Source organism: Lepisma saccharinum, chromosome 30 (assembly GCF_977018435.1).
Source record: "Lepisma saccharinum chromosome 30, izLepSacc3.1, whole genome shotgun sequence".
Lineage (NCBI taxonomy): Eukaryota > Metazoa > Arthropoda > Insecta > Zygentoma > Lepismatidae > Lepisma > Lepisma saccharinum.
This window is the reverse complement of record NC_139258.1, coordinates 2804346-2918009: the sequence shown is the minus strand read 5'-3', so window position 1 is coordinate 2918009 and position 113664 is coordinate 2804346. Positions and strand designations below refer to the sequence as shown.

The 113664-nt window shown below is 39.1% G+C and overlaps 1 protein-coding gene and 1 pseudogene across 1 annotated transcript; one reads left to right on the top strand and one right to left on the bottom strand.

Annotated features, from left to right (window-relative positions):
- Window positions 1-1747: 1747 nt before the first annotated feature.
- On the bottom strand, window positions 1748-109184 carry LOC145981804 (uncharacterized). Its single transcript, XM_083115231.1, has 4 exons — window positions 108989-109184; window positions 35621-35684; window positions 14847-14920; window positions 1748-8677 (listed from the first exon to the last, which is right to left on the bottom strand). Exons 2-4 carry the CDS (start codon window positions 35655-35657, stop codon window positions 5033-5035), a joined length of 3756 nt encoding a protein of 1251 aa, XP_082971357.1. The 5' UTR covers window positions 35658-35684; window positions 108989-109184; the 3' UTR covers window positions 1748-5032.
- Window positions 48067-48937, top strand: LOC145981777 (uncharacterized; annotated as a pseudogene).
- Window positions 109185-113664: the final 4480 nt, after the last annotated feature.

Genomic DNA, 113664 nt, shown 5'->3' with positions numbered 1-113664 from the left:
TTGGATTGGGTTCATCTTGAAACACCCATACAGTCGACTGCTGTTTACGTTCCGACTCATATGCATATATCCATGATTCGTCGCCTGTTACAATCTTATATACGTCTTTTGAAGCACCACAATTGTATTTATTGAGCATTTGTATGCACCAATTGACGCGAGCGTCTTTTTGACTTTTTGTCAAATTGTGTGGGATCCAACGAGAACATACCTTTCTCGCAACTAAATGATCATGTAATATTTTATATATGCTGGTGGAACTAATGCCTACGGTTGCCTCAATCTCACAGTAGCTATGTCACATGACGATCTTGCAGTATTAGGTTTTGCACAGCATCAATGTTTTCTTGAACAACAACTGATTTTGGACGACCTTCGCGAATCTCGTCGGTTAGCGAATGGCGGCCACGATTAAATTCGTTATACCAGCGTTTCACAGTGGCAAAGGATGGGGCTTCATCGCCAAATGTGGAAGTAAGTTGATCGATGCACTCTTGTCTTGATAATCCACGTCGAAAATAGTAAAAATCATCGCACGAAAATGTTCACGAGTTAATTCCATTTTATTGTTGTCGCGCAATCTCCAAGGCAACATAAACAACACAAATGAAGCTATTGACAAAACATTTGAAGTACGTTATGGTCAATAATGCCAGACGATTCCGTGCAAACGTCAAATCGCGCCTAACTTCAATCAGTGTTGCCAAGGCTCAAAATATAAATAGTGACCCTCGTATCTGATGTAGAGTTTGATATCCGCACCTATCGCATTAACAATTGGAGATTCTATGTAATGAAGGAAAATGCTGGAGATGATTCCGGATACTGGGTTTCCCATTGATAGACCATTACTTTGCTGATAGATTTTGCCATCAAATATAAAGTAATTGTAATTTGCACATACAGTAAAGCATCGAACCATTTCCCATGATTCTACTGGGTTAACCTTCATCTCAATAAGCCATCTGTGTAATGCATCTGTGGCACCTTCTATTGGGACACTAGGATATAAATTTTCAACATCAAAACTTGCAATACGATACTCATTATTCCAAACAATATTTTTTAGTTTGTTTCACTTCATATGCATTTTTAACACTGAATGGTGTTTGTTGTTTAATTATAGCAAGTCTTTCAACTAAATATTTGGATAATTTGTATGCAGCATGTGTGAAAGTTGCAATGATGGGTCGTATTGGAGTTCCCGGTTTGTGAGTTTTTGGTAGTCCAAAGGCAATCGGCAGGGTTGAATTTTTGACAATGAGTTTTTTCTTCATTTCTCTTGGTATCGTGATACTGCTTTCAATTACTTTCTTTACCTCATTTATTATTTCCGTAAACTACAGGAAAATAATTCTATAATGCAAGCAATGCGTACATACAAGAAAAAGACTCTGTTTTTGTACCGAAATTTTGCTTTTTTTATTTACCATAATGATGTGCCTCTTGCAGCAGGTCTGTGCTAAAATTCAGCAAACTTGTGCAACCCTACACACAGAAATCTAATGAGACTCTCCCCTGTATGAAGAAGTTTGTCTTCAACCATAACTTCTGCACTTAAGATCCTGAATGTTTAAGGGTGCCTTACTCTTCTGACGTAAGCCCCCGCTAAGAAGGGATTTCCCTAAGGGGAAGATAGCCTAGGAAGGAATTTGCATAACTTGGCGGGGGCAAGGGGGCAGGTGCCCAAGGGCGAGAGGATTAACCTTTCGGCAGCACAGGCGTAAAGTTAGAATAAAACAATACATAAAATTTATATCTTTTATAACGTTAAAAGTACTTACAAAAATACCTTCATTTGTAACAGCACAATAAACACAAATCTAGACCAAGTTGTCTTTACCTAGGCTATATATTTTCCATGCACAAGCATGTGTTGATGTCATTCATCTTTAAAATGCATAGTCACTCAGTAAAATTAAAACAATAAGTGCTTTTAAATACATACGATCGTCCGATTGTCACACACAATTAAAACAAAATACAAATATCACAAAATTATCCTTGTCAACAAACTTTGTCAAAGTGCCACTATAAATAAAAGTAAGTTAAAGCTCTGATAACATAGGGCTGGCTACATGATACAAATTAATGTGGTAATTCGTTTGCGAATAAAATAAACCATATTTTATTGTATCACCTTATTATATGCTCCTAGTCACTACAGTACAGTTAATGCTTCACTAACTTCTGATCTTATATTCTTATGGAGAAAACTACTATAGTTAACTAAGTGTTAGTTTTCCAGATTATTATTAGTTGTCTGCACCAAAGCATATGGGATTCTTGTCAATCTATTTGACCAGGGTGTATGGATATGGTACATCATGTGAAGCTCGTTTGTACAACATAATTTCTTTATTTCAATTCATTGAAGTTGAGTGAATGTGCAATATATACTGCTGGACAATGAAAACCGGACACTTTAATATTTGACATCTGAATTGCAATAACAGCTCGCAGGTATATTACAGAATGTTCGGCAGATCATGTAGTACCATATGCACCATTCATAGGCTCGGACTTTGTTTATGCATTCGTACTTAATTCAGTTTCTGCAACATTTAGTTAGCCCTTGTACCAGAGCTTTTATCGACCCATTGAGTTATCACACAAAATGCAAGTGTCCGGTTTTTTTTGTCCAGCAGTATATATAACGTGAGTCATAAATATGGATACACGTTTGAAGTAAAAGTAATGTGTTACTGTACAATGTATGAGGAAATTGTGAATGGTATATTAAACTTGAAACCTCATTTTATGATTTCAGTTAAGAGTCACGCTTCCGAGCTTACGTCAATAGCCAAGATGGCGCTTAGCATACATTAGGAAGTTACAGTTTCAGCGTGGGCAATTCTATACCAGAATGATCGTGAGACTTGCGAGACGTGATTTTAACGTAACGTTGTTGCTGCTAAGCACACGGCTCTCACGATCATACAGGATTGCCCCGCTGCAACTGTAACTTGCTAATGTATGTTAAGCGCCATCTTGTCTATTGACGTAAGCATGTACAGCGCCATCTTGGTTAAGCTAATGACGTAGGCTCAGGCGCGTAACCCTTATCTGAAATGAAGTTTCATACCATTCACTATTTCCGTCTGCATTGTATAGTAACACACTGCATTTGCTTCAAACGTGTAGTCATATTTATGTCTCACCCTGTACATCTTTGGTACGTGATAGAAGGGAAAGGTGTAAACGCTTTTCATATATATTGAACATTAATTTGACTTATTTCTTATCATTGGATCCAAAGGGTTGCTAGTGAAATTTCTTAAAAACTCTTCATTAATTCTCTCTTGTTTCCAGTAATGTGAAACATTGGAAGAGTTTGAACTTCACAACAGAACAATGGTCAACACACTTGAAGAGAGGGAGGCGTGATTGGTTACTTGATTGCCTCTATAGTAATTGTTGAAATCCACAGTTGAACAATAAAAATGAATGTATCGAAATCCCATTACCAAAAGTATAAATTGAACTAAGCATCCACATTAACAAAAAGGCCATCATTAATGAATGCATTCTTTGTGTAAACTGTACACGATAGGGATTTAAGGTGTAATAGTTATAGTAGTGTTCAAGGAATAGTATTTCGCTTTCTGCAAGAACACTATTGTTTAGTTTGACCTATTTCGTGCAAATTTTAAACGGTGACAAATCAGTCATAATTTATTCCGTCGTTTCAATTCACCACTGTTGTGAAAATAAGTACTGGAAATTCAGTGTTATTCAAAATCACATGACAACTCTAACGTTTAACAGAAGGTTATACTTTTAAGAATAAAAATCGGTATGAACGAAAGCTCTCATGTGAGAGAATTTACATACAAAAGACGCGAGTTGTACGAGTAACACTAGACACGTCAAGGTGATAGTCAAATTCACGTCATACTTTCTCTGGTATCTCCAGATCGACTTGTGTGATGTTTCAGTTGGTCCTATAAGGTTTAGACAAAACCCTGACTTAGGATAGTGGCCACAGTTACAAAGATACCTTAAATAATTAACTTTCCGTTGTCGAGTTATTTTTGAATACCCAAAATATTACTTTGTATAATATGAACGAAATTCACACTGTATTTGGTCAAATTATAATCATGATTAAGTCAAGTAATACTTTGACTAACGTAAATTACATATTTGATTAGGATATTTGACTGTCTTAAATAATAAGTGCAAAGTTTACTTGTGATATTGCTATCTATCCTAGAGGCATTGGTAGTGAAAATCTACACAGAATTGTTCCTCTACCCAATACAAAGCTAAATATGAATCACAGACTCTCAACTTATAAATATATAACAACAAAATCCTTTTAAAAAATATACATAGATACTCAATACAGCATGTGTAATAAAATTATATAAACCTTTGGTATTCACAATGAAGGGAATAAAAGCACTGGTAAACACAACATGTTCCTTGCACTACGTAACTTGCAAGGGCTGCTAAAATTATACAAAACATTGTACACAACATATTGATAACATATATGTAATTCCAATGGTGTACATAAACATGTCATTTGGACGTATAGAGTTTAACCAAAAACCAACAAAAACTTGCAAACTGAGCATATAATCTGATCGCTTCACCTCACAGATTACTGCATTGTAGACTTGAAAGTGTAGGTTGAATAGAAGAGACTGCACTTTTTAGAATTGATCGCACCCCCTTTGCATGAAGAATGTATTTACACACAGATATACTAACCCAGATCCACCGTTCTGCTTGGAATAGCCATCAATGTTGGTAACAGTACTAATTTGACTCGCGTAGATAGCTTCCACTAATAGAAATAGTAATTTAATTATAGTACACGTCTCTTAGTCACCTGCATGGGAATAGAGGTTTAAGCTGATTCCTCACTTCACAATCGAGGAAAACCAACCGTAAATTCCAGTAATTGGTGACACTAAACTCACTTATGTGACGTAGTCCTACCTGTGCATAATGTGTGTGCAGATCACACTTAATGTCTTTGTACAGGTACGCAATAACAATATTTCAATTCCCGTCAACATTTTCACGTACTTCGAATTTCCCTCCCTTTTGAGAAAACTGGGAAGAAGCTTTCAATGGGTAGGATTGGGTCATCGGTGGCCATGGTTATTTTGTGCAAAGGTGACGGCGTGACGTCAGAGTTGAAGAAATTTTTATATATTTTGTATGCTGTGGCTGAGGAATTTAGATCAGCAGGTTCAGAAGATGATTCTACCTTTTCCTCCTCTTTACTTGTGCTGTGGTCTTCATCTGAATTCGTCTTTTCTTTCTTCCTCATGGAGTCCATTGTTGAAGTTTCTTTTGAAGCTAAGCTGTTCTCCTTATCTTCCATATCACTCATAGTATCTTTTGTGTTAGTTGTTACGTCGGAGTCCACGGTTGTGAAGAGGTCCATTATGGCGGTTGGCAAAGGTTCGTTGTTGTTCTTAGTTTTGCCACCAATCTCAGTTGATGCAGCTTCGGCTGTAGTGGTTACGATGGACGCAGTTTTCGCAAGCTTCATTTCGTCAGTAATGAAAGGGTTGGTGTTTAATTCCGGGCTGATGCCTGTTGGTGCCACGTCGCTCAATGTCTCTGCATTCGTCGGAGAATCTACTGACGGTGCACTAGCCTGTATGGTTGGTGGTGTAGGTTCCTTGTCTCCTGTGACCGCTACTTTGGCGTACTGGATGGGAGACACTGTCCCTGTTGATACGTCTTCAACGGAAGCCTTTTCGTCAATTTCATCCTTCTTCTCTTTGTCTTCATCCGGTCTGGTGTTTCCTTGTAATATACCGTTTCGCGTCTTCAGTGGGTACGGTCTTCGAGAGGCGGAAAATATTCCTCTGATCTTGTTACTTGTTGGAGCGACCGTTGTGATCGTTTTTGCTGGTGCTTCGTGAGGTTCTTCGGTTGAGTCTTTCTCAGTTTCTTCTACCTCACCAGGAGCCTCCGTGGACGAGTTCTTCTGGAACCTGTTTAAGTATTTGTTCTTTTGATACCCTCCGGGACGATATCTGCTAACGCTGGGTTTGAATCTAGATCGTTCTGTTGTCGTGGTGGTTAGGTACTTGGTCTTTTCGTCCCGTCTTGTTGGCGGCGTGGCTGTGCTTCTCTGCCTGTTGAATCTTAACGGATCCTTTGGCTGGTACCTTCCTCTGATCGGCGGCGCAGTCGTGACTGTCTCGCCAGTTTGGTTCTTTTCCGTTTTGTTGTCTTCCGCTGCATTTCTCTCGTTCTCCGGTTTTCGACGAGCAGAATATTTGTGCCTCAATCCCGTGATACCCAAGCGTGTCGGAAGTCGTACTCTCTTGTCGGAGTCCTTGTCATTGCCAGTCGTGGGTTCGTTTCTGTTGCTTTCTGTATTGTCGCTTACCTTCTGGCGTGTTCTGTTCGCAGATTTTGACAGCTGCGACAGACGATTTAGCCTGTTCCTGTAGTCATTGACACTGTACCTTGGTCTTGTAGTTATGGTGGAACTGAACTTTGATCTTATCTTAAGCTTGTTCTCCTCTGTGGTCGTAGAGACTTGTTCTGGTGCTGGCGTAACAACCGGAATTTCTTCATCTTGCGGTTGGTGATCGTCATTTGGAGGCTCGGGAATGTTTTCTAGTGGGTTCTCTTCCCTGATAGGCTCAATTTCGTGGTGCGGTGGTGCTTCAGTGGGACGAGGCTTCTTACGTTCTATCTTCACCTGCAAATCTGGATGTAATCTTTGTGGTCGTTTATCTACTTCACGTTCATGATCTTGGTTCGGTTGTCTTTGTGGCTTCTTAACTTCGCGTTGTGGTACTGGAGTCTCTTCTATTTCAGGAGCCTCTGTTGTTGGTATTGTGGTCTTAAAATGACGAACGGGTTCGGTTGAGGTGTTAGGTTGGAATTCTTCTATCTCGGGTAAGCGATTCCTCGTGCGATCTTTACCGCGGTTCCTGTTCGGCTTTCGTCTTCTGTTGTGTCCTCTCGGCCTCGTCGTGGTGAATTCGAACTGTTCCTGAGGTGGCACCGTGGATCGGAAGTTCCCGTCAAATACGCCTTCCTCTTCTTCGTGTTTTTGCGGAACGAATTGCGGTTCGAATTCCTGTTCAAATGTTGGCAGTGGCGTTCTGGGCGCGTCTGCAATGGGCGATTCTGTGTGAGATGTCTCCTCCTCGGGTTGGAAGAACGTAGGGCGTTTGGTCGGTCTTCGCTGTCGCTTCTTGTCCCTTACCTGTCCGGACAAAGCAAAGTCGCTGAAATCGTCGCTGAATGGTCTTTCTGTGGACGGTGGCAGAGGTGGGCGAAGGACACCCCTCGCACCTTGGGGTTGCTTGAAGCTCAGCCCGTGGTCGTGGAAGTCGTGTGGTCTCTGAGGCGGAAATCCAGGTACGTCGTTCTCGCTAAATGTGAACCTTATTGGCGGTCGGCGAGTGGTTATAACCGGAGTCAATGTTGATCTGTGATCGTCGAAGTGAGGTGTCAGGGTTGTCTGAAAACGTTGTTCGTGCTTCTTTGGCTTTTCCTGTTTGTGCGCTAAGGAGCCGTGCTCTTCAGCGAAAAACGGTCTCGTGATGCGAGTCCTGGTGGGAATTTGAGTTTCCAAGAATAACGAAGGGTTGCCAAAGACTTGGGGACTGAGCGAGAAGAATCCGTCGATTGTACCGGCAGAGAATCTAGTCGGGAAGGAGTCTCCGTTCGTTATAGGCTTCCTGTCCTCCAGAGGCAAGATGCCTGCATGGAGGCCTTGGTTGGGCTGAAGCACCGATTCTGGTATCCTGATTTGATGGAACGTTTTCTGATTCCCAGGTACTCTGTTTTGGAAGGAGGGGTTCTCTTGAGGTGGGCCTATTAAAGCCTGCGCGATCGGTCGGTCGAATTGGGGGTTGTCGTTTCCTCGGTCGGATTGACTTGCGAATATGTGCGTCACTACCGGGCTGGAAATGAAGGTCTGGCTGGTGGGGAAGATGGGCTCCTGGCTTTTCGTTCCCACGATCACCTCCCCAAAGGATGGGTGATGTTCGAACGTGTTGAAGGTTTGTTGACCGGGATTCGGGGGTGGAGGCGGGCGCTGGACTGCCTGGACTTCCGGTTCTGCAGGGGGTATCAGTCCGTCGTCCGGGTTGGGAAGCCCCAGCTGGTCGGTGGATTCTGGTCTTCTCTGACGCTCATCTGGTCGTCTCAGAGGCTTCCTCCGGTTTCCAATAATGATTTCCTCGGCGAGCCTGTTCTGATGCGGCGGCAGCGGGGGGACCAAGTCAGGGTGGGCAACCCTCACGGAATGCCTGTTTTCAGACTCCCGATGCCTGTTGTGGGCGGCGTTCCCCTTGCTGTGAGGTCTCTTCTCTCGACCTTTGACCGACACCTGGCTGAAGAGGTTCAGGGTGCCCAGAACTCCGGGGACGAAGATGCTGCTGTCTATCTTGCTGCCTATCCCCTGGTCGAGATCTCGTCGGAATGCGACCGTCTCGCGTCTCGAAGGGGTTGGCCTGTGTCGCCTGCCAGGGTGGAGCCTCACCCTCCCCTCCACAACGGCCGACCTGGAGATACTCTCCTTGGGGAACTCTGGTTGCGGCGCCGCGCTGGGGAGTGTGTCGTACACTGGGTTGTAGTCTGCAGGGCCGGTTTCCTGTATGTATACAGGGTCTCTCCTCTCTTCGACAACGGCTCTGCTCAACAGTGGCCGCCATCCACCAGTGCTGATCGTCAATTGGGGCTGGAATTGGAAATAACACTTGTGAAAATCATACAGATATAGTTAAATTATATATTATACAGGGTGCGGCAATGAATCGGTCGATTTTAAATACTCCACAATTAAGGCAAAATAATACATTAAGAAAATTAACAATTGAAACATAATGAATTACAATTAAACGTCATTTATCCGCATTAATTGGGACCGAAGGTTATGCGGATAACGATTTTTGCGTATAATCAAACATTTAACAAAGAAAATCATGTATAGTACAGGTTTATTTTATACATACTCACAGTACTACATACGTATACAGTACAACCCGGGTTCGATTCCCGGTGGCATAAAGTGGACTTAAAACACCAAATTAAACCAATCCAACGTATACAGTACAGGGTGTACCAAAAGTCCCATTACCTACTTTTGAATTGGAGACAAACCTGCAAAATGTTATTTTAACAGCATGTGTATGATGAGAAGTACCATGTACCATGAAATAAGACAAATAACCACCATTTAGTCCACTGGATCTGTGTGCACCGCCATTTTCATGGCACAGTATTATTCGCCTCCAAGTGCGATGTGAAATCCTACGTAACATGTCTGGCGTGTAAGAGAATACCTCAATGATGTGTTCAGAGACAAATGGATTGGACGAGGATCGCCAAATTTACCAGCACCTCTGAAATGGCCACCCCGAAGTCCAGATCTGACATCTTGTGATAATGCGCTATGAGAGCACATCAAACAGAAAGTCGCCCATAAACGTTGTCAGACAACTGAGGAACTTCAAGAAGCTGTTCGCAGTGCGTTTGCTTCCCTCACGCCAGACATGTTACGGAGGATTTCACATCGCACCTGGAGGCGAATAATACTGTGCCATGAAAATGGCGGTGTGCACACAGATCCTGTGAACTAAGTGGTGGTCATTGGTCTCATTTAATGGTATACCATCCTCTCTTCATACGCATGCTGTTAAAATAACATTTTGCAGTTTTGTCTGCAATTCAAAAGGGGGGTAATGGGACTTTTGGTACACCCTGTACAAGAAAACAAAATACATGAGAAAATGAAAAAACTCTCGTAATATACGTACAGTACGTGCCTAAATTACAGTACTGTACATGTACTGTGTTATTTATGCAAAAAAATAATCAGAACTGTTTTTTTTTTAACAGATTTGATCGTCTCTTTTGCCGCTCTTGCATTTTTGAGTGTGTTTGAGTGTGCGGATAATTGACGTTCTACTGTACTTTATTCATTGAAGAAGAAATACCAAATGCAACCCTTTGATTTTTATTTCTTTGAAAATGACATTACTGCCATGACCTCCATTCCGTTCCACATACTCGATCAGTCTTTGGATAGGAATTTCAGCCACTTATTCTCGGTTGGTTGGTTGATTTGGTGTTTTAAGTCCATTTTATGCACAGTAAGGCTAATCGGGACTGGACCTACAATTTAAAGTGGAATCCAAACCAATTGTGCCTCCACCGGGTATCGAACCGGGATCCCTTGATTACAAGGCAACAACGCTGCCACTGCACCACCAGAGAGGCTCTCACTTCTTCTCGGATTCGATATTTAAGTTCAATTAGAGTGCAAGGGGATTGGTTGGAAGATTTTTTTTGGTTTCAGATGCCCTCCAAATACTTACACGCGGACAGATCTGGCGGGCCAAGGAATATCCCCGTTTTTGTTAAGCGCTTTTACTGCGAATGCACGCTGTGCCCCGTTCTATGACTCAATCATATCTAAATTATAAAGCAGGAGCTGAAAGATGGTGGTAGCCAAGTACGTCCGCAGGATTTTTTCCAGGGAGTGGCAAGGAAGGTATTTTTTCTTTAGGGGGGCAAACAAGGCACATTTTCTCCAATAATAGTGTTGTTCCCTCAAAAAAACATTGCTTAAATTTGAATGTATCATATTCATGTAATAATTAACACACATTATTGCAGCTGAAATGAAATTATACGTGAAAAATATATAATTTTTGGTTAACTTTCATTTTCCAGGGGGGGGCACGCCCCCCTTTCCCCCCACGTGTTACCTCTACAACAACTATTGTTGCAAAATCGCCCGCTTCATTGCCGCACCCTGTATATTAAATTGTATTAGAACGCCAAGATAAAGCATTGTTTTAAAATTCAAACTTTTCTAAACATTTCATCCAAACACCAACATGCATTTCCGAATTTCAAAACACACGTGCACATGTCAGTCATTACTTGGTAACTTGCTTATGACATCATCATTGTAAATCAAACGTAGCAATTGCTATAAACTTTTTCGGCAGGGGCTGGAATTGTAAAGGTGAATAGGGGATAGTCGCTTTCTGGGGGGGGGGGCATACACAATAAAATGTTTCGTGTATTAAAAAACTATAAAAAATGGCATTTTAAGGCAAATTTACATTTACTACTCTGCGTTTTCCTCATTTATCCACTGCTTTTATTCAAAATGTTGATTTTCTCAAAATTTCGCAGGGGTTGTAGCCCCTTCAGTCTCCCCTCTACGTACGCCAGTGACTTGATATGACTTCCCCCTTACATGAGACAGAAAATAATTATTCCTCTCATCATCGTTACGCTGTAAAAAAAAATACAGTAAAACCTCGTCAATCCGGACTAATGGGGGGGGGATAAGTTGACCAATTTAACGAAAGTCCGGATTAACTGAAATAACCTAAAAGAACAGTAGAAAGTGCATTAAAACTTCGTTTATAGCAACAAAACACGTTTATTATGGTGTATTCAAAGAACATAGGCCTAAATACACTATACAGCACAGTACAAAGTCTGCGGGAAACAGAATTTCATCAGTGGTTGACTGCCTTTGATTGGGAAGTTCTCTTGTTGACTTCTAGCCACATTTAAAACCTTGCATTTTGCTTTCTCTTTGCCTTTGCCTGTCCGGATTAACGAAGTTTTACTGTACAACTAAATGATGGATGTAATCAACATTATTTGTCACTGTACTCCGTGACTGACGGTAAGCAGTATGTATAAAAGAGCCGAATGTGTGTTTTCGGAAGGGGGCAGAGAGGCAGGAGTGCCACCCCCCCCAAGGCCTTTTGTGTACCCCCAAGATCATGTCATAATCCTCATAATTTATTTCACTACCACAGCGCAAGTCTACTACTATATTATTAGTGACAATTGCTTTTTTTGATTTACTAAACGCTGTATTGATCTGTTCCCTCCTAAATGCTTACTTTTCTTAATCTAACGGATTAAATATGGTGCACCTAGTAGCAAAAGTGAATTGGAACCAGCTAAAACAAATGAATTACTATAGAAATATGATTCCTCTCTCCCCTCCTCAACGCACATATCGCAGTATGGTACCAAGGCGTAAACTTTTTTATCATTTAAATTTGTAATATTTTACAATCAATCAATGTTTCTTTTTGTTTGAAACCATTCCGCTGAAGAAGTACAAATAAGATATAACTTTAAGAAATATATCCCTTCAAAGTATCTTCCATTGAATTCGATTTATCTGTCTCCCAGGGGCGCGCGTTTAGAGATGATGCTTGATTTTACCCTTCACAGGGTGCTAAGTGTCAACGAAGTTCAAATTATGCTAGATTTAGAACCATGATGCTAGGGTTGGCATCACTGAATGAGGAAGGGACTGCTTCTTCCTCGCTGGACCATATAACCGAGCAACCCCTTCCCTTCCACACCCCTCACACATCCCGCTGTAAGTGGAAGATCGAGGTTCCTCAGCAGCAGGGAGGATTGTCATTTTTGACGTCAGCTGGAGCAAGCGAGTGATAGCAAACAGTAGCGAACCTGGTCAAGTGTACACACATTGCGCTCTTAAATTTTAATGAACATTAAACTCCTAAAAAGTAGAGAGCTGGAAGTAAGTACAAATGAACAGTAGGAAGTTCCTCACTTCCTACATGGAGCAATCGTCCCTGTTGTGGACACCCCTGCTGAGAGGATGTACTGGGATTTTGCCCCGTGTACAGTGGGATCCATGAGTATTACTAAGCAAATTGTACATCACCATGTTCGTGCACCTTATTTGATCCAATAAGAGCTTCAATAATTAAAAGAAAACTCAAAACAAGCTGTTGACAACTTCTGCACCAACATACATAAAAATCCATCGCTTAAAAACACATAGGATGTAAGAGAAAAATTAATGAAAATAGTCATGGACAATTTGCAGGGTAATACTCATTGATCCCACTGTACAAACAGACCCTGGCCTACACTGTATTGATTTCAATAATTTCCCTAAAGCAAAAAGTGTAATCCACAGTTCCACACACAAAATGTGGCCAAGAGTAAAGAAATATGCAAATTTAACAACTTGATATACACTCCAAAACTTTCATTGTCTCGTGTGCATTGATTGCATGATCTTTCGTTAAAAAAGAAGGAGAAAAGTTTTTGCACACAAAGCATCGTCATGCTAAGTGCTTTTCGAAACGGACACCAGGGCGTGCTGCATGCCAAAATGCCAGTCGCTCGCAGAAGAAAGAGTGAAAGTGACCTGTCTTGTTCTCGCCCTGTTATTATTTACGCATGTGCATGCAGCATTGTGTAACGACGTAATTAAGCTGGTTCAATGTACTCGTAATAATTCTAAAATCAACATCAATGTGACGTGCAATACATTATGTTGTCTTTGTTATAAAAAATTGCTGTGCGTCGTGTATGCACGCAGAGGTTAATTCATGTACACGTAGGTACTTCATGATATAAAGATTAACACGAGGATACAAAATAACAACGATATAATACTCAACTTACAAGACCATTTCCAAGATGGCTGAACACATAATCTTGTAATCCACAACTTTACAAACAATTGAACGTAGATTCAAATATTATGCACACTTAACACACAGAGGAGTCAATGGTTTTATACCCAAGCCACGGCATTTCCGTGTACAGTTCTACGTACCGAATATTATGGCAACGTAAGAATGGGGGGTGCAGGGGGGTTTACTTGCCCCCGACCCTGATATATTTGGGAAGAATTATGCAATTCAAATGATGAATTTTGTAGAGACATTTTATTACAAAGAACATTGTTTTCTGCATGTTTTAGAGACTATCAGTCACAGCAATTAACTGTCATGTCCAACAAAATAACAAGAGCACGTTTTCACGAGACATTAGAATCATGTTCAGTGCTTTAACTAGGGAACGAAAAAATTTGCTCGCGACGGGATTGGGAAGGAAATATTAACAATTCTGACGTTAGGGACTGAAAAAGCCCCATTTCCCGACCCGTAAAGGTACCATGAAGGACAGTAGATTATGTAGTCTCTCTTTGATATCTGTGTAGTGTGAAAAGGTACAAAAAGACATAGAATTGTTCATCATCAAAGTGAGATGTTTTTGGAAAGTCGACTCGAGTCTGAGCTTGTACATAACGTCAAAATATTTTCAATTATATTTGAATTTTATGATTTGTAAAGTAATAATAATAGCAACAATAATAATAGACTGATAATAATAATAAAAGTTTATATGCAAGATATGAAATCATGCTCTGCCCTGCCGCCATGAGGGAAAAACCTGCTGGCACCCTTTACAGCCTGTTCATGACGCAAACTATATATAGGATATATTATTGTGTGTGTCTATAAATGTATACAGGTAAATTTTAAATATGACAATTTGCCAGTTTTTTTGCATTTAGTGTTAATTAGTGGCTTGATGAAATTTCAGTACCAAATTATTTTATCAATTCTAACTTTTTACATTTCACTATGTTTATGGCACGTGTGCAGGGCCGGATTAAGGTGGGTGCTATTGATGCTGCAGCATTAGACCTATTCTTGAAATAGGTCCAGATGAAAACAGATGAGAATTTTCCGAAAGCTGAACAGTTTTCTTTTGCTATATTAACCTGAAAATAAATCTTAGAATGAAATTTGGAGCTCCAAGTTCGGAGGCCTAGACACAGCGTTACTTATTATACAGTTAGTATTATTATTATTTGCGCTGTGACGTAACAATAACATCGTTGTGTTTATTGTTCACAGAAGATTTCAAGCATCAGGCCCAATTTCGTCGGCCCTGCACGTGTGAAATGTGTCAAAACGTTGAGTAATTAAAAATTCAGTCACTTGAGAACAGATTAATTATTATTGGTTCTTGTATGAATGTGAATACACGGGTAATGTACAAAACTTGGAAGAGAATATAGTCATACTTACTGCCGTTAGATCATCTGTAAGTGATCCCTGCTGTGCATCTGGTCTCGAAGCCGTTAATCCAATCAAAGAAAGTGCTACAACGAAAGGAAAAGCTACATTAGTTCACAAAATTAAGAATTGTGATTATGTTGTATTGTTCAAAGTTTGTACAATGAAAAAAAGGACAATGTTTGAAAGCAAGGTGGACCAAAGCAGAGAATCTCCTCTTCTATCGATATGTACGCTGTACGCACTACATAAATTTTACTTTACACACACTTTATCTTCCCCTAAAGTCATGTATTAATATTGTACCCTCTTTACGTTAATCTCTTGGTAGTTGATCAGATATAAGAAAATAAGACATACACAGTCCGTCCAGTGGGAAAGGTGACTAATGAAATTAAAGACAAGACGTTGTGGATTGGTAGTTTACAATAACGTTTATTCAAAATAGACACCTTTTGAGTCAATACATGCACTGAAGCGGTTGTAGAACCTTGTGAAGCAGTCTTGGTACTCCTGTTTCGAAATTGCCTCCAAAATCGCGGTCGAAGTCTTTTGGACGTCTGAAATGGTGTCGAAACGCATTCCTTTCAACGCCAATTTCAGTTTTGGAAATAACCAGAAGTCGCATGGAGCTAAGTCTGGAGAATATGGGGGGTGATTGAGCTCCACTATCCCTTTTTTGGCCAAAAACTGGCGTACTAACCTGCCCTTGCGCACGGGTGCATTGTCGTGCAACAGAGACCATGAGCCCTGTTCCCGATATTCAGCCGAACTCGACGAATCCTGGCCAATAGACGATGCCAAACACCCACGTAATACTCAGCGTTCACAGTGTGACCGTCTGGAGTGAATTCCTTGTGGATGATGCCTTTGGAATCGAAGAAAACCGTGAGCAGGGTTTTGATTCGGCTCTTCTGCATGCGCATTTTCTTCGGTTTTGGAGAGGCTGGACCATCACGAAATCTTGCATACCACTTAAACACGTTCTTACGACTCAATGCCTCAATACCGTAAACAGTTTGAATCATTTGAGACGTCTCTGTTGCACTTTTACCCAATGTGAAAGAGAATTTAATGTTGGCACATTGCTCCGTTTCCGACCGACGTTCAGCAGCTACTGTCAGTCACAAGATCCGTGTGCGTCGACCGTTGACGCTAGTGCTTTGCAACTTTGCTGGAAGAAAGTCGAAATGTGTCGCTACGTAGTACATATACTTCTCCATAGATGGCACTGGTGGTTCCGTGGCAAAAAAAGATCAGTCACCTTTCCTACTGGACGGACTGTGTAATAAGTATAGTTCAACAATCTAAATATTGCACATATGCAAATAAAGTTATGTGTCCGGTTCCATGGCTTCCAGTCTCTATATAACTGTACTCTATTTCAATCTTTCACTTCCCACACAAACTTCTCTCTTTGCACTATTTATCTTTTATTTCTCGGACTGTCTTTCATACTTCCAGTCTACCCTCTTCGTTATGTGATAAGGGGTGCTTACACTTTACGTTACACTATAAAGATGGCTCGTCTGGGGCATGATCACTCATTTCGCTACCTTCTCTAATAGCTTCCCCCCGCCGTTCTCTTACTTCTCAAAGGTATTTCCCCACTTGCTGCCCCGCTTCCTGTCTTCTACCACTTCTATCACCTCCCTCCCTGTCAAGTTTCTTAGTTCACGTGTAGAAGGGCACTTCACGAGGATGTGCTCGTCTGTCCCCTCTCCATCGCACAAAGAACATATCGTTTCCGCTGCTTCGTTTATCTATATTAGAGGAGAATCTCTAAATATGGGCGAAGGTTTAAATATGGGTTTTGGAGTTATCAGCGCTTCCTGGTGTTGCAGCCTGGCAGAGGCTATCGGAACTGGTTATCTGTCAAGGACAAAGGTTGCGGCGCCAATTCGCAAGAGAAAGTGGTGGTTAGATTCGACCTTTGACGCTGTTTTGGAATTGCGACCTCTGAAAACTTTTTGCAGGTATTTTTTAACTCGGCGTTTTCTGAATTCTCATCTGCTTTGTATAGGTTATGATATTAGCGGTACATAAAACAAATTTGGGCTTTTATAACGCCATGGTTTTTATGTGAAATATGTACCACAGAGAGCAAAAATAAATTGAAGAAGAAAAATAGCGTGATGGTCTAAATATGGGCTATGCCATTAGGTCTAATGTTGAGATCACATTTTCAACAAATATTTGGACGTTTTTCTTAATTTCGATTTTTCCCATTCCGCGTGATTTGCAAAACAACAGATTCATAAATATGAATTTTATAATGTTTCAGCGATAAATGGCTGTTTTTTAAAATTTTAATTGCTTTTGTGATATTACCACTAGTAGCCCACATTTAGACCACAATTTTGAAATACACCATTTTACCATTTTTTGGAAATTGCTTCTTTTTTTTTAAAAAATGGAGACCTTCTATACTTTAGCATGCTATTACATTTAAGTATATATTTCATAGATATGCATAAAAGGGGGGTCCATATTTAGACCTTTTCCTCTAGGGGTCGCGAGTTCGAATCGCGGCCTGGGTGTTCTTTGTTTGAGTGAACTGTTGTTGGGACTGGACCTACAGTTTAAAGTGGGATTCGAACCACTATGCAATGTGCCTCCACCTGTTATCGAACGCGGGACTCCTTGATAACGAAACCAGTGATAGAGCCGTAGAATCTTCGGACACAGAAGATTACATTTTGTAAGTCCGTACTGTGCAAGACTTTGATTTGATTAATGATATGAAGGAACACTCATAAAGAACACACAAACTCAGGCCGGGATACGAACCCGCGACCCTTAACGCGCTCTGCTAACCACTCCGCCACAGAGGTCGGCTGTGCAACACTGTAATTTCCTCACGTGCAGGGGCGTATATTCAGGGCTATCTACGCTTTCTGCAAAGCCCAGTCTCGGAGACCAAAAAATAAAGGGAAAAAAAATTGTCAGAATATGTGCATAAAATTGTTCATTTCAATAAGAGAATGAACCTGAGTTTCTTAGGAGTTGGAAACCTTGGCCACTTTGATTGAATTCGCAAGGCGAGGCAGAAGGGTGCCGTGTGCGTTGAAACGTGACAGAACTTCTACCGCATCAGTGTTGCAAACCGATTTTCCCAGGAACGGGGAATTTTGGAGCGAAACTATTACAGAAAATGGGAAAACTGTGGCATATGACGGGGAAATTACCCTCTGAACTTCCCAAAACGAAATCGACCAATAAGAAAAAAATAGCATTTCCAGCAAACTTTTGTCCATTCTAACACTATGATATGGTGAGATAGTACAGATTTTGAACCCAGTATACGCTAGTGCTCAAGTGTAATATTTCGACTATAATGCACAAATCAAAAATATTTGCTAAAGTGTCACGAAAAAATGATGTGCGTTGATAGGGTTTTCACCTACGGATATATATGTTATTCCATGCATCCTAATCTTTCACTAAACAAGTTTTCATAGTAATAGCCTAAATGACTTTTAAGCATGCTGGTAAGAACAGGCAAATAAAAGTCAAGGTCTCCGTGCATATAGCACCGTGCCATGGGGATGTGGGGCTATTTTGGAGGTGATGTGGTCAGCACCACCTCCGGCCGCCTTTATCCCCCAGGGTTGCCCCCAGGTACTCATAGATTTGAGGCTGGGTGAGCCTAGAGCCACTTTATGTGGGACAAGGCTGGAAACATTCCGACCTTAGACACCCACAGGCCCGTAGGGGCTCATCCCTTACCAGCCCCCCAAAGGGGGGGGGGGTTGAAGCCCTGAAGATGAATTTCTCAGTGCATTACAAATTATTATGCAAGACGGCCTATAGTATTATGTGGGTGTGAAACTTGGTCCCTTACATTGAAACTTGGTCCCTTACATTGAAAGAGGAACATAAATTTAGACAATTTGAAAATAAGAACCTTAGGAAAATCTTTGGACCTAAAAGGGATGAGGAGACAGGTGAGTGGAGAAGGTTACATAATTTAGAACTACATAATTTGTATTCATGTCCAGATATTATTAGAATGATTAAATCAAGAAGACTTAGGTGGGCAGGCCATGTGGCACGAATGGGAGAGGAAAGAGGAGTTTACAGGATTCTTGTTGGGAAACCTGATGGTAAGAGACCTGTAGGAAGGCCAAGACGAAGGGATAATGTCGAGATGGACTTAAAGGAAATCGGTAGGGATGGAAAAGATTGGATTGATCTTGCCCAGGATAGGGACAGGCTTGTGTTGCTGCAGCCATAAACCTTCGGTTTTAAGAAGGCTAGAGAGTTAGTTAGTTAGACGTTTAATTCTGATAAGAAAGTAAAATTAATTACCAATACACACTATGTATATTATTTATATGTAGTATTTCGGAAGGGGCTTTGGCCCCTTAGCCCTCCCCCTGACTACGTGCCTGCCGTGAATAGAACCCAGGTCTCACGCGAGGCACTCAGACATCCTACAGAGTAAGGCTCTTAGAAGTGGCAAATATTTTGTTTAACTCTTTACATAATTGTCGCACCCCATTTTGTTTTAGAAAAATAAAAGGCTTAAGGCCGTACTAAAGGTGATTTTGCGGTAATTTTTCAATAACAGATGGCAGCACCGAGTGCCATGTTTCCAGATCTACGCATAATCAAGATAAGTATATACAGGTTGGTCGATCAGGGTATTTACTGATGGAAGATGACGTCACATTGACTAGTGGAATTTAGACAAAATTCGTAGGTGTGCAGCAATGTTTCTGATTTTTATGAGATCAGTTAGATACTCTTATCAGAAAAAAGAAGGAGTGTAGGAAAGTAGTAAGAGGTCAAAATATTCCAAAATATTAACAAAACAATCGTGTGGTTAGTTCATACACCAAACAGAGCAAATAAGAATAATACAATTACGCTCGAAGCAACTGCTGCGTTGACTACAAGATAATAGGTGTGTTTCACCTACGTCACAAACTGTCGAATTATGACTTCGAGCAGCCATGATTGAGGCCAGTTCTTGTAAGCACGGAATTCAAGCGGCGGGCAGAAGATACTAACACAGACATTCGTGATTTAAAACAATGTTTTGTTTCACAACAAAATCTTGCTTACTGGTCATAAAAGACAAAAATGCACCGGTCTTGACAAGAACGACCACTTCAACGCCATCTGTACGCAGCAGTTTGAACATGACGGAGACCTTATATTTTCTTTTATTTACTTAAATACCTTTAATCGTAACAAAATTATAGGTATTCCAGGTTCTAGTGAATAAGACAATCTTTCATATCGGAAAATTTGTTTCTTACTGAATCTATATTAATGCTCCGCGATAATAATAATACGGTAGCAGAAAAGCTACGAAGCAGAGAAGCAAAATAATTTGTTCCTGAGAAAAATGGTTGGTATTCCTCCTGTCTACACAACAGGCCATCAGCTACTGTCCCACCTCAAGCTGCTATTAAGGAATTAATTGAAGCCAAAGAACTTGTTTGGGAAGGACCCCTGCCTTGTAACTCAATCACACAGGTCCTGAAGCAGCCCCGGAAGATGCGAAGCAGAAGTTACGCTTTGATAGGAAGTGGCTACGTGTGGCAATTAGTGAAACCATGTCCCCTTTCTTCGCTCCAGTTGCTCGATGTATGGAAGGCATAATGACCACATATGGAGAATTGGCCGAGCGTGTGTGTGGATATTTACATGCGATGTGAGCGAGTGTTGCAAACCTATGATTACTTACAAGCGGGGTTGTTAAAGTTGCAGGAATTATAAATAAATTCAATTCCCGTCCGGGAGAGAAAATCAGCAAGTGTAAATGGGTCCAGGAACTTTTTCCGGATGAATTTAATTACGGTTCAGGAACCTTTTTTTGGATGAATTTAAATACGGTCCAGGAACCTTTTTCTGGATGAATTTAAATACTGTCCAGGAACCTTCTTTTTTGGATGAATTTAAATACTGTCCAGGAACCTTTTTTTGGATGAATTTAAATAAGGTTCAGGAACCTTTTTCCGGATGAATTTAATTACGGTTCAGGAACCTTTTTTTGGATGAATTTAAATACGGTCCAGGAACCTTTTTCCGGATGAATTTAATTACGGTTCAGGAACCTTTTTTTGGATGAATTTAAATACGGTCCAGGAACCTTTTTCCGGATGAATTTAATTACGGTTCAGGAACCTTTTTTTGGATGAATTTAAATACGGTCCAGGAAACTTTTTCTGGATGAATTTAAATACTGTCCAGGAACCTTTTTTTTTGGATGAATTTAAATACGGTCCAGGAACATTTTTTTGGATGAATTTAAATACGGTCCAGGAACCTTTTTTTGGATGAATTTAAATACGGTCCAGGAACCTTTTTCTGGATGATTTTAAATAAGGTTCAGGAACCTTTTTTTGGATGAATTTAAATACGGTCCAGGAACCTTTTTCTGGATGAATTTAAATACGGTTCAGGAACCTCTTTTCCGGATGAATTTAAATACGGTCCAGGAACCTCTTTTCCGGATGAATTTAAATACGGTCCAGGAACATTTTTTCAATGAAACAATACGCAACTTGTACCTAATTTAAATTGTGCGAGAAAGAAGGTTCCGGTCCTGCATCGCAACCCAATAGAACCCATTACAATTTATGGGTTACTGGATCTCTAACAACCCTGGTTCTTAGTGCCAAGAAATCCAGGTTCTGTATCAAGAATCCCGGTTGAAGCCGTGTCATACAGGTTCCTGCTCGTACCGAGTTGACCAATGTTAGTTCATCAAAATGCAAGTCTCGCGGCGGCCAGGTGCAAAGGTAACTCCGCGCGCAGAGGTTGATGAAGAAATGTAATTAAATTGGGCTTCATCGACGCCTCCAATCGAGTTAATGACTAAATGAGCGCAAGAGAAGGGGGTGATGAGGTGCGTAATAAAGTAACCGAGAGTAATATAGCTGTTGTTGTCTGTGCACGTGGAACTGGAAGTGAGCTGTCACAAGCTGCAACCAGCCATGTGTACCGCCCTTGTGGATATTACAGAGGAATTGACACGTCACTTGCCCCGTCTACTGCGGTTTTTCTCTCTGCACTCACGCGTCAAGTTGATTACACGGTGCAACACTGACTCGTTTACGTAAGTTATTTGGTACGTATCAGGGGCGCCGACTTGTCAAAATTATTGGGGGGGGGGCTCTGATCACTGAAATAAAAATTACGTCTTCGTATAGCAGTTTTTAAGCAGCTATTATATTCCTCATGCAAATGAAATGTAACAAGAAAAACGTGTGTCTGCTCATTTGTTTTTTAGATAACAATTAACATTTTTATTTAAAAGTAGGCTATGTATTTACATTAAGAGGCCAACATAACAGTTTTATGCCGGCCTCGGTAGCCGAGCGTGTTGGGTGGTCGGCTCAACTCGCTTTGATCCGGAGGTCTCGGGTTCGAGTCCCGACCAGGGCATGGGTGTGTTTTAATGTCCGCAAGAGACTTGTAAAGAAAGGACATGTGACGGGTGCAAAGAACCTACTGATGACGTACCCATAAAAAATAGCGAATATTTACAATATTTAACAGTTTTATTTAATTATTTACATAAATGCTAACACAAATCGCAGTAAAATTAATTTTACTTTTTTGTTCTTGCTACAATATTTTACTTTTTAAATTAAATTTTGCAATAATAAATAAACACATAGCACGTAGTGATTTAGCAATAATGCCTTTGATCATAGCCGTTCCCGCTTTCGCAATACAGACTTTTCATAAGCTTTCCTTGCGTACTCTACTGCAAGCCAGTGTTGAATAAACTCGAAGACTTTAGAATTATTTTCCCCTTATTCTTTGGACTAGAGGAAGATATTTCGAGGATAACTAAATATCGTACAGATCAATATTGCCTGAAAGTTGTGTTTACGACCTCAAATTGTTCAGAATTCACTAACATTTGATGGTGTATAACATTTCAGATGTGTATTTAAAGTTAAGTTAATGTTGCACAATTCAAAGTAAACTTTACAAGAGAAGCAAAATAATACATTAGATCCTCTTAAGCAAAATTATTTCAGGGGCTCTGCCTCCACATCATTAACATGGGGGGGGGGGGTCGAGCCCCCCAAGCCCCACGGAGTCGGCGCCTATGGTACGGATTTTGTGTGATAACATTTTAGGTCATTTCCTCAGATTTCTAGTTCGAATTATTTCTATTATTTAAGATTATAAAACTTTTGCACACAGAAATTTGCATGCAAATAGATGTGGAGTCGGCGGCCCCCGGATTCGAGTCCCGGCCTGGGTGTTCTTTGTGTGTGTGTTGTCATCAATTTCATCATTTAATGACTCATTCTCATCGTCTCGATTAGTCAAAAGTGGCAGAAAAGTGACGCTGAATAACAAGAGTGAAATCAAACTCTAATAAAGGATAGGTGGGATTAAGTGTTGTATACAGAACGTGATATCAAATTGTGTTGAACGCAGAACAGTTTGGCAACGCTGGGGCAGGATTACATGGCAAGCAACTGATTGCATCGCCCACACTACCTTCCCTCTCGACCCCTTCCCCCCTCCCCCCTCGATTATGTACCCTACTCATGTTTCCTGCATTTGCTCCGACTGCGGGACGGCATGGGTTCGAGTCCGCCTGGGTTCAGTCTCTGGGTTCTAGCCTGTGTATAGGACCGGTGGCAACCCACCATCGTGAGGGAACTTGGGGCCTACGAGTGAGTAGCATAACGGCTGAGGGTTTGACGTGCTGACCCCATGTCACCGGTTCAAGATCTCCACACCTCTAGGTAGGATTGTGGGAGGGAGACTGGATGTCGGAAGGGTAAATTTCTCGTATCGGACAAACAGATTTCTTCCAATTTACAGGAGAAATTACTTACCGAATGCAGTTTCTTTATACTTCTGGAAGTTCGGGGAAGTGTTATCTCGCATTGTTCATTGAATTTTGCCGGTAAATCATCTATTTTTCGATATAAATGTGTGACCGATGCACGGAAGCTGTTGCATCCATTTCCTTCTATCCGGATGTTGCTTGTGTGTGGTGACGTAATCACGGTCAATGCCAGTCAGTGTTTCCAAACACGTGTTTTTGTAACTGAAGAAGGTACGTTTCCGCAAATGGTTCGCGGGGCTATGTGTCAATGGTTCGTGGGGCTATGCGAGAATGGTGTGTGGGGCTACGCGTTTTTTTCTAAACCAATTTTTAACTTGTAACCTAAATGTGACGGGTGCCGTGGGGTGGAAACACTGCATGCCGAGTACGGTAGTGAACCTGTGACCGCCATTTTGTGTGTTACCGAAGGCAAAAAGAAACGAAGGTAAACTTACTCGATATGTCGCAAATAGAGCTTATTTCCTTGAAATAAGCGAAATGCCACCTTCAACAATGTTTCTCAATGCAGAATACGAAAGTACGAATATTGAAATGAAAAGAACTAGCAAATTTCAGCCGTTTGTCCGATACGAGAAATTTACCATAATAACCAATTTTTTTGCATGAGTGACAAACATATTTTAGCATTCACTAAAAAAACATAATTTTTCATTCATACTTTTTGTTTACAGAGGTTCAGTTGTCATTAATTATAATAATTACCAAAATTACCATAATTACCAACCAATTGTACACTCTCTCTCCCCTTTCCCTCGATTATATACTCATATTTCCAGCAGTTTCTTCGGGGAAGATGTCAAGATCAAGACATATCATGGAGGGTTAAGACATTTTGAAGTTTCGTGGGCATCCTTGGCGGCGTAGTGGTAACGTCGCCTTGTAATTAAGAGGTCCCGGGTTCGATGAAGGCACATAGTGGTTCGGATCCCGCTTTAAACTGTAGGCCCAGTCCCGATTAGCCTTACTGTGCATAAAGTGAACTTAAAACACCAATTCAATCAAATCAAGCTTCGACAACTAGCCCTGCCTTCTAGTTCCTGCTTGGTAGCATGCGCGCGAGTATATATAATTGTGTCAAGGACGTTTTTAGGGGGTCCAGGGGTCCGTACCCCCGAAAGACTTACTAACTACAAATATTAAATAATGAAAATAATTAATGAAAAAACTGAAATTAATTTGATTGATTGAATTGGTGTTGTAAGTCCACTTTATGCACAGTAAGGCTAATCGGGACTGGAGCAACAGTTTAATGTGGGATCCGAACCACTATGTGCCTCCACCGGGTATCGAACCCGGACCCCTTAACTACACGTAAGCTAGATAATGAATACGTGTTGTTATATCATTATTGTTATACCGTCTTATTCACCTATTCATGTAATAAAAATATAATAATTAATTTGAATATTTTAATTAATTTAATATAATTATTTTTCTTTAAACATTATTATTATTATTTTCAGACACTTGCTTCGAACCCCGCCTCCCCAGAAACATTTGTATAAACGTGCCTGACTTGTGTGTATTATAATTTTGGTTGTTAGAAATTGTTTCATTGTTACAAATATCATGTTTGTTTAGTTTATCAAATACACAAAGGAGGAAATAACAAAAATATAATGCCGCAGTTCTCATGGAAACGCATAAGAACGCATTTTTAAAAGGAGCATTAAAACATGGTGCTGAGAAGGTTTTGGTTAAAAGTTCCACACACAGGACCGAAATGTGCGAACCATTCCTCTCAAGTCAGTATGCAAATGAAGAGCAATGACTTCAGTAATTAATTGCAATGCAAAACTTTCGCGAAATTAAACGACCAATTTAACCAACATTCTGCGGAGAGAAAGTGTGGCAGTGTGTGACACTCCTCACACGCTTATTGGATTAGTTGGAAACACTTTTTCTGAACTTGGGTGGGGAGGGAGGGAGGGGGTGAGTGATAAATAAAGTTTTTGAGTTCAGTTAGACGCTTGCAACACAAGAAAAGTATTAAGATTCTATTAAATCCGGTTCATTAAGATGGAAATGGGTTGGCACTCAGCGGCAAAAAAGAATCGCCTAGTAATAAAGTGTAATTTTTTTTATTTGAAGCAGCATTTCTACATTTGTGGATTTATTTCAACAACGTAATATTTACAACAGTTAGTGTGTGATATTTTAAAGTACATACACTATGTAGATGAAGGAGGGAGTTCTTATATGTTCCTACATTTTTACACATTATTATTATTGTGACCTAAATTACGTTAATTCTTTGTTATTATATTTTTGGTAACGATTAGATATACCGGAAACACATTTCTTGAAATTTACAGGAGAAAAGACGAGAAAGTACTTACGGAATTTAATTCTTGTGAACTTTCTGAAGCTGGGAAAAGTGTTTCTTTCGAATTGTGCAAGTTATTCGGCCTGTAAATAAGGTATTTTTCGTCATTCATGCATCTCCGTCGTACGATAGCTCGTGCCGCCATTACCGTCGACTACGTGAATCAAATGTTCCGTGCGTTCGGTTATGTAAGCCCCTGTCAGTGTAGCAACCACGCGGTAGTTTTACAAGATGACGTGTGAGCGGTTTCTTTTTTCAATTCAATTTTCTATGTTTGTCTAACTTAACTGAACCTAACCTAACCTTCCGTGAATGGTTTGTGGATCAATTTTCGCTTAAAAACCTTTTGTGAATATTTTTATCGGTATTTATCGGTTCATAAGTTCGGAAACACTGCATATCAGCTGACGATAGACAACGTGAGTCAAAATTTGTCCGCCAATTAGCAACGACCAATAAATACTTATAATGTTGAAAATAACGCTTTTTTTCATTGAAAAAAAGTAATCCCAAGTTGAAAAATGTTCCGCTATGCAGATGAGGTAAGTAGAAATGAATTTTATTTGAAAATAAACGAGTTAAATGTGTTTCCGGCATATCTAACTGGTACAATATTTTTTTATTGAAAATGTAGAGTATATTACATTTTTCAAGTAATAACTAAACAATAGCGGAAGGCAATGAAGGCCATAAAGCTTAACAATTGAATCAACTGACCGCTTTCTTTGTTGATTTCTTCATTATTACTTTCATTGTTAGAGTAAGTAAAATATCAGAAAATGTTAAAATTACGTACAGTATGTACAATAATCAAAATAATTACAAAAAAAATAAAACATATTGCTTCAAAGAAAATATTAGATTTTATCACTAGTAGTTGAGAATGCTTTATACGTAATTTTCATAAATACAGTTGATTTGTACGAAACCAGGCTACAACTTTGTCAGTTTTCAGTTCCTATTGGTTGGCCACGGAGAACAGAAAGAATAAAAGTTAAAATTTATTCTTGAAGTGGACGCTAATCCACATAAAACTAAAACTGCAATAGCAGCAGATTTAGGCAGGGTTGTTAAATAAATTTAATTCCGGTCCAGGAAAGAAAACCAGCAAGCGTAAATGGGTTCTGGACCGTAAAGAACCTTTATATCTGTAAGGTATTTCAATTCGGTCCAGGAACCTTTTTTCCGGATCAATTTTAATTCGGTCCAGAAACATTTTTTCCAGGATGAATTTAAATACGGTCCAGGAACCTTTTTTCCGGATTAATTTTAATTCGGTCCAAGAACCTTTTTTCCTGATAAATTTAAATTCGGTCCAGGAACCTTTTTTCCGGATAAATTTAAATTCGGTCCAGGAACCTTTTTTCCGGATAAATTTAAATTCGGTCCAGGAACCTTTTTCCGGATGAATTTAAATTCGGTCCAGGAACCTTTTTTCCGGATTAATTTTAATTCGGTCCAAGAACCTTTTTTCCTGATAAATTTAAATTCGGTCCAGGAACCTTTTTTCCGGATAAATTTAAATTCGGTCCAGGAACCTTTTTTCCGGATAAATTTAAATTCGGTCCAGGAACCTTTTTTCCGGATTAATTTTAATTCGGTCCAGGAACCTTTTTTCCGGATTAATTTTAATTCGGTCCAGGAACCTTTTTTCCGGATAAATTTAAATTCGGTCCAGGAACCTTTTTTCCGGATAAATTTAAATTCGGTCCAGGAACCTTTTTTCCGGATTAATTTTAATTCGGTCCAGGAACCTTTTTTCCTGATAAATTTAAATTCGGTCCAGGAACCTTTTTTCCGGATAAATTTAAATTCGGTCCAGGAACCTTTTTTCCGGATAAATTTAAATTCGGTCCATGAACCTTTTTTCCGGATAAATTTAAATTCGGTCCGGGGACCTTTTTTCCCCCGCATCAATTTAAATACGGTCCAGGAACCTTTATTTCAATGAAACACTACGCAACTTTGACCGAATTTAAATTGTGCGAAAAAAAGGTTCCTGTCCTGCAGCGGAACCTAATAGAACCCAATAGAATTTTTAGGTCCCTGGAGCTTTAACAACCTTGGATTTAGGCATCGCTTGTACCTTTGCACAGTCATTATTAAAATTGATTGATTGGTTTTATTATACTTCGCATTTTGTGCCACTTTTGGCTACTTTGCGAAGATGGTGATGAATGATGATATGATGAAACTGATGGATGGACACTCGCAAACATCCATGCCAAGGCCGGGATTCGAACCCGGGACCTCATTAGGTAGTGTCTACTGTAGCATTTCAGTATCAGTGTTCACTAATAAAGTTGCAAATGTATTTAAGAATCAAGCTTTTAGATTCGTTAATTTATCACTTTGTGACATAAATAACCTGTATTATATCTTGTTCCTCAAAATAGATACAATTATAGTGTTTTAATTATGATACGGTATGGTATCTAAAACCCATTTGTAATTAATTCTCAGTTATATGTGTTATTTTCTCTTCACCTTGACATACGTATAACTCAGGTTCAACTGCATTTATATATTCGTCTTTAGTTTATTTTCATTCTCTCAGTTTGTATCAGAGAACACCACCTTTTCACCCTGGTGTCCCGTCTTCGTCTGTGCACAAAAAATGAACCTAGGGCAATTGCTACCACAGACAATTGCGATCAATGCGAACTTGGGGGACAATTGCGATTGCTTTTTTTAGAAAATGCACTTTTGAAAGTTGACGGTTGGACAAATGCGAACCAAACAGATCTTGAATGGTGAACAATTCACGAAATATTGCAATGTCATTTGGAGTTTTAAACATGCAGATAGGGTATGGAATTGTAAACAGTTTTATGATCTACTTCATACAAACTTGGATAAATTATAGCTCTAATACTACTGTATACATAAAAGATTTCAAGGTGTTAGTGGCGGCTATTGGGTGCTGAAACTAGTGGGGGAGCAAGGACAGTTTATTTTTTCTTTGTAGACAAGACTTAGCTCATAGTGCGGGAGCAAAAATTTGCAAAAAGTGAGGGCAACTGCCCCCTTGCCCCTCCTAGTCGAAGTCCCAGATAATACCATAGAAACTGAAATTTATCACACTGCTGTCGGTATAAATTTCAGAATATCAATGGGAAGCAGATATTGGCAGGAACCATGACCTTGTAGTTGTAATTAAAGAAACAGCATCTGTCAAAAAGTTTGAAACAGAGATGAAAATGTTTCACGTCTAGAAATTACATGATAAAAGGAAGCTATGAGAATTTAAGCTGGAATTAAGAAACCGTTTTTAAACATTTTCCAAGCAGACAAGACAACATCAGCTTTTGATATCGCAGGAGCTTGGGAAGCTATTGGAGATGGACACTTTGACTTGTAATTTACACTTTCACATCAATGTTAAATCATATTTGAAGTGGTAGCGCATTTGATTATTAAGTTTTCGTTGATTGTTGTAGATTGGTAAGCCTTGTGGACGTTAGAGGCATTATGAAATTGAATGTTCCCTAACCAAACACATGCACACTTTCACATACACACACGCACACAACGTCAAACCGGTTAGGTACCTAAAATAATATTATGATGCTTCCAATCCAACAAAACTCGCAGTCACTTTGTCTTTGTCCTTCCGTGATAAAAATAGTGCTTCATTAATACAATTGGTCACACTAGTTACTAACTAGCCAATGAAAATGCACTCCATATAAGAAGCAACCATTACGTCATGCTGTATTGCCACATTAACGTCCCTGTCGAACGGCGTGAACCGCGAGCTGGAGCGCTATTCAATTGTTTTCAATGATGTTTGCCCAAATGTGTTGGCGAGCAGGGTAGAACACGTGATGCTGAGAGAGAGGGAGACAAAACGAAAATTGGGATCTGCGCCGCGGCAGAGATTGGTGTGTCGGCCTCTACAAGGGCGTTCGACAGTCTCCACTTTATCATCTGTGGACTTGCGCAGAGATGTAACAATGCAACTTTGACTCCGTGAGAACAAAGAAAGTGGAGAAGGGGAGCTTTGGTACGTGAGAAAGTGGAATGAAAATATTGCAAAGAGCCTCAACGACTGTGTCAAGCTCAAGGTTATGGTGATGAATATGAAGCGGCCTATTTTCAGAGGAAAGTTCTTTGATTATGTCTTCCTTACAATGGAAGGTTATATTATAGGAATTGCAGTGCGAAATCATTTCCTTGTGTCTTGAGAAATTCTTCACTACTTTTCAGAAGACTGTTGTTTATGTCTTTTTTACTTCTGGTCATGAATATTTGTTTATTACTTCGTAAAGGAGACACGTAGGCCTGGCTGTCACGCAGATATTGGTTCGAATACCGGAATACAGGTGGGGATTTCCCCGTTAGTTCCATCTATCATGAATGGGGCAACTTTAGTGGCGGGAGGGGGTTGTCGCATTTCTGAACCTTTTGGCAAATCGCGAAGATGAGGATGAGTGATGCCCAGACCTGAATAAGATACCGGGACTTCTGGCGTCGTAGCACGCTTTACTAACCCAGGATGGCAACTCACCGGGAATTCATCGTTAATTTTTCTCCTTGGACGTGAAAAATTGCAACATTTATTTATCCAAATCCCATTGAAATTATACATATTTATAAATGCCCTGAGGCAAGTATTTCACAATTTAGCTTTCATCTTGAGCGAGGAAGGAGAAAAAACTTGCGTGGAAAATAAAACAGAATTCTCTCAATCCTGTTACTTCGTTAGTGTTCTTTGCAGAACAATCTACTTGACAGACGGAAGATTATTGCAAGATAAGATATCTTCAAATTCATTAGGTAAATTTGAGTTTGAAATTTCTTACTCAATTAACATTTTTTTTTTATTACTATATCCCGTAACATTTGTGACTTGTGTTGGTAACGCGTCTGACTACCATGCTAAAGGTCCCGGGTTCGATCCCCGGCCGGTTCAAATCCGGGAACTTTTCTAACGATGGAAGCGGCCCCGGCGCCCACCCAGCGTCGAATAACATGGGTACCTGGGGGAAACCCTGGGGGGTAAAGGCGGTCAGGGGCGTGATGCTGATCACATCACCCCCACTCACGACCGGATCAAGAAAGTGTGGGGCGTTACCCCCATACCCCCTATACGCCTTCATGGCGTGGTGCTATGCACAGGGGAACACTTTACTTTTTTTTTTTTACTTTTTTTGTTTGTAGACGTATTTCGAGTCTGAATATGTGAATTGGTAAATGTAAACGCCACACTTTAAACTAAATAGGGGTGACACCTATAAATCATTTATTTCGCACTTTTTTACATTGCGGAACATTTCTTTAGGTGAAATAATGAATTTCTAACGAAAATAATGTCTATTTCTTACATTTACGAGTACTTACTGTTACTCGTTATTTCCATTCTGTAACACACATTAATGGCGATAGCGTACTGGTTCATCGCGCGTTGTGAGAGTGTTTTGTCGATTTATGCAGTGTTGCAACCTTGTTCACCGGAAAATACCTACTTTCGTGCCCGGATTTGAAATTATGCTAATACCTCGCAAACCATTTCACGTTAGCCCCACAAACCATTTTCCGTAAGGTTAGGTTAGGTTAGGCAAGCATAGTTACAAAAAAAAAATAAAAAAAAAATACTCGACATGTCATGTTCTAGTGAAAACACAGCGAGTTTGAAACACTGACTACGGGGAACATTGTGCTCTCGTGCAGAAAGCAAATGGCGGCAGCAGAAAACGTGTCGGACAGAGATTTTCGCAGAAAACAACATCTATTCGCATTAAAATGGATCAAAACTACATTCACAAACTTCCACAACGCTACAGAAAATGATTTGCGTAAGTACTTTCTCCTGTAAAAAGTAAGAAATCCGTCACACCTATAGTAAATTGTTACCAATATTTCAAATATATATATACCGTTTAATTTAATTGAATTAGAAGTTTTGAATACATTGGAATCACACAGCCTTTATATTGTTAATATATTTGTGTGTTTATATATAGAAAACATCTCCTTGGACCCTTGGATTTTTTAAAGCTCGCCTGGAAAACCTGAAATTATACAGTAAACCCTCGTTAACACGAATATCAAGAGACCGAAAATCAAGAGTTCGTGTTAAAATAAATTCGTGCTAACCTGGGACTCAATTTTATTGTTGCAATACAGTTCTTTCTACACATTAACCATTTACAATACGTATTATGTATGTCATCATAGAAAACACTACTACAGTAATTAACTTAAAAAAAAAACACTCCCAGATCATTTTCTGTGAAAAATTCCTGTATATTGCGCTTGCAGACGGGAACGCAAATACCTGGTAACTTCACGGCCAACTGTACTCATAGCTTCCGTAAAACTAGCGGTCAATTCGGATGTTGCAGCACAACGTTCTAAAGTGTCCAATAGAATAGAAAAACACATCTGAACACACAACTGAATTTGTTGGTTAAATACGTTTAAGCCCATTGTTGACGCGATTATCGCGATTGTCGAGCAATTGCACACAAGTTTTAATCTTGATGTTACTCGTACTGACTATGTTTAAAGGAATAGAAAAACACATTTGAGCACATTGTTGATCTGAATCTGTTGGTTACAAGACTGTATAAGTTGATTGTTGACAAGATAGAGATTGTTGAGCGATTTCTTACATACCTAGCAGAGGAACAACGGAAGAAATTATGAAAAACTTTGAACGTTCGTGTTAAATGAGATCTAATGACACAACGGGCTCAAAAACAGTTCGTAATTCGTGGTAACCGAAATTCGCGTTAACCGATAAAACTTCCTATAAAGTATAATATATCCCTGCCGGGGCCAACATTTTGTTCATGTTAACCGAGTGTTCGTCTTCAGCGAGTTTGTGTTAACGAGGGTTTACTGTGCTTAAATTCTATCATGGTCCTAGAGTGTCCATCCTTTAACCAGTCCGCCACGGAAGTGAACCCCTGTGCTAGTTATTTTCTTGCATACACTTTCCTGCAGCGTTTGCTTACGACAGAACAAACCATAATTGGAATAAATGACTCAGAATGAACGGAAGAAAAACAACTTTCTCTCTCCCCCAATTCCTTCCGCCGCAATTATTGACAAAGCCTTTGTAGTTGCGATGTTAATCGCCCATTCATTGCTTTGTGAAGCAATTAGCCCATGACAGGACCATCTCCCAACATGATAATGCTTCCCTCTCGAGTCATTTGCAGCAAACACCTTTTCACTTTCTAGCATGAAGTGTTATACAAGTTCATCGCTGGCAGATTAACAATGAGAACTCTAGAAGAAAATAAAAGTGCGTAGTAAATACGAAGCGAAGTTCTTCTACATAAGACTCTCTAAACGACTGTTCAATCGCGAAAAGGAAGCTTCCTGGCTCCTTTTTCGCCAGAATAGGCTTGACTTGATCTTGTACAGTGGGATCCATGAGTATTATCGTGCAAATTGTCCATGACTATTTTCATTAAAATTTCTCTTACATCCTATATGTTTTTTAAGCGATGGATTTTTATGTATGATGTTGCAGAAGTTGTCAACACCTTGTTTTGAGTTTTCTTTTAATTCTTGAAGCTCTTATTAGGTCAAATAAAGTGCGTGAACATAGTGATGGACAATTTGCAGGGTAATACTCATGGATCCCACTGTACCGTGCGCTAAAATCACGATAGTGGAGAGTATTATAGACATATCGAAAAGAATTAGGGATGATGCACAGGCACGTATCTAGAAATATGTTCCGGGGGGTCTGAACAAAGTGTCTCGGGAATAATAACAATAATCATGTTTAAATTAAAATAGATCAAATGAATACTAATTACAATATAATATAATTAAGTAATAATAAACAATCAATAACGCTTGAATGTCTGTTGTTAAAATTACTCTTCAGGATTTATAATTTAATATGATTATAACGTACATATTACAATATTTATTAGGATACTAGCTGATTAGCCGGCGTTGCCCGGGTGTTTAATGAATTCTAACTATAGCGTAAAATGTAAGTAACTTTATTTACAGATATTTAAATGTATAAGTACAGTATACAAATTATAAAGTAATATATTTTACAAATTCACTATAATATAATTTTAAGTGAAAACTTGATTATGAACAACATTTTTTTAGTTCCACCTTCAAAAGTAAGAATAAATAAATTGAACGGCATTGGGAGTGACACTATATATCTTAGCGACCCCGAAAACTATGGATTCCACGCTAATATCGGTCGTTTTCGATTATGTTTACATGTCACCCTTTTCCCACCCCTACCGCTAAGAGTGTCAGGAGTGTCTTGGAGTTGAACGGCATTGGGAGTGTCACTATTCATCTTAGCGACCCCGAAAACTATTTATTCCACACTAATGTCTGTCGTTTAACATGTCACTCCCTTCCCACCCCATCCCCCAAGGGTGCCAGGAGTGTCTTGGAGTTGAACGGCATTGGGAGTGTCACTATTCATCTTAGCGAGCCCGAAAACTAATTATTCCTCACAAATATCGGTCGTTTTTGATTATTTTTAGATGTCACCACCCCTAAGAGTGTCCGGGGTGTCTTGGAGTTGAACGGCATTGGGAGTGTCACTATTCATCTTAGCGACCCCGAAAACTATTTATTCCACACTAATATATTGTCGTTTTCGAATATTTTTACATGTCTCCCCCTTCCCACTCCCACTTCTAGGGGTGCCAGAGGTGTCTTGGAGTTGAATGGCATTGGAAGTGTCACTATTCATCTTAGCCATCCCGAAAACTCTGGATTCCACACTAACGTCTGTTGTTTTACATGTCACTCCTCTCCCACCCCATCCCCTAGGGGTGCCAGGGATGTCTTGGAGTTGAACGGCATTGGGAGTGTCACTATTCATCTTAGCGACCTGGAAAACTATAGATTACACACTAATATCGGTCGTTTTCGATTATTTGTACATGTCACTCCTTCCCACCACCACCCGTAGGGGTGCCAGGGGTGTCTTAGCCCCACAGTATTTCTTTCGAGATTGCAAGTGATACGTGTTCCAAGTTTGGTTGAAATTGCTCCAGGCGTTCGAGAGTTATACTGGAACAAACACACATGCATACATACACACACACATCCATTTCTAGAAGATTGATTTTTTTCCATAGCAAAAATACATGGCTCACTTTGCCAATCATTGCATTTATGGAGCAAGGTTAAAGGGCAAATAGAAAGATTCTGTTTATTAACGAAGCGCTTGGCACTGCATAGTCTTTAGCCAGGCTTCGTAACTTGCTCGGTGACGTCACTTCCTGTGCTCTCTTCTTTCCCTTTTTGCGCCCGCTGAAGAACAAGATAATTACTCCGTTCGTAGGAAGTAGTTCGTGCTAATTGCACCTGCAGTTCACACATCGGCACGCGAGTGAGACGCCTTTATAACAGTTGGTTGAACTTCCGTAACTGCCAGAGGTCGATTCTTTTCTGTCATTGCTTTTTTGTAACTCCTGAGCGCTGCTGTCTTGCTTCCTGAGGGGAAGATTTGGAAAGCCACTTACGCAGATTTACTATTGCAACGCCCTCTGGCCGTTGAACTACAACGGCAATAACTGCAGCAAATTGCCCATCAGCCAGCGCTTGAAGTGAAAATTATGTGCGTGGATGTGCCCCCCCTTTCCCCTGACAAGTTACGCCTGTGAATGTACTTACCTATTAATAAAAACTTCATGTTGTACTCTAGGCCCATGGCCGTCTCCTTCGTCTGAAGCACATACTGCAAAAGAAGAGGGAAAATATTATTAATAATTTGTGCTTTAGTCCAGCAGTCATGGATTACTTCAAACAATATCATTGAAACATCTTTCTAACATAGTAATAAATACGGTGAAGAATCCATTAGAATAAATAAATAATTTGAAATGTTCCTCTTATATTCAGGTCTGGCTTGACCCTTCAATGTTTCGTCCCTGTAAAGTCATTTTAACTGTTGGGCATATTCATATTGAATATGTCTATTATACTTTCCTCGGGCAGACTTTTAATCTTCCAAACTGTTTATCATTCCATTTTGGAAATGACTATAGAGTTTAACAAATGTTTTTAGCTTTTCGAGAAGAGCGGATCCTTACTTATCGAGTGTATAATTTTAAAGAGAGCAGCTACAATCCTTTCCCCTTATTTGCAAAGATATAATCGATGTAAGCTGTTTTAATGTACGCCTTTTAATTTCAATTGTTATTTGTCTAAATGAAGTGGTGCGACAGTGATGTGCCGTAGACTATACGTTTACGTCTACACGAAGATTACACTGGCTTATAGTTTACATAGTCTACTGTAGACAATGCAATCAGGGAAGAAAGAAATCTCAGTGTCTTTAAAAGAGAAAGTATTTTTTCTTCAAACATGTCTGTAATCTGGGCCTATAACCAACTTAAGACCATTCGACGTAATCAAAGTTATCGAATTTTCACTAACGAGAGGACAAGGAACTAACGAAAGAAAAACAAATGACAGCCATAGTGAAAACTGACATTATTTTTTACACTAACAAAAGGGAAGGCTAAAAATATATATTTGTCTTATTACTGCATAGAAAAGTGCATGTCTTTAAAGCTGATTTTTCCACATATGAAATGGTGGAAATAGAAGAAAATAGAACGATACGCGTGCCTTGCACGGAGAACGCCAGCGCCATGTTGTCTACGTTGATTAGATAGTTTACATTGTCATAGGCACCGACTCCATGGGGCTTGGGAGGGCTCGAGCCCCCCAATAATAACGATGTAGGGGCGGAGCCCACCAAATAATTTTGCTTCTCTTGTAAAGTTTACTCTGAATTGTGCTACATGAACTTAACTTTAAATACACTTTTAAAATTTTCTAGACCATCAAGTTTTGGGGGCTGAGACCGGTTAACCATTAACTTTGGGGAGGTTATGGCCAGAGACAGCAAAACACATGACTTATTACTATATACTAAGTATGTAATTATGAGTATTGTTAAAAATTTTACTAAAAAGAGTTTCAAAAGACAATGTGCATGAACTAGGGTAGTTCGCGCTACAAATGGCTCTCACATGACATTCAGAACGAGATCATGGATATATTAGGGAGATCTGTTTTGCGCTCCGTGGTAGCAGATATTAAAAGTCGGGAATATTTTGCTATTATGGTTGACGAAACTTGTGACATATCCATCCGTGGACAATTAATATTCTGCATTCGAACTGTGAATAAGAAAATTGATATTTTTGAGGAATTCATGGGCTTTGATTAGGGGTGTGCGGGACGGGATCGGGACGGGAAATGTTCGAAATTTCCCGAAGCTCTGAAAATCTCGAATTCTACACGTCATTTTCACTTTAAGTGATTTCTGAATTAAAAACTAACAATTTACGATATGTTCCAGAAATTGACAATGCAGAAAACGTCGAGAAATAACGACATTTTAAAATGAGCATTCGGTATTTCCCGACTGCTCGGGATCCCGAAAAGTCGGGAAATCATTTCCCGAAGTCGCGAACAGGACGAGAAATTTTTTTCCCGATCCCGGTCCCGACTTTTCGGGATCCCGCACACCCCTAGCTTTTATGAGATTCCGAACACTGAGGCCAAAACTTAAAAAAGGGAGAGAGTGAGTCATTCGTTAATTTATTTCAGTGATCAGAGCCCCCCCCCTCAATAATTTTGACAAGTCGGCGCCCCTGCTATACGTAGAATGTAGACAATCGTTGTTTACGCGTAGACGCACATCACTGGGTGCGACCCTCAATATAGTCTGTCCCCGAGTTACAGGAGCTCCGAAAAGTTGTCTATGATATATTGTACCTACAAAACTTCATCAGATAGTATCACCTATATACCTTAGCGACGATTAGGTGGCATGGACAGGTTACTATCTCTAGGTAGATAAGGCTTAACGTTAAGAGGCCTTACAGCGGGGGCAATAAATGACAAAAAGTGGGGAGCAACTGTCCCCCACGTCCCCTTAACCGCCGCCACTGTCTATATGCAAAATGTGTCGAAATTCTGAGAATTTAAACGTTGAATCCTGCTAAACGCAGATTTATTTTTATTTGTTTTCTCAATTGAGTCGTTATTTGATAGTATGTTGTTTCTTAATTGAAGTAGTTTTTTATATAAATGTAAAATGATGTTTTCTGTTATTGTTTCTGTCTCCCACGTTTCAATTATTACAATGGGGAAAAGTTGGAACACAACGTTATTCAAAATAACTGAAAATCTCAGTTGACGAACAAACGATGCAGGGCGTTTCGAGGTCGTACGATATGTGGTCCTACTTTTACCATCCAGTGGATACATTATCCTCAAAAATGCATTATGTCACTTAACTCTGGCATATGTTATCGAAGTTACATTCACTAATGTGTGTGTAGGGATTTACGATAAGCAAACTAGCACTGTTTTACCTGCCTCATGTTGTAGAAAGCTGGGCAAACAGATGTGTAAGGATGTCACTACCTAGTTAAGATAATACCTACTTAACGATTTTTTCATTTTCCCACATTTGCGTTTACGTGCTGCCATCTGGCGGACGGAATCAATCTTTATGACATGCTGTTCTGCTTATGAAGCATCCAAGGTTCACTCTTGCGTTGCGATTATCAAAGGCCAAGAGTGTTTTTGTAATGTAACAACGCAGTATGATATTTTCATATGGCTTTGGAAGTACTTTTCTGCAGGTTTTGAAAGTAATGAACGAAATTACGATTTGCTAAATAATATGTAAACAAAAATATAAATGTTAAGTTACGTTTGCGGTGTAGTTGTTTAAGTATAATGGCTTATTTGAGTTTTACTATACTCTAATGAAAAGTAATGGATTTCTGTCCGGATTTAAAATATCTGGATATCGGATATCCGTTATCCGGATTTTGTGGTTCAGTAGAACGTAATTTATTTGCATTAATCGGGACCGAAGGTTATGCGGATATCGATTTTTTTCTGGATAATTAAACATGTGTTTATTTAACAAAGAAAAGCACGTACAGTACAGGTTTTTTTATACATACAGTACACATGTACAAGACAACAAAAGACATGAGAAAATACTAGTAATATATAAGTACAGTACGTGCCTAAATTACAGTACTGTACAGTGGGATCCATGAGTATTACCCTGCAAATTGCCCATCACTATGTTCACGCACTTTATTTGACCTAATAAGAGCTTCAAGAATTAAAAGAAAACTCAAAACAAGCTGTTGACAACTTCTGCAACATCATACATAAAAATCCATCGCTTAAAAAACATATAGGATGTAAGAGAAATTTTAATGAAAATAGTCATGGACAATTTGCACGATAATACTCATGGATCCCACTGTACCTGTTTTTTGAGTGTGCGGATAACTGGACGTTGCGGATAATTGACGTGCGGATAAACGACATTCTGCTGTATCTTTATTATATGCATGTATTTTTTACGACTTTGTTTACATGGCGATGTTGAGGCCTTAATGCCTTCTCTTCCACTTAACCATTAATTACATTAGTCATTGTTTTTTTACTAACACAATGAAAAAATATAACTGAAAAGTAATATAGTAAATAATAGCAATACGTTTCTACATGGACACACACACACACACTCATTCACACACCAATACCTACAGAGAAAGCAAATTTCTTGAGGTAAATGTAATAATGCAGTATTTTCTGAGAATTCAATCTAGGTGCAATGTTTGGCATGTGTGATTTTAATTGTCTTTTTAATGTCACAATTGAGGAGCAGGCTTGGATTTCTGGGGGGACGGGGGGATTTCCCCCACCAATAATCTTGGCCTCAAAAATCCCCCCACCAAAAATTTCCGGGGGGGAGAGTTTTTGTTACAACAAACAAAAGATAAGCAATTAATTTAATTTCAAATATACTTTACTAAGAATAATATCAAAAAAACACAGAAAGTAATGTGCTTGTGAGTGTTGAATGCTTTCTCTCTCTCAAGAGATCATTAACAAATCCATCAATACACACAATAAAAGCAAGACAAGAATGCAAGAAAATAATAACTATGAAATCTAATTCATTTATCATAGAGCACAAACTAAACAAAAACTTACACATATTAAAACCACTTGAACTATTTTATAATTTATTAACATCTTTATTTTATAATTATGTATTCAATTTTTTAATTTTGTATAACCAATTTTGACATAATGATATACCTGGTTGTTAAATCGTTATCATCACTTAAATAAATATGATTATTATTATTATTAGAACAATACACAGTTAATTGCACAATATTATATAACAATAAACAATTATTAGTATCAGAGATATAATAGATCTCGTTGAAAACTGTAACTTGAAGTGTAAATATGCTAACTTGTTATGTTATGTTATTCTACAGCTTACGTATTTTATTCGTATAACTTTGTACTTTTGTATTTGACTTAGTGCTGTATTAGGTTTCATACTGTGCTCAACACTTAAAATAAACTATTATTATTATCTTTAACCAGTTATTAAAGGAATTAATTAGCTGTAGCTGCTTTGCAATATCTGATAGCTATGTATAAAAGTAACAAATTAATTTCCTTTATGTAATTAATAATAATAATGTCTTTTAAATTGAGTATTTTATTTTTACTTTTAATAGCTAACATTACAAATATGTGTCGTATAATTTACACATGTTTGTGGGGGAGGGGGTTTGTAGATGAAGAACTTTCTCCCCCCCCACCAGTTTTCAATGATTTCGCACCCTGCTGCAGAGGTGACGGTAAATGAATTGGCTACAAGTTAGATCTGTGCAGAGGAATGGATAGCAGAGATTTTTCATCCTCGCTATAGATTGGCATCGATAGTGCACATGCTCAAGTACCCATTTCTCTTCTTTGCTTTCTCGCTTGTGCAGTTCGCCTTGAAATGCTTATCAGGTTCTATAACGAGAAGCAATAAAGCACGAACTGAAAACGATCCCCACTGAACTAGAATGACTCTGTAAAACGCACACATTCATCCACCATTGCACGCATACCGATCGACGCTCGAAAACAAGGTCATTGTCAAAGAGAAGACGCGCAGGGGGCGCCACACTCGCTTCTTCAACGGTTAATCGACAAAAACAGAAAGCTATAATGGACAGTAGAAAGTGGCTGGCCTCCTTCTCTCGCAAAAAGCCCAAAAAAGTCCCTCGTCATGTTGGGGGGGGGGGGGTTAAGTGAGGACAACTTACTGACTTCTGGTTGCTGTGTCATTTCTATGGGTGATGAAATGGTCGCGTGTTTTATGAGGATGCCTAGAGTGGCATAGGAACGGGGGTGCAAGGGTGTATTGTACACCAGTGGCGACCCCGTGGGGCCAGAGCCCACCCAATAACTTGTCATGTTGTTGTTGTTATTATTATAACTGAAAAATTATTGAAATGATTAATTCATTTATGTAGCTGATGAAAACTCATCAATAATTTGAAGGATAACGTGCTGTAAATTAATTGTAACAATTCGACATGGTGGTGTACCTGGTCACTAATGTACAGGATGTACCAAAAGTCCCATTACCCCCTTTGAATTGTAGACAAACCTGCAAAATGTTATTTCAACAGCATACGTATGATGAGAGGAGGGTATACCATTAAATCAGACCAATAACCACCATTTACTCCAGAGGATCTGTGTGCACACCGCCATTTTCATGGCACAGTATTATTCGCCCCCAGGTGCGATGTGAAATCCTCCGTAACATGTCTGGCGTGAGGGAAGCAAACGCACTGCGAACAGCTACTTGAAGTTCACCAGTTGTCTGATAACGATTATGGGCGACTTTCTATTTGATGTGCCCCCATAGCGCATTATCACAAGATGTCAGATTTAGACTTTGGGGTGGCCATTTCAGAGGTGCTGGTAAATTTGGCGATCCTCGTCCAATCCATTTGTCTCTGAACACATCATTGAGGTATTCTCTTACAATTGCCACCTGAAATCCAGATCTGACATCTTATGTTACGGAGGATTTCACATCGCACCTGGAGGCGAATAATACTGTGCCATGAAAATGGCGGTGTGCACACAGATCCTCTGGAGTAAATGGTGGTCATTGGTCTGATTTAATGGTATACCATCCTCTCATCATACGCATGCTGTTAAAATAACATTTTGCAGGTTTGTCTACAATTCAAAAGGGGGGTAATGGGACTTTTGGTACACCCTGTACAGGGTGGTCTGAAAGTCTTGTCACCCCCTACCGAAAAGTAATAAGAACAATAGAGGAACAATATAATAATATCAAACATATGTACCAGAATACCCAACAGTTGAAGGACGCTGTTCGGGCAACCTTTGCAACAATCACCAAATCACAGCTTCGTAAAATATCACACAGGACATGGCGCCTCATAATTTTGTGCCACGAAAATGATGGTGTTCATACAGACCTTCTCGATGTGTGACTGTGTCAGTGTCAATGAAAGTGAATATCCTGAAACCAGTACATGTGTTTGATATTATTATATTGTTCCTCTATTGTTCTTATTACTTTTCGGTAGGAGGTGATAAGACTTTCTGACCACCCTGTACTTAGCATGAAGTAACAATAATCAATTATTACTATTAGATGTATTGTAGAAGATCTTGTTGAAAACTGTAGCCTCAAATGTAATTCTGTTACTCTCATTATATTATTCTAAAGCATATTTTTTCGCGTAATTTTGTACTTGATTTAGTGCCGTATTAGGTTTTATACTGTGATCAGCACTTACAATAAACTATTATTATTATTACTGCATATTTGTTATCGTAATTCGGATGCGTTGTTTGTGAACTTAACGGTTTGAGCCCACTCAATGTTTCTAAATGTTGGCGCCCCTGTTGTAAACCTCAAATTTTTGAAGAGGGTACAGTGCCCCCTAAATCCTTTTTTCCTAATTAACAGTGCCCCCTCAAATAATTTGACAGACAAAAGATGCTGTCGTACAAAGTACCTCGTATTTAGTAACTGAACGTGAAAAGTTTCTTTTGATTACATTAACTCATCGGAAAGATTGATTGAGTTTTCTAGCAGGAGCATATCAGCACATAGGCTATTTTTGCCTGTCACGCAATATCTGGGAAAGCCCCTAAACGGAAAAACAATTGAGGACACTCTTAACAAGAATATAAAATATGTCTGTTAAAAACTTCCTCATTCAATTTTTAAAACTAATCCAGTCATAGCTTATTTAACAAGAAGCAAAATTATACCGACTCGGAGGACAATACGAGTATGGTCTTACTCTAGGTAAAACCTGAGGCTGTAAAGGAACTCAGCACGTACAAGAACAAACGTAGGGCAACACTTCTCCACAGACTACAAATCATTTACAACTCGCTACAAGACGCTCCAGGCTTCCATTTATCGAAACAGACTTACAGAACGGCATGCATTAAGCAGCTAACGAGTGAATAATATTGTTTTTACTCTAGTTGTTATTGATTGATTGATTGGTTTGTGGTTTTAAGTCCACTTTATGCACAGTAAGGCTAATCGGGACTGGACCTACAGTTTAAAGTGGGATCCGAACGACTATGTGCCTCCACCGGGTATCGAACCTGGGACCCCTTGATTACAAGGCGACGACGCTACCACTGCGCCATCGAGGAAGCACAATCTAGTTATTATTCGTGTTATATATGTACATATGTCCATCTTATTATATTGTTTATTTCTTTTCCGGTTGATATCCTGATGTAAAATGTTTTTTTTTCTTTCTGTATTCAAATAAATAAACACGACTCCACAGTTAATTAAACTGGCCTAGGCCCAGACGCCACCCAACTTGATCTATTCTCTTGTACAATACTTTATAAGAAGTGAAAGTTGCTTAAAAATAGTGCGAAACGATACACCTTTAAAGGTTGGGTATAGTTTCGAGGCAAAAACGGCCGCCACTGTTGTTGGTTGCTTCCAAACTGAAATTTCAGGCTAAATAATGAAATCATTATTTCAATAGCAGCATTTACATGCGTCACGAAGCCTTTGACAAGGATCTTGAATGCATTGGCCAATATTTCTGGATAATTTGGCAACATTTCCACGGGGGCTTGGGCTCCATGAACCCTTACGTGGCTACGTCAAATTCAGCATCCATTAAGTACCCGAGCACGACCTGCACCAAACGCGTGGTCCACTAGCGACACCTAGGAACAGGTTTCCGGAAGCCAGAGCTTACTAACAATACCCATAAAAACCTACATTTCCCTCTCTCGTTCGGTGATTTCATGAAACTGGTTTGGCCTGCTTGCTGATGGAATTTTAAGTGTATAGAGTTGTTGTTCATACGTGTTATTTTGGCAGCCTAATGCAGACATGACGTGATGTCATCGTAAGAAAAATGGTCCGTGCGGGTACATAATGAAACAAGAATAAACGTTATTGTTATTAACCTTTTCCAAGCATCATAAATAATCTTATGCAGATTGTTTTTCGTGCTACTTTCAGCACTTAACTGTTAAAATATATAATTAATAACAATATTTAAAAGCTGCAATCATCACCGTGTATAATATACGTAACTCTTGCATGAAGCTCGCTTATCATGTAAATTTTATGCACATTCCTTATTGTTATGCATGAACTTGTTCTTAAATTATATATAACAGTTTGCCTGCTGGACGTGGTGAATCTGTGCCAAGAGCCGAAGGTAGAAAAGAATATTGAAGCTGGAGAGAGAACTGAAATTATGTTCTGCAGAAGTCATCGACAAAATTACATTTACTAGTTGTATTTTCTTATGCAGAGTTTCAGAGAGTTTATTACAGAAGCATTCTCTCTCCCTCTCTCTCTCTCGGTGTGTGTGCGCACCTTGTGTGTTCCTCTAAGTTTTTATCAGGCTTTGTATCTTCATTAAATAGTAATGAAGTGTTACTGTTCGCCCCCGCTGACCAACAGGAAGCACTCTTCTTGTTTCGGACACTGCCTGTAGTGTTTCCAGGAACGGTTATGATTAGGGCCCTGGACTTTGTTATAACATATTTTTCACTTGGCTTCGGATCTAATATTGGGGTGAGATCTTTTTTACATGTCGGATGAAAATCAGCCGAAATAGACAAACTTGACAAAGCATATTTTGACATGTTTCACCAATTTCGCGTTTTTACAACATATTTCTTCAATTTTGTTGTAATAAGACATATTTCTGTATAATTTTGTAATTCTCTCGCACATAATCGGTTATTTCATAATTTTTTTCTTCGTGGCTTTAGCACAACGGATAGTTCATATTGTCGATGGCAGGATATGGAAGTTACGGAGGAAGAAAGGTGCCTTCTTTTCTTAGTACAGAACAATAATACCCCACTTTTTTTATCCCACCGACAATTGATAGTCATGCAAACATTATTGAGGCAAAATGTTCTCTCATTGTTGCACGGGAAGTAAAGAAGTTTCGTTCTCAATTCTTTGCCTTTTTCGCTTTTTACAAAAATCAGTCAAAAGTAAAAATAACATTCGGTACATTACAGCCCTTACTCTACCCTATCGTGTATGGGATAAATTCGAGAGTACTATTGTGCATATTTTTGGCTTTACTGGGAATATTTCTGCATTTTTCTGACATATTTGTAATTTTTCATGACATATTTTCAAATTTATATGACATAATTACATACATATTTTACAGTTTTATAGGACACAAAGTCCCGGGTCCTAGTTATCATGATGTAGACAGACTAGTACACATAATAAAAAGACTCAACTATACATTACGATATCAAAATACATTATTTGCAGACAGCTGCGATACATGACTCGTCGCGTCCTTCTCCGCGCTCACACAGACTCATCACTCGCTTTTCTCATCACTCGCTTTTCAGTAGGCACTAGTGTCCTGAGAGTATTCTGGCGGCCATCTTGGCTCCAACTGTACAAGGTACGGAACAGTTACATTACATATATTTAAATTAAAATGTAAATATACCTTTTGCACATTTTAACAATCCGTAAGCGCATATGAAGGTAAAGTCCCACACATTCATAATCTCCGACATTTGTGGAGGTGATGTTCAGCACCACGCTCCAGCTTGCCTTCCCTATAAAGTCGAAAACGTGAAAAAGGGGTGCGCCCTGAAGGGGGAGTAGAAACAGGACATATGTCATAGTATTGAAAATCTGTTAAAAATCAGTTTTAAACACATTGTTTTGTTAATTAGTGTATAGGCTATATTTAAAAAAAATCAATTTGTCTATTTTTATAAATAAGTGAAAAATTATTTAAAACGTCTGATAAAAATGAAAGTTACTGCACTTTTTGAATTTGAATGATGTTTCTATCTCCACTTTATGCACAGATAGGCTAATCGGCACTGGACCTACAGTTTAAAGTGCTATACGAACCACTATGTTCCTCCACCGGGTATCAAACCCGTGACCCCTTGATTACGAGGCAACGAATCTACCACTGTGCCATCGGGAAGGTTCCTGTACTTTTTGTAGAAAAAGGCGTGCTAGTAATGCACATGCATCTCCAGTCGAAAATAGCTTTTCTTGTAAATACGTGCATTTCAGTAACTGATGCCACACCCTCAAAAATCAAGGAGTTTCATTCGCACACACTGATCCTCCCCGATGGGAACGTCGTTGCCTTGTAATCCAGGAGTCCATGGTTCGATACCCGTGGAGGAATATACTGGTTACGATCCCACTTTAAACTGTAGGTCCAGTCCCAATTAGCCTAAGAGACCTGTAGGAAGGCCAAGACGAAGGTGGATGGAAAATGTTGAGATGGACGTAAAAGAAATCGGTAATGATGGAAAAGATTGCAATGACCTTGCCTAGGATAGGGACAGATTGAGCCTCCCCGATGGTGCAGTGGTAGCGTCGTCTTGTAACCAAGGGCTCCCGGGTTCGATATCCGGTGGGGGCACATAGTGGTCCTGGTCCCACTTTAAACTGTAGATATAGTCCGAATTAGCCATACTGTGCATAAAGTGGACTTAAAACACGAATTCAATCAATCCACAGACTATTTCCTCACATGAAATGTCATCACTGGTAGGGCGTGGTTCGTAGCACGAAACTAGTACCACAGTCTCTAGTTTGTAAAGACAAATACCCTACTAAATGGTGCAAACACTCTATTTCACGATGTTATAACTACAAGAATGCATTTTTTCACTTTCATGACACTTTGAATTTAGAATTAGAAGTTATATGTGGGAGTTATGTCAATAATATACGTATTTTAAAGCAGCAAAACAAATGTACGCATAAATTTAGTTAATGCTAATGTATGAAAGTAAATGATTTAAAGTTGGTTGCTTTGAACTGATATTTGTGTAGTGTTTTAATACACAGTAGTTCAAAGTTTCTTGGTCAATAGGTTACAGATATTGCATTACATTGTTTGTAATAAATGAATCACATAAAAGTAATTCAAAAACAGTAGAAAAACCACGCATCCATAGTATCCATTCATGGAATATCACTCATTATTCATGTAGTGAATAAATATAACATTTACAAATTAATTTTGCTTTATTATATGCTAGAAGAAACAGCACATACTGTTTACGACAAACATCAATAGCATGGAAGCTTCAGTTAATCATAAAGTTCGGCGGAAATTTTCCTTTGTACAGTTGTGGTTAAAACAGGTAAGTTCAATTCTCAACAGTTCATCGAAAATATGTTCAATACAAATTAAAGAAAATTCATCTTCGAGAAATCACTTGTACATAATGAGAAATATTTTGAGAGATTTTGTATTGTGCACAAACTTCGTAATTAGAACATATGTAGTCAAATTGTTTGCAGTCTCAGAACACGATTTTAAGACATTCTGATTCATTCGGAACAGTATTTGCTGCCTGCGGAAAATTCTTGAACCTTATCTGTCTTGTTATTGGAACTGTAGTATTTAAAGATTATTAGTGGATTTAAGAAATTAAACTAAACTAAAGTCACCGCGAATTTCTCAAATGTTTCACAAGTCTGTTTAATATCTTGTGAATAGAACTGCACCAAATTTTAAACAAGAGCCCATGACAAGTAAATTATATGAACTGAAAATTTGAGTTGTGGTTTGTGGTCAGTACGTAAAAAAGGTGAAAATCAACGTACACAATCTAAGAATTATACGAAGGTTATGTTCAATAATACAGCATGATCATAACAGTATCTAACAATACGAATCCAAAACTATGCCAACAAAGGCAACTGGTTAGGTAATCTGCCCATGAAGATGAAACTGAATTTTAGTGATGAGAAATAAGATCCTTTGTAGACCTTCTTCTTGTTAGCAGAAGAAGAAGAAAATGGCAAGGCAGGGGACGTCGAAACAAACCGAAGAAAGTCGCCGGCAGCAAGGGCAACCCAAAAGTGCGCAGACTCCGTCCCAGGCGCGATTGACCAAGCTGTCCCCGCATGCGCAGTTGACAGCGCAGACTCCATCGCAGTTGCGGTTGGCCAAGATGTCCCCTCAGACTTCTGCGTCGTTGGCCCGGCGCAGACGTTCATCAGGGATGCCACGTCGTGAACATAGCCGTCGCCACATTGTCGAGCACAGTCTGCCGAGAGAGCGCTTCGAGGACCTGAAGCGAGCCTTCGTTTACTTCGACAGGAGCAACAACGGCGTGATTTCGGTGAACGACATGGGGCGTATCATGGAGTTCCTGGGGCAAGAAGCAACCCGTGAAGAGCTCGAGGAAATGATGCGAGAGGCAGACACGGACGGCAACGGGAACATAGAACTGGACGAGTTTGTGGCCTTCATGGAACAGAAGCTCTCCCAGCTTGGCGAACGCAACCGCCTCCTCGTGGCGTTCAGAGGGTACGATTTGGACGGTGATGGTGTCATAACAAGTGAAGAGCTCAAGTTAACGATGGAGGAGTTTGGAGATTACTTCACCGAGCAGGAGATAGACAATCTAATGCGGAAATTTGATCTCGACGGTGATAGAGTGATTGACTACAGAGAGTTCGTGAAGATGATGTCCACAGAAATGAAAGATCCTGTTCGAAACGATTCAGATAGTAATTGAAAGGGATTCAGGTACAGAATAAACTATCGCTTATATATTTTTCTTTAACTAATTCATTCAGTGTAAAAACCAGCGCATCATTAAATTGATTAAATTATACATTATGCATTTGTAGAAATTTTCTTTCTTGTTTTATCCAGCTTACGTACGCGCACACAAAGTGTTACTTTTCGCACCCGCTGACCATTCCAGGAATGGTTATGGTGCTGTAGGCAGACTAGTACACATAATAAAAAGGCTCAAATATACATTACGATGTATTCGTTACAAAATACATTATTTGCATAAAGTGGGTTTAAAAGTTCAAACAAACTCCTATCACAGGGATCCAATTTTGCCAACACACACGAAGAAAAGAGCTAGGAAGCTTTATTTGAGATGCAATAATGTTGACTCTTCAGAACAGTGTAGTAAAAACTCAATGGACATGGAGAAGGAAGTAGTTGTTGTTGAAACAAGGAAACTGTAACAAGTGCTCAGTGTACGTTAGAGAAGATCTGCAGTGTCACTTTCGGAGAGGAAAGTGAAACAGATGCATTCGTTGTTTGTGAAAAGCGGAGAAAGCTTTGTGCCTGGTGCACCCTTGGTCATTATTGTCAACAGTTCCTACGCCAGTTGCGTTAAAACGAATGTTGCTTATTTCCTTCTCGTGGAAACAAGAGTTGACGCGCCATGCCTGTGGTCAACGTCAAAAGTGCTCAGAAGAAGTCAGGACTTGTTAACGACTTGCCTGATTCATTTGAAAATTCACACAACTGCTGTTTGCAGATGACCTGAAATTTTACAGGGAAATAAGCAAAGAAGATGACAGTGTTAACTTCAAAATGGTATTATGAAGTTACAAAAGTGGACAATAAATAATGATTTAACACTAAATATCAATATATGCCGTTGTATAATATACTCGAAAGAAGAACCCAGTTGAATATCACTACCAAATATACAACCATACTTTTCAATAAATTTTAGTTATATTTGATTCAAATCTTATCTTTAATAAACACACAGAATACATGTATTTAAATGGTCTCAGAACAATGACAATTTTCTCTTGGGTTTACTGCTTTCGGTAAACGAGTAATAAGTACAAATACGTGTACAAGAAGAAGTTTAAATTTTCACCTGGGTAAGGTGAATTTTTGTCCCTCCCTAATTTCTATCCTGATCCTCCTATATACATTCCACCTTCCTCCAATAGAAATCATGATCATGTTATATATTTAAGTTTTCGACGAAACAAAATAGTATTTTTTTTAAAAAAAAATACTTTGTGTCTTTACTGTTAAAAAACACTTTTATTGTAGGTATGTGTTTATTTAATACCTCCATAATGACATAATAGCAATATCTTTGCTTAAATTGCTACACGAGTTTGCAATATACTTTTTTACGCAACTTGGTGGAGGCATACAGTGATTCGGATCCCACTTTAAACTGTAGGTCCAGTCCAGATTGGACATGAAAATGAAGTCAGGCAAACAAAGAAATACCCACAGTTATGTAAACAGAAATAAGATATTGTTGGCGCCAATCAAGGGGACACCTCTAGGCAGGGGCGCCGACTTGTCAAAATTATTGGGGGGCCTCTGATCACTGAAATAAATTAATGAATGACTCACTCTCTCCCTTTTTTAAGTTTTGATCTCAGTGTTCGGAATCACGTAAAAGCCCATGAATTCCTCAAAAATATCAAAATTTGTATTCACAGTTCTAATGCAGAATATTAATATTGTCCACGAATGGATATTTCACAAGTTTCGTCAACCATAATAGGAAAGTATTCCCGACTTTTAATATCTGCTACCACGGAGCGCAAAACAGATCTCCCTAATATATCAATGATCTCGTTCTGAATGTCATGTTAGAGCCATTTGTAGCCCAAAAGTCTCATCCACTAAACTAGTTCATGCACATCGTCTTTTGAAACTCTTTTTAATAAAAATTTTAACAATACTCATAATTACATACTTAGTATATAGTAATAAGTCATGTGTTTCGCTGTCTCTGGTCATAGCCCCGCCCCCCAAAGTTGATGGTTTAGCGGTCTCAGCCCCCCAAATTGATGGTCTAGAACATTTCAAATGTGTATTTAAAGTTAAGTTCATGTGGCACAATTCTGAGTAAACTTTACAAGAGAAGCAAAATAATACATTAGATCCTCTAAAGCAAAATTATTTGGGGGCTCTGCCCCCCACATCGTTAACATTGGGGGGGGGGCTAGAGCCCCCCAAGCCCCGTGGAGTCGGCGCCTATGCCTCTGGGCCGCAAACGAATTCGTTAAAAATTCGTTTTACTTTTCTTGCTGGATTCTAGTGCTCTATGGCCATTCCATTCACTGTTGCCAGCTCGTGCTGCCAAGTAGAGCGCGCAGGGCGTCCTAAATCCCAGCACGGTGGAGCAGGTATGGGTGTCGACTGTCAAACACCAGGAAACACACTCATGCAAGAAAGAAAGGCTTTCCAGGGAAGTAAAAAAGAACCGAAAAGTGTCGTCAAGCTTGCTTCTCGCCGATTAGAACGTGAAATCTCGCTTTCCATAAGGGATTCTGGAAATTCGGAAGCAGCCAATGGACCATGAATGAGAAATAACTCTAGCTTTCCCGTGCCGTACAAGAAACTTACTGACATAAGTGGAGTGCCCACACATTTTTTTTTTTTTTTTTACTAAAATTCAATAATCCATATTGTTATTGAAGAATTGCTTCCTTTGTTGTTTATATTAGTGCAGTTATAGAATAAACAAAGTTCCCTGTGCATATAGCACCGTGGCATGAAGGCACATTTAGGGGATATGGGGGTAGGGGCATTAATTTGAGGCTGAGTGAGCTCCATAGCCGCTTTATGCGGGGACAAAGCCGGAAGTGTTCAGACCTTAGTTCACCCACCCCGGGTCTCCCGCGTGGCAGTCAGACGCCCTACCGACCAGACTACCTTTAAAAATATTATATTATTTTTTTTAAAAAAATACAGTATTTACTGTTACTCCACGAATGTCGCACACATTTCTTTTTCATTCACTAAAACCCAAGTCATATTAATTTTGGCTGGGTTGTAATTTTGGTTAATTTCTTATATCCGGAAAAAAGATGAAATTTGCTAGTTCATTTAATTTGAATATTCGTACTTACGTATTCTGCATCGAGAAACATTACTGAAGGTGGCATTTCGCTTATTTCACGGAAATAAGCTCTATTTGCGACATATGTTCGTTTCTTTTTGCCTTCGGTAACACGCAAAATGGCCACAGTTTCACTACCGTACTCGGCATGCAGTGTTTCCACCCCACTGCACCCAAAAATACCTACGTAGTCCCACAAACCATTGACGCATAGCCCCACGAACCATTTCCGGTAAGGTTAGGTTGGGTCACGTTTAGGTTACAATAGTTGAAAATAGGGTTAGAAAAAAATATGCGTAGCCCCACACACCATTCTCGCATAGACCCACGAACCATTGACACATAGCCTCACAAACCATTTGCGGAAACGTACCTTCTTCAGTTACAAAAACACGTGTTTGGAAACACTGACCGGGATTGACCGTGATTACGTCATCACACACAGGCTACATTCACCTAGAAGTAAATGGATGCAAGAGCTTTCGTGCATCGGTCGCACATTTATATCGAAAAATAGATGATTTACCGGCAAAATTCAATGAACGATGCGAGAACTTCCACAACTATAAACAAACTACATTCGGTAAGTAATTTCTTCTGTAAATTTGAAGAAATCATTTTTCCGGAGATAAGAAATTTACCCATGATTTTTGTTTATGATTTAATAACATTTACAATAGACTTTCTTAGACCTGTTTGCAACACAAACAATGACATGTGCATCAACAAATCAATGAGCTCATTGCAGATTGATTTAATAAACCCATGGCGTTGTCAGAGCATTGAATTCCATCGCCGCTGTTTTCTGGGTTTCGAAAGCCTTCTACTTCTATTCAAGTAGCTCCCCAATAGTCTTCACGACGCTATGTCAACGCCGCAATTTTGGGAACACCTACCTGGAATTCATCCCGGGACCACCCGCACAATAGGCAAGAGCGCTAGCCACTTAGAAAGAAGAGCTTTAAAAAATCACCCATCGTTAAAGTCCGTCCGAGTCATCATGAAATACAGTTCTGTAAACAAATTTTCGAGCTTTATTTTTATTCTGATGAATTATAAATGAACTAAATTTCTCGCAAATTAAAGTGCTGATCATGTAACACCAAGGATAGACGCTTCCAATCGACTCAACATTTATTTGCAGAATGTGTAGATCATGGGAAGATAATAATGCAATCATTACAAAGCTGTAAATGTACAATAAATATAATTTTCATAGTGTTCCAATTCAGTGGCCAGCAGTTTAATAACCTTTTTGTTTGTTCCCAATTTGAAATGAATGAATGGAACATAAATTGAGAGTATTTGAAAATAAATATTTGGACCTAAAAGGGATGAGGAGACAGGTGAATGGAGAAGGTTACGTAAATTAGAACTGCATAATATGTATTCATGTCCAGATATTATTAGAATGATTAAATCAAGAAGACTTAGGTGGCACGAATGGGAGAGGAAAGAAGAGTTTACAGGATTCTTGTTGGAAACCTGATGGTAAGAGACCCGTAGCCAAGATGAACGTTGAGATGGACCTGAAGGAAATCGGCAAGGATGGAAAAGATTGGATCGATCTTGGCCAGCATAGGGACAGATGGAAGGCTTGTGTTGCTTAAACCTTCGGGTTTAAGAAGGCTAGAGAGTTAGCTAATTTGAAATAAATTATGCTAATTTCCAGGAGGGTCACCACGACCTGTTCGACCCCCTCCCCGTCTTTACAACGCCCGTGAATGCAATACACCATGTGTGGAAGTCCTGAAAGTTATTTTTCTGCAGGCTCATCGCTTGATAGTCTAAACATTTCGAATTTGCTTTTTACTTCTCAATGACCAACTGTCCTTGTTGTAATGACAACAGGCTGTCCCGATGTGATGACGAACCTCCCTTCGCTTCACATAACACACCGTGAAGTGTGTGGCTGTACACATGTGAACATGTACAACAGTGAATTTCTTGTCCACGCATTCGTTCCAGAAACGCAAAATAAGGTTACAAGCAGAAAATATTCTCACAGGACGAGTTTCCAATCAGCCGAAGTTCTCAAAGTGTAGAACCAGTACTTGTTCCTTACATCAAGCCCAACAACCTCTTTACACTAATTAGCAACTTTAATGCTTAAGCCAGTTACACTCCATTCGCCTCTAATACTTATAACTAGAGCTAAGATTCTCATGACTTAGCATATTCTTTTGTTAACAGTGATGTGTTCCCGCTCGTATATACAAATTCATATTATGAAGAAACTATTTCAATTAAGGTGCTTTTTAAGGGCACATTTAGCTATTTTTACGTGATAAAGCATATTTTGATAGATTTTCGATCATCTACCAGTCAAGAAATTCTGCTTGTGGTCAAGAATTTTTCCTATTTTTACAGTATAGTGAATTTACATTGTTATATACCTGTACTGGGATTTGTTAAAATTGAATATTTGGAAATCTAATATTGTATTGTGTTTAAGATTGGTTCACTTTGTTGCTTAAGAATTATATACTTGTATGCGTGAAGCTTTGTAAACATATGAAAAAGTAATGTGGCCATTCCCCAACCAGGATGAAGTTTGAAGCATTAATTTTTATATGCATTAATAATTAAAGCAAGGCTAAATCTCTTGTTACAGTATAGCTTCAGTTTTCATCTTGTGGCAGGGGGTTTTCATTGAATAATAATATCTATGTTCTTAATTTCCAACTATATCTAAGTAAGGGGCGATTAAATAAATGTTAAGAAAAAGTCAAGAATTTTGGATTTGTTATTTTGGTGCACATTTTTGCTTTTTCAAGGAATATTAACCCATTTTCGAAGTGGATTCGTTCTTACTTCCATCTTCACTCAAGTTATTGAATTTTTTTGACAATCACATGTCCCAGTTTATTTCCTGAAAAATGGTGAAAACCAGTCCTCTTTTCAAATGAAATGAAATTAGAAAATGGACTTGAGCCAAAAATAACTCTGAGCAAATATGTTATTGTTGAATTTCTTCAAAGTGTACATCACTGCTTATTTTCTGCAAGTTTATGAGAACTACCCTCCTCCCCTATTGCAATGCAGTGCACAAAATGAACTTTACGCTCAAAACTTCTCAGTGCGTATGAGCATATGTTAAAATTTGATGTTTGTATCAGTTCAGTTGTAAGGGCATATTTTTTTTAAATTTTAGGTTATGCTCAGACTTTATGATAATTTAACGTTTGTACATCAGCTTGGTATAACTGCGTATTGTTTTTTTCTTAATTGCTATAACATGTAAAAAATACATCTAACTAACTAACTCTCTAGCATTCTTAATCCTGAAGGTTTAAGGCTGCAGCAACACAAGCCTTCCATATCCTGGGCATGATCAATCTAATGTTTTCCATCCTTACCGATTTCCTTCAGAAATACATCACGAATGAATTTTTTTCTCGTGCGCAAATTGAGAAGTTTCCTGCTTTGTCCCAACGAAAAGGCTCAATACAACCTCTGGCAACAAATATCTCGTGTCTCAGCCATGTCTTGTTCTGTCTATATGCAAAAATCTCACACATACCTTTCCTTTATACAGTGCTTGTATATTTTCAAACCCACATCACAAGAATGAAACAACAAACCAAATATTGACTATCAAGCAAATTTGTGTTTAGATATGAAAACAGTAAACATGTATTCTGCTCTGTCTTTACGAAATTGGAATGCCAACAAATTCAGTAAAGTCTCTTTAACCTGTGCTTGTGTATGTTGCAACAAAACACGCGGTGGCAGTAGAACGCCTGAAAAATTCGTAAACTTTTGCTAAAGCGGGGGTAGGGGCTGGTTGAAGCCAGTCATATATTAACTAACTAACTCTCTAGCCTTCACAAACACGGAAGTTTATGGCTGAAGCAGCACAAGCTTTCCATCTGTCCTTATCCTGAGCAAGATCAATCCAATATTTTCCAGATTTCCTTTAGGTCCATCTCAACTTTATCCCTCCATCTTCGTCTTGGCCTTCCTGCAGGTCTCTTACCATTAGGTTTCCCAGCAAGAATCCTGTAAACTCTTCTTTCCTCTCCTCATGGCCTGCCCACCTAAGTCGTCTTGATTTAATTATTCTAATAATATCTGGACATGAATACAAATTGTGCAGAAAGAAATATAAAATGTCCTTTATATTCAGAATGTAATTTATGTGAAAGTCCAAGAAGGCTAACTGTCTAAAACACTTAAAAATGCGCGAAATTACTGAAATATTAAGCAAAGCACCACAGCAAACCACGTTCTTAATGCTTCAATATCGCTAAAACAATATTTCATATTTGGTATTCATTCGTTTGTAGAATGAGGCTATAATGTGAAGATTTAAGTTGATATGAAAAGACGTGAATTAACTGCAGCGTCTTATGCAAAACGAATTTGCACGGAAAATGGGGATCGTGATACGAAATAAATTAATTTTGTGTTTCCGACTGATAGTTGAGCTTCCCCGACGATGTAGCAGTAACGAGGTTTGAAGTCAGTGGCGGCGATTGGGTTCCAAAACTAGGGGGAAAGGTTGCAAAGACAAAGACAGTATATTTTCTCTCGTAGCATAGTGCGGGGGCAGAAGTGGCAAAAAATGGGGGGGCAAGGGGGCAGTTGCCCCCCTAATCGCCCCCACTGTTTGAAGTTTATGTTTACATGTCCGAATCACTAAGACCCTCACCTGGTATCGAACCCGTGACCCCTTGATTACAAGGCGACGATGTTACCACTACGCCATCGGAGAGGTATCTTATGTTACCTTCTAACCATTGCACAGTCGAATTTCGCTTTATACTGTACGTGCAGTCTCGATTATCTTATCTGTACATAAAGTGAACTTCAAACAAAAACTCTAGTAAGAACCTTGTAAGCACATAGTGTACAAGATCTCATTTGTGTTCTTATAATCATGGGCGGAGTTTGAGCTTTTGCTTTGGGGGGGGGGGGGAGACTCTGGGAGAAGCATATGATGTACCTGATGGTTGTTGAATATCCCCTAGCTTATAAGGGGTCCGGAGACCTTCCCCCGGAAATTAAAAAACAACAACTTAAAAACACTGAGTTCTAGGCCTTTTAGATTTGAAAATTTTAAATTTCCTCGCTTAAGTGAACAAATATTAATTAGTATATTGGTTGTCAGTTTTTAAGAGAAGCAAAACAGTACGATTATTGCATTTAATTATTTTTTATTAATACAATACTCGTATTACTTTAAAAAAGTTACGGTACAATAGTAAGCTTCAGAAATTTTAGAAAAATTAAATTGAAAAGTTTATTTTGATGCCTCAGTAGTAACTGTAGACTCAACACAAAGTGATGTTACGTTTTTCTTTCTTCAAACTGTACACATCAATCAAATCGTCTAAGTCCCGCTATTGCGGCGCAATTACCGCACATGACATCATGCCAAACGTCAAGATTTGCGGTATGGCTTCATGACAAAAATGTAGTAACTGAAATTAATCATGTGTTTTTTTTAGTCTTTTTTAAGTTGGGGGGCAGGCCCCCCGTGGCCCATCCAGAACTCCGCATATGCTTATAATCCTCTTCGTCTCTTGTCTCCCCTTTATGATTATATTAAGAAGTGAGACGAGGATTATCTTATCTGCACAGTGGAAGGTAATTTTCTTTTTACATCTTTTAGTAGGCAATCAACCTATTCAATGACCTAAAACTTAATATTCAGTCAAACACAATATTTATTAACAAATCATCACAATATTTAATATAATTTCCAAATATATATATACAGGGTGATTATAAAGTTTCGATCCATTTCTGTGTAAAACAGATATTAGAATCAAACCAATAATGAGAATGTAAAACCTAACACTTAGTAACACATAATCTATGAAAACTTCTACAGATAATGTAAACCCAACCTCAGACTAACACATAATCCATCACAGGTTGCACTGAGCCTTATTCCAAATGACCACCCTGCACGTCACACAAAACTCCCAGTCACATGGTTTATCCATAACCAATCGAAATACCTAAGAACCTCATTTTTGTCAAACATCAACAATAATAGCTATATATATTATATATATATATATATATTAGATCCCCATTCAATTAAATCGTCAGTACGTAAAGGCTATATTGAGTAGGCAACCTTTTTTTGTAGGATTTCGAGAGGGGGCTTCAGCCCCCTTAGCCCTTCCCCTGGCTACGCCCAACATTAATCGTCACTCATCCTCATGGTATAGATTTGTCAGAGAAACGAAGTAAAATAAAGCAAATCAATCGAAGAACTACCAATTTTAAAAAACACAATCAATTGAAAGCAGTCACACTAAAGTCATATGCTGCTGTCCATTAAACAAAAGTTCTCCGAGCGTCTGTGTGTTCCATTCCATATACTCTCACTGTCTTCCTGAGGTGGATTGTGGTTACAAAGATAACTACCCACCGTTTACATACAGTGAATAAAAACTGGCATCATTATATGGGTATCTGTATGTATGCACCAGGCCTGTAGCCAGGATTTTATTTCGGGTGAGCCTCATTCCTTACCTGGCGTCGCCAGAAATATTTGTAGAGGGGGCAGACCATTCATAACAAACTTGATTAGTAGAATTAGTAGAAATAATAATGACAATAATGATTATAACCACGGTTATAATTGTCATTTTACAATAATAAATATAAGTTTATTAAAAATAAACAATTTTTATCCAAATATATTGTTATTATTACTATTATTATTATATAAATGAAGCTATTTTGCTACTCGATCCACTGTACGAGTGAATATCCAACACAACTGTTGTCTATTATTTTTTCTCACATTTTGTACAGTTAGTGTACTGAAATTCATATTTATTGCATTTTGTTATTAATTTTAACACATTCCGTTAAAAAAGAGGCTTTAAAAGTTAGGGACACATTTTACTCATAAAGTTTATAGCTATTGTGTGACCTCTCAAAAAGAAAACTACATTTTGAGAGCTGTGGATCCATTTATTCTTTGGATCAAATTGTAGAATATAAAAATATAACATGGTTCCCCTATTATAAGTCAAATTAACTACCACTATGCACTATTTAAATTAGATATTTGTAGGATTTCGGGGGGACTTCAGCCCCTTTCCCCTGGCTACGTGCCTGGTGTGCGCCCTATTATACAAATCTGAAATCCATGCTCTCGTACCTTTAGCATATTTGGAAGCAACGCTCGTCCTTCTGCAATGATAGATCCAAAGGGAAGTAGATCCTTCAGCACTAAGAAACTCACTGCGACAGGGTAGGTATCCTCTTTCTCCCAGAAACTCTTCAAACTTTTCAACAAGAGATTGTGACAGAAACTGGTGCAAGGTGAAACAAAAACGAATCAACGAAGACACATTGAGCAAGATGCGTCAACAATTTGTATGCAAAATTGATGAAGCAATGAGTTTCTGGTGCGACTCCTTCTCGAGACATTGGCGATGCATCAGCTGCTGTTGCAATTCGTACTCTCTCTTGTAAACAGATACCGTCACGCCATTTTAGCCTCGATGCGAACGTCTCCATTGACATATCCAACTACAGCCATCGCCAACCAGGTAGAACAAATGTTTCCATAAAGTTCCCGTTTCCTGTTGCGACACTGTTTCCTTATTTAACTTGCCTCTCTCAACTCCATCTTGCGTTATTTCGAAACATTCACTTCACTTAGAATGTGGAAATATTTGTATTCACGAGAAACTTGCTTTGGAATAATGCCTAATACTTTCCCCCCACTATTTTTTCTTCAATATTTACTGTGCCTCGTCGAACTCGGGTGAAAAACCAGGAGAGCGAAAAGACGCCGTTCAACCATGCGGAAGTACACAGCATCTCGAACAATATGGAATTGATTCTGTTGGATTTCTGATGACTTTTTTACACAATACAAAAGATACGGAAGTAGACAGAAAAAGCTTTCGGAAAAGATTTCGCCAACATTAGATCCTATATTATACAATAGTGGCGCAGGAACGTCTGATCTAAGGGACGATTACCATCAGTGGCGGCCAGGGGCGCCGACTTGTCAAAATTATTGGGGGGGGGGGGCTCTGATCACTGAAATAAATGAATGAATGACTCACACCCTCCCTTTTTTAAAAACAAAAATTACGTCTTTGTATAGCAGTTTTTAAGCAGCTATTATATTATATTCTTCATGCAAATGAAATGTAACATGAAAAACTTTTAGAAAATGTTTCAAAGTCTCGTTATGTCTTTTGTGTCTGCTCATTTGTTTTTTAGATAGCCTACTTTTAAATAAAAAAATAATTGTTATTTATTTACATTAAGAGGCCAACATAACAGTTTTATGCCGGCCTCAGTAGCCGAGCGTGTTGGGTGGTCGACTCAACTCGCTTTGATTCTCGGTTCGAGTCCCGGCGAGGGCATGGGTGTGTTTTAATGTCCGCAACAGACATGTGACGGGTACAAACTAGGGATGGCCAGATCCGGATCCTAGCGGATCCGAAATCCGGATCCGGTTGGTTCCGGATCCGGAACTTTCGGATCCGGAATTTTCAGATCCGGATCCGGATCCAGAACTTTCGGATCCGGATCCAAAATTTTCGGATTCGAATCCGGATCCGGATCCGTTTTGCCATCCCACATGCGCTTCTTTGGAAAGTAAGAATGTGTTTATAACATATTGTTACCTGCTAATATACATATACAGGGTGATTGGTAATTCGACCTATTCCTGGAAAGGGGTAATACTAGAACACATTTGCAACAAATTTGACCCTATGCACCGCGGGTCGGAAATCAATGGGTTTCGAGTTATTGCAGTTTGTAGATCTTCGTGACAAATTCCGACTTGCGACCAAAAAACTACTACACCCTGGGCACTTAATCGACATGTTGCTAACAGCTGACGAATGAGTGACTACTGGGGAAAAAATTCATGCCCAAAATTCCCATACCCACAGAAAGAAACAGTCATTGGTGCAAACGTCATGAAGAAATTTGGAAATTATCGTTTAAATCGAAGAGGATTACTCAAAAAATTGGTAACACACTTGGCGTAAAAATTACGGAAAAAACTTCCTCGTTTCATAAGCTCTCCAAAAAGATAAAAATGTTGTCAACTGGCTCACGGGTTGGGGGAGAAATCTGAATAAAAAGCGGAGAAGGCGCGTTGTAGACCTGTTTGTAAAGTGAAAAGAAGTTGTCGGCTGTGAGAAATAAAGGAACGAAAATGAGTGAAATAATAATGTTATTTACCATTCACATGATTCCAGGTTGTCAGAATTAACTGTTACAAAAACTACAAATCCTGCGGCGTACTTCAGACACAATCACTCGCGTTGACACTCTGTCTCTTATGTCTCAATTCTCTCTCTCAACTCTTCTTGGGAATCTACTGGTGTACTGTAGACTAACGGATCCGGATCCGTTTGGCCACCCCTAGTACAAACAACCTTAGTGTTGACGTACCCATAAAAATAGCGAATATTTACAATATTTAAAAGTTTTATTTAATTATTTACATAAATGCTAACACAAATCGCAGTAAAATTAATTTTACTTTTTTGTTCTTGCTACAATATTTTACTTTTTAAATTAAATTTTGCAATAATAAATAAACACATAGCACGCCGTGATTTAGCAATAATGCCTTTGATCATAGCCGTTCCCGCTTTCGCAATACAGACTTTTCATAAGCTTTCCTTGCGTACTTTACTGCAAGCCAGTGTTAAATAAACTCAAAGACTTTAGAATTATTTTCCCCTTATTCTTTGGACTAGAGGAAGATATTTCGAGGATAACTAAATATCGTACATATCAATATTTCCTGAAAGTCGTGTTTACGACCTCAAATTGTTCAGAATTCACTAAACAACATATTGGTATAATTGTCATATCATCTCGTTATTTAGAAACTCTTTTTAGTAAAAATGTTAACAATACCCATAATTATATACTTAGCACAACACATTACTTATTACTTTATACTATCTCCGGTCATAGCCCCCCCTCCCAAAGTTGATGGTTTAGCGGTCTCAGCCCCCCAAAGTTGATGGTCTAGAACTTTTCAAATGTGTATTTAAAGTTAAGTTCATGTGGCACAATACAGAGTAAACATTACAAGAGAAGCAAAATAATACACATTAGATCCTCTTAAGCAAATTTATTTGAGGGGCTCTGCCACCACATCATTAACATTGGGGGGGGGGGGGCTCGAGCCCCCCAAGCCCCATGGAGTCGGCGCCTGTGGTGGCGGCGATTGGGTTCCAAAACTGGGGGGAGGGGGGTAAAGACACTTTACTTTCCCTTGGAAGATATGGTTCAGCACAGTGCGGAGGAAAAAGTGGCAAAAAGTGTGGGGCAACTGCCCCTCACGCACCAACTAATCGCCGCCACTGTGCAAGAACTATACATACGTGTGTGTGCGCATGTAATATGAGCTATTCCACGTGCGCGAACAACACAATTGTATGCATTAATAAGAAAAGAAAATAATATTAGAAACTGCAAAGGAATTAAATGACATGACAGTACAATAGAATAAAAATGATAAGAACAATAGAAGCAGTATATTAGAAAATAAAAGTAAATAAACTGAAAACGTTGAAAATGGTATGCTAATAAATTCTGGCAACTGTCGAGGATTTTTGGTTATTCATGTGTTTCATTTAATTACTTTTTAAATTTCTAATTTCCTGGTGTTTTTTTTCTATTGTTCTTCTCATTTCGTTCGATTATATAGTCTTATCCATTAATTTCTTTGTAATCTTTAATCATATTATTCATTTGTACTTTTGCATTAGGTGGTAGACGAAGAACCTCTCAGCAATAAAGTCAATTCAAAGGAATGTCGATAAGTAAGTGTGGAAATAAGTGAAGTCAAGTCATAAATCAGGACTGAAATGAGGACTGAAGTCAGGACATAACTTAGAACGTAAAGGAGTTAAGGTTAGGTAAGGTGGATTTAGTTGCGTTGCCGAGGTTAGGTCGGGTGAGGACATGTCAAGTCGCGTCAGGTTAGGTTAGGATTGGTGAGGTTAGGTTAGGTTAAGCCCGCATTAGACGAAAGCATTTCTTTAGCATTTTTCTTAACATTTGTGCCATGACCAAGATGCTGCCGTGTAAAGTGATAAATCTTATGGCATTTCATATGCCATGGCATATTTCATGGCATTTCTCAACGATAGGCTCGGTCCGTAGCATGTTTCGTAGCGTAACCAATCAGAGGCGAGCTCTACATCAGGAGTGCCGTTGTAATGGCGGCCGCTTGAGATGTAAACAATGTATCACTTCACATGTTTAAAGGACGATAACTATTCAAGCGAGAGGAATAAGGATTCCTATTAAATGGTTTTAGGTACAAAAGCAATGGCACTGCTTAAATATATACTTTATAGCGTACACAGTACACGTATGGAAGAATATTTTAGTTGTTTCAATTGTAAACACCGTGCACTCGCCATAGATGGTGTAACTATGATAGCAAAAATGTTAAAGGTAATGCTTTCGTCTAAAGCCGGTTTTAGGATGGGCTAGAAAGAAGAATTACCCTTTCGAAGAAAGAATAGCTACGATTTTGGAGATAGAAGAGTTAATATTTTGAGCAGAGACAAGTTGCTGTTTCAGGGAAAAGTTACAGATCCAATTATTCCATTATCTGGAAAATTTCGACCAGAACTAGCGTCACTCGTGTGGCTTAGTTCTTATATTGCCTTGTTTAAAATACTATTGTGTCGCCAAGGGTCCCGGGTTCGAATCCCGGTCGGGCTTGGTTGTTTGTGAATGTCCATTCATCAATTTCATCATTTCATCACTCATCCCCATCTTCGCAAATTAGCCAAGAGGCACAAAACGCGAAGTAAAATAAACTAAATCAAATCAAAAAAAAAAAAATCAAAATATGTGCTGACTTTTTTGTCATCTAGATTTGTAATTTAAAATTATACAGTGCGTTTCTAAAGTCCCCGAACTCTGATTTTAAAAATTCATTGTTGAGCAACAATGCAATTTTTTTTAGAAACTGTAGCTTGTGATCGTTTGTTTGTGTTGTTGGAACATACAAATCAACACCAGACGACAATGAACAACGATGCATGCGCAGTAGGCAGCAAGAATGAAAGCCAATTGTCCAGTTGAAAACGCGCACGAATTCATCGTCAGCGGACGACCATCAATTTTCACAGAAGACTTTCTTGTGGATGCATGAGGATTTTCTGTAGCCCATATCAGAGTATTCTGACCATTCACGTATCCACACAAATGGAACCAGGCCTCATCACTAAAAAATGTTTTGTTCAGTTTTTTGACCACATTGTTCCTCGTAAATCTATTGAACCACTGACCATAATTTCTGCGTTTCTCGAAATCAAACGGGCGTAGCTCTTGAACTACTCGCACCTTGTGTGAAAGTAGCCTCAGATACATCCTAGGGAAAGTATTCTGTGAAATTGATGGTCGTCCGCTCCTTGCCTTATCTGCAAGGTTTCCTGTTTCGCGAAACCTTTTTATTAAATCATACACTGTTGTTTTTTCAGGTGAAGGAGCGTTGGGATATCTCCTATGAAAGATCTCTATACAGCGTTCGTGTGATTTAACTTGAAAGTAAGCTTCCAAAACAGCAACCCTCTTCTCCCGTGTGAAACTCATGGTGAACTGAATTCGTGCGCGTTTTCAACTGGACATCTGGCTTTCATTCTTGATGCCTACTGCGCATGCATCTTTGTTCATTGTCGTCTAGTGTTGATTTGTATGTTCCAACAACACCAACAAACAATCACAAGCAACAGTTTCTAAAGAAATCGCTTTGTTGCTCAACAATGAATTTTTAAAGTCAGAGTTCGGGGACTTTAGAAAAGCATGAGTCTTGAACGTATCACCAGTTCGGCATCTTTGACACAACCCCAGAGGAAGCAGACCAGAACCGTATCTGGTTTCGAGCCACCACCTGTTTTTCGGCAAAGTGCTGTACGTACCTGCAGTGCTTAGACATCCATTCATTCACTGTGACGATTAACTCCCAAGGTCTTTACATTGCATAAAAAAATAGCAAAACACAATAACACAACCTAGCAAAGATAGAGAACCGCAACCTTGAGTTCAGAAATCTCTAAAGAAACCGAATTAGCAACATCTAATTTACTCCACGTGGACTTGACGAGAGCTGTCATTTCTTGGACGGACGCTATTGGTGGGAAAGGTTTTAGGGGACGATTTATTGCACTCCACGTGGACCTGACATGTGGTTGTTAGGGGGAAAATTGATCTTTCGGAACTTTCTTTGATGTAAAGTGAAGTTGCTTTCGGGACGACAACTATACAGAAATTATTTCAAGTCTATGTACAGTCACGGACACTTTTCCGTTGTAACAATTCCATTGAAAGTTAATGGGATTGTTACAACCCAGAAGTAACCATGACTGTACATAGGAATATATAGCAGTTTACCGCATGGTCCATCCACCTAGCAGCATACGTTGGTTTGAGGTCACCCATATCTCACATGTGTGTCCCGCACGTGACTGGAAGAACCGAAGCGAGTCTAATCAGCAAAAAGAATCATTTTTTTTATTGCAGTACAAAAGAGGCTCGTTGCTGGCCATTTGGATCAGATGACAGCAAACAGGTTCGTTCTTTTTTTTTTCTTTTCTTCTTGCCTTCTTTTTTTGTGTGTGTTGGCGCGCAAACAGATCGGAAAACATCGCGACCTTTGTTTCCATTTCCACGTCATGTACTTTCTTTCACTCTTTTCATTCTCTTTCATTCTTCAACTTCGACTGTTCTCTTCTTGTTCTGTCACGTGGAAGTTGTGGAATTCCATTGTCCACATTGAATGACGAATCAACTTCGAGCGTGATGATTCGCCCGCGAAGCAGCCAACGCACCAGATGAAATGAAACAAAACACTGACCTCAATTCAGCCAAGTTCGACCTTCACGGAAACTTGAATTCCTGCAGCACGTGCTCGGAAGAAGAAGAAGAAGAAGAAGAAGAAGAGTGGTCCTCAAAGTCCGAAACTTGAAGACGATTCAACCATTCAACAAGTGATGCCAATCAGTGGCTGAATCAGAAGCTACAGTTGGGTTGGGAGAATTTTAGTCCACCTCACCAAGAATCATTTCTAACCAACGACGTATTTAGGGGCGGGGGGGGGGGGGGCGGGTCCGGACCCCACCCGAAAGACTTACCAAGTACTAAAATAAAGTAATGAAAAAGTATTTTTCAGAGCAATCGATGCTCATTTATTTCGTATGAACTTTGAACCCATGGGTTATTATTATATTTATTTATTATTATTATTTGGACCACACTGCTTTGAAGGACAGGACCAAAGAAAATTTATGCACACTACTACTCATGATAATATGCATAAAATATTAATCAAGAACTTATTTTCGTCAACTGGATCCAAATACATTTTTTGTTATTCGATAAATATTCAATGCTTTATGCATTTGACATTAATTTACCTCCTTTTTTATATAAAATTTGGCGATATTAAGTACACGCAAGCTAGATAATATATATATGATGTTATATATAATATAATAATGCTGTGCCATGAAAATGGCGGTGTGCACACAGATCCTCTGGAGTAAATGATGGACATTGGTCTGATTTAATGGTATACCATCCTCTCGTCATATGCATGCTGTTAAAATAACATTTTGCAGGTTTGTCTACAATTCAAAAGGGGGGGGGGTTAATGGGACTTTTGGTACACCCTGTAGATACGTGCCTGATTCTAACCTACACTATACAAACAAATCTAGAGATTAGCGTTTTTTGTTGTTTTTTCAATGGGTCCAGGGATGGAATAGATGTTTGTAGGTTGTCGTAAGTTCTTCCATTGTCACGGTAAACCGAATTATCAGATATCAGGGCTAAAATGAATAAACAGATACAAAACCCAGTGGTATCGGGTTCGATCCCCTTTACGAGGCTTCTTGAGTGGTTCAGATCCAAATTTAAACTGTAGGTCCAGTCCTGATTAGCCTATCGTGAGCAAAAAGTGCTCTTAAATCAAACTTTAAAAAAATATTCTCCGAGCCTGTTGAATCTTGAAAAATATTAGGCTTAATAATATATCCAGACACCAGGCTGTTGGGAGGGGCGCTTGCCCCTATCGTCCACCCCGTGGATCCGACCCTGGTGCTAATGTTCACGCAAAGCGAGTGTTCATATCAAAACTGATAAGTACGTGTAACAAATTCATTACACATCCGAACTCTGAGCGTGAAAGAGTTGAGTCAGGGCGGTACGAGATATAATTTTCACCCGGGCGAGGAGGATGTTTGCAGTATGTCACCCCATACTTTCCAACGATAAAAGAACGACCATCTTATAATATATTTAGAGATATAATGACGAAAAATAATAACCTAATTGTGTACGTACTTTAAGTGTTACTAGGGCCTCCCTATGGAGGAGTGGTAGAGTCATAGCATTGTAATCAAGGGGTCCCGGGTTCGATTCCCGGTGGAGACACATAGTGATTCGGATCCCACTTTAAACTGTAGGCCCAGTCCCGATTTGCCTTAATGTGCATAAAGTGGACTTAAAACACCAACCCAATCAATCAATTAATTTAAGTGTTACTGTTAAAGAACACGTTTATTGTAGGTATGTATACCTACATAATGACATTACAATAACAGTAATCTCAGCTTTAGATATTGAACCCTGGTTAAGTACTGCTACGCTACCGGGGGTTCCCGTTGAGTGTACAGTTACGGACACTTCTGTGTTGCAACGCACCCGTTGAAAGTTAATGGGTTTGTTACAAACCAGAGGTGTTCGTGACTGTACAAGTGTGTTTCATCTCCGACAAGTAATGAGCTAGCATACGGGTAAATCTTGTTTCAAGCGTCCAGTGCGTAAGAAGTATAGTGAGTAATATAAAACTATTTGGTGTAGCGTCAGTTATTTCAAGAGATATTCGTGCGTCTGCTGTCCCTGCATTTCAATTTTTATGATTGAAAACGAAATGATTTTATATAAGTTTTCCATAATATGTAATTTACAAAAAACGTGTCCAAAGAGTAATTTTGTTTCATTGCTACGATAATTACACCACAGCGAATGTGACCGTACCTTCATCATGCTATGTTAGTTCAAAAGGGAGAAAATAGGCGGGAAGTGGGAAATATTTGACACCGCACTGGCTACACTGAGTCCTGCTACAAGAAATTCGATGAAGCTGAGGTCCTGCAGGCGGTTATGGCCTAAATATGGCCGATTAGTGGAAGCAATAGCAATTAGCAGTTTGAAAAGAAAAATATGGTGTCCAGTTCACATTAATTATAGTGCTATCAGGTGGAGAGCGCATAAGTGTGTGCGAGTTGTGTGAAGCTTCCTTCTGACCCAGCTGCGGAAATGTACGTCTCTCTCTCTTGTAGTTTGTCTGTGAATGCACAATCTGGTGGAAAAGGGAATGCAAGTCACTAAAATTCCACAGTTGCAAAGCAAGTTTCCCTCGACAAATATCATTAGGAAAAAGTAGAACACGAATGCATTCACAAACAAGTTCGAATGTGATGTCATTCAAATGTGCTCGCAGCTAGTAGCCCCAAAATAACCAATTATATATACACCGAAGTTCCCACCCACCTACCTAGACACAGTAATTTAAGATAAAATGGCTTTATCGAGCAGTAGAAACAACACACTAAAAATCTAGGGGAAAAAAGGGTAACGTACTTAAAAATGGTGCATTCAATATGGCGGCTACATTTGCATTGCAGCAGATGTTGTTAAAGAATTCAATATCTATCTTTCCTGTCAACGTTACACAGCGATCTTTTTAATGGAAGTTAAATAAGATGGCAAAGAGCTTAGAAAGTGCAAGATTATTCGTATCAGTCCCAAAATACAGATAAAATTGTGACTTGCAAGAAAATAGAATAATGTGCTCGCTTCGACATTAGGCCAGTTGTGGCTTCGGCTTCAAGTTGACCGATTTAAAACTTGCAATTCCGCTCTGATTCTAGATGCCTATGGACTTGTGATTTGGAGATAAATATTTTGGCGCTTACTTACATTAAATTTTCCTACATGTAGCTTTACCTTTCAGTGATTCGAAAGTGATACAAATTCGATTGAAAAATTAATTACTTCTCCCCTCTGTTTCTGTACCACAGATTTTGACAATTAGTTTCAACTTTGGTTCACTTTCAATTTGCATTGTCATTTGGAAAGCTCTATTAGACAACAAACAACAAAACAATGAGTCAGAGGTATTACACTGAAATCTTACTCGACAGTATTGTTAAGGCAATCATGATTGAAAACGAATTAGGTTATTCATAAATTGCACTAGCAGAAAGTTAATTGGTAGGCAATAACACTATTTAGTTCCATCACAGAAAGATCTGTTATAAACCTTTAATTATCACAAAGCGTGTAACTCCATTGTGTAGAAAGTCGTCGAACATTTAACAGATAATTCCAGTGCTTTGTTAACACTTGACACGTTCCACACAACTGAATTTTGTAAAACGTAATATTCCAACCATTCAAACAATGTATCGATATAATGGATTACATTACCCTATCTTATCAACACAATCATTTTTGTTCATGAAAGACTCTTTGTAACGATGAGCGTGCTTTTGTTTCAACATTGTTCGTGTCAGTTTGAAATTAAATAAAGATAAGTTGAGAATTAGCAAAGTGAAATTCCTTACGGGTGAGTGGAAATGAATAGCAGAGAGGGTAATATAATGTAATGATTTAAAGATCAGCGTGTTATGATTAATAATTCTGGATGAATTGCAGAGTCAGAGGTATTGTGAATAACGTTTAGGATAATTGTCCAAGTTAGTGTAAATTTGTAAATCGAAGTGGAGATTTGCAATTCCGTATTAAAAGTATGATCTTCGCGATAGGATAGAAAGGCATATTTTTCCCAATACCTTTGGTCTTTCATTCTTCCTGGCTCCAACGTGGAAATGTTTAGTAAAGTTTGTAAATTTCATGTTCTGACAGGTTATACGTAATGGGGACTGAATCAGAAGGTCCCGCAGACCCCACGGTGCGGTGGGGAGAGCTAGCTGACGGCCCCCCTGCGCTCTGAAACTGTTAGTTTCGTACCATGGGAACTTTTTTTGCACCAAGATACAAAGTATTTTTCAAGATTTGCAGTCAGTGAGACACATCATGAGGTTATTTTAGACCCAACACTGGAGACACTAACCTCAAAATATTATTAAGAGAATCGATCTTTTCCTTCCTTAAAACAGCACACTCTGTTCGCATATAAATATGGATTTAATCGTTTCATGTCCAGCATTAATTACGATTCTCTGCCACTTACCTAATGATGTGTGCACCATAATCATTCTGGTAATTACTTGGCTCGAATAGTAACGATGAAATAAATTATGGTTGGAAAACTTGAACAATTTCGTTTTGACAAAAGTAATCTTTCTTACAAACAAAACAATCAAATGATCTAGTATAAGCACAGCGGAAATTTTTGTAGCTTCCATGAGGCATATGAGTTTCTTGCTCTAACTTCGTTCATAAATTTCTAAGTATCCACCAAGAGCAGAATAATTTTGCAGTGGGTAAAATCACTGATGCAGCATAGAATCAATCTTTCGAAATTGAAACATTCAGTCGAAAGCGTTTTGGGTTTATATCCTTTTTAAGACAATAAACTCATGCAGCTGAACTTTTTCGATACTCTCCTCAGCTCTTGGAAGCTGCTATTATCATAATCAGCAACAGCATTGTTGTCACCTCTTGAATAAACAGGCTGTAGCTACTTTAATTGATTAATTTATTTACTTAGTTTCTATGCCACTTTTGGCTAATCGCGAAGATAAGCATGAGTGGCGATAAGATTTAGCTGACAAAGGGGCAATGACAAACACAAACGGACAGTACACCCAGACAACATGTCCTCCTTTTCCTACAAATAATGCACACGAAGTTGAAAAGTATGTCGAAAGTTTCAATAAGTAAAGAGCAACGCTCTCATATTCAGCTGCATCCAACTTGTTTTGTGTGTGCAGGAGTTTAACTATCAGTAATCCTCTATTACGGAACTTCGAGTCTGTCTTTAATGGATGCGTGTTTGCCCCTGGAAGGTCATGATCTGGTTCGCTTACGGGTTTGTAAATATTGCGTGAAACAAAACACTGTTGTTTACATATCCTCCCAACTGCCCTTCTGTCATTTCCGCCAACTGGTTTACCGAAAAACAACGCTGAGCGAATTGAAAAGTGTTGCTTTCCGTCTTAATCACTCCTCATCGGTTCAAATTCCCTGTGCGGTGTCCCGTGGCTGACCTACTTGTGTAATTCTGTTGCGGTGTTAGGACAAACACGAGATTCCCATCTGCGTACATACAAGTCCCCCTTTTCCTACAAATAATGCACACGAAGTTCTTTACCGTGCAAACACGCTGGTTGTTTTGCTACTTAATTACTCGTCTCGTAGCGTTTGTTCTTCTCAAGAACAGTACTAGATTAGCTCGCTTAAAAGTAACCAAATTTTGGAATTGGACATTGTACGATCACGGATTTTTGCCATAAATACCTATTTTGCATTGTGCGAATTCAGCTTTTTGCTTTGGGGAGGGGATGCCAGCTTAGTGGCGTATTTGTGACTTATTTTGGGAGGTAGGATTTTATTTTTTTTATTTTTTTGGGTAGAGGAGACCAGGGTTCGTTGTGACAAAATGATATTTTTCTCTTAACATTTTTCTTATTTTGACAACTTTTTCGTCTTAAATGCAAATATATACATTTAGCTATTATCATGATTTGTTTATATTTGTTGAAGTTACAGCATAAGGACAGTATTCGCAAAAAAAAAAAAAAAAAAAAAGTGTTTTGTCACAACATGCCCCGCTGTGGGGCTGGTTGTGACATGTCGGTGGCAAGTTGTGAAAGTATCTAGCACTTCTGACTGGGCAGAGCAAAGCAGTACACGCTGCTGAGAAGGCTGGTAGCTGCAATCGCTCACCCCCTGCCCCATCCATGCAATCCCAATACTCATTGGTGGAGCCGTCTCAGGCCACTACTTACGCAGAGACTTTTCTTGTTCGCTTGCTCCAGGGTATAACTAAAATACCCGCCATAATCGAAGACTTAACGCTGATATTGAAGAGTTGGATGTATTGACCCGCCGCAACATTTAATTCTCAACCCCCCCCCCTCCAAGTGTCAATTTAAGGCCTAACATGTAAGTTTTGGATACTGCCCCCCCCCCCAATAACACTATTACCTGTTACAATTCCCTTGGAAGTCTACAAATTGATATACAGAGCATTCCCGGACATTCGCTACGAGACTCGGCGGCAAGCCGCCCGGCGTCAGCGCTTGTCTTTTCCGGTGAACGGGTCCGCGACAGTCGCTAGAGTCTGCTATTAAGATTACAGTTTTCATATTGTGTACTAACCTTGACTACAGAAGGTGTTGAAAATGATGTTCCTCTGCTGCAACACATTCCTGGCATCTCCGAAGGAAATTGGCATTTACACGTGCAAGTTCGTCTACTGTAATTCTCGTACAACACTCTCTTTTAACTCACGGATGATGTGCGGATTGTCTTTTTATACTTTATTTTTTACATTTCCCCATAAATAAAAATCGCAGGCTGACAAATCGAGGGACCTACAGAGTATTTGAAACACCCGTTTCTTGTGACAGGCGGCAGATAGATTTCCGAGGAGACTGTTCTAACTTTTGTCTTATCTCATCGAGTGTTTCCTCAGTAAGTACACGTGGGTTTTTCTTTCCACTTTTATTCGGAACTGACCCTGTTACTCTAAACTTTTTTACAAGGTTTAATATAGTGGTCCTATGTGGAACGGGAACACAAGGAAATTTAGTTACAAAACGTCGTCGCACTTCTCCACAATTCCTCTTTCCGAAGTAACACTCGACAAGATAAATCCTTTGTTGTAATGTAAACTTTTGTGGTGCCATATTAAGCCACAATCTTCAACACATGAACACGACACAACACAACTTCCGAGGGAGGATTATACTGGCGTCAGTCTGCAACGTCAACAGAAAGGGAAAGAGAGCGAAGGCAGGGAGCGAGAAAAAACAGACTGTAGCGTGCGACTGTCGCGGACCCGTTCACAGGGAAAGACAAGCGCTGACGCCGGACCGCTTGCCGCCGAGTCTCGTAGCGAATGTCAGGGAATGCTATATATACAGGGTGTCGCAAAACTCTTTCAACAACGCTTGGGTGCTGGTAGATATCATAAAAACAAGTAACTTTTCCCTATAAAGTTTACCTCGGAAGCGCTTAGTTTCTGCGCTATAAGCGCTTAAAATCTATCCTGTACGTATGCAACCCAACACAGCAAACGCTTGCTCTGACATAACTACCAGGGGCGCGTGGCAGGGTTACCACTAGCGTTCCTCGTTAAGAGAGACGACTTGAAAACAGCAACCTGGGAGTCTTGCCTGAGCAAAATCCAAAACATTAATGGTACTTGCGATGTTGTAAGAAACATTGACAGTACTTTTAAACTGACAAATAATGGGCAGACTGAAATTCAAGATTACTCATTCTAAAATATCTCCATAATTGATTGATTGATTTGGTTTATTTTAATTTGCTTTTCTGCCACTTTTGTCTAATCGCGAAGATGAGGATGATATGATGAAATAACAAATGACACCAATGTCTAGGCCATATCTCACGTCTCCCTTGCAATTGTTGATATCGCATGATACACGAAACACTCCGTGGTGATGTGGTTAACACAGTTCGCTACGGCGCCAGGTATCTCGGGTTTAAATCCTGGCCTAGACATTGGTGTCATTTGTTATTTCATCATATCATCCTCATCCTCGCGATTAGACAAAAGTGGCAGAAAAGCACATTAAAATAAACCAAATCAATCAATCAATTATGGAGATATTTTAGAATGAGTAATCTTGAATTTCAGTCTGCCCATTATTTGTCAGTTTAAAAGTACTGTCAATGTTTCTTACAACATCGCAAGTACCATTAATGTTTTGGATTTTGCTCAGGCAAGACTCACAAGTTGTTGTTTTCAAGTCGTCTCTCTTAACGAGGAATGCTAGTGGCAACCCTGCCACGCGCCCCTGGTAGTTATGTCAGAGCAAGCGTTTGCTGTGTTGGGTTGCATACGTACAGGATAAATTTTAAGCGCTTATAGCGCAGAAACTAAGCGCTTTCGAGGTAAACTTTATAGGGAAAAGTTACTTGTTTTTATAATATCTACCAGCACCCAAGCGTTGTTGAAAGAGTTTTGCGACACCCTGTATATATACTAGGTATAGCAGCAATGGTTAATTGACGTGAACAATGTAGCATTTGACACAAGTTTGAATTACCATTGAAATTTCAATTATAAAAATACCCCCCCCCCAAAGCTCCAAAGTTGAGTGGACATGAGTCCAGAAACAGACCTGTGGGCACCCCTATCCCTATATACTTTTTTCTTCATCTAATGGATTCAATATGGTGGATTTAAGGTGTAAACTTTTTACATATATTTTAGAAAAATATATAAATGTTGAATTTTATATTATTTGAAGGTAAAAAAAATCCCCCCAAAAAATCTTGATGGCGCAATCTGCGCCACAATACCCCCCTTGTGGACACCCCTGCTGACAGCACCAAACTTAATCCCCATAACCAACTTGCATGCATTATTTTCACAATTACAATTCTAATAATGACTACGTTCTTGGGTTAGGAGGCCAGGTTTAAGGCTATCAGCAACCCTTTTTCGCGATTTGTTATCAGCTGGATGTGCCCCGCACCATCGATCCACTTTATTCCCGTGAACAGATACATAGACATTCAAAATAGAAGTACGCTTCAGACTTCAACAATCACAAGTTTCTTGCGCCTAAAACTTGTTATTTCTGTTGTTAGCCTAACTAAAATATGAAGTGTAAAAAGTGATTTTGTGCAGCAATGATGCGACCACACCATAGGCGTAACTTGGCGGTGACAAGGGGAGCACTTGCCCCACAAATTTATTAAAATTTACAAGTTAATGGAATTTTTGATAACCCCCTAGTACATGAGGAGCAAATTAATTGTATGGTTTCGCAAATATAACAGTATTTAACAAAGTAGACCTATTTTTATGGGATACAAAACTTTTTGATTCAGCCTTCTCCCTCAAAAATTAAACCCCAGTTTCGATTCTGCCCCTCCAAAAATGTTAGGTGGTCCAAAGTTACGCCCATGTTCTTCGGAGTGTTGTTTATCAACTGTTATTGATTTAATGCACCATTATTTATGGACGAATAGGAAATGTAGTGGAAAGTAAGTCTCATGATTTATATTATAAAGCGCTATCGGTAATTTAGATTTGGCAATACTGCTTTGATGGCAGTGAAACTCGGGTGGGCTATTCGATATCTCGTAGTACGAATCACGTGATACATATTTCCTTGTTCTTCACTGAACTGTGCGTGTTCTCCACTGTGATTCTGCTTTTTAACCTGTGCTGAGAAGGAAATTATCCGAATGTACTGAAATTTGAGGTGTATGAATTTTGCAAGCGAGAGTCCGGAGTATATTTTCTTTTGTTGTTCTTCGTGTTTGTAGTATGATTCGTGTGTTGCTCGTCACATTTCGCCCTGTTACCACGCAGTGAATAAAGCTTATTTTCAAGGTATGTACTGTGCACGGTATATCTTCACGATGTTTTTGTTTCATTTGATCAATTTTTCTTAGGTTAGGAGTGTTGAGTTTGGTTCTGTTGCTAGCATGACGTTTTTGTTACGATTGATAGGTTTGAAGTTGTTAGTAATTTTACGTTTTCGTTATATTAGGAGTAATGCGGAGGCTTGATGCTAATACGATTTGCCGATTTTTTTGTGCCTCATGTGTGTGTTATCAGCGCCGTTCTGACAAAAAAATGTCAGGGATAGTTTTATTTTTTTAGATATGAATCTACAATACCGGAAGTATCTCCAATTACTTTCAAATTCGGCATACTCACTAATTTTGGCCTCGTAATCACGAATCTGCAGTTAAAAATTGGCGGTCACGTCTAGAAATTGCAAAATAACCTTGTCAATTACCGCTATGATTCTCCATACACTAACATGGAAACTATATGAAGACGTCTTCCTTTCCGCACAACGATCTTGCTACCAACGTTGCTCAAGTGTTGTGCAATAAGTGAGATCGTTGATTTGCATGTGAGAAAATTGCATCTTGAGCCCACGTTACATTCGCTTTTAAGTATGCAGATACACATTTACAGGTTTAGTGTTGCAATTTGAGACAACATTGCAGTATTTGTAAATAATTGACGGTGCTTAGTAATCTGAAAGTTTCCTGTCGTAAGCTAGTGAATTCCAAAGAGTTAGTTACGACCAGCCGCCACTGCAAGCGACACGGGCCTCTCCAATCTATGAAGGAGAATTCAAACGGAAGCGACACGTGTCGCTCTGCTGTGAAGTCTCCCTAGGAAAGCATTCAGTGCGTATGCGCGACCAGCAGACCGAGGCGACACGAGACAAATGCATAGTCCCGAGCTACAAGCGACACGTGCAACTTGTCGTGTCGCTATGGTACGAAAGGTAGCATATATTTCTGAAGCCTCGTTTCCAAGTGACACGTATCAGTTAGAGTGCACGTCAAATCTCCTGCATATGGCGATAGCCAATAGCAGCGTTCTGCAGCGGTGCCATGTCGAAATCTCACACTGAAAAGAGACAGCGTGGTTGAGCGAAACGCCTTGTCATGGGGAGCACGGCAACACCGCACGTCTGTGATTCGCTCGTGCTGTTCAGCCGTTCAAGGCCATATGCAGGAGATTTGACGCGCACTATAGTTCCGAAGCCTGCAAGCCAGTTCACCAGGCAAATTCGGGACAAATATACATGTGTAGCAACGGCTTATCAGCTTTGCGTCGGTGGACCGGCTGCTTCAGGACATCAGAACGGTAGGAGGAGTGCGTCTTATCAGTTAGACCGTAAGGAACAGGTTGAGAGATTGGGACTTGAGAGCCAGATGACCCATTCGAACAACCCGTCTGGCGCGGTGCAAAGCAGGAAATCTGATGTTTTCCCGTCACCAAGGAAATTGCCAACTTCGATACTGTAGAATGGGCATCGGGACCGAGGGGACAGTCTAACGGACCCGTAGACCTCTCATCGTTCATTTGTACTTACAAGGAAAGCAGAACGCTTGTTGTCTTTATTGTTAATAACAGAAATAATGTTCATTTAGTTATCATTCGAACAGAAAAAGGAGCGATTTTACAATACCGGACTCTTCTCAAATTTCGTTCATACTAATTTAGGGCTCCTAATCACGAATCTGAAGTTAAAATTTGGCGCTCACGTATTGAATTTGCAAAAAAGGGGATCCGTGATGGCAACAGACAATGCACACGATTGCTCATTATTTTAACTATTTTTGCCTAACTTGACCTAACCTAACCTCACCGTGAATGGTTTGTGGGGCACCGTAAAAAAATGTCAGTAAATAATGAGCAATCGTGCATTGTCACGGACCCCCTTTTTTTGGAAATTCCACACATGAACGCCAAATTTTAACTTCAGATTCGTGATTAGGAGCCCTAAATTAGCGAGTATGCGAAATATGGACGGAATTGAAGAAGGGTCCGGTATTGTAAAATCATACCCAGAAGGACAAAAGTATCGAAAAAATAGTCTAAAACACAGAAACAAAGTTATTTATTCATAATCTATTTATTTCACTTCGCTTTTCTGCCAATTCTGGCTAATCGCGATGATAAGGATGAGTGATGATATGATGACATTGATGAAGGGACTCTCACAAAGAGCATCCATGCCCACGCCGGGATTCGAACCCGGGACTCATGCCGTCATAGCGCGTTCTGATAACTGCTCTCCTTCCGATGTCGGCTCTTGGACGATGTGTATAAAAATTAATAACAAAATACAGTAACTATATGAAAAGTAAAAAAAAATGGAAATCACTTGTGCCTATTCACTCATCTGGTAGATCGCGTAGCAAAGTTTCCCCATTTGCATAATAATAATAATAGCCGGACCCAGTGTTGCCACAATATGAGGGCACAATTTCCCTTTCCAAGGGGTAAAATTTCCCTTTTTGGATCAATTTTTACCTTCACCTAAGCAAATCATACAATAATAATAAGTATTAGTAGTGGAATTAGCAGTACTTGTAATTGTTATTATTATTAGTGGTGCTGGAAGCAGTAGTACTAGTATTTCCGTTGTTCCATGTCCATGTGAATTAAAAAATGTTAAATTGATCACATACATGTCACTTTCATCGCTTCCTGATCAGATGTCCCAGGTTTGGATCCTGGTCAGGAATCCATTTAATCGTTAATCCTCATCGTTGCTATTATCCGAAGGTGCAGAAAAGCGACACTTAACAGAATTATAAATAGGTACAGACTATATTCAAGGGAGCAGAAAAAATAACAGAAAACATAAAAATGTGAATATGAAACTAGAATTTAACATATACTGTAATAATGTAATCACATGTCTTAAAATTTCCCTGAAATTGTGGTATTTTTCATCGAAATTTCCCTTCATGTGGCAACACTGGCCGGACCCTGTGGCCGAGAGGTTAGCACATCGCGCTCCGACGCCAAGGGTCCCGGGTTCGAACCCCGCTCGGGCTTGGTTGTTTGTGAATGTCCATTCATCAATTTCATCACTCATCCCCATCTTCGCAAATTAGCCAAGAGGCACAAAACGCGAAGTAAAATCAAATCAATCAATCAAGCATAATAATAATAATTTACGATTTAATTGGTTTATACTTATAAATTTGTATGAGTTATTATTGTAAAATAACAATTATAACCATGGTAATAATTATTAGCTATTGCTGTTATTTCTACTATTTAAGTTTTATTATTGGCCTGAACCCCGTACAAAAATTTCTTGCGACATCCATGTACTGGTTGTGTTACTCCCAGACGAGACAAAATCGCCCGCTTTTTGCCATGTGCTGTGAAGGAAATGAACTAGGGATTTCAATTTTCGAAAGTGAAATTTTTCGATTTTTCATTTTTCGCAATTTTTTTCGGTTTTCGTAAATTTTTTCGTTTTTCTAAAAAAATCGTTTTTCATTTTTCCCAAAATATTAGGTTTTTCCAATTTTTTGTTTTTCGATTTTTTCATTTTTCGAAAAAATATTTTTTCCTTTTTCAAAAATATTAGGTTTTTCAATTTTATTTTTCGATTTTTTTCATTTTTCGAAAAATAATTCGTCTTTTCGTTTTTCGTGCTCTGTTTTTAGTTTTCTAAAAAGGGATTTTCGCTTTGGAATGTTTCGAGCCATGATTGCTGAGTAGTGCTGCTGAATAGAGGTGTGTGTGACTGCATGACACTATTTACCTAAAGATACTACAGCACATGGTAGCCAAATCCACCTTATAAAGGGAATCTTCGAAACTGAATTTTTTGATTTTTAGGGTTTTTTTTAAAAAAAAATTATCGAAAACAATTTCATTTTTCGTATCGAAAAATTTTTCGTTTTTTGTTTTTCGAAAAAAAAAATCGTACTTCCCTTTCTGTTTTCGAAAAGAAGATTTTTCGATTTTGAATTTTTCTGAAAGTGAATAGATTCAGGGTGGTTCTGCAGTGGTGCGAGGCGGTGGCGTCGTTACACTCTTTGGCGCCATTTTTTACATGTTTGTGCGAAAGTACACGCCTCAAAGCTCCATTAGGAAGCGAATAGGAAGTATATTGTGTACGATTTTGAACTCATTAAAGAAATCGTGCGACGACATATGGTCACCGTGGTCATTAAGTTAGATGGATCTCCATGGCTCCATAAACTGGCCATCAGGAATGCATTTGTGTCACCTACCACAACAGCCATAACAGCCAGCATACACCTATAAAGAAGCCATTAAGAGTTGGTAAAAAAAATCGGGCATCGGATATTAACATCCTTGTCCTCTTTTTCGAATGTGTGGTTTGCGCGCCACTGGCATAAATCATATAGCTGAAAACAACAGATTTCGCCAACGGCACCATTTTTTCCCACTTGGAATCCGAGCCATTTAATGCGAACAAGTAAGTGTTGCCATCTCTGTAAGCGATCTTCCCCCAATACAAATTGTGTAATGACATGTTTGTGGCAAATATCAGCCGAACAGGGTTTGCACTGTGCATTTTTCATTTTGTTATTTTTTTTTTCTGTGTACGACAATTAAGAAAGGGTAAGATTCACAGACAATAAGGAAAATCAATATCTCTATGCAATAACAAACACTTCATGTGATATTTCATAAACATTACAGATAAAACGTTATAATTTGGCAGACTGTGCAACAGAAATCAACTTCAGTCGAAGGCGCAGCCACAATTTTTTGTCGGGCTGTGGGGTGTGGTAAATACCTGTTACTACATTCATCTGTTTAGCATACAACGTTGCATCTATATTCCTGTACACATTACTCTTGTAATCAAGGGGTCTCGGGTTCGATATCCGGTGGGGAGAGATAGTGGTTCGGATCCCACTTGAAGTCCCGATTAGCCTTTCTGTGCATAAAGCAGACTTTTAAAAAAAACTCACTCATTCACATTATGGTATGCTGTATTTGTAACACATGAAACCAGGGTTGTTACAGGTCCAGGAATTATAAATAAATTCAATTCCGGTCCAGGAGAGAAAATCAGCAAGTGTAAATGAGATCTGGACCGTATAGAACCTTTTTATCTGTAAATTAATTCAATTCGGTCCAGTAACCTTTTTTCGGAGCAATTTAAATACGGTCCAGGAACCTTCTTTCCAGTTCATTTTAAATCCGGTCCAAGTTCCGTATTGAAATGAAACAATACGTAACTTGGACCGAATTTAAATTGTACGAGGAAAAGGTTCCAGTTCTGTTACGGAACCCATTAGAATTTATGGGTCCCTGGACTTTTAACAACCCAGCATGAAACTATGTTCGATGTGGGAGTTGTTATGTGGGACAAGTTTGCTCTGATCTTGGGGCTAGCTGGGGGATGCTCCAGGTGTTTACATGGAGCCAACGAGGCGGCTGGGGAGGATACTTTGTGGATCCCCCTCCCCCCGAAAGACTTACCAAGTACTAAAATTAAGTAATGAAAATATTAGGATTTGTTGTATAATCGATGGTTATTAATTTCCTCTGAACGTTTTAGAAGGCAAGGATTATATTGGGATCATACGGCTTTGAATGACATTACAAAGAAGATTTATGTACACTAGTACTCAATATGCATAAAATATTAATCAGAAACTTACGTTTCTCCAACTACACGTAACATCATATTTGTTATTCGATAACTATTCAATTCTTCCATCTATTTGACATTAATTTCATTGCCAAGGCACTTGTGTTTATGTAAGTTATTCCGATCTTAACTACAAAAGCTACGTAATGAATATGCGCTGTTATTTCTATTCTTATACAGTCTTTTTACCTATTCGTGTAATAATAATATAATAATTTATGTATTGTAATTAGTATTAATTTGATTTAATATAATTATTTTAATTTTAACATTATTATTATTGAGGCACTTGGTACCCCACCCCCTTTTCGAAACATATCTCTAGATAGGATTCGGCACAATTGATGAGAAGATATTTCACAAGAAAGTCTACCATCTCTACAAAAGTTGCATGTGAAAGTTGGATGCAATTTAAGGTGTGAGTATCTTTAAAAATTTCCTGAAAAAAAAAAGGTAAAGTGTTCCCCTGTGCATAGCACCACGCCATGAAGGCGTATAGGGGGTGTGGGGGTAACGCCCCACACTTTCTTGATCCGGTCGTGAGTGGGGGTGATGTGATCAGCATCACGCCCCTGACCGCCTTTACCCCCCAGGGTTTCCCCCAGGTACCCATGTTATTCGACGCTGGGTAGGCGCCGGGGCCGCTTCCACCGTTAGAAAAGTTCCCGGATTTGAACCGGCCGGGGATCGAACCCGGTTTCCTGAATTCGTTCTTTTTTCCAAAATTTTTGCTTTGACCTTAATTATTTTCAAGTTTTCTCTTTTTTTCTACCGATCCGAGGCATCTTTCAAATGCCATTATGTTTTGCTGGACCCAGAGGTTTCTGCCAAGTCAGATGAAAAACACGCAACAAACTCCACACTGCCAATTTCCACAAAGCTGCAGGCGTGCTGGGTTTAATGACTAAACGCACTGCTGACTGTTTCTCCCACTGTATACGGTCGAGTGCATACATACTCCTACCCGTCTGACATTTGAGTTATGCGCATCCTGTGCTATTAATATTTTTACTTTTTAGCGTACTAATAAGCACCGAACGGATTTATATGTAGTAAAAATGTGCTAAATGTGTAGTTAAATATGGACTTAAAAATTGTAAAAAAATATATTTCTAATAATATAAGACACTACATAAAACACATTACGCTTACATTGACACTAATTGTAAAACAATACAAATGTGTTTTATCTGTTTACAAAACAATGAATAACAAAATTTTATTGTAAATGTTCGAACGTGAATTTCCTAATGTTGCCTCTTAAATGGATTTATATGGACTAAAACTGCGTTCAATATCGCAAGAAGTCATGTGAGTGTCTTTCAAATTTGTAAGTTATTCGCAAGGAATTCACCCAACTTTCTCGGTTACACAGGGACGTGTAAGTTCTTGCGCGAATATGGAGTATATGTTGAGAAATGTTCGCAAATATGTAAGTAATATGTAAAAATAATTGAAATATGAGCCAAAATATACTTGATTTCATCTTCATACACAAATATGTATTTACATATAAATCCGTTCCCTGCTAATAAACAAAGCCATAACTCTGTGGCAATCCTAAACCCGAAGGCAGGCCCATACACAGGAATATTTTGTAAGGGGGGTGCACTTGTAGCAGTGTACAGCCTCAATGGTGCATTTAACGTTGAAAATTCGAGCATATTAGGTTGAAAACAATATATTTTCAACAACTTTCCCCTCTTCACATTTTTCGCTATTTGCACTAACAACATAGTTGTTGTATGGAGCCGGACATTTTTTTTGTATATGTAGGTATGTATGCATATGTATGTATGTATGTGTATCGGATTCACTGGCGTACGCAGAAGAGGGCTGATAGACCCCTTCCCGATATTTTGAGGAAAAACAAAATTTTCATATGAAAACAGTAAATAACTCGGGGAAAAAACAAATTCGTTAATTGAAACCCCGCCTTAAAATTAACCCAATTACAATTTCCATATCTTTGATCAACCTTCAAGACGAAGGTTAAAAATGGTAATTGTGAAGTATTTTACAGTGTATCACCTCCCCTATAACGTAGCTATGTAATATCCATCTTTACAATTCTAGACCCCTCTGAAAGAAAATCCTGCGTAAGACAGTGATCGGATTGTAGTACTATCGAAAGGTAATTTTTAAAACGTAACACACAATATTTCCTAAACAAGGCCATGCAAGTAGGGATGGACGATATCGGAAATTTGATATCGCGATATTTTCAAGAGAATATCGTTACAGACTAACTCTCAAACCCGAAGGTTTATGGCTGCAGCAACACAGGCCTTCCATCTGTCCCTATCCTGAGCAGATCTATCCACTCTTTTCCATCCCTACCAATTTCCTTTAGGTTCATCTCACAGACGATACGATATTTTCCCCGTATCGTAATATCGACGATATATCGTCGACACGATATATATGGCCAAAATATCATGACGATATATAGTGTGTTCCGTTCAAATCTCCCTAATTTCAATCACTATGAACGAAGTACGATGAATTGTGAACTAACTGGAACACCAAATGAAAGGCCAGATCTTCAAGTTTTGTTTTCATGACTGAAGTTGTCCATTTGCTCACTACGCAGCGCCACAGTCGCATAAATAAAAATGGCGACTGTTCAACAACGCGCGCAAACAGTGGTGTGGTATGCTGAGACAAAATCTGTGATTGCAACGCAACGAAATTTCAGACGAGTGTACGGAGGAGTTGCACCTGATGCTAAATCAATTAGGCTGAGGTTTAGTAAGTTTCTAACAACCGGCAGTGTGCTAAAACAATCTGGTGGAGCTCGCCGTCGTGTGTCAGAGGAAAAGGTGGAAGAAATTCGAGCGGGGTTTCAGAGACTGGACCTCTTCCTCTGGGGGTTAAGTCAGGGATCGTGTGTTTGCGACGCCAATGAATAACATCCCTAAAATATCGTGACGATATATCGCTAGTTGATATCGCCTGGGCGATATTTTTTTTAATATCGCGATATATCGTCTGTATGATATATCGCGCTCAACAATACATGCAAGAGTGCACAAGATTCCTTCTACCTACCTTACTATACTCAACTTTGCATCCAAATCACTTGATATTTGAGAAAGTTTTTCAGATGCATATAAATTAAGCATACGTGTTCCCTTTCTGATCTACACATCGTCCTTGCACTGTGCGAGAGTGCAAGAGATCAGGGAACAAGTCTCAACAATAATTAGGTTTTGAATGCACATTCTCATACTTCAGTGTGGTACTTTCTCTGTAACGTTCCTAAGTGCCTGGTTTTGTAGATATATGGTAGGAAACTGTTACCGGAAAAGTTACATCATATTAATTCATCTTGAGCATTTCTTCCACATAGAGATGAGTATTGTGTTGAAACGAGCGACAGTTCTCAACTCAAGAAGAAAAAAAAAAAAAAGGTGAAAGTTTTTAAAAATATGTATATTGCGTAGAAGTCCACTAACCTGCTTCATGTCGCACCAAAGCATTAAAAACTCCACGTTTCCTTGTTCTAGATGCATTTTACGCAAACAGCCTTTCACAATTCATTGTTATCAACTCGAATTCTTACTTTCAACTTGTGGGACAATTGTTGAAAAGGAAACAGAAGCGTTTAACCCAAATTATACTTTGAATTTCATGTAAAAATAAGAAATATTGTAGCTTGAAAGATTATGGTAAAAGGTGGACTTTCTCTGAAACGATTAGAAATTTAAGAACTGACTTGATGCAAATTGGCCACGGGTTTAGTTCAACCCTAATATGCTTCATCAGTAGTCAGTAAACTGTCAAACCTTTTATTCATCTCTTGGTGTACAGTGGGATCCATGAGTATTACCGTGCAAATTGTCCATGACTATTTTCATTAATTTTTCTCTTACAATCCTATGTGTTTTTAAGCGATGGATTTTTATGTATGTTGGTGGAGAAGTTGTCAACAGCTTGTTTTGAGTCTTCTTTTAATTCTTGAAGCTCTTATTTGATCAAATAAAGTGCATGAACACGGTGATGGACAATTTGCACGGTAATACTCATGGATCCCACTGTACAATATAGGTACATTTAACAATACAAACTGGGCCAAATTGCTCCATACAAAGGAATTTATCAGCATGGCACATCTCAATTGTACTTATATAAAACCGACAAAGTGTATATTAGACAATAGCTATTTCCTCAGGCAACTGCAATTCAATACGAGGAAAATAACTTACGTTGCCGAAACTTATAGATTCTCAAAATATCTAAAACCCAGAAATATAAGGCTTGTCCTAAGTAAATCTATGATTTGTATAATACGCGTACAATTAATAACCAGATATTAGATTACTCATTGCCATTAAGACTTTCTAAAAAAAATATAAATTCATTGTGCTCATTATTATCAGTAGTATATTCTATAATATAATTATACATGTAATTATTGCCTAATGTTCTTGAAAGACAAATGAAAGATGCAGATTGGTTAATTTCATTTTAATGTTTAATTGATTACTTCCCGGTTATAAGCAAGAGATCCCGGTGGAGGCACATTGCACAGTGGTTCGGAAACTGTAGGTCCAGTCCCGATTAACCCATCTGTGCATAAAGTGGTTGAAAATAATTCAAACAAAAAATTCAATTGATTGATTACTTTTGAGTTGAGTTAGTATTTTAAGTACGATTACAAGGCAACTATGTAATTGAATACTTGTATCATCATGTTTGTATGCATGCTAATTGTATTTTTCTGTTTATATTTTTTTATGTAATTCGAGGTTTTTGCCTCTGCTCAAGGCAGTAATTAAATAATTGAATAAATTAATAAATCTCAAGTAAAGAATCATCGAGGCTTGCGCATCCATAACACTGGAGACGTTCAACGTGATTGGTTGGAACGCCTACACGTGTGTATCCAGAATAGTGGCGGCCATATTGTGTAATGTGATGTGTAATTCCAGTGAAGCTGCTACGTTTGTAGACTTTTGGTCCATCCTGTATTTGTTTGGAAGTATATTTTGACTGGGGAGTTTTCTATGCAGTGAACGGGTACGGTTGAGCAAGAAAACGTGTGAGTGACTGATTTGTGGTCATAGCGTGAAACGAAGACACCATGACGTCACAAAAAACCTAAGTGAAGATATTATTTCATTTTTGTTACGTGCGAGTGCGTTGTTACGCAGCCGTGAAGTTACTATGTATAAGAACCCTTCAGTGCAACGGGGCCACGACAATTGGCTAATTCTGTCAGGGAAAAAAAAGCCACGTTCAACTTTAAAAATGTTAACTGTATTGAGTTACGAGTCTCAGCCGCCTCTCCGTTTTACAGCATTGTACTGTTTTTCCACAAAGATAATTATAATATTTCAACACGTTGACTGGTACTTAAATATGACAGTTTTATGGCAGTGGTCACAAACTATAGGTGCATTGCCAAACTTCAGCTTATATTTGATATAATTTTTATTAGCGTCACTTTTCAGGTATTTTTGGCTACTCGCAACGATGATAATGATATGATAAAGGGACACTTAAAAAGTACATCCATGTCCAGGCCGGAATTCGAACCTGAACCCGTAGCGTCGCAGTCCGCTGTGCTAACCCTGACACGTCCTTTCCCATTGCACGCACTAATATTTATTGTTATTAATTACCTTTTCTCTTGTACAAATGTTTATTGTTCTTTAATCTTAATTTCTGTAATTTACCTATCACTGATAATGTCAGGATAGTGACTAACCTGTATATACTTATCTTGTAAGAGCTGTTAACATGGCAATTACGAGTGTCTTTTGTCTTGACAAAAAATAGAATGATCAAGTTGAATTATAAGAAGTTTAATTTATTTGAGTGACATGGATTATATGTTAGGCATATAAGTATTTAATTTTCAAAGAAGTAAAATAGACTTCATTTTTCTTAGTGCAAACTTAACTTTGATTTTTAATTGACGAACTAACAGAGAGATATTACTCCATACCCTGAGAGGCATCACGCGAATGCTTTCTTTAGAGTTTTTCATGTGAACTTATTTGCTCATTTAGTTAAATCATGTTCTTTTGACTAAAGAGCGTGTCAACCCTTCCGCCATGGAGCTCGGGGAACTTGAGTGTATAGAACACTGTAATTGGGCATCTGTCTGATGTTTTCTGAATAAATACATAAACTCGCCCGTTCAAACTCTATTATTTTTACCTTATGGTTTAGTACCTTCAGCCAAAAATGTAGGCTCGACAAGGACTCGAACCGGATCTCTAACATACCGTGCAACTGCTCTATCAGCTAAGCTACCGAGCCAGTACTGGTCTTTCGCTGCCGATGTTTTACCCGTCTAGAATTGTGAGAGACCCTGAAAATCGTTATTAATTAATACAGCTTTCGCCACTGAGCTATTTCGATCTTTAAGGCAGGGTTGTTTAAGGTCCAGGAACTCATAAATTCTAATGGCTTCAATTGGGTTCCGCTGGAGGACAGGAACATTTTTTCTCGCACAATTTAAATTGGTTTCATTTCAATACGGATTGGATTGATTTGTTGTTTGTAGTCCACTTTATGCACAGTAAGGCTAATCGGGACTGGACCTACAGTTTAAAGTGGGATCCGAACCACTATGTGCCTCCACCGGGAATCGAACCCGGGACCCCTTGATTACAAGGCGGCGACGCGTTTCAATACGGAACTTGGACCCTTTTTAAGCTGATCCGGAAAGAAGGTTCCTGGACCGTATTGAAATTCATCCGGGGAATAAAGGTTCCTGGACCGAATTGAAATACTTTACAGATTTTTTACGGTCCAGAACCCATTTACGCTTGCCGATTTTCTCTCCTGGACCGGAATTGAATTTATTTAAAATTCCTGGCCCTTTAAGAACCCTGCTTTAAGGACGAAGCTGGAACTTTGAGCGTGTCGCCAGAATAATGGAGAACGGCATTAAGCGGGAAGGTGAAATTTATAATATATTATTATTTCAGATACACTTGGTTCGATGAGTTTGAAGCTACATCCGGAGTTCCCCAAGGCTCTAACCTTGGTCCCTTATTCTTTCTCATGTACATAAATGATCTTCACGAACATCTGAATCAATCGGGTAAACTACTTTTTGCGGACGATTTAAAAATATACAAAACAATTTGCAGTTACTGTGACTGCACCGAGTTACAAGCGGACATAAACAGTCTTGTGTAATGGTGCGAAAGCAACAAACTAATCTTAAATAGCGAAAAATGTTACCAAATGTCATATACACGAAACACTACATCAATAAAATACGACTATTGCATAAAGAAACAAAAATTAAAACTGGTATAAACAATCAAAGATCTAGGAGTTCTGTTTGATTCTAAACGTACATTTCACGGGCACGTTAACTTCATAACAAACGAGGCTTACAGACTTCTGGGATTTATAATGCGTACATGCAAAGAGTTCAAAAATGTCGACAGCTTAATGATGCTCTATAATGCTTACGTTAGAGCGAAAATTAAATACGCAAGCATAGTGAGGCACCCTCAAACTCAGCAAGATATAAACAAAATAGAACAAATTCAAAGTAAATTCTTAAGACACTTAAAGTACAAACTAGATGGTATATACCCTCAAATGGAATCCCGTGAGAACCTTCTCAGATATTTTAACCTAACAACTCTCAACAACAGACGCATCATGCATCAGCTCATTTTCCTCCACAAAATTTTAAATAATCTCATTGAAGCTCCTTTCGCCCTGTCACAGCTCGACTTCTACGTCCCCTCAAGCAAATTACGGCATCTCTTCAGCCTCCGTCGTAATAGAACCAACGCTCTGACAATATCCCCAATTTGGAACATGTGTAAAACATTTAATGATACCATCAAAAGTGAAAACAGTGTGGACTTATTTTGACCGACCGCAATTTTGAAAAGGAATATACTAAAATTACATAAATTACGATAGAACCTAAGACTTATATGTTTGTTAAATGTTTTCTGTCTATATACTACATTCATCTGTGCAATATTTCAATAATGTTATCACAAAATTATTGTATAATGAACGCCATTAATGGGTAATATACCTGTTGCGTTCAATTTCTGAAATAAATAAATAAATAAGTGCCTGAGGATGGAATTGAAAAGATCAGTAAGAATTCCTGGTAGGAATGTGTTCTATATTTTTAAATGGAGGGGAAATCAGTATCTCAGGAGGGGCAGGTGATGCCCATAGCATATAGGTCGCTGTAGGTCCGTTGTCGCTTGGCTGCCAGTGAAAGCGGGATTCCTTCCTCTACGTCCGAAGCAAATGCTGACCTCTGAACTCGTCGTGAGGCGATTTCGACCATAGGAATTCACCTGGTTTCACTTGACACGAATTCGGTCACAGATTCCGTATAGAAGTTCCTGCAAGCGCCGGCTAAATATCGCGGGCAACTGGTCAAAAGAGCGATCCACAACATTTCACATGTGTGGCTGCAGAAACAAAGGGACAGCGCCTAGTCCATTTACGAGATGCTTAATTTCGTGAGAACAGTAAAGGTTCTGCCTCAAAGCGAAAGACATATCTGCATAAGCTATCAACAGAGCATTTACTGTGCAAGGGCAACTGGAAATACGTATAATGTGCCTTAGACAAGTATATCTCAACCAAGCTGACAACTATCTGGAAAGAATTTGAATTGGACTGCGATGAAATGCTTTCGCGACAAAAACAATCTGAAAACCAGCACTTACGAAATTAATTTAATGATATTGGCCAGAGGAAGCTAAGTATTCCGTTAGTTCCAGTCAACTAATCCCAGAATCACACGGAACTGGATTTCCTGTAGGAATGCCCTAGTTGGTACTGGACTGGCTACCCATTTCCTACCTTTCGCCTCACATGATACTTATTTTGATAGTCTTTTGTTCCCATAAGACATTGCGCAGAGCAGACAATCTCTGTAAAGATGGTCGAGAAATTTGAAGAATGTTGTAGGAGAATTACGGCTTTGTGCTTTTATTAAAAATTAAAGAAGAAAAGCATTGACTATTGATTGGCTCGAAAATATATGATAATCAATGCGTACCGAACAAGCTTCTTAATTAACTCGGGTTAATTAATGACATTCGCAAGATTCATTCACAAATTACAAAAAAATCAAATATTCTTGTAATAACAAGGATTTTCATTTTCGGCTAATCATATTTGTCACGTACACATCTCATCGCTTTGCATAAATACCTAACTATTAATGAACTGAACACGAAAGCACTGCACGTCATCTCTTTGTTTTTATATCGAGCAACTATCAAAGACAGCTAATACTCGGAAACCACAGACAAAAACTCCCCTATGCAAACTCACAGAATATATTCACATGGCCGAACTTTGCTCTGATTGGCTGTTCCACAGAATCCAGTCGAGGAAAACCAGTAGCAATTAGAACATGTCTTATTCCTCCAAACCAGTCAAGCAGGCAGCCATAACATCCAGGCAAGTAGCCAGTTCAGCGTCAACTAACTGGATATCCAGTTCCGTGAGATTCGGTCTTAATTTAAACCGAATTGTCAACAAGCTCAGACATAATCGACTTTTAAGAAACGAATTTACCGGGCCGCGGGATCACGAATGTTGATACTTATTCGTTATTTGCACCAGCAGAAGGTTTAATAGTACAAATATCTCGCACATTGGTATAGTAAACATTTAGATCACATTAATTATGATAGAAGAATTTTAAACAATGTTTTAAGTTTAGAAGTTGTCCACAAGCATAATGGAAGATCATATCTTCTTCCATTACAATAGTGTTCTTTTCGTCATAATCTCATCATGATTCAGAATGTGTTTTGTAAAAAGTATGATATTGGCCATGATTAACGTTATATAATTTAAACAAATGAAAATAAATAATTTTCAAAAGTTGAAGATAGAAATGTTGAGCTTTGGTTTTTAATTAGTGGGATACGACCAACTATGTGTCCCCACCGGGTTCCGAACCATGCCCCCTTGATTACAAGGCGGCATGGGCGTTCGAAAGGGCGGAAAGGGGGACCGTTGCCCCCCACTGGAAAACGAAAGTCAACCAAAGATTACATATTTCACACATATAATTTAATTTCAGCCACAATAATGTGTGTTAATTATTGCACGACCAAGATATATTTAAATTTAAGCAATGTTTTTTTAGGGATGAACACTATTATTGGGGAAAATATGCCACGTAGCCCCCCCCCCCCGTGGAAAAAATACCTTCCTTGCCCTCCCTGGAAAAAATCCTGCGGACGTCCATGCAAGGCGGCGACGTTACACTTCACAAAGGTTGGCTCAGCAGCAGGTACGTAGTGTTGCCCACGAGACGAGACTTTGGCCTGTCTCGTCTCGTGGAAATGGTGTGAAATGCTGTCTCGTCTCGAAAATATTAATTTGTCTTGGGACACATGATCAATCTCGTCTCGTCTCGAATTTTTAAAAGCCTGTCCCGTCTCGTCCCGTGGGCAACACTACAGGTACGTAGCCAGGGGAGGGCTGAAGGGGCTGAAGCCGCCTCGAAATCGTACAAATATCTAATTTAAGTAGTGTATAGTGGTAATCAATTTTACTTCATTAGCAGGTTTGAAGATAGTGTATAATAATTTGTAATGTACCGATAAATTCATCTTCAGGGACTCTACATCCCACTTTTTCGTCTTTAGGTGGCAGCTGCCGATAAGAAATGAGCCCCCCCCCCAAGTAAAATTCGGGCTACGGCCCTGGCCAGCAGGTGGCCTAGTCTGAATTGCTGGCGCATTCTTGATGCCTGTCCTGGGCCAGTTTCCGAATATCTAAATTGTTTACGTCTCGACGCATTGGCGAAGGTTACTAATGGCTTCATTCGAGTAGAATGTTCGCAATTATGCTTTTGCAAAGCGCCCCCGGGCTTGGCTACCAACGCCAGTGTGCTGATTTTTGAAGCCAGCACAGAATTCCTGACACGCACCGGCTGGTGTGGAAACTGGAACGTGTGGTTGGTGCATTCACGCAATGGTGGAAGGACGGATCGGTCCACGTGAATTCCTTAGCAGTAGGTGGACTCGTTTGGTTAGGAAACATGTTCCACGGGGACAAAACCTCGCTTCCACTTCTAGTAGAGAAGAAGTTACAGTTGGGAGGGTGAATTCAGTTGGGAACCTCATCTCACTGAGAATCAAGTACAACCTACACTGTTTAATATAAACAATGCATAGTATGAATGAATGAATTAAAATTGTTGGGTTTGTCGGCACAATAGGCCATTCTGCACCCTTCAGTATATACGGGGAACATATGCGTCGGGAGGGGGCATCGGTGGACCCCCCCCCCCCTGGAAATTGACATTGTTCATTTGAAGATACAAGAAAGCCGAAAGTTTGTTATTCTCATTGTTAAGGACATAAATAAAGTTCATTTAGTTAGTATTCGAACAAAATAATCAAAGTAAGAATGCATTGGATCGAAAACATTGATTGAAAATTACAGGAACAAGGTTACCTATATTATTCCATTCCATCCAAAGAACAAATGTTCCACAGTTTAAAAAAAAAATCCCCTAATGTTTAAAGCATTTTCTTGAACAAGACGTGCAAAGGTTAATATCGAAATGCATTCAGATACTAACTGCATAAAATGCAAAAAGAAATAATGGAAAGTAGTTGGCTCAATCGGTAACGCGTCTGACTACCATGCTAAAGGTCCCGTGTTCGATCCCCGGCCGGTTCATATCCGGGTACTTTTCTAACGTTGGAAGTGGCCCCAGCGTCCACCCAGCGTCGTTGGCATGGGTACCTGGGGGGTAAAGGCGGTCAGGGGCGTGATGCTGATCACATCACCCCTACTCACGGTCGGATCAAGAAAGTATGCGGCTTTACCCCCACATCATCTATACGCCTTCATGGCGTGGTGCTAAGCGCAGGGGAGCACTTTACCTTAGTTATGCTGGTATTCACTCGTTTGGTGGATCTAGTATTAATTTATATAATAATAATAATTATTATTATTTTGAATAAAATTTATTTTTGTTAGTTTATAATATTTATTATTGTATAATAACATTTATAACCGTGGCGACAATGCTTATCATATTTATCTACTATTTAACTTTTATCATTTGCCCGACCCCCCTGCAAAAATTTCTGGCGACGCCCATGACGGGGAAATATCCCCTTATCTAAACTTCTTACTTAAAAGGTTGAAACAAGGTGTGTAAAAATCCCCTTCAGAAACGTTAAAAAGTGCAAGGTTGTGAAGGGCCTTGCACACAACATATTAAAACGTTAGAATGCACAAAAAGCTTCCTCATAGACAGTGGAAGAGACGAGCTCTTCTCAAACAGCTAAAAACATTTGTTAAAACACTGTTGTCATCTCCCAACAGGGATGACAAACAGCTGGGAAGATTAAAACTGTGCGTGAGGAACGCAAACTCGACACATTCAAGAACAGTGGTTTCCAACTTCAAAAAGTCCGAGGGCCAAAATTATATCCAGCAGTTGATTGGCGAACCGCATTTTGAGGGGGGGGGGGGATTAAAAATTACAAAAATTGTAAGTACTGAACTGAAAATGTAGTACTTACTTTCGCATGACCTAAATTTCTAAAATGAGGCATTAAAAACAATGGAATCACAAATCAAAATTGTATAATTACAATTTATTTCACAAAAACCCAATACTTATGGATGAATTGAAAGAAATGAAAAACACCCCATACAAATACGAATCCTTCATAGTAAGTGTTGAATGTGAAAATTAAGGCCGATTTGCTTCTTTTATTAAAGTTAGAATGTCCACTTCAATTTCTGTATTTGAAAGTCTCAGAAGGTGAAGCAGTGAAGAATCTACCAGTCGACTTCTGTAGCGGTTCTTGATGAACTTCATTGAAGAAAAAACACTTCCACACGTGTATGTGATGCCGAACATTGATGTCATTCTTTGCCCAAAACTACGAAGGTTTGGAAAGCGTTCGTTTGAAAGGTATTTGAAAAACTCTGGCCCCTTTTCTTGCCTAGTTTGAAGGAACACATCGCCTTGCAAATCACACAATTGAAGTAGGAGAGAATCTTCTTGTTCTTCGATGTTAACGCCAAGAGGATTGCTAAATAGCTGGATGTTGCTTTTAAGTTCTTCAAAATCTTTGAATCTGGAGTCAACCATCCATTATTTCTTTAATATTTGCACTGAATTCAGTGTTTCTTGATCTTCTGCTAGCCGCCGACAGCTTGGAAAATGGACCAGGTTATTCCTCTCCAAAGTAACGTTGAAAATCTTCAGTTTATTACGAAACCCATTTATGTTTCCCATTAAATCTGACACCAGCTGGTTTCTTCCCTGCAGTTTCAAGTTCAGTTCGTTCAGATTATAACCCTCTGCCCACAAATGCATTGAATGTGCTGGTAACATTGCAACTGATGTCATGCCTGGATTTGATTGGCTGTTATGCTCAGAGCCGCCAGGAGGAAACGAGCACGGTTTGTCTTGAGGAATCGGTCACGGGGGAAAGAGCAGAGTAGCTCTGACTGTAAACGTGTATGGTAAGTGTGGCGATATGATGGGGAATTTACGTAGTGTGGTTCCTTTAATATTCTATAGTTTATTTGTTCATTTCTTTACCCTATATTAGGTTTTTGTTATTCTAACTTTTAATTAAATTAATATTAGTTTGGGTATTGAGGAACCTATTCTTAGAATTCTCGGTCGTATGGCCGCATTCACTATACACGCATTGACCCCTAATTATTTGTCAATTTAAGTTGTAGAATATAAATTTAAGTTGCATATCATACAGTTGTGTGATTATGGATATATAAAGAAAGGGAATATATTTACTTTTTGATTGTTACCATTCTATAAAAGTACCTTTGCACTGTTAAAATAAAAAGGAAAAGATCTAAGTTTCTGGTTTTGAATTCGTAACTAATTTCCTAGAATAATGGACTCTGATAACAGCTTGCTTTCACTGTGCCTCTGTATGGTAGATCCTGCTTTATGCAGTTGAGGTTGAGCGTGTCGAATATGAGTAAATGGGCCTTTTTTACAGCTTAGTTGCAAGAGAGCATGGTTCTAGTTCTGGGAAATTTTTGTTACGAATATTTGTAATTGATAGTATCTTTAATTGCAGATTGGTTTGATCAAATTTGAAAATCAGAAGGTGGACAGTTGGTTGTTCGAAAGCATTAAAGATGAGTCATGCGACCGGCAATCCCTTCCACACGGTTGACTTGACTGGTGTGCCAGACACATTGCTGCCACTTGCTGGTGACTGCACTATGTACCAGGGCTTACCATGTGTACCATATTCACATGAAAGATAATGTGCCAGTTAGATCAGCCCCTTATTTATTGAATGCCGAGAAGGAGAGAGAACTAGAAGCTATAATATCGGACTTGTTAGCCCAAAATGTAATTGAACCTTCTAACAGCCCGTATGCTAGTCCTTGTTTCCTGATTGACTCTAAAAACAACACCAAACGTCTTGTCGTAAATTATTCAGAGGTTAACCGACATATTATGTTTGACGCTTATCCTCCATGTGTTTGGAAGAAAGTTTGTCTAAAATAAGTCAGGGCACAGTTTTTTCTGTTCTTGATTTTAAACGGGCATTCAATCAAATCCCAATTAATGAAGAAAGTAAGAAAGTAACAGCCTTCGTCTCACAGTCCGGACAATGGCAGTATCGTACCTTACCATTTGGTTTAAGCGTAGGTCCAAGTGCACTAGCGAGAGTTATGCAAATTATGTTTGGTCATCTTAAAGGAGAATTTTTATTTTGGTATTGTGATGATTTGATAATCTTTAGCCCAGATAAAGCCAGTCATTTGAAACATCTCAAAATTGTACTAGATATATTACGTAAATATGGTGTTACAATTTCACCTTCAAAAAGTCAATTCGTGCAGGATGAAATATTTTTCCTAGGTTTTAAAATTTCTCAGGGAAACTTGCAACTAGACCCCAAAAGAGTAGAAGCTATTCATAATATTAGTCCTCCTAAAAATTTAAGAGCTTTGATGAAACTATTGGGTTTTTTACAATATTTTGCGAAATTTATACCTAATTTCCAACAAGTTGTAGCCCCTCTTAATGACTTAAAGAAAAAGGATGTGAAGTTTAAATGGGGATCTTTAGAACAAAACGCTCTGGATCATATTAAACTTCTTTTTGAACAACATGTTGTACTTAAATTGCCTGATATGAATAAATATTTTGTGGTCCAAACCGACGGTAGTTTGACAGGCTATGGAGCTATCCTGCTTCAAGAGGACGAATTTGGTAATTTACGTCCTGTGTTTTTTCACTCGAAACGTTTGAAAGATAGAGATAAAAATCGTACGATATATGATATTGAATTATGGAGCCTAATGTTAGCACCTAAAGATTGTCAATCTCCTTCCACGTATTACACCATATACTACCTTTTGCAGACTAAGGAGGTGTCAGCGTGCAACCTTTTGTAGGACTTGTGTTTGTGATGGTCCTTTCATAAATTTAATCTCGTAAAACCATTCATCCTCATCTTCGCAATTAGCCAAAAGTTGCCCCTCGAACCATGAAATATTTAAATGTGAACCTATAAAAAGCTACGAAAATAATATGCACGATCTTTCAAATTTGTAAATATTTAAATTTCGTTCTTGCATAAATGAATGTGTTTGTTGTGAAGAGAGGAATGCTAACAGAAGTCTGCAATGTGCAATATTGGGTAGTTTTAGTTTTGTAACAATTGTTGCAAGGTTACCAGACGTCCGATTCACCGCTTTAGTCAGAACAGTCCATTTCTTTTAATCCCGGTCCCGACTTTCTTCGAACTGTAGTCGTGATGCGAAAATGTATCTTGTTTTCATTGTTAACTCACATTTAGACATGTTCCTTATTGTAATCATAATTGCGAATACGTAACAGTTAATTTATAAATATATTGTTTTCTAAACATAGAATTATCATGACTTTTCAATGGGGCTGGTGTAAGAAAATTAAAGGACATTTGATTTGAAGACTTTGTTAATTTGGGGAACACAAAACTATTTCGTATATTTCTCTCTCTCTCTCTCTCTCTCTCTCTCTCTCTCTCTCTCTCTCTCTCTCTCTCTCTCTCTATATATATATATATATATATATATAAAATCTCGTCTTTGTTCAGTGAAGTGAATCAGTATGTCTCTGCAAATTGTCCATGACTACGTGGGTCGTTCAATATATAAGTTTCCGTATGCTGTAAAAAAAATTAATTTGGGGAACACAAAACTATTTCGTATTTCTCTCTCTCTCTCTCTCTCTCTCTCTCTCTCTCTCTCTCTCTCTCTCTCTCTATATATATATATATATATATATATATAAATCTCGTCTTTGTTCAGTGAAGTGAATCAGTATGTCTCTGCAAATTGTCCATGACTACGTGGGTCGTTCAATATATAAGTTTCCGTATGCTGTAAAAAAAAAAAAAATTAAGATACATTAGAAAACTATACATGTGTAGGAGGATCCTTCCTCACTTCTCCACATAATCCCCATAGAGATTCAGGCATTTGTCCCACCGTTGCACCAATTTGTCCATACCCTTTGCAAGAAAATCAGGGCTCTGGCTATTGAGCACTATTCTCACGTTACGCTTCACTTCTTCATCTGTTTCGAAACGGTAACCTTGCAATTCAGACTTTAACACCGGAAAACGATGAAAATCACTCGGCGCTAAATCGGGGCTGTATGGAGGGTGAGGCAGCCGTTCCCACCCCAATTCTTCAATTTTGTGTTGTGTTTGCACTGCTGAGTGGGGGCGAGCGTCATCGTCAAGAAGAATGACACCAGCTGACAGGAGACCTGGTCGCTTATGTCGAATTGCGTTTTTAAGTTTATCCAATGTTTGACAATAACGGTCAGCATTAATTGTTCTTCCTCGTTCCAAAAAGTCCATAAGCAGAGCGCCCTTAGCATCCATGGTTCTGAACTCCTTATGACGCGAGCCCGCGTTTTCCGAACAAGCCTTTACTTTTCGCCCTTGAGCGCATGCGCCTTCACGTCTGATAACGAATCGATTGTTGTTCCTTGTAAACGAAGGATGGCGCTTGTCAACCATGTGCTTCTTTTTAATGGCATTGCTTTATACAATATTTTATAGCACAGGGAAACTTATCTATTGAACGTCCCTAGTAATTTAATTCATTTTTACATTACTTCCAACATGTTTCTAAAGAATGGATTGTTACGTATGATTGTGCAAGTGTTGCCAGACGTTTGTTTCAATTCCCGAAGCTCTCATAAAACAAAAGAGTATAAACATGGTGATGGACAATTTGCGTAGTAACACTTGTGTATCCCACTGTAGCAACCTTAATTGCCTTGCTCGTCGTTATTCTATTCATGTTAGTGAAATAAATAAAATTACAATTCGCTTTCTGTTCTTTAGATTCTGTAAGCACCTCTATGTATCGTTGGTATGGACTGTAGATATCCGAAATCAACCTACATGCAATTTCATTTGCACTACTTTCCAGGACATTGGTTCACGACAAGAAGGTAAGTAGTTACCAGTGTAGCCAGATTCTTGTTTGTCCTTTTCAGAAAAATCGGAAATAGTAAATGTTGTCTTGCTATCCACATTTGCTGTAAGAGATTATTCCGTGGTTTACCTCATTCACGACAAGTATATGCTGCGATCACTGGCGTACGCAAGGTTTTTTTCGGGAGCAGCTGGAATTGTAAAGATGCTGTATAGAGGACGCGGCACACAAAATAAAATATTTCGTAAATTTATAACCCTCATCTCCCAAAAATGACAATCGGGGGTCATTTAAAACGGGGTTTAACGTTCTTGACTGTTTTCATTTGAAAATGTTGAATTTCTCAAAATTTCGGAGGGAGCTGTAGCCCCATCAGCAAGGGCTCCCTCAGGGAGGGGCCAGTGGGGGCACTTGCCCCTCTGAGATTTATGGAAAGAGTTAATGTAATTCAAATGATGTATTTTGCTACAAAATGACACCAAAAGTTGTGTGTAAGTTGTGTGAATAAATTTACATATCATTACAAAGTTGTAAAGTCCTTTATGAAACACCCTGTAGAAAGAGTCAAAGTTTATGGCCCGGGACTTTATGTTATATCTTTTTTTCAATTGGCTTCGGATCTATTATTGGGGTGAGATCTTTACATATCTGATGAAAATCAGCCGAAATAGACAAACTTGACAAATCATATTTTGACATATTTCACCAATTTCGCGTTTTTACAACATATTTCTTAAATTTTGTTGTAATAAGACATATTTGTGTATAATTCTCTCGCACATAATCGGTTATTTCATATTGTTTTCTTCATAGCTTTAGCACAACGGATAGTTCATATTGTCGATGGCAGGATATGGAAGTTATGGAGGAAGAAAGATGCCGTCTTTTCTTAGTAAAGAACAATAATACCCCACTTTTTTATCCCGCCAACAATTGAAAGCCATGCAAACATTATGGAGGAAAAATGTTCTCTCTCATTGTTGCACGGGAAGTAAAGAAGTTTCGTTCTAATTTCTTTGCCTTTTTCGCTTTTCACAAAAATCAGTCAAAAGTAAAAATAACATTCGGTACATTACAGCCCCTACTCTACTCTATCGGGTATGGGAGAAATTCGAGAGTACTGTTGTACATATTTTTGACTTTAGTGGGAATATTTCTGCATTTTTCTGACATATTTGTAATTTTTCTTGACATATTTTCCAATTTATATGACATAATTACGTACATATTTTACAGTTTTATAGGACATAAAGTTGCGAGCTTGGTATTCAACAGGATTTTTTGGTTCATTTGGTTATTGTTCTTCGCATTTTTGCCACTTTTGGCTAATCGCGAAGATGATGTGATTACGTTGAGGAAGAACACTCATGCCCATGTAACGAGTGCACTCACGGTCCCCGAATTGACGTGTCAATCATACCCCGGCACGGGGCCAAACGTCGTTATGTGTACGGGAAACCGGTCGTGACTCACGGTCCAGTTATCAAGTTCGGTACTGAGACGGTCGTTTATTGTCATACTATTGCGAGGCGGAGATTAGTACCTTGAAAAGTTACACTGTTTTGTTTACCTTTGATATGTAGATTCGAACAATCATAAAACACTAATAGTATAATATCCGGTACCTGAAAAACGTCAAATAACAACACTGACGAACGGTAAAAAGTGAATATATATTGTAACAACAAAAATATTGCAATCAACAACTCTTTACAAAGCCTCCTCACTCTCACAACATTCACTCTATCTCTCTTTCACACACATGAGGTATTTTTACATGTGAAGTATGGATACAAATCATGGATCTCATTAACATACCATTCCTTTTAATTTTAAACCTTTATGTGAATTTAGGGCATTTGTCTGCCAGCTCCTGTGCTCTTTTAAATTAACTTAAGTGTCAGCCCTCGGAAAGCGGTTAACTAAGACAATTGGGTCGGCGTGGTTAAATCATTCGTTCGAATGAACGTATGCATCGAGTCGACATTATACAAGTTTCCCGGACGGGGGTATTACACACAAGCCTCTCTCGTCCAATGAGAACAACTACTCAATTACATAGTGATGCAAAAACTTAATTGGCTCCAGCTGCCGGAATACACAAATCAATCGTCGGCGCGAGCAAAAATTACCTTGAAAACCACTATGCAACAAATAATACTATTTCACGCACACGACCTTGCAATAAAAACAACTACGCTTTCCACAATTAAAAAGGACTCATCAGTCAACTGTTGACAAATTAAATGGCGCGACGGGGCGGTCGGTTACACAAAAATGGAGCACACTTTGACAATTTATACTAAATATTAAAGAAATGAAATGGAGCTTCTAACCCTGAATGCAGACAATTAAATTAGAACATCTGAACATGAAATTACCCTTTTTTATAACAATACCAAAACAATTTTTAGACGCGGAAGTTAGGTTTGGGTTTTCCTGAGTAACTTTGCAAATAAGTGAGACGTCGGCGTTAACTGTACGGTGTTGATACTAACGGCGCACGTTTACATGTACATGAGACCCTCTGAAGTATACTGTACCAGACTCTGCTACATGGCGTGGTCCTTCATCTCTCCTGGACGCGGGACTTGCACACGGTTCCTTTGTGGCGAAATTGTCCTCCGAGGTCGATCGCGACAAAGAATAATTGCGACGATATGGTGTACTTGCACCCCCTCAGAACTTCGGGCGTTCCTCTTGTCACTAGCGTCGGGTGTACGTGGTCACGCGTCGGTTCGGAATCTCTCTGGTGGCGGGCTTCGATTCGGCGTCGTTCTGGAAGCGTCGTTCTGGAGTCGTCCTTCAATCTCTCCCTCTGGCTTCGATCGGCGTCGTTCTGGAGTCGTCCTTCAATCTCTCTCTCTGGTGACGTCCTTCGGGCTTTGGTTGGGACGTCGATCTGACAGCGTCCTTCGGGCTTTGGGCAGTGTTTGGTTTCGGCGTCGTCTGACTGGCTTCGGCGTCGTTGCAGGCGTCAGGGGAGTCGACGGACTCCCTTCTCTATCTTCTTTAGCCCTCCATCCTTATTTAGTCCACGCTTGGCAAAAAACAAATCACCGCGTAATCTTCACCAAAATAAGGCGCACACTGGTAACCCTCTATCTGCGATTCGCTCACGGTACGTAAGGAAACAAAGTCCACGGACACAAAACAATGATCACGTGAGAGTGTAGCGCGGAGATGCTCTCTCTGTGAAATCCGGGTAAAAACTGTGTCTGGAAACATAGTACTGCCTATATATAAGAGATTCGAATTCGTCCGTTGAAACCCACGCTCAGGTAGCTTGGCTTCGCTTTCTCAGGGGATGGAAATGACCTCTGTCCATTGTCTTGAAACGCGGTCAAGTGCGCGTCGTCGATCCTTGCAGGCTTGAGCTCCAGCTGATCTCTCTGGTCATCCGTGAACATGGGTTCGAACGCCCGCTGCGACTCGAGCCCGGTAGCGGCGAAAATAATCTTTCCTTATCTCCGCGTTGGTGCAAATATGTCATGTTCGAAGCGGCGGCTGTCACTCAAGAAAAACCCGTCCCTAGCTTCCGACGTCTGGCTCGGATACAAGTTTATTCACAAAATAAGATCAAACCTCACACTTTCATGTTTGTGCATAAAATGAATCAATAAACAAAAAATAATTTATATCGAACTGCGTTTCACATGTCACTAGATACCGTGACACCCAGGCCGGGATTCGAACCCAGGACCGCTATCGCGGATATATAACGTGTGTTATCTTCCGACATCAGACATCCGGCCTTTGCATGGATGTTTGTGAGTGTCTATTCATCAATTTTAAGATATCTTCACTCCTCTGCATCTTCGCAAATTAGCAAAAAGTGGCACAAGAAGCGAAGTAAAACAAAGCAAGTCAATCAATCGTCTCCCTGGTTTTAATGGTTATCCAGTCTGTGACTCTTTCATGGCCTTCTGCATGAGCTCAAACTACAAACAGTTAAAGTGATCGGACCCTTTGAGTGTCATAGGGCACGTTCGGCGGCAATGACCCTACCTTCTAGGCAGAGGCGTCTCGTGAACGCATGCGGTGAATGCTGCGCATGCGTCAATTGTGGGGGAAAAGGACAGCTTGCTCTGCGACGACATTCATGAGCGTTTCTACATTCTAATGTCTTCATATAGGAGAAGTATTTATTTCAGACGAGAGCGCTCAACTAAGCTTATATTACATTTCTTGGATCTGAAGTGACGCATGCGTCAATTGTGGGAAAATAATTATTACTTTTTTTCACTTCAGATCCAAGAATTGTAATATAAACTTAGTTGAGCGCTCTCGTGTAAAATAAATACTTCTCCCATATGAAGACATTAGAATGTAGAAATGCTCATTAATGTCGTCGCAGAGCAAGCTGTGCTTTTCCCCACAATTGACGGATGCGCAGCATGCACCGCATGCGTTCACGAGACGCCTCTGCTTCTAGGTATGCAATTCACATGGGAAAAATTAAAATGCATGGGAAAGGGGCGGAAAATGTTTCCCGGTCCAAAACTTAGTGTGGGGTGTTTTTATGTCCATTTGCACCTATCTATGAGGGTGACTTGCAAATTATCACCTTTTAGACATTTTGGACCATGATACACCATCGCGTATCGAATCCGGTGCCCCTTCATTACGACGTTATCACTACGCCGCTGGGCTGTCCCAGTCACGTGACTCCACGTGACAGTCTCAAGGACGTATTTATGGGGGTCCAGGGGGTCAGGACCCCCCCGAAATATTTATAAAGCACCAAAATTAAATAATAAAAAAATATATTCGTTTAGGCTTTGGTGTATAATCTCCTATAAATTTATTGGAAGACAAGGATTATATTGGGATCATGCAGCTTTCAAGGACAGGAAGGACGTATTTAGGGGATCCGGACCCCTCCCCCACCCGAGAGACTTATTAAGTACGAAAATTAAATAATATAAATATACTCGTTTAACATTTGTTGTATTTCCTCTGAACTTATTGGAAGACAAGGATTATATTGGGATATCATGGTTTTGAATGACATTACAAAGAAGATTTATGTACACTACTACTCAAAATAATATGCATAAAATATTAATCAGAAACTTACTTTTCTCCAACTACATGTAACATAATTTTTGTTATTCTATAAATATTCAATTATTCATCTATTTGGCATTAATTTCATTGCTAGGACACTTGTTTTTGTGTAAATTATTCCGATTTTAACTACAGGTAAGCTACGTAATGAGTATGCGCTGTTATCTCTTTAACTATTCGTGTAATAATAATATAATATTAATTTATGTATTGTAATTTGTATTAATTTGATTTAATATAATTATTTTAATTTACTATTATTATTTCTCAGCCACTTGGTTCGTGGCTAGAGCGTTATGAATATTCTGCTTGGATTCAAACTTTTCATATCAATCTCATCGTCATGACTGATCTTCAGAAATAGAAAAGCTACTGTATAAAACGAAATGCAAACAAAACAAACGAAACGACTTCAGGGAATGAAGTTATTAAGAATTTGAGACCAAACTCTGTCCTTCCCACAAAGGGATTCGAAGCCAAACCTCTGGCATAACGTGCTGTGAAGTTAACCACGCAGGCTGTGTGTATTGTTTTTTTTAATGAATATCTAGTGTTTCCCATCATCAACTACATTCACGTCACGTATTTGGGAAGCAGGGGACCACAATAAGCACAAACGGATTCATCTTCCACCTGAGGCGTTTACAAAACTTGTTCCCGACACACGCACGAGAAGCGTATGGGAAATTCTTTACTTGGAATCTCTGACCAGCTCACTTCATTTCCAATGTTGCTCGAAGCAATCGAAGGTTTACAACTAAATGGTGCCTGGTTTCATTACTGTCCAGAGATATCTCAGAAGTTGGTGCTCAGTTTACGGGTTTGGTGTCGAAATGCCACATGTGTACACCGTGTGTGTGTGTACACTCATGTTCACAAAAAGTGGCAAATTTTACGTTGGAGAGTTGAAGTTTGTGTCACTTTATCTGAACAAGTGTGTACATGAACGACACTTTTTCGTGCATTTATGTTGACACTTCTGTGTTGTGGCTGAAATCTGAAGTAAACATGAGACTTCTGTAACCCCTTGAAATATTAAATAAACACACACATACGTGCTTGTTTTTTACATAGCTACATATTAACTAAAAACAAATCCCGTGACGTAACAGTCCTTTGAGAGGTAAGATCTAAAAAACGCCTCTTTCATTGGGTTACGTGCGGTCGTATCGCCGCTGTTTTCTGGCTTTCGAGAGAACCGATGCTACTTCTATTCACGTAACTTTCTTTCCAATTGTCCTCACGACGCTGGGTAGACACCGAAATTCTTTGAGCTACCACGGGGTATCGAATCCGGAACCACTCGCCCCAAAGGTTAGAGGGAACCATTTAGCTAGGCTACACACACGTGTGTGTCTATATATATATATATATATATATATATATATATATATATATATATATATATATATATATATATATATATGGGGGGAGATATGTGTGTGTGTGAGAGACAGAGGTCCAGGAATTTTAAATAAATTCAATTCCGGTCCAGGAGAGAAAATCAGCAAGCGTAAATGGGTTCTGGACCGTAAAGAACCTCTTTATCTGTAAAAGTATTTAAATTCGGTCCAGGAACCTTTTCTTCCAGATCAATTGAAATACGTTCCAGGAAGCTTTTTTTTTTTTCAGATCAATTTAAATACGGTCCAGTAACCTTTTTCCAGATCAGTTTTAATTCGGTCCAAGAACTTTTTTTAATGAAACAATACGCAACTTGGATCGAGTTTAAATTGTGCGAGAAAAAAAAAGGTTCCACTCCTGCAGCGGAACCAAATAGAAGCCATTAGTATGTGTTCCTGGACCTTGAACAATCCTGCTTCAAGGGTCCCTGGTTCGAGTCCTGGTATGGGTCTTCTTTTGGAGTGTCCCTTCATCAGATTCATTACATCATCACTCATCCTCATCTTCGCGATTAACCAAAAGCAGAAGAAAAGCGAAGTAAAATAAACCAGATCAATCAATGTGAGAGAGCGAGAGGCCTATTGTACAGTCACGTACACTTCTTGGTTGTATTCGCAAGCATTCACTTTCAATGGAATCTTTACAATCCAGAATTGTCCGTGACTACAATATTGAGACACACAAGAAAAACCTTGAGACTTATATTTGAATATTTTATCTTGTATAAAGATAAATAACTATTATCAAGTGCAGTTAGGTGCGTGTAAATATAGTTTTGAAAACTGAATCATTAAAATTCCACTAAATACAGTTAACTACGCTTGGCGTTAATGGTTTAAAAACGGTGATGCTCACTTTTTTTAGAAGGATTGCAGCGGAAACCCTCTCATTTCTCAAGCCAAGTTTTTAGTGTTACTACCTAATTATATAGTAATAACCTGAGATATATAGATAGTTAATGAGTCTACATTCTCAGTTGCAGAGCTCCAACTTGATGATTAGTTCTGAAGCCAAGACTTTTCGATACGATTTGATTTGCTTTATTTCACTTCGCTTTTGTGCCACTTTTGGCTAATTTGCGAAGTTGGAGATGAGTAATGATATGATGAAATACATGAATGGACACTCACAAACATCCATGCCCAGGCCGGGATTCGAACCCGGGACCCCTGGCGTCGAAGCGCGATGTGCTAACCACGACGCCACGGTGGTAGCTCTTCAAACTTTTGCTAACCACGACAACAAGGATGAATCATGGTAAGTGACCTGTAGAAAGACCAAGACAAAACTGGAATGACCGTATTTAGATGAGCCTGAATGAAGTTAGTGAGGATGGTCACTAGTGGATTAGTCTTGCCCAGGAAAGGCAATACATATTCGGGTTTAGGGATGCCTGTGTCAATTACTGGCGACATTAAAGGGACAGAGGGGGGCAATATCTCTCGTAAATACTGCAGCTTATGCCCCTTTCTTTATACGCTCAGAGTAAAGGGTAAATTCGAAATCTTGGTACAGTGGGATCCATGAGTATTACCTTGCAAATTGTCCATCACCATGTTCGTGCACTTTATTTGGCCCAATAACAGCTTCAAGAATTAAAAAAAACTCAAAACAAGCTGTTGACAACTTCTTCACCAGCATACATAAAAATCCATCGCTTAAAAACACACAGGATATTAGAGAAAAATTAACGAAAATAGTCATGGACAATTTGCACGTAATACTCATGGATCCCACTGTACGTAAAAGCTACTTGTTTCTAATGCATTTTATAAAAATATTTTTGAACTTCATTTTCATTTAAAAAATGTGGGTAACGTATATCTATCTTATTCTATATTTATTTTGTTACTGTATGCATTCTAATTTATATATAAGAAATCGTGGTTAACTAAAAGGAAACGCTCTACAGCTTCACGAAACTACCGTGTGTGGCGTTGCAGTCCGTCATGTCAGTGGACTGTACTGTATATGATACTTTGGAAGATGAAAGACTATTTGTAAGAATGTTTTTGTTGCTTAAATTGTAGTGGCATTTGAGCTCTAGGAATAAATAATGCATGATTAAGTAGTACTTGCTATTTAGAACTGAACTCGACACCTTGAGTATAATCTGTGTGTTAGATACACAACATAGACTTAGGAAATGTGAGTTTTGTCTGAGGTTCATTGGATATCGTACGCGCAAGAATTTGACAAACATGATGTTGACGAAGGATCAACATACTCTTTTCTTGCAGATATATGATAATTACGGCCTTATTTTAAACGTATCCATGAAAACAACGTTCCTTAAATTGGGCCCAAATCTTACGATGTGTGACCACAGTTATTTCAAAATGTCAGAAAAGCGTCGATAGGATTGGAGGAACATGGCACAGTGGTTCGGATCCCACTTTAAATTGTAGGTCCAGTCCCGATTAGCCTTCCTGTGCATAAAGTGGACTTAAAAAAGTAAAATACAGTGTGGTCCAAAAGTGTGGAGACACCCGAATAAAAGTTGAATGACATTCTGTTCCATAAAACTAACATTGTAGGTTTGTAATAGGGGTGGGGGAAATGTTATAGGGCATATGTCGATGACGGCGCCATCTTGAATTCAACTTCGAAATTTTATATGGGAAGGGGGTGGGTGATATGATATATCAAATCAGGCTATAATTTCACGAGATATCCAATGGTGAAGGTTTTTTCGACGTATCTTTAAGCAAGAAAAAGTTATGACTGAAATATTGTGTTCCTTTTCGAGGTGTCAGAAGAAAGCATTAATATGTCTTTGGCGTGTCAGTAACGCATCGAGTTCAAGGTGAGGTCTAGGGAGAGAAGTTCGCATGCCATTGCACACGATTTTAATCGGATACATCCACGAAGTGCTGCGCATTACGAATGATTGTCTCGAACAATTACAGTGTAACGCTTCCATTGAATGAAAATTCCTTCACAGTGACAGTTTGAGTTTTAAGTCCAATTTTTGCACAGATAGCCTATTGGGACTGGACCTACTATGCAATGTACCTCCACCGGGTATCGAACCCGGGACCCCTTGATTACAAGCCGACGACGTTACCACTACGCCAACGGGGAGGCCTTAATAAAGCCGTCAATCAACAGAGAGATTTTCACTAAAACTTCCAGCGAAAAAATTATAATCTACTGGTCTTTAGGTGCACAACAAACACAATCATTATTATTAATAATAACAAATTTCCCACAGAATGTCCAAACTTTAAACTTGTAGTGGACATTCGCTGTATTTAAAAGTCTGGACAGAATTAAGCTTTGTGGTGTATGGCATTGATATAGTCGATGTTGAATATTTTCTCAAACGAGAATTCTTGAATAAATGAATGAGTTAAATTATTTTGATACGTGGCTCGTTTGTGACATTTTAGACACAAAATTTAAGGTTCTAGACATGAGATTGTATCAAAATATTTATAGTGAACTAATTTAATATAATTGTGAAGTACTTTGTGGTGTCTGCTAACAAATGAAAAAAACTTGAGTATGGATGGCATTAGCTGAATGCATGAAAAGCATTAAGGAAAGTGTGTTAGGTGTGTGTGACGCTTTATCAAAGTTTGACTTCATTTGTCTGTGAAGCATATAGGCTGCAGATGCTAGCAACCTTTATTGGTGAAATGTGTAAATTACATGCATTCACAAACATCTAAACCTTAATGCAATTAAAACCAATAATTTCCATATTAATTCATTTTGTTATTTACATGGATTGATTGATTTGTTGTTTTAAGTCCACTTTATACACAGAAAGGTACTGGACCTACAGCTTAAAGTGGGATCCGAATCACTATGTGCCTCCACCCGGGACCCCTTGATTACAAGGCGACGACGCTATCGGGGAGCACCCAAGAGTTTCTTGAGAATGGTTAAAACGTCACGCAGATGTTAGAAATGAAATTTTGGATGGACTTACCGTCTTTGGTCCGCTGGTTGAAACCCTCTCCTCCGCAGGTGCGTGTCAGATTTCGTCCAAACGCAACAGAACCAACCACCAAGATCACTGAACTATCGCCTTGCGCTTTCCTCGTTCCAAGTTCGACGCTCCGTCACCGAAAGTCACGTGCGTGTATCACCGTCACTTCGCGAGCAGTCACTGCGGTCTCTTCGAGCGTGCGGGCGGCGAAAGACTGAGGAAGCTGGTTACTGGGCTCAGGAGGAAAGTAGGCCTTGCGCGTCTCAACCGGAACGTCGCCCCACTTGGCGGAAGGGTATGGGTGGCTGCTTAAGGAAACGAGAAGGAAAGGAAGACAGACCATCTTGACCGGACGAAGCAGCAATGTTCTGGCCAAGAGGGGAAATTTCCATTTTCGAACTTAAAATTCCCTTTTTTTCAGCGAGAAACGCAGGCTCGACCAGGACTCGAACCCGGGTCTCTGGCATACCGTGCCATCCTCTACCCTGTGACAGAGTGGTTATCACATCGCGTTACGACGCCAGGGGTCCCGGGTTCGAATCTCGGCCTGGGAATGGATGTTTGTGAGTGTTCATTCATCAAAAGTGGCACAAAAGGCGAAGAAAAAATAAAGCAGATTAATCAATAAAACTAATTCAACGTAACTTCAATGTCGGAGGTAAAAAAAAAAGTGTGCACCCCATGAAGGCGTATAGGGGGTGTGGAGGGTAACGCCCCACGCCCCTGAGCGCCTTTACCCCCCAGGGTTTCTCCCAGGTACCCATGTCATTCGACGCTAGGTGGGCGCCGGGGCCGCTTCCAACGTTAGAAAAGTACCCGGATTTGATCCGGCCGGGGATCGAACCCGGGACCTATAGCATGGTAGTCAGACGGGTTACCGACTGAGCCACAGCAATGTCGGAGGACTCGCATAATCTACTTGCGTCAAAAGCTGAGGCTGTAAAGTGGCACTCAGCCCATATGTGGATAACATACACGCAGTCCTACGATGATTATACTCGGTGGGCAGCTGGTGTCGGAGGAACTTCCGGTCTCCTTGTTAACGCTGTCGAAACGGCTTTTAATGCGAGGAAAAGTGGAAGTAAGTACTTACTTTACGGGCAAGGGGTTACAATTCGTCACCCATCAATGTAAGATTATTAAAAATTAAATTTGTGATAGGATTGGTGTCTACTGGAGTTTATTGGTGCTGTTCAAATAATTTCTCATTCCACAGCCACCACGCATTTTCAGTACTTTCTAGGCTTTCAATTAAGTACAGCCGACCTCCGTCGCGGAGTGGTTAGTACGACGCGGGTCCCGGGCTCGAATCGCAGCTTGCACATGGGTGCTCTTCGTGAAATCTACCTTATTCAATTTCATCATATCGTCACCCGTCCTCATCGATTTGCGATTAGCTAAATGTGGCAGAAAAGCGAAGTAAAATACACCAAATCAATCAATCAATTAATAACTAAAAAAGAAAAATAGTCCTGGTTCTTTGGTGTATTGGTTATGTACGTTCAAAACCTTCCTCTGTAAGTTGCAACATGACTCGAAATCGTAACTGAGGGTTGGGGGTGAAATTAGGACCCAACACAATCATCACAGCGCGCGATAACGCCAGTGGTCCCAATTTCATTAAGAAACGTACGAAATTAACGATTAGCTGCTTCATGTTTCAAACTTATTATAAATTCAGATTTTGCCCTTCTTCTTTTAATAAACTAAACTTATACCTTTCAGCTATGACATTTGTTTTAGACCTAAAATGAGTTCGCAACAAGGTACATAATTCTTCATATGCCTTGTGTGACACTTTTTCTGGTGCAACTAAATCGCTGATGATATCACACAATCCTCCGCCAGATACGATAATTAATGTACATATTTTTTCTCTGGCGCAATGTTACTTGCTAAACAGAATTGTTCAAGCCTCTTAACATAAGTTTGAATGTTGCCACTCTCCACATCAAACTGTTCAAGAAACTGTACAGTGGGATCCATTAGTATTACCGAGCAAATTGTCCATCACTATGTTCGTGCACTTCATTTGACCCAATAAGAGCTTCAAGAATTAAAAGAAAACTCAAAACAAGCTGTTGACAACTTCTGCACCAGCATACATAAAAATAAATCGCTTAAAAACACACAGGACGTAAGAGAAAAATTAATGAAAATAGTAATGGACAATTTGCACGGTAATACTCATACTTACCTCCATAATTCACAGCTAAATATTCTTAATAAGCCAAATCTTCTTATCTATATTATACTTGTTGCCTTGTTTTCCATTTTTATTCTCGTCGCCAATTGTAATGATCATCAATTAGGCAAAACGGTAATTAAAAACATCATTTATTGTAACTTATAACTCCATGTTACAAAACTCCATTAGAGACATTAAACAAATACAAAACGCAATCTATCTTCACATAGCAATATTCAGTCTATCCTTACATATTCTTTATCTTCTTCTCAACCTCTGTCAACTGTGGATGTTGTTTGTGAGCACTCCTTCATTAATTCCATCACTCATCATCGTTGTGATTAGCCAAAAGTGGAAGGAAAGCGACGCTAAATAGCAAATATCAAATGAAATTGAATTGAAATCAAGGTTCGAGCGCTCAGCACGTTCATCAACCGACACACAAGTTTCCATTCAGTTTATTTTTGTGTGTGTTTGAAAAACCTAAGCCCGTTTTTTCCAAGAAACTGCGAGAATCATCTCCGTTCCGCATTATTACCCGCTTGTCTTTGTGGAAAACATCCTAATGGCTTTGAAATTCAAATTCACGTCGCGCCTTGCTTCCGTTTGGTCCACTTACATCACTTTCTCTGCGGCCGAGGGGAAGAAAGTGCCTGCGATGCCCTGACCATGGGCCATCAGGACACCCGAATACTTTCTCGACAATGTCCTCTGCCAAACATGTACTTTAGTCTAAAGAAATTGCGGCATCAAATAGGTGCTTTGTCGAAAAAAATGTAGTTCGTTATGTGTAACGAAACGAAAAAATAAATATTGGGAATATTTTTTGCTGTAATTTTGTTTAAGAGACATACAGTAGACTCGCGATTAACCGAAGCTCCGGGTTAAACGAGGGAGTGGTTGGAAAACATCGCGCTTCATAACGCACTCCCCCTGTTTGTTTACTATAGTTTAAATCACCAACCCCGAGACCTTCTGTAAACAAACCGTATCACTGATTCGATGTATCATTCCTCGTCAGCTGATTCATGACCGCCGACTACCGAAATAGAACTCGCCATGTTGAAAGTGGCACTACTTCCTTGCTGTTCACATGATTATTTTTAAAAAGTAACCAATGTTATAAAATATCAATATGTACACAAATCTCTAAGCTCATTGAAATTTACAGTGCATATTCCTACAAAATATTCACACTTATCTTGCCTTGCCATGTCACCAAGTTATTTTACGAAGTGCACTATATTTGGCGGAACAAAAATTGTTATTAGGATGCTTGTCAAAGTTTCCAACCGCAATACATTTACGATCTTTCTTTGTCTTGTTTTCATCATCATCATCAATATATTTATTGGACTTACAGCATTGCATATGGCTGTTTATGCCCATTATATATTTTATTTACGTAAGATACAATTTACATAAAATCCACAAACAAATTTCAAATACACTCCTATCTATATCATTAGGAATATACTTTACCATGTTATATCATTTGGTGTAAAAAAAATGCAAGTAAAATATATTCAATTCGCATGCAATAAAGAAGCCAAATTTATGGGAAATGATTACTGATGCAAAGAGTTAACCATAAAGGTGGAGCAATAAGTACAAAAGAAAGAGCATTGGGTTTAAAGTGAGTCGTCATTTGCGTCAGCGTATCCCATACTACAAATTGGCCGTTGTTTTACCTTACGTAATGAATCCTGTAACATCGCTGGATTTTCGTGTGGATTATTTTACTTCTATGAGTTTGCAATGCTTTCTGCATGCACGTGGTTTTGTTTACAGAAGGTGTCAGGGTTGGTGATTTGAACTTTAGTAAGTTGGCTCTATATTCCTTGGTAAGATGGAGTAAAGCCACCGTCCGCGATGCACGTGTTCGTTACATTGTAGGTGTATCCGATTGTTACGGTGGTGTTTAAGTCTGTGTAGGCCTATTCTAAGCGGAAAAAATGATCTTCTCATTTATGTTCTACTAGTAATAAATAATTACTATACAGTTTTAAGTGTTGTTTCGTCATTTACGACCTATTAGCACATTATCTCCGTATTATCCGAGTTTTTGTATCCGAGGTAATCTCGGTCCCAATTAGCTCGGATAATCGCGAGTCTACAGTACTTCTATACACTGGCGTACGGAGGGAGCTGATGTGGCTACAGCCCCCTCCCACAAAGTTTTCAAATTAATGCATTAAGTAACTCGGACAAATGGCCCATTGTTACTACCATTATTGTCTTTGAACAACTATTAAAACTAAGATTAAAAGGGGGAATTACGAAATAGTTTATTGTGTCACCCGAGCCCCCTCCTGTCATGCAGTTTTGTAAAATCCACAATTCCAACCCGCTCCGAGAAAAAAGAATCCTGCGTACCCTAGAGCTTCTATCGACAGTAATTGAAACTACAAGTTAATGAAGATTAATATGCCGGGCTTGGGATTCAAATCCTGGACCGAAGTTCAATTAGAGCCAGTAATTCCACTGC

Excerpts from the sequence above, each read along its gene's own strand:
- LOC145981804 (XM_083115231.1), bottom strand. The coding sequence starts at position 35,657 with ATGGGCCTAGAGTACAACATGAAGTTTTTATTAATAG. Across the intron at positions 14,921-35,620 it reads CATGAAGTTTTTATTAATAG|CACTTTCTTTGATTGGATTA; the intron begins GTAAGTACATTC and ends CTTTCGTTGTAG. Across the intron at positions 8,678-14,846 it reads TTACAGATGATCTAACGGCA|CCCCAATTGACGATCAGCAC; the intron begins GTAAGTATGACT and ends TTCCAATTCCAG.